This window comes from Podarcis filfolensis (assembly GCF_964270895.1).
Source record: "Podarcis filfolensis genome assembly, chromosome: 5".
Lineage (NCBI taxonomy): Eukaryota > Metazoa > Chordata > Lepidosauria > Squamata > Lacertidae > Podarcis > Podarcis filfolensis.
In genome coordinates this window covers 35,794,386-35,938,564 of record NC_139608.1, presented here as the reverse complement: position 1 = coordinate 35,938,564, position 144,179 = coordinate 35,794,386, and the positions used below count along the sequence as shown (strand labels likewise).

The window sequence follows — 144,179 nt, the reverse complement described above, 5'->3', positions numbered from 1 at the left end:
CAGAGAAGATGGACACGTCTCGATCTATTCCAAAAGCTGCAATGGAGATGATGAATAACTGTCCCCCATTACTGGAGGTAGGACATGAGGTGGTAGTTGATGCAAGTAGCAGGTTGGTCGTTTCATTACAGGTTGACTTGAGAGGCAGAGGAATGGGAGTAGGGAAAATGTCACCTTTTGCTGTCCGTCTTCAGGGGTTTACTGAGTTCTTGGTAAAGGATAGACTTGGAGAGCAAGTAGTTCTTACAGAGGCTATGGAGGGACAGAAAACCAAGATACTAAGAGACTGTTGGGCGGGAAGAAAGGGGGCAGCAGGCTGCCTGAGCTATGGAAAAATTAATGCCATATAAATGGATGTATAGAAGCTGAGATTAAGCACTGAAGAGCAGGAGACAAAGCTCCAAGTCTCCTTAAAGATTACTTTGTGGTGCATGAGCTTTCATAAGGGAGAACTCATGGGAATGCCATTTTGTTGGTCTCTATTTAACTACTCCATACTACAGTGGAACGGGGAAGGACCCACAATAAAAGGGTCCATACCAGCTGGCTCACTGGAGAAGTTTCCCAAATGTCACCATTTTCTACTAACAAGCAGCCTGAATATAACTGGGGTTTCTTGATCCAGATCTCCCCATGAGGCAGGAGGAGGGAAGAGACCTCAACTTGTAGGTGGAAAATGTTACTGGGGGCGGGGGATGCTGTCATTGAAAGTTTCCCTTTTTTTAGCTAAATACAAACACACACAATGCCCTGCCAGTAGAAAACTAATACAAGAAGGAAAAGGTCCTAGCCCCTCCTCTCCGTGATCTGCTAGTTTTCTCCTTGCAAGCGTTTGCTTATTGAAGATAGCAGAGTTCCCTCACTTCATTTTGCTATACTTGTAGACACAGATCAGGCAGCCCAGAGCCACCTCAGCCACGTTGGGGAGGTTAATATTTAATCGAATCGGTTCAATCCCGTTGGCCTCCCGGAGACGAACATGCTGGGCCGCTCGCGGGGTCAGGCCTCCGTTGTGTCAGTGCCTCTCGAGGTAACTGCGGGGCGACTGGGCTTCCAAGCAACGGGGGAAAAGAAGCGCCCACCGGCTAGGTTCGCCTGCTTGGACCATGTTGTCTGCAGGGACAGCGGCCCGCCTCGCTCCGAGCTGCAGAGAGCAGCCTAGGCCACGGCGAAGCCCTTCTCCGTCGAGGCCGGCCGTGCGTAAAACGGCCGGGGGAGATCGATTCTTTTGCGCAAACGCCCCGTGCCACGGGCGCCACTCCCCGGCCAGGGGCCTTTGGAAAGCTAAGGGCTGGAGCCAAACCGACCGCAGGTCGAAGCCTGACCTCGCACATGTGGAGGGCGCATGCCGTGCTCGGAGAGACTGCGAGCGGCCTCGCCCGCCACCCCACCGACGACGCTTTCACAAGAGGCCCCGACGGCAGGTTCAGCCGGAAACCTCGGAGAAGAAGCCGGAGCCTGCAGCCCCACGTCTCCCCACGGAGCGCGCGGTTTTGGAGCCGAGGAACTCGGAGGGAAGGGATTTGCCGGCGCTCCCTCCTGAGGGTCTGACTTCCTGCGGGGTTGATCTCTTGGGAGGGATCGAGAGGGAAATTTTGCCCGTCCCCTCGGAGAGCGAAAAGCTCCCACCTGCTTTTCGGGCGGGAAGCGCCGTGTGCCCGGTGGCGCATTTCCCAGCGCCTGCTTTTACGCACTAGAGGGAAAGAGGGAGGAGAAAGAAAGTTTCATCATCGCTTCGGAGTGCGCCGCAGAGTTATAAAAACGGCACGCTCCGCGCTCTTTCGCCCGGGCAGCTTTCCGTACTGGCTCACGGGGAGGTTGCGAAGAAGGCAGGCACCTGAGCTAGGCTGTTCACGAGCGCGGGCAACGAGGGACGGGCTGCTGAGGCTCCGGGCTAACTCGCCCTTTGTCTCCCGAGGAGTCTCCAGATCGCGCCGAGCAGACCATGGGGATGGCGCCGGAAAACGGCAAAGCGCCCAGGATTGGGAACACCTGCTCCGCGAGCGTCTTCTGTAACATCAAGGTAAGGGGTCCCCCGGTGCAGCTTTGCTGCTTGGGGGATGGTGCAATGGCTTGTTTCTCATTCATTACTTTGAATGAAACTGTGTGTATTTTTATGTTCGGGCTTTTTTGGAGTTCGGCTTCTGTAGCGCACGAGTACTGCCAGTCAGTCCGACTCCTGATGCCAAGGAAGCGCTTGCTCTCAAAGCGACCTCCGAGCGCATTTAGTTAGAGACTGGACCGGGTTCATCTCGTGGTCGTGGATTCCATTGACAGCAATCTGTTTCAGATTTAAATTCCCAGAGTTGGATGCAATCCTGTGCCCACTTACCTGGGAGTAAATCCCATTGAACTAGGTGGAATGTAATCCTGAGCAGCCCTGCATAGGATTGCACGGTTGAGGCTGCAATACTGTTTGCGTTGTACTGCGCAACCCTGACTATAGGAAAATCATGTAAATTGCACTGGTTTTAAGTTACCCTATTCCAAACTCTGGGAGGAATTTGACCTGCAATTCCCTTTTTGCCAGCTAAGTTCTGCTGACTTGCCAGGTCATGAGATGGATTGAAAGGGATTTGGAATAGCCTCTCCTTGCCCTGTCCCATCCCTGCCACACACCCTTTTTTGGACTTAAACCAGCATAAATTATGTTGATTTAAATTCCACTGGTTGAACTCCAGGTTTGGATTGTATGTAAGCCTCACTGAATTACTTATGGGTGAACATGGATAGGACTGGGGAATAAGGCTGCAGTTCTACGCACACTTACTTGGGAGTAGTAATCCTCGCTGAACGCAGTAGGACATATCTCTGAATAAACTTGCATAGGGCTGTGCTATTATTTTGCAGTCTTGTGCACACTTACCTGAAGTAAATGCTAAATAACTAAATGGCAATTATTTTTGAGTTTAACAAACACTGAATATATTGCTCCGGTTGCAACACAGTCTGGATAGGGATCATAAAGTAGCATATAAATTCTCCATTGTACCTGTAACCAACATTTATAGTGCTCTCCTCTCCTCACCGACAAACATCCGGCTTTATTTACCTGCACCTGAGTGCTTTCACCCCAATCCACAGATTTGTTAACCTGGAACTCAGTGGGAATTGATTTTTAATTCAAAGACCTTGTCTTGGATGGTGCTGTAAATAATTGCTTCTCCTCTGGAGTGGAAGCCGTCCTTACTTTTGCCTTCTGGAAATCTTGATGTTCCTTGGTGTTGCTGTTTTAATCCTCCCTTTTTTATCTCTCCCCTCCCCTTATTGGAGATGATACTCCGTAATTGGATGAATGTTGTCTCTTGAACGTGTGTGCATTTCCCTGCCTCATATATGAGTAATAATGACACTCAGAAGTACCGTATTGTTCACTTCATAAGCGCACCTACTCTTTGGGGGGAGAATTCAAGAAAAAAAATATGTGGCTCTTGGGGGCTTTTGCGGGAGGTGGGGGAAGTGAGAGAGCCTCGCTCTGTCCCTTCCCCCACCTCCCGCAAAAGCCAGGGATAGCCGCGCGAAGCCTCCCCAGGGCAGCGGGATGAAGGCTCCCTGCTGCCCTGCGGAGGCTTTGCGGGCTACCCCAAAGCTGCTCAGGAGCTTGACGGGGCTGGCAGGGGAAGCTCGGCTCCCCCCCCCAGCCCCAAAGAGCAGGTCTGGGCTGGCAGGGGAAGCCTGGGTCCCCCCCCCCAGCCCCAGGGACCACACATTTGCTCCATAAGACGCACAGACATTTCCCCTTAGATTTTAAGAGGAAAAAAGTGTGTCTTATGGAGCGAAAAATACGGTAAGTAGCGGTCGTTGTTGCATGCTGTTGCCGATCCAGAAGATTGCCGAAGTGCTGAAGGATGCTGTCTTTGCAGAGGACAGTCTGGCTTAGCAGCATATTCCTCTTGCTGAGAGAAGCAGGGCAGCTGCTAACCAGCTGGGGAAAGAAGTATAGCATCTGATCCCCTTCCTTAGGAGTCGGTGGCCACCAAAGAAGTTCAGAAATTAGAAAAGGAAATAAAAGCGAAGCACAATGGCTTTATTGAGAGGGAGGTCTTAATACAGTGCTGTGGGGCATGCTGTGTTGAGTGCGTGTTTTGCACTTGTGCATTTTTTGTAACTGAAGGGGGAAAAATAGGAGCTTTGTGGGGCAATCTGATTTGGGACCGTGCTGTGGATAGGGAATTCTAGGCTCTGGGCATGATGATCTTATGTCGGGGGGTGGGGACACACTCTCTCTTTAGATGGGAATGTGTACTATTTGGCTTTGGTTGGACAGTGTTCTCAAAGCTACGAACATGAGTTTGACCAAGCTGTGGGAGGCAGTGGAAGACAGGAGTGCCTGGCGTGCTCTGGTCCATGGGGTCACGAAGAGTCGGATACGACTAAACGACTAAACAACAACAACTATTTGGCTTACTGCTGCCTTAGGGGGCCTTCCTGATTATTCTGCTGAATGGAGACCTGGTCTTTTGCCCCAAAGTCCTGCCTTGATGGCACCACTTACAAGAGCAGGAGGGAGTTAACCTACACATTATGGTCCTGGTGAAAATTGCTCCCTCAGGTCTGTTTACACGGGGAAGGAAACTGGTACTGGTGCAGTTAGCAGCTCCCCCCTCCCCCGCCCCAGGGCAAATACATCACAAAACAGGGAGGGGGAGGATTAAGTGCTTCCATATTGCCCCCCCATGGCCTTTGTCTGGATCTTTCCACCACCATTTGACTGCTCTTTTTGATGGCACAAGTGCAACCCATGCTTGTAATGTAGTGTGTAGTTTGGCACCACTGCAGCCAGATGCATGCATATATTAACAGAGAGTGCCAATAAAATGATCATTATGATATATTTATTTATATTGATGGGACTTGATCCGAGCGAGTGCTCATAGCTTTGCAGCTTTAGAACTCAATCCTATAGCATCTTTCTTGACCTTACAGGTCCAACCTGAGCAGGAGAGCTCTGGAGAGAGAAAAAGTACCTTTAGCTGGGCAAACTTTCCCAAGAGGGAAACTGTTTCAAGAGGAAACTTCCAGTTTGTATGAATAAAGGATGCAAATAAGAAAAGAAAAAAGTCCTGGTGGGAGGGGAAAGAGTTTCAAGGGAAGCTGTTGGGATTAGTAACATAATCCCAAATGAGAGTGGAGGGATAGAAACCTGTTTAGATTGAGAGCTCTTTGGGCAGTGATGAAATTGCTGTAAGCTTCCCTGTCCAGGGACAGAGTTGGGTACAGATAAATAAACACTTGTCATCCTAGGGAACTGGTCATGGGTGTGAATACATTGCAGATGCCCAGAGAAGCACAATCCTATATTTCCTTCCTTGAAGCAACGGGGACATATTTTTCCAGTGAGTCTCACTTGCACATTCCAGAGCTGGTGAAGAGGTGGAGGCAGTTGTATGTTGGCCACTAACGTTATGCAACCGTGCTGTTTACAATCTTGACAATAGCATTGCAGAAAGGGTTTTTATCAGCGTTCCCATAATAAATGTGAGGTTTCATGAGGCAGGCTAGCCGATTATAAGTGCTTTGGCTGGCTCAGGGCGTGCAGGGAGGAAAGCCCTCAAGTGAGAACAAATATTCCCTGCCTTGAATTTTTCTGGGTCAAAAGCAAACACGCTTGACCTTTTTCCTCCCTTCCCATTCTCAGAGTTGGGATAGGCCCTACAAAGTGAGCATACTGGTGCGCTTACCTAGGATAACTCTGTAGGAAGAAGCACCTTTAATCATTAATATTAATATTAATAACATCAATAAATGTATTGCCTGTCCTTCACCAACGCCAAGTTGCAGGGCAGTTTACAAGAATTCGGTATTAAAACTAGTTACAATAAATTACAGTCATGGGAATAGGGTGGGTCCCGAACACACACTTCTCAAGTGTCAAAGGGCAGAGTAAAGAGGTGTGTTTTCAGCATTTTATTGTTATTATTACTGTTCATTTTACAGCTTTCTGTTTTTAAGGGGAAAATATTCAAAGCTGTTTATAGCCTAAATTAAAACATCAAATTAAACAATCCAGAATAAAATGCTACAAAGTCAAATAAAAAGTATACATTCAAAGCAGCATGTTTAACAGGGAACTAAAATATTATCTTAAAAGATTTCAAAATAAAACATTACAAAGGAGGTCAAGTACAGAATGCACATTTAACGTAGCAAAGTTAACAAAAAAGCAGTTATCCTAAACACTTCAAAAGAAAACATTACTAAAGGAAGTCAACTATAGAATGCACATGTAAAGCAGCATAATTAACAAGAGGATAAAATATTGTCACAAGTATAGAACATACCTCCTGCCGTTGCTGCAAATTGTCCCAATGATGGTTCATGGCAGGCGGCGGCTGTGGAAGCTCAGGCTTTATGACCTGGGCCTACACTAAGACACAGCCTTTTGCAGAAAGCTGCATAGTGATGGTGTCAGGAGAATCACTCTGGGAAAGGGAATTCCACAGCTTAGGGGCTGCCATGGAGAATGGCCTCTCTCAGGCCACCCCTATCCCAAACTACTTACCCTACCAGGTCAAATGAGTTTGCTTTGTGTCTGATGCAAATGTTCTACACAGAACCTCCGGAGCTAACCCTGTACTCTGTGATTGAACAAAATGATTTAGAACCCAAGCAAAGCTTGTACCACCAAGCCAGCATTAAACCTGGACAAGAAGTTTGTAAATAAACATATATTTGCCACAAGCCCCCTAGTCAGACGCTTGCTGTTTCACAATACCTTCAGCTGCAGTGGGTTTATCTGTTACTTTTGCATTTATTGTTGCTGCATTTTTATCTTGCCCTCCCCCCCCCCAAGTATCTCATACGTAGTTCTTTTCTCTCCCCATTTTGTCCCCAGAGCAAGGCTTTGAGCTAGATCAGACTGAGAGTGTTGCGAGAAAATGATAGGCCATGAGTGGGCATTTGAACCCGAGTCCCCCTGGTTCTAATCCAACTTTCTGCTCACCATGCTGGTTCATCTGGACCTTGATCCCTGTGGCTTTTATACGAAGGTGGGGTGGAGGACCTTTTTCAAGAGGACCACATTCCATCACGGTGATCCTCCCAGAGGGTCGCATGCCAGTGGCAAAAACTGGTCAAAGGGTGGATGTGATCCATACGTTTAGTACAGTAGACTGCCTTCCAGCCAAGCAGAAGTCAGAGGCTTCTGCATAGTCACCCATGTATATACCCCACACACTTCTCTCCATGCACCGGCCAGGCGAGCAGTTTAAGGACACATTTCAGCCAGGCAAAGGCACTTGGGGAAGTCAAGAGGCTGGAGTGGTGAGGAGGTGTAGCCTGGGGAAAGCAGGCTTGGCCTAGAAAGCTGCATCTGCCTCCTCCCCCCGCCCCCGGCTTGAGGTTCCCTACTCCTGTTCTACACCCACTCAATTTGTGGAAACTTCACCTTGTCATTTCTGAATGGGGTCATAGTCACCTTTCAAATCCCACAGCAGTTGTGTTTCTCCACAGTTTTGTGTGTGCGCACGCCTGCACATGTGGAAACATGCTGTTTAGTCTGGCAGCAGGACCACTGCAGAAATTCATTAGTATTCATTAGCCAGCATGCTAGGTTTGAAGCTTTCCCTGGTTTCCCATCGTAAGAATGAATGCTGGTGTTGGCACAATGATGATTTTGCTACCTTTTGTTGTTGTGTTCCATCGGCATGGCAAGTTTGCTTGGGATGGGTTCTCTCCACCCGGCAATCTGTTTGCTTGCAGGATGGAGAGCGGCAGTCCCGTGTTCCTCTCCGTTATGACAACAAGGCAGCCCTGCCCCTGGCGGGATGATGTCTGTGTGGAGCTGAGGTTTAGTCCTCGCTTTGTCTTCCCCAGGCGAGAGCTGGGGCAGTGCCAAGACCCTACCTGCGCAGACGTTGTTGGCTGTGCCAGAGAAACTAAACAAGCAGCGTTACTTTCATAAGCTCCAGCAGCAGCTGCTAAACATTGCTCTGGTTCCGGTACAATGCATTTCTCTGTTAAATACACCCCTCAAGCTCTGGTCTGTCGGCACAAGATAATGGAGCTCCTATTTATTTTATGGCACGGTGTTTACAGAATGCCTTTCTCAAAAGTTACTCCAGAAATAACAAACAGCAGCCTTTTCAGAGAAAGCCCTCTGTGCTGAGTATTTCTTTCTCTGCCCCCCCCCATCCCGGTTATCCTTCATCTGCTGTGGGAGAGGCTGAATCACTTCCACATGACTCTTGAGGTGGGAGCTCAGAGGCCCCTAACTGCTGATGTTTAGCCACAGCTAGTGATGGAGGAGGAGGAGGAAGAGAAGGGAGCTGGTACCGCTAGTATCGTGGTCCTTAGATATCTGCTCATCATGGCAAATTCATAGATAAGAAGCTGCACGGAGACATTTGGGAGCTTCTGGGGAATTGGCAGCTGAAAGTAATAAGAGTTGCTGAGGAAGTGGATTGTTAACAAAAAAAAGTAAAGGTAGCTTTTTTGGACCGTGATAAAATATCCAAAATCTATTTTAGGACAATACCCTTTATTAAACTCATCTTGTGAAATAATGTGCAAGCTTTTGAGTTTAAAAAAAATTCTTCCACCAGGCTGGATGGCTAAGAGAGTGGCTTAGGGAAAAGGGAGAAACTGAGCTGGCGATCATGCCATGAGTCTTCATCTGGTCAGAGTCTTATGGCCCAGTGTGGGAGGAGGGAGCCAACCTCCTCATTCGAACATCTCCTTCTGCCCACATTCTGCCACAAGACTCTGACCAGATGCAGATTCATGGTGTCTTCCACGAGTTCCTTCCACTTTGCTTTGTTTTAATTTAGCCTGGTGAAGAGTTTTGGAAAACCTGAAAGCTTTTGCTCTTACTTTGTAAGATTGTTGTTGACCTAATAATGGAAAACCTCAATTCAGAATTAAGCAACCAGAAATGCCAGATCTGATTAGAAGTTCATTTCCATTTCAGCATGGGAAAAAGGGGAGACCATCTCGAACAAATGCATTGGCTGTTATTTTGTTTTAAAGGTTTAGGAAAGGCGGGTTTTGATCGGAGAATGGTTAGGATTGCTGGCTAAATCAGTCCTAGTCCAACTTCTGGAATGGTCTCTTGCACCAAAACCAATGTCGTACCTTCAAGATCAATACATTTTTTGTGGCATCAGCTTTTGTGGCATGCAGAGTCCACTTCATCAGATGTATGAAGCATTACCCTCAATTGGCAATTAGGTGTACATGTGTGTGATAGACACATTCAGATGCAAAAAAGTATACAGTCTGCAACAAATTCAGTTAAGCAGCCATTCACACCAGCAGTCATAGATGCTCCTATCTAGGCATTGCCCATCTTAGTTCAATATGTATCAACAGAGACAGAAGCCCATACTCAGACCAAAACTGTGTATATTTTGTACTGAAAATCTAAAATGTGTTTGCTAAGGAGAAGTAAATTTGGTGACCTATATACACTATACAAATCAGGGCCAGGCCGGGTTCCGGGGCCCAGAAATCCCCAGTGGCACACAGGGTGGGACAGGGATCCCTGCATGGGGGTGCCTGGTTCACGCCCCCTGAAAATCACGTGCCCGGGGCTATGGCCCCCTGGCCCCCTCCACACTATACCCCTGGTCGCAGTTGAGGATGGGTTTGTCAGGGAGCAAAATGCAACAGGATGAAGTCAAAAAGGATGTGGATCTCTGGTTTCCAAGTGTCCCAAATCTTTGGGGGAATTAAGACCAGAAATTCACTGGTCTTGTGGAGTGCTGTGAGGGGGGAAGGGGGGTCACTGCTTTTTTAGAAGAACAGGAAGTCTTGCTTAATCCGACTTTGCAATAGCACTTGCTTTGTAGTCTATGGTGGCCAGGAATTCAATGATGGCCAAGAATTCATAGGAAGCTGCCTCATACCAAGACAGACTGACAGAGTGGGGAACAGAGCATTCCTTCTCCACCAGTCCCCTTGTTAGAAGGACACTGTTTACAAGCATAAGCTCCATTTCCATGCCTGGTCATGAAAAACACCCCTGCTCCCCTCTCATGAGACACTGAAAGGCAGGAAGCTAGCCTCTTGGCTGGCTAGTAAGTTTCCTTGGCTGGCTTACTCATTTCAAGAAATGCATCCAGTAATTGGAGTGCCAGAACTGATTGTAACTGTTCCACAGTCTTGCAAGAAGCCATTTTTCTTGTCACCCATGGGGAATGAGATTCTCCCCCACCCACACCCCAATGATAGTGCAATCTCATTTCTGTGAATGGGAAGAGAGTTGCTTCCTTTGTGGCTTGTCTAACATGGGTATGTAGAAGACAGGATCACTATTAAAACCCTCTGGAGACTAGTTCATTCTGTTAATTTATTTGCAAGGTTAGCAAGCTCCTTGACCCTCAGCTCAAAAAGGTTTCAGCTGAAGCGTTTAAAGTAAGGATGAGAAGTAATAATGGCCTGGAACCCATTAATAGGTGTTGTGTGCCTGACTGGTGGAGTTGCTTCTGATGTCATTCCTTGGATTCTACACATTTTACTGAGGCTTGGAAGCCAGATTCCTTCCAGCTCGAAGAAATGTCAGCCTTTGCTCAGAGCAAATGTGCGGCAGTTGAAAGGATGTTGCAAGGCTCCCTTGCTGCCTTTTTACCTGGTTCATGTAATGTTGGTAGGAAAGCAGAGTGTTGATAACTTCGTGATTGAATCAGGATGTAGTGTGTGTTTATCTTGGCAGCAGCACCAAAAGTGGGGGGTAGTTTGGAGGAGGAGAGATCTCTGTAAATGAGAGAAAGAGCTGGTTCTTTTCTTTTCAAAGAGACCTTCCTGCTTTTTGCCTTGCTGAGACAAGCTGGAGAGAATAAGTTGGGAAGTAAGTCCTGTTGAGTTCAGTGGGGCTTACTCTCAGGTAGGTGTGCCTAAGCTGTGCAGCCTTTGCAAGCTTACTCAAAAGTAAGTCTCCCTGAGTTCCACAGGACTTGCTTCCAAGTAATTATGCACATGATTACGACCTCATTACAGCAATGCACACTTATTAGGGAACAAATCCTCTTGAGCTTGGTGGGACTTGAGTAAACATATTTAGAGTCGGGCATAGCTGCTTCTCTCGACCAGCACACCTTTTGGTGGCAGTTGCACATTAAAGAGGATGCTCTTTCAGAAGCATGAAATAAACCACTTATGGCTGGATGACACAAACACACACACTCTGTCTGTGTACACACCATATATTCAAGGCACATTCAGAGCACATTCCCCCACCTGAAGGGAACAACCTTCAGAAATTACAGTTTCCAGGATCATTCCAGGGGAGAGGGGAGAAATGTGTTTTGAACATCTCATCTACAAATTGTCCTGTGCTGTTTAGCGGGATTTTGCCTTCCTGCCAGCGCCTTTCTCAAGTGAGATGTCAAGTTGCATTTTGACATGGACAACTGCCAATCATAAGGCCAGAGTGACCCGCAAGTGCCCAAAGAGGGCAGCTGTTCCAGCTGAGCCAGGCCACTCAGGGGAAACAAGAGCAGGCAGGCCCATTTTTCTGAGGGAGGGTAAGGTGGCTCCATGCCGAAATCTCACCAAGGAGTGGTCACCACAGATAAGACTAGCACGAGCAAATTAAGCAGCGGGAGCTCCTGATACTGCGGGCAAGGGCATGGCCTCCAGTGTCGGTATGAGAAGGGAGGTTGCATAAGTGCGTAGGTCAAGAGAAAAAAACAAAAGGGATTTGAAAACGCAGAGGAAACTCTGGTAATCCCCACTCCCTGTGCTTATCTAGCACAGAGTAACAGTGCAAGTACAAAGAGCCAGCTATGGAACCATGCACACGCACACGCACTCCAGGAATCCGGAGTCTGCAAACAAACTGGTGAATTGTTGGGTAACTAAATCAGCAGGGCCTTTATTGCAGTGATACAGCAGTAGGAACAACACTTGCTGAGGAGGGGAAGCCCTAATGAATAGGTGACAAACCTGAGGGAGAGAATTCCTCTGACGGTGCTTTGTCCATAGTAGTCTTGGAGGATCAAGGAAGCAAACTTAACTCAGGTAATCAGCATGATTGCTGTTAACTGCAGCTTTTAAGGTATTTCTTGATTGTATTTTAATACCATCTTTTCCCTTGACCCAAGAAGCTTAGGGTGGTTTACATGGATTTTTGTAGGAGTGAAGGAAGCTGCATTATGTTGTCCGACCATTGGTCCATCTAGCTGAATATTGTCAGTGCGTTCCTCCTTTCTTTTCTGCAGACCAGTGGCGTAGTGTGGGTTATCAGCACCCGAGGCAAGGCAAGTAATTTGCGTCCCCTAACCCGTGGAGCCAGGTAGGGGCAGAGAGCTGCGAGTGCGAGCGCGCCCCCCAGATGTTGCGGCCGGTGCGGCCGGCCCCCCCTGCACCCCCACGCTACGCCACTGCTGCAGACGGACCCTGTGAGGCAAATCACAGGCCGTGTGAGACAGTGACTTGCCCAATGTCACCCACTGAGTTGAGGTTTGAGCCCCTAGCCTGGCACTCTGTCTTGGCCTTTCCCAACTATAGGTTCCTCACCCCTCGGGTTACATACGCTTCAGGTTACAGACTCCGCTAACCCAGAAATAGTGCTTCAGGTTAAGAACTTTGCTTCAGGATGAGAACAGAAATCGTGCTCCAGAGGCGCGGCGGCAGCAGGAGGCCCCATTAGTTAAAGTGGTGCTTTAGGTTAAGAACAGTTTCAGGTTAAGAACCGACCTCCGGAACGAATTAAGTACGTAACCAGAGGTACCACTGTAACACATTCTTATAGCTCTTTAGAATATAAAGACTACACAGTAATTCGTTGTTAACAGGTTAGCCATAGCAAAGAAGGGGAGACACAAAGAAACCTGACTGGCACACCAGCAACAAATAATGCCCTGTACAATGAACCTTTTAAAATAACGGGGAAATAAGGCAGCAGCAAAATTTCAGCCTTCAGAAATTGGGCCGATGTAAAGCAGTTTGGTAGTCAAGGCAGCTGTTCAGTGCCATGCTCCTGGGTCTCTGCTGGTGTGGTGGCAAAGAAAACAGGAGAGGAGGGTGGAGGCAGAAGGAACTCCAGGCAAGCAGAAAAACGCCCCTTGTAGCAATTTTCTGTAAAGCCATATTTCTGTACTGGTTCATCATAAAATATCAGGGTGGTGCAAAACAGTAAGACATAAAACACTATTTAAAAACAATAAAAATAATAATTAAAGGGATTGGCTGATCAGTCAAAACAACAGCAAACGCCTTCAAGAGATGGCTGAAAGTCAAAAGCAGGAATGGCTGCTGAATCTCTGCTGGGAAAGTGTTCACCACAGCATGGAACCGACAGCACCAAATGCCTGACTTCTAATGGAGGCCAATTGAGTCTCTGTAATATGGCAGGCAGCTAACAGCACTCTTCTGTCTGATCCCCAGCGCAACACTGGCTTGCAAGGAAGCATTCTCAATTTCTTTTCTTCTGGAATTGTCTTCTGTTAAAGGCCCACCAAAGCTTAAGTATGGTTTTTGGAGAAGTTGGCCGTAAGTGGAATGCCACCAAGCCTGGTTTGCGTAGTTTCTAGCACTCAAGTCCAAACGTTGCTTTTCAATAGTTCATCTAATGAAATGCAAAATTGCTCCCGAATAATTCTCTCGCAGCGGCCTTCTGCAGGCTGCTTGACCCTAATCATCCAGAGTCTTGGGGCTTTTCAGATCAGATCTCTTCAGACACTGTAAAAACTGTATGGTAATAAAGATGTTGGGAAGCTTTTAACAGACATTTCCTTAAAAGGCCAGTGCTTTTTCTAAACGTTGACTTCATAGAAATTCCTCTCTTTCTTTTTTGCAAATTGATCTCTTTGTATAATAACCATCCCCAGCCAGGCTATAAATCACTGCCTTCCATGAGGTGACAACAGCGTAAAGAGTTTTCTCAAGTGTCTGGGCATCCCCCATTGACCCCAAGACACTGCTCTGATACAATATGATCACATGCACCGCACCAGGCAGTGATTTGTTAGTTAGATAACATACTATGAGTAAGAGATGGTAACAAAACCTTCTCTCCTGCCTTTACTGACACTCACATGCTTGCAAACACTGAACATGGTATAGTGGTTGACAGTATGTCATTTAGGCTTAGTTTACTTAAATCCTTGCTTGCAGCCAGCAACTCTCTCTCAGTGCTGCTTATTCATTCTTGGTTTTTTTTCTCCCTTTTGGCACAGTAATATCTGGTGGATGGGAATTAGATACAGTATTTGTGGGCTTGGGCTAATGCGTGGCCAATTCTGCCCTTATAAGTGATTTGAGAAGAAACTGCCACTTGCACCCATCAAACGCTTTGATTCTCTGATTTAAATATGATCTCATAGCTACTGACAGAGACACCTGGATCTCTCTGGATCAAAACAGCCTTTCAGCGGTTTTGAAACCTCTTGAGTTTTTACAGCCAAAGTGTCTGTGATTGGCTTTTCCTGCCAAGGATGGGGGAATTTGTCAGTTCCTCCAAGTTTCAATTTTTTTCTACTTTTAAGTCCAGTTCTCCCCATTTCCATGTACAGTGTGGGGTTGTTGGGGTTTGTTTTTTTAAGTCCCCGTGAAAATTCATCAGTGAATTTCTCTTAATATACAAATGTTACTATGCATTTTTGCCTAATGTACACATTGTTGCAAAGCAATTCCCCCTAATATAATGCATGTTTGTATCTTATTTTCACTAATATGTGCATTTTTATGCACGCTTTACCCTGCTACATGCTGTACACATTCTTTGGCGGGAGAACTGCATTGCAAAATTCAGATAAGAGCGAATTTCAAAGATTGGCTGTGTTTCTGTTCGTGCATTTGGGAAGTGCAAATTAAGTAGGTTTGCCTTTCAGCATGAATGGAATCTAATCTCTCCCTCCACCCCTAATTCCAACCAAGGTGTTAAATCAAGGCTCTTTGTTTCCCCCCACCCTTCTAAAGGTAGTGGGAGTCTATGTACTTTTCAACTGGATTTTATTTTATTTATATAGCACCACCTGACCCAAAGAGGTTGCAAACTAAAATTCAACAAGGAGGAAGCAACAGAGAAATGAGAGGAAGTGGGGGCAGGGTAAAAAATAAAAAGGAAAGGAAAGTGTATTGTTTCAGATGTATGTGCTAGACAGAAACGTTTCAACAGGCAGCTGAAAGGCCAGAAAGGTGTGTTTTTGGAATGCCTTTCTCAGTCAGTTCTGGTAGGTACCTTTGTTACTATCTTGCTCAGTGCTGGTTTAAGACCTTTTTTGTTTTCCAAAGCTTTTAACTGAATTTGTTGTCCCTGCTGATCTGTTTGTTTTACTGGCAGCTGTTCCTGTGGCTGTTTTAGAAATTGTTTTGCTGACTGCTTTTTGTTGTGCTGATTTCTTAAATAGCCTTTTGTCATTGAGTTTTTATGATGTTTTCTGTTAGCTGCTTTGGAGATTTGAGTGGGGAAAAGCAGCAACTAAACATTGGAAGTAAAATTATGGCCTGGAGAGTTTTCAAAAGGCAAATCATTTGTATGACATAGGATTAGACTGCACATCTGGAGCCCATCTTATACATGTCTACTCAGAAGTAAGTTCCATTGAGTTCTGTGGGATTTACCCCCAAGGAAGTGTATATAGGCTTGTACCCCAAGTTAGTTGCATTTGGTTCCCATTATTTCAGTGGAACCTAAACTGAAGTCATGACTGACTTTTTACATTGATGTTAGTGGGACCTCAGTGGGACTAACTTAGGTTAGATTTGACCCAATGTGAAATGCCAGTGTGGAGTCTTGATTCGACTCTGTCCAGAAAGAGTTCAAATCTCCATGCCTATGTGAACCACCCTGAGTGGCTGGGGGACAACCATTGTCTCTCAACTGAGCCTACTACACAGGATTCTTGTGAAGATAAAAGTGAGATCACCCCCATCCATATTGGCCACCATGAGCTCTTGGGAAGCTGGCTATGTTGGGAACAGGACTAGACGGACCTTTGGTCCGATCTAGCAAGGTTCTTAAGTTTTTCTACTGCAAACGCCACTTAAAAATTTAAATCCTCTGTAATACAGTGGTACCTCGGGTTACATACGCTTCAGGTTACATACGCTTCAGGTTACAGACTCCGCTAACCCAGAAAAAGTGCTTCAGGTTAAGAACTTTGCTTCAGGATGAGAACAGAAATCATGCTCCGGCAGCGCAGCAGCAGCAGGAGGCCCCATTAGCTAAAGTGGTGCTTCAGGTTAAGAACAGTTTCAGGTTAAGTACGGACCTCCGGAACGAATTAAGTACTTAACCTGAGGTACCACTGTACTGATTGTGTTTAAAACAGGCATAGTCAAACTCGGCCCTCCAGATGTATAGGGACTACAACTCCCATCATCCCTAGCTAACAGGACAGGAATGATGGGAGTTGTAGTCCCAACACATCTGGAGGGCCGTGTTTGCCTGGTTTAAAATGTCTTGAAGGCTGTGAGTACATGCTTTGAGCTGCTGCCTACTCATCATTCATGCAACCACTTACTAGATATGGACTCATTGTGTGTCAGCAATTCCCTTCCTGCTGTTTCATACTTCGAAGATGGAGAAATAATAGTGCAGATAAGAGCAATTGCCTCTGGGTCTCATTTTGATGATGGTGATGGTGATGTTTTCAGGGCGATGAGAAGAAATTCAGACATTACCTTGCCCTGCCCTTTCCTGCCCCCCTCCATTTCCCTATGACTAGATTTCTAGAGGGTTATGTCTAAAAGTGCTTTTTATCTGTTAGCACAAAGATGCCAAGGGAGGCTCTTCTTCGCTCCAGCTCCCTTTGTTCCACTCTTGACAACAGAAAAGCAGCTCAAGACTGGGCTTAACTGTACTCTTCTCTCCCCCCCCCCCCAAGGAAGCAGCCTGCTCATTGCCAGTTTCTCTGCCTTGGCTAGAAGATCCTCTCTTGTTCCAACCAGCACTTCTCTTTTGGAGTCAGGAGAACCAAGTTTGACTAATTTCACTATGTTCCCCTTGACTCTCAAACTCTCTGCTTGCAGAACAGGAAAAGGAAGTTCTGCTTCCACTGGGAACCAATACCCTCAATTCTGACCTATCTTGGTTTTCTTTAACATTAACCCGTTCTGTGGTTACCGTAGGTGTGAGACGTGGCTTTCTGACCAACGCTGCCACAATAGCGCTGTCTGTCTTCTGCCAGACCTTTGCAAGCTTACATTTCATAACAGACATTTATATGCAGTCTAAGGGTAAACAGACTTGTTGACTGATTCCCGTTACCTTGCATAAGCTGTCAGCTGAAGCCTTTATGACAAAAGAATACAGCCAGTTTTACATTATTGTGTATACACTGCATGCTGTCAGTTTGCTGAAAATAGACTCTGCTCCCATTTTTACATGTTGTCATAATATTTTATCGAGTCTAAATAGACAGGATCCAGATCTCCTTTCTCTTTCTCTTCGTGGTAATTGTGAATGAAAAGACAATGTTTTATATTAATTTGATTCCTTTTGTTGCCACAATCTTAATCTTTTTTTATTCCATGTAACTGAGGAGGCATATGTGACGGAAAGGTAGGAAACAAGAAGCTGCTATAACCAATGTCTTCCCTCTGATGTAAAGCCTTCTGGGACTTTTAATGCCATCCTGATAGCCAGTGGGATTTGCTGTCTTTATATAGAATGACAAGGATGGGAAAGGCTGGACAGAGTGTGGGATTTGCTTTCTTTCAGATCTGCTGTCACCTATGACTTCACCTGGCCTTTTGCTAGGCTGGGTTTTTTTTAATATATGAAAAGGACAGCAGGTTACAGAAAAAGTAAGACAGCTCCCTTTCTGCTTTTCATTACTGGCAACCTATGCTCAAAGGTTAGATTTGCAGTCCTGGTTCTCATGGGGTCTTTGAGGTTGGTTCCAGTGCAAAAGAGCAAACTATTTTGGTGCATCAGTTAAAGTGTCAGACTAGGACTAGGCAGATCCAGGTTCAAATCCTCACTGAGTCACAAATCATGCTGGGTTGGTCGGTTTCGCTCAGCTAACTCAGGCTTGCTGCAAGTATGAAATGCAGCAGGGAGGGAAGAGCCCCTGAGCATCTTTGTAGGATGGTTGAAATTAAAATATGATCAAATAAATAAATAGAAGATAGCCCTATTACTAAACAGTTCTTGGGCTTCTATCCCTGCATTAGCTTGGGAATAAGTCTCAGTCATCTTAGTGGGGCTCACTTCACTTCATCAGATGTATGCTGCATCTGCATTGCCCTGTAAGGCCACATTCACTAATAATAATAATAATAATAATAATAATAATAATAATAATAATGTTATAGGACTGGGGGCGGGGTCCCCTCTAAATCCTAGGAATGAATAAATATTAGGATTTTGATTAATTGGGATATGGATTAAGACACCAACTGCAGAGCTGTGCCCGACTTTTGTAATAGTCATCATCATCAGCATCATATATTAGTCTATGCCACCCATCTGACTGAGTTGCCCCAGCCACTCTGGGCGGCTCCGCACAAAAATTAGTAAAAACACAATACAACATCAAACACTAAAAATTTCCCTGATGCCACTTTAAATAGACACGGCTTCCCTCAAATAATTCTGGGAGCTGTTGCTTGCTAAGGGTGCTTGAGGGTTGTTCGGAAGCCCCTTTTCTCCCCACTGAGCTACAATTCCCAAAGTTCCCTGTGAACAGAGATTGGTTGTTAAACTACTCTGAGAGAGGCAGTTCTGAGGGGATATGGGGCCTCCTAACTCTCAGCACCCTTAACAAACCACAGCTCCCAGAATTCTTTGAGGGCAGGTGAAGACATTCAGAAGAGGGATTTATAAGTTGCTTATGCAAACAGCCTGTAGATAGGATCATTCATCGGTCTTTAAAATAAACATCAAGGTGATTAACAGGTGGCTGAGGTAAGTACAAATGCATATGAAGTGTGGCTTCTTTTACAAAATGCCTGATGAATGTTGTCTGAAATTTGCCTGAAGTCACAAGTCATGGCCTGGCTCCCTCTTGCAGGAGATCACTTTCAACAATGAAGAGGAGTATAGGATCACTGTGCCATCGTTACAGATGTAGTGGCATATTTTTTTTAAAAAAATGGATATCTTCCAGGTTTTCTGGGCTGAGCTCATGTGTAACGTTGCAGCTTTGCAGGAATAATCCATTTGCCCAGCCAACATTATGGCTGAGCTAGTTAGCTTATAGTTTCCAGCTGCGGCAGCTCCTGTGATCTCTGGCATACATTTCAGGAGTATCACTTGTTCTTACTGTGTAGTTCAGGAAAGCCACAAGTGTTGCTTTGCAGTTTATGTTGCTGATGGAGAAAAACCAAGTACATTGGAAATGCCTTAGCCTGGAACAGCAGAATATGTCTTTGAGGAAACGGCGGTCAGTTTCTACAAAGGAAACTGTCAACATGTTGGGCTGCCTTGGGGAGTAGGAAAGATAGCAGAGCTCATGTATATAGCCGTACAAGCCAAGCCTACAAGGCCTACAAAAGGGGTCATCTTAGTTGTTTTAGTCCATCATTTTCCAGTTCTCACTTCCCTGACTTTCGGACTCCTTGTTACGTCCTCCTGTTCTTGATTTCACCTTCTCCAGAATTTTCTCTTCAGTCTTATGTGCTTGTCATCTTCACCGTCTTCACATCATCAATCCCTCTCCAAAGTAATTTGTGTGTCATTCCTTAAGGTTAGATCAAATGCCTCACTTCTCATTTCACTTTTCTGTTGTGGGGGACACACCAAGCAGTTTGCTACTTAACAAAATTATTTAAAATGTTATGGGCAGCAAACAGCCTTAAAAGCACAATAGTTGAAACATCGGCCGATAAAAATCAGACCAGGAGAATAAAAGCAAAACAGCAAAATGACAGAAAACTTATAAAGCATCAGTTCCTGAGCAAGTGGATGACAATGATAGATGAGTAAATATTTCCAGGACAGTTTTCCTGTGTGCTCGAATTTATTATCTCTTCTCTTTCTTCAGTAGAATACCCAATCAGTGTGCATTAAATTCACAGGCAGCATTTCATCTAGACACATAGCTTCAGCAATGTTGGTGTGTTGTGTCCTCGGACCACGTCCTGGGACAAAGTGCTTTGCATAAATCAGAAGTGGAGAAGCTGTTGCCTTCCTGCAGCTTCCACCATCCCCAGCCAGTGGCCATGGTGATTTCCATCCATAGCCTTTCCATCCATCATCCTCGGCAAATACAGGAAAGTTGGACTTTTTAAATGGTTCTTACATTGCATTTTGTCCTATTAGGAAGTTGTTCCCTCCCAATGTGAGTAATACGTTTTGTTTACACTTAAGTCTGATTTTTGCAGTTTTATTTATTCAGTGTTGTAACGTATGCAAAGTTTAGTTTGCCTAGAGCAGGCTTTCTCAACCTCGGCCCTCCAGATGTTTTTGGGACTACAGTTCCCATCATCCCTGACCACTGGGCCTGCTAGCTAGGGATCATGGGAGTTGTAGGCCAAAAACATCTGGAGGGCCAAGGTTGAGGAAGCCTGGCCTAGGGAATGTAGACTGTGGAATGATTAAGGAATAAAATAAATAAATATACTCTGAAGCAAAAAGGGGGCTTGTAACACTAAGCAAGACTATGACTTGTCTCCAGCAGTATGGCAGCAGCAGGAGTAGAGTAGAAGGGAAGGGCCTATGGATTTAAGCAGTGTGCACTAGCATGCTGCACACTCACATTTAAACCATAAAGGTAAAGGTAAATGGACCCCTGACCATTAGGTCCAGTCGCAGATGACTCTGGGGTTGCAGCGCTCATCTTGTTCTATAGGCCGAGGGAGCTGATGTTTGTCCACAGACAGTTTTTCTGGGTCATGTGGCCAGCATGACTAAGCCACTTCTGGCGAACCAGAGCAGCACACAGAAATGCCGTTTATCTTCTCGCCGGAGCAGTACCTATTTATCTACTTGCACTTTGACGTGCTTTCGAACTTCTAGGTTGGCAGGAGCAGGGACCGAGCAATGGGAGCTCACCCCATTGTGGGGATTTGAACCGCCGACCTTCTGATTGGCAAGCCCTAGGCTCTGTGGTTTAGATCACAGTGCCACCCACGTCCCTAGTTTAGTTTATTTAACTATGGTTTAACTTTAAAGTGACAAGCATACCAGGCCATTCTCTTAGAGAAGGTGCTTTCTGAGCCTGTTTCTTCTCCTCCTTGTGTGTTTTTGGGGTGTGGCAAACAGTAGTTTTCCTTCCAATTTAAAAATGTTCTCTAAAAATGGCTAAAAATAGATCAAAACTGTTAGTGTAGCCTACTGTGCCTCAGGATATGGAGAGTTTCCTTTCTGTCACTTGGGACTTAAGACTGCAATCCTGTACCCACTAAATGTTGAGGAAGCCTCATTGATCTTAATGCATCTTACTTATCAGCAGATATTCACAGAAATGTGCTGCTAACCTCATGGGTCCTACATGCTGGAAAAGGCTTGTCTGCCTTCTGCTTCACACGTGTGCCAAATGAGACACTGTAGCATTTAGCTGGTGTGATGCTAGCACAGAATCTAATAGCATCTGATCCAAGTTTTTGTTTTGACATATAAATCTGTACTGTTTGCCTTCTCTTCATCTCTCCTCTCTTCTCCCAATTCCTTCATGACTACTGAATAATAGCTGGGTTTAGGGTTGTATGAAAGTGGAACAGCTTTCCAGAATGCTTGAGAAATTATGTTGGGGATGGTTTTTTTACTGTCATTCTATGAACAAATGTCATGCTGTGTTTTTTTAAAGCGTGTACTATGAAGTTCCATTTAATACAGTGGTACCTTGGGTTAAGTACTTAATTCGTTCCGGAGGTCCATTCTTAACCTGAAACTGTACTTAACCTGAAGCAGCACTTTAGCTAATGGGGCCTCCTGCTGCCGCCGCACCGCCAGAGCACGAGTTCTGTTCTCATCCTGAAGCAAAGTTCTTAACCTGAAGCACTATTTCTGGGTTAGCGGAGTCTGTAACCTGAAGCGTGTGTAACCTGAAGCGTGTGTAACCTGAAGCGTATGTAACCTGAGGTACCACTGTACAATACAAAACAGTATTTTCAACCTGTGTGCTGGAAGAGAGACATGGACTCAGGAAACCCTGTTCTGTATTACGCAGAATAGTTTTTGGAAACGGTTGCCTTTCACTAGGGACTCTTCTACAAAGATAAACAGTGGGGAGGTTAATAGGCCATAAGATTGGAGTGCGTTTTATGTGGTGGTTTTTAATCTATGGTTTTATGTGATGTGTTCTGCCCACTCCTAGAAAATGGATGTTAACTGAGTGAGCGGGAGGTGTTAAAAGAGTCAGGCTGAGAGTAGGCCTAAACCGTACGGCATATAATACTAAGTCAAGCAAATCCTAGAGAGGATAAAGGGAGCCTTTCGAAGTCACTTGCTAGTATAGAGAATGGGGTTTCTTGAAATGCATAAGGCCTCTGGACTTGAATGTGTTCTGTACTGATTAATGAATAACTTCCTAGTGTACTTCCTTTTAAACATAATGAAAATGTATTTTTGTCTCTAAATACACTGCCCCTTCAGTGTTCAATAACTAATAGTCAGGACACATCTGCCATGTCATCGAATCATAGTGTCTGGTATCCTCATCAAACAGCTGCAGAAGCTTCAGTTAATAAAGGCATAGCAAATGTTGCTCTCCTGGGAGACATTCCTTTCTCCCTAAGTAGTACCAGCCAGCTTTCAATTAAGGGAGAACATTTACATTTCCCCCCTCTTCAAATACTCCTGCAGTTGGTTTTCCTTATGGAAGATTCCAGAACTACATTAAAAAAAAAAAAAACCAAAAGAAGACTTGCAGGCTTGTCCATTACAATTATGTAAGACCTAAAGCTGCCCAGCCACACGCTTCCTGAGCTTTGCCTTGCGTCCTGGGCTTTAAGCCAGAGACTCCAAGCAAAGCTCAAAGCCCAAGGCATAGGCTGTGTCCACATTCCCATTTACTGCACACTCGCTGCGTTTCCAGTGCTGCCTCTGTAATCTATGATTGTGGGGTGTTATTCAAAATTCATATATATCCTGTACTTTGTTGTAACCTACTAAAGTCTGGTGTGTTCTCGCTCAAGCCATCTTCCCACTGACTGGTGTCTTAAGTTCATACCTAGCCATTTAAGGGGTAACCACCTTTGCATAGGGGAAAGACACCCCTGCCCTGTCAGTGTCACCTCCTGCTCCCGGAGTGTACAAAAACAGAAAACACAATGGAAGCCTTGCTGGGATGAGGAGCTCTGAAACAAATGGGGAGGGGAACATCATTGCACTTTAAGGCAGTATTGAGAACACACCCTTATGTGACGAGTACAGCTAGGTTGCGGTGGGGGGCAGCGGTGTTGGGGGGAGTCACCGTAGGCAGGTTTGCTGTATAAAAATCCCATGCTATGGAAAGAGTTCAACTGCAGACTGAGCAGCCTGAATCATGTGTGTGAAACCTTGCCAATGTCAACTTCCACCTGCTATTCCATGCTTGGGAGTAAGCACCATTGAAACACTGGGGCTTGCCTCTGAGTAGACCTGTCCAATGGAGCAACTCTTGTAAGTTGTAAATACTAAATAAATACATATTTTTATTTTCCACAAGTGACGTTTTTAAAGTAGAGAAATATGGAAAAGCCTAATCATTTTTTAAACTGCCTATTATGATGTATTTGCTTTCCTGGTCTATTACAGAAATGCAATATAAGGTTCCTCCTTTCGTCCTGCCTTCATTTCCTGTCCTGCTTTCCCATGTTCCTTTATTGGTAAAATTACTGGTTGGCACATGCATTCCAAAAGTGGGGGTGGAGGACATTGGAGCCTGCCAGTCAGTCTTGCTGGGGTTGTCCCATCTTCAGAACTAGGGGACATGAAGTACAGTATTTGAAATTATGCTGTCTTCATCCTGTTTTCTGAACAATATTTTTTCTTTCACAATGTGGAGGTGGAGATAGGAAATTGTTTAATTTTTGTTGTGTACTTTCGGATGTTTATTTATTGCTTATGGCTACTTTTGTTATGTTTGTAATTGGGTTTTTTCGTGTTGCAAGCTGGCTGGAGCATGGTTTTAACTATGGGAATAAGTGCTTTTTTTCTAGAAAAATAGGTGCCAGTACTCACCATAAAGTTGTTACAGTAAGTGTCCTACTTTTTAACAACAACAACAAGAGGTGATGGTACTGTGGACCCTTGATTACCCCCTGTAAAAAAGCACATGTTGGAATTATATATGTATTATATGTGTATGAGATGAAATGGGTGAAACCCTGAACAGCAGTACTCCCCACTGCTAAATTCCCACCTTTGTTTGTTTTAACAAGTACCTATTTCATGCTCTAAACAGAGGTAATGAAGACATGATGCTTATGTCAAGCAGCAGTAATAATTGGAACGGGTACCCTCTTGTCAGTCAGAAGGCAGTGCCTTCAGCAGTCACAATGCATTTTCTGTCTAATGCTCACTTGCTTGTGTAAATCTGTCAATCAATCACATTTTAAATTACAAAAGCAAAAGACTCCCCCGTCCTCTTCATAATGCCTGTCACAATGTTTGGATCTTTTCTCAGTGTTGGTGCTTCCGACGTGTGTCATGGGTGGGAAACTCAGCTTAGCAATGAAGTCGCTGGATTCTAAGAAACGTTGCATGAACAAGTTGCAAAGACAACCCGAGTGAACCGGGAAGGCTTCATTCAAATAATTGAGTCAATTGTATTTTTGGTTGTGAGTGTGGTTTTATATGCACACTATTGCTCTGGCAATATCTTGGCCGCACCCCGGGATGCTCCAGCCCTGATCTGGGTGATTTCTGCGGCCTCACTTTGCCATGACCCTAATTCTGTTACCATTTTGCCAACAGGTGTTTGTTGCCTGCCATAGCCTTCTGCAGCTGGCCCAGCTCCTCTACAGTGCCTACTTCAAGAGCAGCCTGACAACCATTGAGAAACGCTTTGGCCTCTCCAGTTTGTCCTCTGGCTTTATCTCCAGTTTGCATGAGGTAACTGTGTGAAGCATGCCGGTTCAGCATAAAGCTAGTGGAACTGGTCATCCTGCCTCATTACTCCCTGTGTTTCCCTGAGCTTAGTTTAGGTACCTGTGGTTATGCAGTCATTGTTGATGAAGTAATAGAAGGATGATAGTTCACACTCCAGATAACCAAGAAGACCTTCTTCTACTGCTGCTTACATCATTGAGGCCATGAGTGTATAATAATAATAATAATAATAATAATAATAATAATAATTAATATTTATACCCCGCCCATCTGGCTGGGTTTCCCCAGCCACTCTGGGCAGCTTCCAACAAAACGCTAAAATACAATAACCTATTAAACATTAAAAGCTTACCTACAGAGGGCTGCCTTCAGATGTCTTCTAAAAGTTTGGTAGTTATTTTTCTCTTTGACATCTGGTGGGAGAGCGTTCCACAGGGCGGGTGCCACTACCGAGAAGACCCTCTGCCTGGTTCCCTGGACCTTGGCTTCTCGTAGCAAGGGAACCACCAGAAGGCCCTTGGCGCTGGACCTCAGTGTCCGGGCAGAACAATGGAGGTGGAGATGCTCCTTCAGGTATACTGGACCGAGGCCGTTTAGGGCTTTAAAGGTCAGCACCAACACTTTGAATTGTGCTCAGAAACGTACTGGGAGCCAGTGCAGGTCTTTCAAGACCGGTGTTATATGGTCTCGGCGGCCACTCCCAGTCACCAGTCTAGCTGCCGCATTCTGGATTAGTTGTAGTTTCCGGTTCACCTTCAAAGGTAGCCCCACATAGAGTGCATTGCAGTAGTCCAAGCGAGAGATAACTAGAGCATGCACCACTCTGGCGAGACAGTCTGCGGGCAGGTAGGGTCTCAGGCTGCGTACCAAATGGAGCTGATAAACAGCTGCCCTGGACACAGAATTGACCTGCGCCTCCATGGACAGCTGTGAGTCCAGAATGACTCCCAGGCTGAGCACCTGGTCCTTCAGGGGCACAGTTACCCCATTCAGGAGCAGGGAGTCCTCCACACCCACCCGTCTCCTGTCCCCCAAAAACAGTACTTCTGTCTTGTCAGGATTCAACCTCAATCTGTTAGCCACCATCCATCCTCCAGCCGCCTCCAGGCACTCACACAGGACCTTCACCGCCTTCACTGGTTCCGATTTGAAAGAGAGGTAGATCTGGGTATCATCTGCATACTGATGAACACCCAGCCCAAACCCCCTGATGATCTCTCCCAGCAGCTTCATGCAGATGTTGAAAAGCATGGGGGGGAGGACGGAACCCTGAGGCACCCCACAAGTGAGTGCCCAGGGGTCTGAACACTCATCCCCCACCTATAGTCTATCATATAGCGATATGCTATACGAGGAAGAGATGGTTTTTAAGAAGGCAAACTGGATGCTGCCTTGGAATGACACTTAGCAAGGACAATTCCTTCCGAAACAAGAATCCTGGGAAGGGAGTGGGGGCAGTGGGAAAGAATGATTTTGAGGCCTTGGGGCCTGCTGCTTTCTGACTGTTTCCCTGAGAAAGAGGAGAGCCTGACCTACCTTTCTGTGCAATGGAGTGCTGCTACACCCCTGGGTTTAATAGATATGTGCTTTCTTCCAGGCCCTCAGAAGTGGTGCCGCATCTGGTGTGTAATGCTGCATTACACGTTAATTAATGCTATATTAAAAGAAGGTGAAAACCCCCCAATTTGTTATGGAGCTGTGAGTCAGACCATTACAGCATCCCCTGCACCATCCAAAACTAATGTCTAGAACTTTACACACAGCGATAGCCTTTATTATAGCAGCACCTTTGTAGTACCCCCATAATTAAGATTATGTCAGTGTTTCCCATGAGAAATCCCTCTTTCCCCGGGGATGGAGTCAACATCATTCATGGAACCCAGCCAACAGCAACGGCTTTTGCTGCTTCGGTTGTGGTTTTGCTCTGCTTCCTTTGCCCTGCTTTCAAATCCAGGAGACCCTCCAACTCCAGTTCTTCCCCATTCCCTTTCTGAAACATTTTCTTCAGCCTCTGCTTCCCATCATTCTCTGCATTGCACTTTGGCTGGCAGGTTTAGAGCCCTCTCCCCTTTCCTAACCTCTAAACCATGCATCCCCAACCTGTGGCCCTCCAGATGTTTTGGCTTACAACTCCCATGATCCCTAGCTAGCAGGACCCAGTGGTCAGGGATGATGGGAATTGTAGTCCAAAACATCTGGAGGGCTGAAGGTTGGGGATGCCTGCTCTGAGCTCTGCAGCTTTGGGGCTGCTTAATTTTCTCAGCTTGTTTATAAGTACTTTTAATACACTAGGAAATTATCCTCCTGCGGGAAATGACTCCTAGCATCTTTTTGTCATTTCCAGCACAGACTTCCCTTTGAAACAGATCAGGAGGAGCAGAAGCTTTAGATACTTTTGTGCTCTGGGATCCGAAACTATCAGAAATGTCAGAGGCACATCTGCAATGCAGAATCCTGCAAAGGGCCATTGACAGCCAGAGGTTAAAACGGGGACCAGCTTGTTTTCGCTGCCTCCAAGCAGGCAAAGACAGCAGGATGTAAACAGGAGGTCTGGACCGATCCAAAGTTCTTGTCCATCGGATATTCCTGTCCAAGAAGAGCAAAACAGTCTTAATACCAGTGCAGCAGTGACTGCAATACAGTCTCCCATCTACTTACCCACCAACAGTAGGCTGCCCTTGACTTTGAATTTCTCCATGTGGTACTGTTTTGCAGTGGCTGGTGCTATAATATAGTTCTGGCTCTGCTTGAGCAGTTTTCAAGTTGGAACTTGGTCCCTAGTGACTCAATCAGGAACAGCTTTGATTTTTAAGCTTGATATTTGGCAAAGCACCTGGAGCCTGGCAAGCGACTCTATCAAATTCTAGGGGGAAACACAAAATAGGTGTGTTAATTAGCCGGGGCTCTGCTGCGTTTGCACAGTTTGTACTGTCAGCGTGCGAAGAGCACGCGAACCGCACTTGGGCAGAAATATAAAATGGATGGGGCCTGAAGTAAACATGAGCCTCTGGGCCTGGCACAAGCAGAAAGCAGAGCAGAACCGACATCCAAGGGCCCAGCAGTTAGCCATCAGGGTGAGCAGCGCTGGTTCACATAGCAGTGCGAGGGAAAGCGTTTGCCAAAGCCTCACACTTAACTGAGAACATAAGACCAGTTAAACTGTGCTGTGTTAGCGTGACTGTCCATCTGTTTAGATTTGTTTCCCACTCCTTTCTCTGAGGGCTGTTCTAGAAAAAATCACTCCCAGTGGTTCTCACCCTGTTGCTGCCTCCAGCATCAACCACTTCCAGAGACTTGAGAGGAAGCCCATAAACATGTCAGTCGCAACCCACTTCTCTTTGAACGCCCATGGGATACATGGACAGAATGCAAAAATCAAAACTGAACAGTTCTTCAGGGCAAGCCCAAGCACTGGACAGAGCGAGGCAGCTCTCAGGTGGCAAAACCCCCCTGAATCCTCTACGCTGCCTGGCCTGCACCACCAAAGGTAGCTTGCTGCCTTCAGGTACAGAGAAGGTTACAGGCCTGCTGGTGGTGTTGAGGTAAGATTCACCTGTCAGTCTAGTTGGATGCACCTTCTTGTCCTTTTAGGTCAGGGAGCAAAATGTCTTGGAGCTGGCCCTGCAGTCCCCAGTGTTATACCTCTTGGGCCATCCATATTTCCTACTTTATTCAGGACTCTAAATTGCTGCTTCTGCAACTCCTTCTACCTAGCTAGAGAAGCAGCTACTTCAATGAGCATCTTTATGGACCTCTCCCTAAGTAGTAGGAGTAACAGAACTTGCCCAAAGGGCAAAATAAGAGCAAATATTGATTATGCCCCATTATATCATGGTATATGTGTCTGAAACGAGATCACATTTTTAACCGTTTATTTTGTCAAGTAGTGTAGGCAGCATCATTGACCTGGATTGACATTGATATCTCTAATACTGAGGCTGATTTTTATTATTATTATTATTATTATTATTATTATTATTATTACTTTAAAAGGTTCAAGGCCTGTACCTTTTCCCCTGTGGGAAAGATCCTGGTTACTTTTTGTATGTTGACATTTTTTGTTGAAGTTTTTAAAAAAGCATAGGGTCAGATTCAACCAACCCATTCGCAAGGGGCTGCTACCTCAATGAGGTTCACCCCCCTGTGTTTCCCCCAAATCTTCTTTCCCCCAAACAGTATGTAGGGTGAGGGAAAGGAGAGGTCGTTTCATAGGGCAAGCAGAAGGTGTTTGTGCTGATGGAACGGTCTCCTTAAGGCTATGCTGAATTCCACCTATTGTTTCTTACCTTTTACCTTAGAAGGATTTCTATCCTGAAAAGTAAGGTAGAATTAATGGTAATAAATAGATAGATAGCTAGATAAACAAACAAACAAACAGCATAAAAAGCTGCCTTGGGATTGGTTGGTCTAGCTCAGTATTGTCTACACTGATTGGAAGAGGCATTCCAGGATTTCAGACCCTCTTCTCTCCCAGTCCCAACTGGAGATGGTGGGGATTGAACCTAGGAACTCCTAATTACAAAAAGCATGATCTCTGCCACTGAGCCACAGCCCTTCCCTTCTTTGACATGAATGTGCAGGAGCCATTAAACAAAACAAACTCTGGTGCCCTGAAATGCTCTAACCAGGTCCTGAAACACATTGCTCCATTCACAGCAGGGGACACAGGAAATTCTTCAGTACTTTTATGCAAAAAAGATGTTGTCTTGTAGTTGGGAAACCTCCATGGTGTCCACTTTGTGGTAGATTCCTCGGGCAGTCATATATCTGTGGCCATTCCAACCCACAAGTAGTTATCTTTCCCATCCATTTGGAATACATTTGCTTTTGCTTCCAGACACTTTCATACTTTTATATGGGGCTCCCCTTCCTGACTCTCTCTGGGATTATAAAGTTTTTCTCATTTATTTGTTAAATTGGTTCCAAAAGCCGCAAAACCAGGGAGGGGAGCCCATGTAAGCATATAAGAAAGGAAACTTGGGCACAATTACTGTAGTTTCAAATGTTAAATTAGTCTGAAAGTCTGGACCAAGCCAGTGCAATTCTAACTTTATGTAACCCGCACGTTATGGCTAACCATTACATCTCATGCAACATGTAAATGTTTTGAGACAACAAGGGAATTGGCTCATGCCAAACCCATAGATCCACATACTTCCAAACAGATTTTAAAATCCAGACCCTTTAACAGACACCAAGAGGACTGATTTGAATCACATGTCCACATTCTTGCGCAGTACTGACCATTCAAGAATGCATTCGGGGGGTGTTGAACTATGCATAGGGCAGATCCTTACTTTAGTGTAAGCCAACATCTTCAACTGAGCTGTGTGGGCCTGCATTATGTGAAAAAAAAATGGTGCAAAAGAATGCTAGATTGTTTAGCAATAATGTTTGTTTGGGGCCATTATTGGTACATGAAGATGTTTAAAATGAAGATGTTTCCACAGTCCAAATTTGCACAATAATCTGATTGGACGTCACTATTTAGGTACATACCAATTAAACATTTGTGTTCCACAGAGCAGAAGTACCTTTAGCATCTCTTTTATTTCAAAAATAATAGAAATGAATGCTGATGTGGATTTTTTTTCTATTGTAAATATCTCTGGTGAGGACATACTTACATCTAATGCTCGCATTGTGTGCGAATGTTTAATGTATAAAATGAATTCCTTCATTTAAATGCTCCAGAGAATTTATTAAATACAATCTCAGAAATACATTTGCATTTGTTGGTTATCCTGCTGCTTTATTGCTTTTCAACCATAACAAGTAAATCGTGGGCACTTAACATTTGGAAAGTGTCATGTGTTTAAAAGATCCACGCTACCCTGCTTTTTCCTTTAAACGATCATAGGTATTGCTTTCACCCAGGGGAGTGTTCAACATAGGCATGTTTACTTTCGGTTGCTATTGTATCAAGCAGTGACTTGCACATGCGAATTAGCCTTCACAGATCAAATAACCAGAACAGATCACAGATAGGAGCTTCATATGGTATCAGTTGCAGTGCTTCCAATAGAATAATTTTCATTAATCTTTAGACCATCAAATGTTGAGTAATCTTGTTGTATGTGAACTGGCCCTTAGCCCTTCTAATCCTTTGCTCTGAACTACCATCCATTTAATCTATTTCTTTCTGCCTTCTCCACTGTTGTGTTCCTTTTCCAAACTGTTCTGTTATGTACTGAGTTGAATAGGATCCAAAATGCAGCAGTCTGATTGGTCCTAGAACAATAGGATTCAGAATGCAGCAGTTTGATTGGTCCTAGAACAATGCAGCAGTATGATTGGTCGGCAGGAGCTACCCAATCCTGCTCCAGATAGAAGTGAATCCACAACCTGATTGGCCTACAGGAGAATTCCGGAATTAGCCAATCACGTGGGGCCCATTGTGTAAATAATGTATATAAAGCAGATACTTTGAGGGGACTTTCATTCCCTCCTCACCACTATGAGCTGAATAAAGAGCATGAAATCCACTCTCGACTCAGAGTATATTTCATGTTCTTTTTTGTTTGCTTTCGGCCCTCAATTGATTTTGGGTGGCGGATGCTTCTAACACAGACAATAAAGCTGTTTTAGATTCACTCTCCCTTCGTACACAATAACTTCTGAGCTATGCCTGCTGTTTTCATCATCCTGATTATTTACACTGCTGTATCCTGAAGAGGCCTCACCAGCAATACAAGGTCTTAGATGATAAAGATGGCTGAACCACTCTTTCCCAATTCTGTACTGCCCATCCCATTTCTAGCAAGCTAGGCATTCGGAGAGCTCTCTTCTTGGCACTGCTGTAGCCTGTTTTAAGCTACACCCAGCCACAACACTTCGGTCCTACTAAAGATAAGTAGGAGATGTTTTACAGCCTCTATTCCAGGGGTCAGCAACCTTTTTAGGCCAGTGAAATTTTGAGAGAGTGCCAAATTTTGAGCCTAGAATAATGCCAAATGAGTACCATCATTTGGGGTGGGGGGAAGCATAATGCAACACCAAATGACTGCCATAGGGCTATGGCAGAATGGTTGTGGCATCTGGAAGAGCAGAAATAGGATTGCAAAGTTACATGGGCCTACCCCCCACAAATAGCCATCCCATAAACAGCACTCATCAGCCGCTGCAACCCTCACAGACAGGATGCTTTTGTCCCTGTTCAGAACAGAAACATGGGCATGTTTAAGGGGACATGTTCAGTGTAGGAGAGGCTGAGCCATGCAAACAGAAACTACGCAGAAAGAGCAAACAGTCTTGTGTTATGGATTGTTGAAAGGATGTTTACTGAGATCTTTTGCTGAGACTGGCACTCGTGGGTGTCACGTTGCCAAACCCTGCTCTACTCTACCTGTAAGCATTTTTCTCATTGGGGAATACCATGAAGCCTGCCTCTTTGTATGTCTTCAGGGGGGGAAATTGCTACCTCGTACACAAAAAGCAGAGGTGGGCCATCCCGGAATAAACTAAACTCAGAAGTAAAAGCAGAGACACTGAGGTGCCTCCTTGTCTGGTTGGTGTCTTCTTTCAGGTCTGTTTTGACGTTCTCATCTGTGCACTTTTATGTCTCCACAGATCGGGAATGTTGTCCTCATCATCTTTGTGAGCTACTTTGGCAGCCGAGTTCACCGGCCTAGGATAATTGGCCTGGGAGGCCTTCTGTTGGCACTGGGGGCCTTCCTTCTCACTCTTCCACATTTTCTCTCAGCCCCATATGAATACACCACAGCACAAACCAGTATGTATATTTCCAAATATCTCATATGCCTCAGCCCTTCTCTGCTCTGATGGCTTGGGGACTTTGTGAAACGATGTTTGCTGTGTCCTCATAGTGGCTTACATAAATTAATAAAACATAGGCCCCCATCTGCACAATACGTTTAAAGCAGTATCATACCGCTGGGAACAGTCATGGCTTCCCCCAAAGAATCCTGGGGAATGTAGTTTCTTCAGGGTGTATAGTGCAGATGGGACCTTAGTCAAGGTCTATGCAACAGCAGTTTTGCTTCAGAATCCTTGGTAGCTTAGTTCTCACAGTATCCTGTGAGGTAGGTATGTTATTCTCCCTGGGAAATTAAGCCTGCAAATGCAGTTGCACATTAGAGGCACTTGGCTTTTACCCATCCAGGCTTCCAACGTCCCCCGAGGCATGCTGCGGTCTCTGTGCAATGACTTGCCTGTCATGGGTGTGCCAAACCAGATCATTGCCAAGGGAGCCCAAGGCAACGAATGTTTTGGTTCATGTCTTGTGTCAGTAGATGCTGTTCTGCGTCGAATTGCTTCTTTTAAAGTGTCACTATTATCTGACGCCACCAAAAATGTGCAGGGCTCCTACCTGATGATGGATTGGTTAGCATAGCATAGCTGCTCTGTATATGCTTTTCCCTCTGCCAGAATCCTGTGTCGGGGAAAGCGAGGGGTGGCGCTTACACCAATGATCAGGTGATCGGCTTTGCTTCCTTGCATTTCTCTCTCCCCCCCCCGCCCCCCAGTTTCCTTTCATGCCAGGTAGCAAAGCCATAATCCCCTCTGCCCACGAATGGCACCGGCAGGTTTGTTGCTTCTGCTGGCACCAGCCAGCATTAGTTGATATGGTGCCAGGCATTTGTTTGCAAATCAGGCTTGTCGCCATCTTCTCTGCAAAGAAAGAGATGTGTGAAAGTTGCGGGACGATTCCTCCAGGAAGTTTGGCACATACATGTGGCTCCTTCAATACCTTCTAATCATACAATATAATCAGGTAATAACAACTCTTAGTTCTGCTGTCATGATATTTATCTGTAGCATAGCCAGGAAGTAAGCTTGAAAAACATTGTTCCCACTTGCCTTCCAAAAAGGGGGAAATCAAGGCGTCAAAAGTTGTTGGCAGGCTCAGGAATTGCATCCGAGTTCCCCTAAAACCCACACCACAGCTTCTCCTGTTTGAATTATGCCCATGGAAAAAAAGCATAACAGAATACGTCATGGAATTGAAGATCGTTGTGGATTTTGCAGGAAAGATCTTGCAAGTGGGATCCAGCAGGAGTTTGCTATCTAGCACATGGATCTGTCCTGTAGCATCTACACAGATTTTTTACTTCTAGCCTAACGTTTTCCCACAAGTGTTTCTCCATGGAATTTACCGTAGTCCAAAATCACAACCAGTGTTGTCTGCAGTGGGTTGACTGCTGCTGCATAAATGGCCAATGGAAAGACTAATCCCAATGAAAACATGAATTCATTGTAGTCAAAGGGAATAAGTTATCAGTTGTTGCAAACATATTGGTAACATTCTTGCTATATAAATAAGGTTCACCTTAAAAAAAATACACATACTCCAGACTGTATTGTATTCAACTAACTTTTACTTGACGTACACCCATTGGGATGAATGAACCTAAGTTAGTCATGGCCATTGATTTTAATAAGACTACTCAGAGTAAAGGTTAGTTAAATACAATGGTCTATGTGTGCAGGATGAATTTTCTGATGTTTAGATTTTTCACACTAGGACTAGACATCTTGAGGGATTTTTAGAAGATGTCCCAGTTTGCCACAATTATCAGAAGAATCTAGGGTAGATCCTCTCTCATTAAGATCTGTGAATGGGAAGTTCTCTGATGGAAGTGCCTTGATTTTATCTCCAAAGATAAGGCCTCCTCCTTCAATGGAATGACTTCTTTTTTTCTTGATGGTTAATCCAGAGTCTTGTCAAATTAGTTTAATCAGGCAAGAGGGGGGAAACTATATCTAATCCTTCTTAAAGAAACAACAGTTTTATTATTTTTAAACTTGGTGGAATCCTTAAATAAGTAAACTTTCATTATACAACATGGAATCCTATACAATGAAGTGGGTTGCAATGTTGAACAGGGTATCTGAGGGTCAAATTACCCATTACTTTATATGCATTTTTTAATTCAGTGATTGGGAGTTCACACACTTAAGAAAAACAAAAGCAGCAGTGGGTGCCCCAGTGCTATGGGCCTGGGGAGAAAGGTTTAATCATTTCCCCCATGTCATTTTCTTGGTAAAAATTACCCAAAACTGCTATTTGCTGCTACTTTTTATTTCAAATGTTCTCTTAACTTGTGCAGATACATTTATAGAACCCTGTAAGCAGAAGCTCTGCACAACAGGGTTCCCCCCCCCTGCCCCTGTGTGCCTCCACAGTGTGCGTGCGTGCATGAGTGAGAAAGAGAGAGAGAACCCTCTGAACAGCAGAGATATGAGGGGGGATTGTTCCATCTGGCAAGCTGATATGCTAGTAAAGACAGGACATTTGTAATATGCCACCCATTGGCATTATTGCTTCTCAACACATTAACCTCTAATACAGTCTTACTTACACTACTGCTGAGGAATAGTAACATGAATTCACATAGTAATATAGTTCATATTTATTTAAATGTAAAGAGCTTAAATATCATTAAATGCAAGATCTTAAACACTCACAGCAGTATATTAATTTGTATTGCAACAACTAACGGGGTGGCTTCATTTTTATGGCTAGGCCCCTGGTATCCTCTTGTAAGAAGGTTTGTTTCTTGTTCTGAACCCGAAGCCCTCATTTACCATTTTAATATCCCCATGCGCAGAAATATATTACTCTCCACACACTTAGCCAAAGGCATAACTTAGGCCAGTTGTGTGTACCAGGGCAGGAAATAATGAAGCTCTCTGTTTTCCATTATGTCCTCCTAGATTTGCTTACCATTTCTTTATTAAGTGGCAGGAACCAAAGATGGGAGCATTTATATAAACAAAGAAACCTCAAAACCTTGGTATAGCTGGCATTTCTCTTCTTATTTACCCCAAACCAGTTTCACTTACAAAAATTCTATTTTGGCAGGCGATAGGTTTAACATGCCCCCCATGGCAATTGAATTTATGGAAGTAAATCTAAGATAGTTAAGAAGGTCCCTGAGTTCTGAAAATACATTCCAGCCTTGTGTAATAAGGGTTTTGTAATGAACATGTACAGGAATGTTTGTGGTAGTGTGTAGCAGTATGTGGAAAGTGATGTTGCATTAGCTGAAAGCCCAAAATTACCTGGTCAACATTTTTGTTTCAGCTCTTTTATACAATCAAAGTACCACAAGTCTTCTGGGCCACTCGTTAAGTGCTCTGGCTTGACGGGAATAGTGGAACAGTTGTAAAAACGAACAAATAACGAGGCACAAGATGTATGAGAACTGACATGTGTGGCAAGGACACAACATTAGTTTTAATTTTGCATTGGATGTGGGTTCCTAGACGCCTCCAGATATTTAAGCATTGTTTTCTTCACTCTAAAAGGCACTTCAAGTACTCTGATTAATAGATTGGAATTGGTTTCCTGCTCCCCTATGAACAGCTTGTTCACCATGAAAGCTAATTTGTAATTTGAAAGTGTTACGGTAAAATCTGGGTGCGAGGCTGCTCTGCCACCCAGCTCATCGGACTAAGTCCGCGGGTCCCTGTGGAGGAAAATGAGCTCAGCCGGAGACAGGAGCAAGCTGCAGAAGATCCAAGTTTATTGCGCAACAGGTTCAAGGCGAGATTGAACAGCGAGAAAGGGGTGACATGAACTTTTGAAACTTCCCTCCATGTCCCAGAATACAGTGCAAAATACATCCCAGTTACATCATGAATACATTAAGAACGGACATAAATCGGACATCAAGAATCACAAGACAGAGAAACCAGTAGGAGAACACTTCAATCTCCCAGGACATTCTATACAAGATCTCAAAGTAGCTGTATTACTACAAAGGAATTTCAGAAATAGACTGGAAAGAGAAGCTGCTGAATTGCAACTCATTACCAAACTTAAAACCATGGAGAGACCTGGTCTGAACAAAGACATTGGATTCTTATCTCATTATACATGACAAAGCCATTTTTCACCTTCTCACCCCTTGCTTTTTCCTGTAAGACCTATTGCAGTCGTTAAGAGCCGTCAACAGGCTCATCTCAGCTATCTGCCAACCACCCATTCCCACCACCCTTCTGAGTAATACCCCTCCCCACCTTCTCACTATATAGAAGGATCTGGCAACTTCTGTTTCAGTGTATCTGACAAAGTGTGCATGCACACGAAAGCTCATACCAAGAACTAACTTAGTTGGTCTTTAAGGTGCTACTGGAAAGAAAAAAAATTTTTTTTTTTGTTTTGACATTAAGAAGAGGTTGGGTTACACAGATTACATCATGAATACATTAAGAAGAGGTTGGGTTACACAGGATTAACATATGGAGGGGGGAGGGGGGAATATGCAGAGCTGGAGATATGTGCAGATAAGCACATCCTGAGTACCGGTAATGAGAAGACAATGGTCCATGTATGCATAGTCTGCCACCTGGCATTGCCCGGAGGAAAGGCTTGGCAGAGTGATTTGACAGGATTAGGGTCTTGACACCTTGCTTGAGGGATTATGGAGGACAGGGGAGGTGTCATGGAGTCCTAGAGAAATTGAGCAAATTGGCACGTTGATTTTCTATGAATTTTATAGATTTTAGTCCCTTTTGACATTGACAATTGGAAATAAATGGATATATTGTAGCGAAGAAGAAGGTGAAGAAGACATGCCCCCCCCTCCATATCAGAAAGCAAATAGGAGTCCTGGACGAACCACCCTTATTCCTCCTTCAATAATTCTCCGATTGGCGTCTGATGTTTTCTCCTCCCCACACCCCCCACAAAACACACTGATATAGATTTGTTCAAAGCTCTTTCTGAACTTATCCCTGTAAGCAGTGTTGTGGTAATACCTTGAAAGAAAAAAAGGTGATGACAGCTGCTAATTAAATTGAGGAAGTTTTACAGTTCTGGCAGGTCTTCCAAATCCAGGAATGAGGGGTTGTTAAGGAAGCCTAAGGATGCATTTCACTTAAAAGAGTTCCATTGCTATTGCCACAAACTGTAAGGTGCTGTATACAAAAGACATGGGCCAGGTACAAAGGACATGGGCCTCTGCATGAGCTTCTGCATAGGAACATAGGAAGCTGCCTCATAGCACATCAGCAGATGTTCTCCAGGTCTTTCAGCCTTCCCCTTCCAGTGGCTGTCCCAAAATGTCCCGTCCCCCTCCAAGGTTGGTGCGAGAAAGGAAAACCAGCTCCCTCTCCAACTGCGTGTGGAAGTGCTTTGCATGCGTGTGCATGGACTTGTCTACAGGCCACCATGGATCTAATGTCCCCTAGGCTATTTTCTGAATATGAGTTGCAGGGAATCACAAGAAGGGACGGTGCTTTTGCACTCAGTCCTGTTTGTGGACTGCCTATATATATGCATCTGGTTAGCCAACATAAGAACAGGATGCTGGGCTATGATGGACTTTTGGTCTGATCCAGGAGGGTTCTTCCTGTGTTCATGTTCACTTTTAGTCATCTGGGCCCTAAAGGTGCTTAGAAACTGGTGGGGTATCTTGATTGTCCCCATCTGTCCTGCTCCCCATTTGTTTGCTGTGTACCAGGGCACCTGCAGTGAATCATGAGTGTGACCTAAGCTAGACCTGCAGGCAACATGTGAACTCGCACAGGCAACATCCCTGCAAAGTGATTCTCAAACTGAGATGCTTTGCTTTGCCGCTTCTTTTTCTTTTGCAATGACAAATTACGTTTCCAGCACTAGACTTTAGATCAGACTTGGGTACAGTGGCCTGGGAGTTCCCACAGTTTGTTTGTTTGTTTTTCCTATTAATTTTTTATTTTATTTTTTGCATCATCTTGTTCCAAGATGCAGGTAACAAGAGCGGAAGTGCCAGAACTGAGCTCTGCAACAACAACGAATTTGTGTGTCCAAGCGCCAACGTGAGCGTCCAGGCCGAGGACAACACCATGTGGGCAATAATGGTAGTTGCACAGCTGTTGGCAGGAATTGGGACAGTCCCCATCCAGCCTTTTGGGATCTCCTATGTGGATGACTTTGCTGAGCCAAACAACTCTCCCTTGTATATAGGTAAGTCCTTTCCCTGGGAAGGTGTACTACTGTAGCAGGGTTGTACCTTGCCATCCAGCTTACATTGCCATGCTATCCATGTCTTTGCAGCAGGCGGAGTGGGGAATCTGCTGTTTCGGAAATGTCTTTCCGTTGCTCGCACCGAAGAGCTGCTTCTGATGCAGCTCATCAGTCCTGCAATGAAAATTGCTATGTTGGAAGGACTTGACAAGTCATCCTTAGTGGTGTGACTGACATGGCTATGTTGAGAGTGCCAGTTTTTCTTTCTCCTCTCAATGTGATGGTGTTGGAGTGACTTAGGGGTGCACTTTTGTGCATGAAAACTGTAGTGTTTGCCGAAATGATTTCTTCTTCTAGGAGAGCTGAAGTAGTGCACTAAGAGTCACACATGGCCAGGCATTTGCTGGGGCTCATGCGCCCTGATCCTTGCCTGGATCCCACTTGACCCTAGTGCACCTCTAACAGCAGTATTGTAGCAGCCACCAAACCTCCTCCTCTAGCCCTGCTTGCGAGTGGACTTACTTAGCAACTGCAGCAGCAGCACTATAATGGGCTTGGAGGCAGAGTGGCTGCTTTTGCTCCAAGCCCATTACAGCACTGCCACAGAATAAGACCTCACTATCTTACTCCTGGTTGGGCTTAGCCAGCAGCAGCGCTTGGTCACCCCTCACGAGAGGGAAGTCAAGGCTGGTGGCTGCAGCAGCAACACTATGGGGGTCACGTGGCTGTAGATACCTCTGCAGCGGAGTGGGGTAGGCCGGTCAGTGCTGGGGGCCACAGAGTGCTGCCTGCTCAGAGTCCCTCAAAATCTGGAGCTTCACCTGTGTAGGTAGAAACTGTAGTAGGAGATCACAGAGAGAAGTCATACTGCCAGTGCTGTGGGGCAGTTTTGGTGCATAGCTGTCAATGTTTCCCTTTTTTTAAAGGGAAATTCCCTTATTCCGAATAGGATTCCTTGCAAGAGAAGGGAAAAGTTGACAGCTATGTTTTGGTGAGTTTTTTAAATTTTTATTTTCAAAAGAGGGCAGAGCTGGATTCAATTGTTAATTTTTTATTTTATTTTATTTTTGGCATGAGAAATTCTCACCACCACCACCACCCAACCACCTTCCTATCATAGATCTTAAACCACTGATTTAAAGGGTAGGATGTTATGTGTAGGATGTTCGAATCCCCGCGGCGGGGTGCGCTCCCGTCGCTCGGTCCCAGCGCCTGCCAACCTAGCAGTTCGAAAGCACCCTCGGGTGCAAGTAGATAAATAGGGACCGCTTACTAGCGGGAAGGTAAACGGCGTTCTGTGTGCTGCGCTGGCTCGCCAGATGCAGCTTGTCACGCTGGCCACGTGACCCGGAAGTGTCTCCGGACAGCGCTGGCTCCCGGCCTATAGAGTGAGATGAGCGCACAACCCTAGAGTCTGTCAAGACTGGCCCGTACGGGCAGGGGTACCTTTACCTTTACCTTTATGTTATGTGTATTTTGTAGGGGGACAAACCCAGCTTTCTACCCCATTTTAGTTTCTGTTCCACTTTCTTCCTCCAGCTTCTTTCTAGCATTATCGTCCCGTCCCCCCCAGAGTCAGAGGCCCCTCTAACAACTGTTGGGGGCTGTCCAAGACACTAGCAGCTTCCCAGTCCTGAAGAGGTCCTTGGGCGGCACAGCCCATTTGGGCTGCTCCTGCTCCTCTGCCAAGAGTGGGGCCAGCTTCCAGCACCAGAGGCAGGGGGACAAAGCCCTCCGCTGGTGCTTGCAACTCTAATGTTTGATGCAGTATCCTGTTGCCACTGGCGCAGAGGACTGGCCTGCAACTCAGAGAAGCCAGTGTGGTAGAGTGGTTAGAGTTTCACACTAGGACCTGGGAGATCAGGGTTTAAATCTCCACTCAATGCAATTATTATTAATAATAATAATCCAAAAAAACATTCAGATTTGGCAGCGGAATTCTACTCTTTGAGGCCAAAATGTGTTCATGGTTGCTTTTTGAAAGGAAACTCTCCCATCCCACAATAGAATTCTGAATATCTCCATAAGAACAAAATGATAGCTTGCGGGATCAGGCCACTGGCCCATCTAGTCCACTATCCTGTTCTCACAGTGGCCAACCAGATGCCTGTGGGAAACCCGGAAGCTGGGCCTGAACACAAGAGCCCTCTCCCTTCTTGTGGTTTCCAGAAACTGGTATTTGGTATTGCTGCCTCCACTAGCCATTGATAGCTGTCTCCTCCCTGAATTTATCTAATCATCTGGTGTGGAGAGAAGCCCAAGACCTGGCTCTACCAGGATTTCAAATGCTTCTAGTCACCTCCTGCTATTATGTAAAACTAGGCCAAGAAGAAGTCTGAAATGCAAGGTGAAGGAAAAAGTGCTTCCTTCAGTTCCAGAATGCAAATGGTTTTATTTTTATTTTTTTATTGGCTTTGTTGGTGTTGGCCGTCCAAAGGTATTGCAAGAGTACTTATTACAGGAAAGGGGAAAGGGTCATAGAGGTCTGCAGGCACCAAGTACTGTAGATATCAGGGGTGTTTTCTGATAACGAGTTTCCCATCTGTCTTTGTAGATATGAAAAGAGAATCTAATTAGTAGATAATGTTCCTTTCTGGTGCAGAAGGGGGGAAAAACATAATAAGCATGATGATTAGCAAGCCATAAAAGATGGTTGAAATGAAACCACGGAGCTCAGTCATATTGGTAGGCAATAAATCACCGCTATCAGCACTCGACAATTTGGGCCACTGGGCTAGATGTTGTTTGGACAACTTGGCCTTGTGAATTGGCCCTGTAGTCCAAGGATGGGGAATTTGTGGCTCTCTAGATGTTGTTGGACTCCAGGCCCTGTCAGCCCCAGCTAGCATAGCTAATGACCATGGATGTTGGAAGTTGTCTTCCAGGCTCCCTGTCCATGATGTTATCAGAGAACTGGTAACATGAATGTGCTTCCTGGAAATTGTTTGAGAGCTGGAATACCCAGATTATCTGTGGCCCTTTCCTTCCAGAATGACCAGCTGATAAAGAACAGTCCTGTGAGCATAAGAAGTTACTGTATATTGTGTCAGGCTATTGGTCCATCTGGTCCAGCTCCCCTGGTCATCTCTGAACTGGATATTGCAAGGATTGAACTTTGGGCCTTCTTACGAGAGGCATCCTCCGTCCCACTAATTTGCGGTGCCTCCTACAACAGCAGCTCCTGTCTCCTGTTTCCCCCATCAGACTGTAGTCAGGAGACAGGGGCTGATAAAGTAAAGCTTTATTAGTTTTGGAAATGACAGAGTCAAATATTCCTTCACCACCCACTCCTCAAAGAATGATAGCCTTTCTGGAGGCAGTTTTTCCTCAACCCCAAGTGCTGTCTGGCAGGTGACTTCAATTGGCTTTAATGGAGCTTTGTGTTAATAAAGTAAAAAATAGCTCATTGTTGCTCCAAGGTACGTAATCAGTACTGTACTGTTTTGCTGACCTATAGCCAAGGGCAACCCTTCCCTACAAGCTCTGCTATCACAGCACATCAATATTGTATTTGAACTGTCCTTTTGGACTTTAGCAGTAATTCTGTTTGTGATTAGGCTGTAATTGACTTCCATGAGACTTCCTCATTTGAAGGTTTTTAAACATAGATTGGATGGCCATCTGTCATGGATTCTTTAGCTGTGATTCCTGCATGAAGCAGGTTGGACTAAATGACCATTTGGATCCCTTCCAACTCTACAGTTCTATGATTCTAAGTAGCCTAACTTTCCACAGATACTGTCCTCTGGTCTTTATAGGGCTATAGTGCTTAGAATCTTAAAAAACAAAACAAAAACAACCATGGTTGAATACAATTTCCAGAGAAAACACATACCAGCAGAATATGGCAGCATCTGCAAAATAATGAAAAATCTAAGCTTTCATTTTTGCAAAAGAGCACTGGGAGGAAACTATAATAAAAACATTGGCATCTTCTGCTAAATGCTTTAAAAACTTTGGTGGTTGGAACAGGAAGCTTTTAACCTTCCCATTGTCAATACTTTCTCACTAAAGTATAGCTCCAGAACATTCCCTTTGGGTGACTCATCTCTCAAGGTTTTTGATGGCAATCCTACACACCAGCCTTCCCCAACCTAGCACGTCCAAATGTTTTGCTCTGCAACTCCCATCAGCCACAGCCAATGGTCAAGGCTGATGGGAGTTGTAATCCAGCAACATCTGAAGAGCACCAGGTTGGAGAGGACTGCTAAATACACTTGCCTGGGAGTGAGTCCCATTGAACTCAAGGGGAGGGTCATTTCTGTAGCTATATATAGGATTGCACTGTTTGAAAAAGTTATATATGCCCCAGAGTGGCTGGGGCAACCCAGCAAGATAGGTGGGGTATAAATACAAAATTTATTATTATTATTATTAATATTAATTAGAGCTCTTAACATGGGATCAAACAAGTAGTCTCTGTGCATTCCTGCACAAAAGTAAAGTAACAATTGTGCAAATTAATTTAAAAGTTTTTTTGGGTTAAGTGCATACTTTCTGTATTTATGCAAATCTCAGAACATTTCTTTGCTTGTCTCTTGTCTCTGTGTTTCTTCACCACAAGATTTTCATGTTTGAAATAAATGCCAGATGGAACAGCAATGCAGCCTCCCCCAACCTGCTGCCTTCCAGATGTTTTGAACTACAACTCCCATCAGCTGACTGGGGCTGATGGGAGTTGTGGTCCAAAGCAGGTTGGGGAAGCTGTTGAAAAAGATGTGTTACCATAGTCTTTATTTCACGAGTGTTGCTAGGATCCTGTCTGAACAGTAGCAGCTGCTTTTCATTCAATAAGATGTGTGGAATGCAGAAGTAGTATTAACTGTCTGATTGGTTTTCAACACCATTCATCTTCTTGTTCATTTACCACAAACACTGTGTGGTTTAAAACATGCTTTCGGAAGAAATAAAACATCATCAGAAACATGGATGCAATGTCACTCATGCACACTTGCTCATCCTCTTCTCTCTCTCTTTCAGCAATCCTATTTGCCATTGCAGTGTTTGGCCCTGCTTTCGGTTACTTGCTTGGTTCTGCAGCACTGCGGATATTTGTGGACTATGGGAGGGTTGACCTGAGTGAGTATCTGTTCTTGCTGAGGGGGGTATTGGACTCGTACACATTCACAGGTCCATCGTCTGAGCCACTTGATTATGGAAATTGAGTCATGGCCACACAAAGCACGCTACTGGTTCCCGGTTTTCTTTGAGGGCAGATTCTTGGTGTGTTGCTAGGTGACAGGCAAAGACATGACCTGACTACATACAGTTAGAGATTTTTCTGATATCCCCTACATACCCAAAGACCAACATCACCACATATTCTTATCTGCAGATTAAAAGTCCTAAAGCAGCAAAAGGTTTTCAGGTATTATTGGAAGAATGTTAGAACCACCACCACAAAGTAGTGGTTCAGTTGCCAAAGTCGTTGCCCCGTTAAGTGACCTGAGCATGCAGTGTGCAATGCTGTCACTTTACCCGGTCAGGAAGGCCAGAGCTTAGAGCTGGAGTGGGAGCTGTTGCTTCAGCAACAGAGCAGCTCAGAGTGGGCTGGGGGCTGGGAGCTCCATCCCTTTTGGGTTTTTGCTGATCTGAGCAGTGTATTTCCATGTGCTGCCCCTTCCTCCTGAGCAGCTTCACATGCTGCTGTCCATATAGTGACCCTGATGTTCCTGTCTGGCTTGCTATCTCCTGTACACCTGTGACTCTGGGGAAAATTGTCTGTGTGTGACTGTGAGTGCCAGCCAGGAACTCAGGCAGCTGGTATGAGGACCCCAGTCATGGGGCAGGGATGTCCAGATCTGATGGCTGATCATTTGCAGTGTGGAGATCCTCTAGAATGGCTTCCTTTGCTCCTCACCTGATTTGCTCCTCACAGTGATTCAGATCCACTTTGCACAGATCACATAACCATGTTGGCAGGGAAGTATCCTGAATATGTGATGCTATAATGCATGTAGATGGAACTGTCTATAGAAACTAGATGGGTTTATCTCCGTGCATGCAATGAACTTCATGCACTATTGTTGTTCTGTGGCAGAGTATGCAGGTAATCTGGAATGCAGGTAATCTGGCTAGATAGCTTTGGGCAGGCCATTCTCTCCATCTTTGCTTGCCCCCCCCCCCGATCTACACCATGGTGCTATTTCTTGCTTCACATATATTGCCTGTCATTGGGGTGGGGGTGGGGCAGGGTGATGACAGTCTAGGGCTGTTGCATCACAAATTTGCTTTGTACATCTGAAAGAGCAGTGGACTCAGAAGACTGCTGCCTTAGGGTTGATCACTGTTTCTACCTGTTCTCTCCAGCACCCACCCACCGTGCAACAGAGGCTTTCTTCCTATATCCGTGTCTCTGTGCTAAAGAATTCTCCTGCATTGCTTCCAGGCAATTGGAGATAACAGAATGATACCTTGTGGAAGATAAAGAAAAGAAGTGAGAAGAGAGGACGGAAATGACAGCGGGTTTCTTTTGCATGTAGACAGGCAGCTTTAATTACCCCTTTGTGGTCACCGCTTGATGATGTCGCCCAGTCTTGAGTGGGCCGGTCACGTCCAGGGAAGCTGAGCCATTGTTTTTGCCGGGCGTGGGCTCTTTCTTTTGCCTGCACACTCTTTAATCCTGAAGGGCAGGAAGTCTGGGCTGAGGAGCAAAAGGCTGGAGATGGCTGTTTATTCCTTCCCACTCGTTAACAATGTGGAGAGACACTTTCTATGCCAACCCCAGTGAAGCGTGGGCTCCTTTGAGCAAGGCCTCCTGCCTGGAGGATGTCCGCTCTCAAAGTGGAATGACTCGGCGTCTCTTCTCCAGAGTCCCTGGAGAGCGTAGACTCCAAAAGCCAGGCTCATTAAGACGGCTGCTCCACGGGGATCAGTGGCTGGGCTAGTGCCTGACTCTCTGCCAGCAGAACTCTGCCCAGCCTAGGAACAATGGGACAGGGTAGTCTTTCCAGGAAGAGGGCAGCTAACATTTCCAGCTCCCCTGTCTGCACAGACTGCTGGGGAAACAGTTTCAGCAGGCCTTAGGCGTCTAAAAGGAAAGAGGGTTGGTTTCTCTAATTAACTTTGTAATCGCACAAATGAATTGGATGTGCCAGCTCCTTCCTTTAACCCCATATCTTGGCTGTCACCTGCTTAAAGCCTTCCCTCCCAAGAAACACCTTCCGCAGCACAGATGCTCTTCGGTTTCCACTGTGCGTTCCTCACCAAATGCTTGTGCTTTCTCAAACTTCAGAGGGATTGTGATCTGAAGTGGCAGCAGCTTTCCCAATGAAGTACAGTGGTACCTCAGGTTACATACGCTTCAGGTTACATACGCTTCAGGTTACAGACTCCGCTAGCCCAGAAATAGTGCTTCAGGTTAAGAACTTTGCTTCAGGGTGAGAACAGAAATCGGGCTCCGGCGGCGCGGCGGCAGCAGGAGGCCCCATTAGCTAAAGTGGTGCTTCAGGTTAAGAACAGTTTCAGGTTAAGTACGGACCTCCGGAACGAATTAAGTACTTAACCCAAGGTACCACTGTATCATCGGGGAGAATGTACCCTGTTTTCACGAACTGTAGCAGTTGTGGTCCCCCAGGTGTTGCTGAACCACAATTCCCACCAGCCCCAGCAAACGTGGGGAAGGATGAAAGGAGTTGTAGTTCTGCGACATCTGGAAGGCCACGGGTTCCCTACTCCTGAACTTACAGCTACTGGTTTTTAGAGCAGAGCTTCCTTAGGTGGCAAACCTCTGATTTATCCCAGTTTAGTGAAATGGCGGAACTATCAGTCTTGTGCCAGGCACTGAGATCTGAATAGCTACAAAAAAATGTCTCCAGCCAAAAATAAAAAGCTCCAGTATTGAGAGACTCAATACAGCAACAAGAAAGGAGCACAGCTCTGGTGAGGCAGCATTGCCGCTTTTTGTAGGAATCCTGAGCAATATTGGATGTGCCCTTGAAGGTGATTGATCACATGGGAAGATGGATCCCCCAGTCCTGGAGATATTTGGGGATTAGTGATATCTAAAAGAACATGAATGATATTAATTACCTACCAGACTTTTAGAAGACATCTGAAGGCAGCCCTTTTTAGGGAAGCTTTTAATGTTTGATGCATTACTGTATTTTAATATTTTGTTGGAAGCCTCCCGGAGTGGCTGGGGAGGTCCGGCCAGATGGGCGGGGCATAAATTATTATTATTATTATTATTATTATTATTATTATTATTATTATTATTAATTGAGGCACTAGGTCAGGCCCCATTCGCTAAAGTGGTACCTCAGGTTAAGTACAGTTTCAGGTTAAGAAAAGACCTCCAGAAAGAATTAAGTTCTTAACCCAACGTACCACTGTACCAGGAAGTGGACTCACGAAGCTCTTTTTTAATTTCTCCATCTCTTTTCAGAGGATGTGCAGTTGGTCCCAGGAGACCAGCGCTGGATTGGAGCCTGGTGGCTGGGACTCCTCATTGCCTCGGGCTGCTTGGTGCTCACGTCCATTCCCTATTTCTTCTTCCCCCGGTATATGCTCAAAGGGAGGGTAAGTGTCTCTGCTGGTGGTGAAGAGAAGGGCAACCCTTTCCAACTACAACTGTTGAGGGCACAGTCAAGAGGCAGTAGGGCTTTTCCAAAGTGATTCGTGAACCCTTGCAAGGGAAAAATTCCTCTGAGGAACCTCTGTTGTTCCAGAGGGGAAGTCTCTTTGGCCCACTGGGAAGATGAAGAAGGCAGGGCTGTCCTGGATTGGGCCTGTATTTTTCTATTTTAAACCATTTTCCTCTTAGGTAACTCTTGTCTCATCCCCTATTTCTGTACAACAGTTTTTTGATTTATTAATTTGGGCTCTTTAGGTGCTACAATAATCATTGAAGAAAAGCCTGCCTGCATGGGTTTGGCCTGCATGACTTCCAGTGTAGGATCTGTACACTGCAAACACATTATTCCACTGGGGAGAGCCTCTTGCTGTTGATAGAAGCATAACACCTTAAATGCCTGCCTCGCCAACAGTAAATACACAGGGGATATGCTGAGAGTGGACCTCAAAACAATCAAGGCTGGAGCATTTGGGCAGAGAGGTATATTACCTTATTCTAGCCTGCCTTGTGTCTAAAGAATGAGCAACAAATTGAAATGGAAAAACTCTATTTAGGGTTGCCATTCCATAGCAAGGAAGGCAGCATGTAAATACTCCCCGTGTGTGTGTGTGTGTGTGTGTGTGTGTGTGTGTGTGTATTTAAAGCCATTAACAAAGATGTTGGAAATACTATCAAGCATCCCAGTGTTCGTCTTTGTCTTGCATATTCAGTATAGCTCTGACACCTTTCCTTACTTTGAAATACAGTAAGAGGGGAGAAATATGCATCCTCATCTTAATCTCATATGAAGGCTTTTATAGTGTGTGTGTGTGTGTGTGTGTGTGTGTGTGTGTGTGTTTTCCCTTTTCTGTTATTACCCTTCATGGCAGCAGGAGAGCAGTTAATCATAGAACTGTAGAGTTCAAGGGACCACGAGGGTCATCTAGTCCAACTCCCTGCAATGCAGGAATCTTTTGCCCAATGTGGGGTTTGAACCCCTGACCCTGAGATTAAGAGTCTCATGCTCTCTAACAGATGAGCTTTTTCAGTATCCCTCTCTGTAGGTGGACATAGCAGGCACCCCAAGCAGAGGGTTATGATACAAAAAGTAGCTCAAGAGCCGCCCCTAAAGTGTTCCAAACACTTTGTAAATCAAGAGGCAAAAGTTCTGCCATAGCTTCCCTTCGTATTCCTCAAGTCAGTGTTCAAAATGGGGGTAAAGGTTTCAGCCTTGGCAATAGCCAAATCAAAGAAAGCTGTATGGAAGCAGGTGGAATGTCATTTGTATTGTGGGCAAGGTCAGTTTTTTTCCAGATGAGCCTGACTTTTTTTTTGTTTCTTGCCTCAGTCTTTTTTGCTGTCACTGTTATGCTCAGAGAAGAACATGCACACACCCCACAATAATTTCGGTTTTGCTTTTGCTGGGCCTGCTCCCAGGATCTGCATCCTGTTTCATGCTTGTTCTGCATGCTCAGGGCCTTGTTTCCAGAGGACAAAACGAACCATCACCATCCTGTTCACACAAAAAAAACATTCTCTTTGCTTCTGTCCCAGCAGGCAGAATATGAGGTGGACGTCCTGAAGAAGATTGAGAAGGCCAAGGCAGAGGAAGGATCACTGGTAGAATTTACCAAAAGTAAAGGCTTTTCTTACCAACTTTCAGCTTTCAGGCTACACTGCAAAAAACGGAACTGTTTAGAAATACAAGATCCCTTAGCACCCACACCTGTATCCTTATCTTAGCTAGCAGCTGTGTATGATTTTGTTATTTTGATGTTCTCCTGAAAGGCTTCTTGGCTGCAGCCTCTGCTGCTTTTGTGCAAAGCTCATCAGTTTAGCTACATATGACCATGCTGCATATTACAAGAAGGAAGAATCAAACAACCTTTCTGGAGCAAACCCAGGCCCTATCTAGTCCAGCCTTCCGTTTGGCAGTGGCCAGCCAGCTGCCTCCGAGAAGCCCCTAAACAGGACATCAGGTTGTTCTCCAGCAACTGGCATTTCAGAGGCATGTAGCCTTTGGACCAGGACATAGCCCATAGACAGAATGATTTGTAGCCATTGATAGCATTCTCTTTTTACAAAAGATATTGTTAATGTAAACCCACTGCAGTCTGTTTTTGATATGTAACCCTTCCCTAAGCATTTAGCGGAAGGCCAGTTAAGAACCTAAATCAGTCCAGCCAAGGCATGACTGACTTTAGAAACAGAAGCCAGGTTTGACATGCCTTAATAGTCTGGCCCAATGGGAATAGAATTCCACGGGACTTTTTGGTGTAACTAACATTTATGATAGGGTAAGATATGCGACAACAAAGGAAAGGGCCTCTTAGGTACTAGCGTCCTATCTATTGAATGCTGTTCCCTACAAAGCAGGAATGAGGAGCCTGTGCCTGGTGGACCACAACTCCCAGCTAGCATGGTCCAGCAATATTTGGAAGGCCACAGGTTCTCTATCCCTGCTATAGAGACTCACCTGGCACCGTACACCGCAGTGCTTTTGGTGGTAGTCGGAAACTCTTTTGTACACCCATGTATTTTTAAAATGTGTATGTTTTAAGAATCTCTTTATTTTCCCCTTATAGGCTTATTGTTGTGTTTTGTGCTGCATCTAACCAATTTTGAACCAGCACGACCATTTTAAATGGAATGAAGAGCATGATAAAAATGTGTTGAATAAATGGAATCGTGAGAGTGTTGTTGTTGTTGTTTTAAAGCATGCTCTCTGTTGCTCATGCAACTGGTGAAGCCCTCTGTATGACTGACTTGTTCCTCTGTTTTTGCCTTCAGAGTTTCCCCAAGGCTTCCTGAGGCTGCTCCTCAATCCGCTCTTCATGTTCCTGGTTTTGGCTCAGTGCAGTTTCTCCTCAGTCATTGCTGGCCTCTCCACCTTCCTCAACAAGTTCCTAGAGAAACAGTTTGGCGCCACCTCTTCCTATGCAAACTTCCTCATTGGTGAGGGAATGGCAATGCCTCTTGACTAATCATGATTTTTACTTATTACAGCCCAAACCTTCTCAGAATAAAGTTATAGCCAGGTTACGTTCCTCAAGGCTTTGGAGCCAGTCCTTCTTGGTATCATACCAGCTGGCAGTCCAATCTGATGGGAGGAGGACAGGGTAGGGCAGTCAAAGGCAACTAGGCAATCATTGGCTACCTCTCTAGTCCTTGGGCCACTCATGGAAAGAATGGGTGCCCTTTAACCACACCAGGCAATGAACATTACTCAGGAGTCAGGGCAGACTTTGGTTTGGCAGAGCTCTAAATGTTTGTGGGTGTTGGAGTCGTGGAGTCAAAAATAATTTAATTAAGGAAGTTGCTGTGGGGCCTTCTGCAGTTGGACAGTGTTTGTGTGGGCGACGGTCAAGCATTTCCATCTATCCTGGTTGTGAATCTGCTCATTGTGCTTCCCTTTTCTATCTCTCTGTGTATGTATGTATGTATCTGTATACTACAGACTGTATACTACAGTTAAGTGATGAAACCAAACTCTGCTTGGATAGACCCTTTGAGATAGGCAGGATAAACTAGCACCCTTCTAAACAAGCTGAGGGCCCTGCAGCATGGGCAAACAGTTACATAATTCAAAAATGCAACAAAAGCATTCTGAAACTAGAAGGAAACACTCCTTCTATCTTGAATCCTGCCTGTAACATGGGACAAAGCTATGCTGGAAGCAGGAGGTGTCCTCCATCCCCTAGTGTGGAGGCTGACCTTAGTTGCCCAGAACAAGTACACTTTTTCTGAATTACAAACATGAAATCATTGCAACTGGTCCTTATATGCAGGATTCATGCAGACCCTCACAAGGAGGATGCTTCCCTTGTAGGAATCCCATTGCATGTGGAGCAGCCCCTGAGATAGTGGCCAGGACTCAGTAGGAGTGACTCTGTGTTGGCCTTGCCATGCAAAATGGAGTACAGTTCTATTCCAGCTGTAAGATTGACTTCATGCTTTTGCTAAAAAAAAAAAGTTGTTTTCAGTTACAAACCACTGTCTCCCGTTGCTTCCTCTCCACCTCCCCTTTTTTTGCAGGATCTGTGAACCTTCCTGCAGCTGCCCTAGGAATGCTGTTTGGAGGCCTTGTCATGAAGCGTTTTGCTTTCTCCCTCAAAGCCATCCCACGGTTTGCCATCAGTGTGCTCCTCGTCTCCACACTTTGCTGCCTCCCTCTGTTCTTCATGGGTTGCTCTACAGAGAAGATAGCAGAAATTTATCCAGACAGGTAACGTGTTCCGCTTTCCGTTAAGCACCGTGGGGTGGGGGTGGGGAATTAGTATTTAGTGCAGGGGTGGGGGACCTGCGGCCCTCCAAAGATGGCTGGACCACAACTCCCATCAGCCCCAACTAGCATGACCAGTGATTAGGGATGATGGGAGTTGGAGTCCAGCAACATCTGGAGGGACACAGATTCACCATCCCTGACTTTGAGTCATCCACTCTAAAATCATGGGTGTGCAGATTTCCCCCTTCACACTTTCCTTTGATAAACCCCAACAATTGCCACTGAATCATTTCTTCCTCCTTTCTATTCTTTCTATTCCCCATGGTATTTCAGAGAGCGGGGAAGCTGAGTGGTAGAAAATGTTATTGGCACATTAAAAGAGACTGACTCCAGGTCACCTTCCATATAAAAGACTCTCAGGGCTTCCAAGGCTATGGAATTTCTCTAATTGAGGTCTCAGAGAGCTGATGGGGGTCAAAGTGGACAAGGTTTGTCTAAATGGCAGCTCTCAATATTGTACACATCCAATGTGATACTGACCTTGGATCGTACTTTGCACCTAGAATGTTTCCAGTTTTCATTCTCGTTTTCTTTTGACTGGCTTTTTTTGTCTTTGTTCTGCTTTGGGTGTTCAATGGTGGGTTCCCCCCGCCCTCTTTTTACTGGTAAGACTCAGCTCAGGTTGATTCCTCCAGGCATCAAATGTTTTCCCACCCAGATACGTGAGTGTTTTGTCTGCATGTGCGTGTGAGTAATAATTACGACCAAGTTCACTGAAAAACCTTAGACGTATCTTGGGTGGGTAAGTCCTAGGCAGGAGGCCAGACTTCCAAGTGGCAAGAACTCAACAATAACAGACTGGAAAACAAAGGTTAATCACCCAATGCATTAAAAAAAAAAGTATCTTTCACCCATCTTCTTTAATTTCGTTTTATTTTGCCTCTCTTTTTCTGGCAGGACATCAAGTTCCCCAGGACAGGCTCAATGCAACAGGATGTGCTCCTGCTCAGACTATCTCTTCCACCCAGTCTGTGGAGATGATGGCGTGGAGTACCTTTCTCCCTGCCACGCTGGTTGTACCAGTTTATTCAGTAATTCTTCCACAGCCAGTGTTAAGGTACGTAGCAGTACTGATGGAAAACTCCAGGGGCTGGTTAGAGGATCTGGAATGCTGAATGTCCACTCATCTTAATGGCCTCAAATCTAAATACAGTGGTACCTTGGTTTACAACCATAATCCGTTCTGGAGGTCCAGTTGTAAACCAAAACAGGTTGTAACCCAAGGCGCACTTTCGCCAATGGGGCCTCCCCCCCAAAATTGGTTGTAATCCCAAAAAATGGGTTGTAATCCAAAAAAAGGGACACGCACTTCCGGGTTTGACATGGTTGTAATCCAAAGCGGTTGCAAACCAAGGTACCACTGCCGGGCTCAACATACAGAGGTGTTGCTAGAGCTTTGGGCTCCTGAGCCATTGAGTTATACTCAGCATCAGCTCCAGTTAGCCTACCTGTTGAAAACAGTGACTTAGCAGGGAATCCATAGCTCTGTTGGAGAACACAGGCTCCGCAGGTTCAATGCCAGACATCCCCAATAAAGCAGCATCTTGGGAAAAGCTGTGTCTGAGAATTTGAAGCACTTCTGCCATTCAAAGTTGATAACAGAGTGGGTAAATGGACCACTGGTTCATTTGATTGCTCCACTAGTAAGATGGTCTGGTATTACATGGTCTTCCGAACACAATCCAGGTTTTGACCTATAATGGCTCATGCCCCACATCTTCAAGAGGAAGCCTGATGTACCACCCCAATACTTAAGATCGCCCTAAAGGGCCCTCTTAATAATATCACCAGTATATCATTGGCATGTCACATACACAGCCAAAATATGACCATCTGTTGGAAGCCTCTTATGTTCCTTGTCTCATTTGCTGCATTGCTTACCTGCTTGTGTCACAACCTTTTCTACGAGATGTTTGTGGTTGTTGCTGTTCTTGCAACCTAGGCTGAATCAATTTAGATCAAGTATTAGCACGTGTACTTTTTTTCATCTGTTCATTTACCTGTGTGCCCATATTCAAAGTATTGAGAACTGCCATAAGCTCTCAGGGGATTGGATCACAAGTTTTCAAACTGCACATTTGATTTTTAAAAGCACTGTATGAATTCTCAGTCACATTAGTGCAGTACTGCCTTCCTTCCACAAGCGTATTCCCACGCTCCCCTGATGACCAAATTGCTGCTCTGATTGACAGCGGCTTTCCAGGCAGATGGTTTTCACATTGCCTGCTACCCAAGCCTTTTAATTGGAGACGTCAGGAATTGAAACTTGTGGCCTTCTGCTTGCAAAGATCCTCTGCTCCAGCACCGGACCTTGTGGTCCCTCCCTGAACATAATGGATTCCCAGAAATGAAGTTGACTTTCTCTTCTGTTAATCCAACCAGATCTACACAAACTGCTCCTGTATCAAAACCAGAGATGGCCAGTCCTCAGCAAAGACTGGTTCCTGCCCAATCCGTTGTGCTTCTTTGCTGCTGCCTGTTATTTTCCTCATCTCCTTTGCTGCATTGGTTGCCTGCCTGTGTCACAACCCTCTCTACATGATGGTGCTAAGGTAAGTAGGCACAGTAGGGCAGAGTAGGGGAAAAGAAATTCATATTAACTCTTCCAATTCACATATCCTGCATGAATCGATATGCAAACCAAAAGATAACTCTCCTTCAGTATCCACACCTTTGGATTTTGCAGTGCAGTTTGCCATCTAAAGAATACATATGAAAGTGCAGGTAACTGTGAAAATAATGCACAAATGTCCATTCTTTTGCTGCAAAAATAAATGCTTGTGCTAGGCAAAATTGTGTGCCAATGCAAATATTAGGAGAAATTTTCATGTGATTAAAAAAATATCACAGACACATGGAAACTGGATGAATTAAATTCAAGACTGGAAAAATTAGAAACTGAAATTAACAGAGTCATCCATTTCTAACTGAGGGCCAGAGCACATTTCACTACACAAGAAGATAACCTCTGCAAGACTTACCTGTAATTTAGGGGATCCACAGGCTTTTATATTTATTTGTTCTCATATATTCCCCAACTTTCTCATCATAAAATGGTGACTCACAGGTACAAAAAAAAGAGGATTTTATATGTTGTAGTCTTGTTTGTGAACCACCCTGAGACCTCCGGGTATAGGGCGGTGTATAAAAAAATTTTTTTTTAAGGAATAAATATCCTAGAACCACAAAATATTAGTCAATTGCTTGTAACATCACTAAAGTGGAAGAAAATCTGCAGTCCCACATTGCTGTTTGAATATGTTTTAATAAGGAAGGTTAGCCTTCAGCTGGCCTCAGAATGTTTTACCTGCCACCACATGACAAGGATCTGATTTATGGCACGTGGGCAGGACATTTTCAGCTTTACCGTATGAAAGATCTGGCCGCTTTGAACCTTGCTGCATTGTATCATGAACCCACAGAACATCATCAGGCTTCTTAACTTTCTCCCAGAGCAATACCAACTAGCTTTTGAGCCAAAAGTATCTCATATACTGCATTTTTATCCTACTCAGGGTGGTGAATCCTGATGAAAAGTCATTTGCCATTGGAGTCCAGTTCCTGTTGATGAGATTGCTAGGTGAGTGTCTGCCAGGACCTGCAATACTAATAAATATGAACAGTCAGAAGTAAATCCTTCTGTGCTCAATGGGGCAATCTATGACCTTTTAAACTGTGTGTGTGGGAATGAATGGGAAATATTTACTGCATATATATCAAAGCATTGTATACAAGTTGATACGTCAGCAGGATTCTAAATAACATTTGCAATATTTTAACGAAAGATAGAATTAGATACGAATAGATGGAAAATTTAATTTGTACATGCATGAATTAATAATGAAAATAATGGAACCATGGAGAGGGTAGGGAAGAAAAGGGATTTAAAAATCCCATATTTTGATGTTGTATTGATTGTATAAAAAGTATGGAAAATGTTACAGTTGTATTTAAACTTTTCAATTTTTAAGATTATATGTTTGTTATTATTAAAAATTGATAAAAATATTTTAAAAAATAAACAATAAATTCTGTGTGTGTGTGTGTGTGTGTGTGTGTGTGTGTGTTACGGTGTTATGTATTTTTGTGTTTCTATATTGCAAACCACCCTGTGGTCCTCAGATGGAGGGTGGTGTAGAAATAATAATAATAATAATAATAATAATAATAATAATAATAATATACTAGCCAGAGCTAACTGTGAGAGATGCAGTGGGGAGATGCTTTGTCTGCAATTGAACCCTTTTGGTTCTCACCCTTTTTCTTTCTTTTAAAGCCTGGCTGCCAGCTCCTGCCCTCTTTGGCTTCCTCATTGACTCCTCGTGCATCTGGTGGAGGAAACAGTGCAACAAGAGCGGATCTTGCACGTACTACGACAATAACTTCCTCCGCAGCAGGTAACCCACCTGTATAGTTTATCTCCTGGGAGATGTAAAAAACCTGATGTGCGGTAAATCAACTCCCAGCAGTGCAGAGCAGATGCAAAACTGGGGCCAAGTTACATGTTACGTTAGCTCCGCATCTATGCCCATTAAGTTCAGTCCCACCCCCCAACCCCACACAAATTGCCAGTGCAGACAGATATGCTTTGGCTAGGAGTTTTTTTCCTAATGCAAATTGCTGGCACGAGGGTGTTCAAGTCCTCCACCCTCCAAGCTAGACTCCTCTTCCAAATCGTTCCACCACCCCATGGCATGCTTGGCAGTTCATGTTCAGAAAGCCACCTGCACTTAGCGCATAGATCTGGAGCTGAAGCACTGTCTATTTTAACCCTTAGGAATCAATAGGGCTGAAGGGTCAGCAAGGCAGCTCCCTGCTTGTAATGTGGCTTTGTTTATCTTGGCGCCCATGGCTGCAGTTATCCCTGCTGACAGCTGTTTGTCAGGCTTGCTTGGTTGCTGCCTGAATCCTCACGTCCTCTCCACCCTGCGTTCCGATTCTTGCTCTCTTAACCTGCGTATGCAGCTGCATGATGCTGAGCCTTGAGGCTGTGATTTAGGAAGAAAAACTCCCTGCTTAACCTGAGAATTACGGAATGTATTGTTTTCATGGGAGACCCAATTATCTGAGCTCCTGAGGCCATCAATACGTGAACACATCTTGGCATCCTCTACGTGGTTCTTGGTTTTTTTCTTTAAAAAAATAAAATCCTTTTGGAAAGACTTACATGACTCAGGTCTACGGACCAGACTAGAGCACCAGGAATTCCCCCTGTGCCTACACCCTAGGAACCCTGCAGTCATTCCCTTTCCTTTGAAGAGAAATTTCCATATCAGTGGCTAAGAGAGGACCCCTTCACCCAGAGGAATGTTGCAAAGGCTTTTCTCTTGGATAGATGGGTATTTGCCAACAACAAAATAGGATTTGCACATATGTGCCACTGACACCCAGTGGCATCAGAGAGCTGCCTCTGCTGAAAATAATAATTTGAAGCGGTGCCAGGCAATAATGAAGCGCTTCTTGTTGTGGCTGTCAAATCTGTAGTGGCTGTTCATCCCTCAAGGGAGGAGAGTGATTATTGTGGGAGAAAGACCCCCCCCTTTTATTTTATTTTATTTTGAGGCTAGGAAGTCTGGCTCCAAGATTTAAACTGGAGGAGAAGGGATTTCTCTCCACAATTCCCAGACTTCCTGCTTTCATCATGGGTGCCATGCTCCCGCATGGCTCTGACATCTGCAAACCTGCCCAAGCAAAAGTAATTTTTAAAAAGGCACCCCCCCACACACACAAAATGGGGAACTTGACTTCAGCATAGAGAAAGCAAAGATTGAATGCGCTTCATTGGACAGCCCCAGTCAGCTATTCTCTGCTGTTGGTGCTTAAAGGGCAAAGGTGTGCAACTCCCCACCTCGCTCCTGCCCTCCACACACCCAATGCCAGAAACGTCCTTTTCATGCAACTGCATGCATGTGTGAATTTGTCTGAAGTTTTCTAGAATCCAACTTAGCAGTCTGGGTACTTAGTCTACTAAGGTCCTATTACCATTCCACTTGCGTCCCTGAGGACTCAGTCTGTTTCTGGGTGCCTTTCTAAAACAGAAGGTTGCTTTCATCTCGAGGTCTGTTCCATTCAAGTTTCACTGTGTCCGCCTCCTGCTTCTCTTTTCTCTTTGGCACAGATACCTAGGCCTCCAAGTGGGTTACAAAATCATTGGCATCCTTCTCTTAACCGTCATCGGCTGGAGGGTGACGAAGAACAAGGAATACAACGTGCAAGACAAAGCTGCTGGCCTAGTATAGCGCCGCAACCAGACCCATCTCAATGGCCATTTAGTTCCATGCCTGTATTTACTAACAATACTCGGCCTTTGTGCCTTTTGTTTTTTTTTAAATAAAAATAAAACTGTAAGGGAACCATTTCATATTAGCAGCTGGACTTTTAGAACTCTGCATTATCAGCATCTGCTGTGGGTAGCTCAGCTTAAAGGGACATGTTGTCAAATGAAGAACAAACAGGACTCTCAGTGACCAAGCACCTAATCAGTGTTAAAAAGAGCCAGTGCAGCCGGCTAACCTTTTCAAGAGGCAGCTGCCTTGAAAATCTCCCCAGGCCTCGGAAAGAAAAAGGGGCAGCCAGCAAATTACAGCGAGGAAAGCCATCTTTGGGACTGAGAGTACGCACTCTGCAGCCCCCGTGACAGGCTCAACATGTGGAGGATTCTTCTGAGGAGATAGGTCAGATGGGTTGGAGGAAAAGCAAGCAGGTCCTTTGGAAGGGAATGGCACACAAAAACTGATGAAGTTAAGAGAACCATGTAAATAGCATTTGAAGTTGGTGAGGAGCGACCATTTTTGTTTGCCAGCGCTCCCTGTATGGACCGACTCCAGCAAGCATGTTACGTTATGCCAGGATTGACCAAGGTATGGAACAAGGAGGAGGGGCGGGAATTACAACTCTGCTTGGGCCAGCTCACTTTCGTGCCTTCTCTCTTCTCCCCTCTCCTCCGTTACACAGGTAGAGTGGACGTAAATTCCACTCAATGTATAAAGTTAGTTGTTGTGATATATATATTGAATTTTTAAATAAAATCAACTTCCCCTGATTTCTTCACGCTTTTTATTGTTCTCTATTTATTTGTGTATGTGTTTGAAGGAGTAGACTCCTAGCGTTCTCCTTGCCTCCAGGCCTTTCCGTTGCCATAGTGATGCCACGTCTGATCTTGGGATACATGGAATGGAGCTTATCAAAATTTCCATTCAGCGAATCCTCTCTAAAACAGATTGGCTTGTTTCAAATACAGGAAATTGCATCATATCTGATGATGAAAGTACCTCAGTTTCTTTATTTTTTAAATGAAAATACCTTGTGTTTCATTACTTTGCCCTCCGAAAAGGGGGAGGGGGGAGAATTTGTTTACATTTTTAAGGCTCAAACAAACCAACATCTTTAACATCTCTGATTTATGGTAGATTAGGTATATTGAAATTTACCCATTATAAACCAAAGTACCACTGGGTGGCACTATAACCTTTTTAGCTCACAGGTCTACTCTGTGAGATAATGTTCAAGAGGCACTGGAAGATGCAAGGCATTACAGTGGAAGGCGGGGAGCTGTGTTGCCGCTGGTCTCCTCCCTCCCTGCCAGGACACAGGCCCAGATCTGAGGGAGGAGGTATCAGTGACATACCTTTCCCCAGGCACCAAAAGGTCTCAGGCCGGCCCTGCTTACATGGGAGTCAGCCCCACTGAACACACCTCTGAGTAAACTTGTGTAATAGGTAAAGGTAAAGGGACCCCTGACCATTAGGTCCAGTCGTGGCCGACTCTGGGGTTGCGGCACTCATCTCACTTTATTGGCCGACGGAGCCAGCATACAGCTTCTGGGTCATGTGGCCAGCATGACTAAGCCACTTCTGGCGAACCAGAGCAGTGCACGGAAACACCATTTACCTTCCTGCCGGAGTGATACCTATTTATCTACTTGCACTTTGACGTGCTTTTGAACTGCTAGGTTGGCAGGAGCAGGGACCGAGCAACGGGTGCTCACCCCATTGCGGGGATTTGAACCACCAACCTTCTGACTGGCAAGTCCTAGGCTCTGTGGTTTAACCCACATCGCCACCTGCGTCCCTCTAACTTGTGTAATACTGCACTGTTAATGCCTTTTGTAAAACAGAAAATGTTTGGGTGAAAAGACAGGTGTTTGTGGGCTGGGAACCTTGGCTTAGAGCAGCCTTTGCCAATCTGGCCCCCTCCAGGTGTTTTAGACTACAATTCCCATCAGCCCCTGCCAGCATGGCTCTTACATGAGCTCAGCTGCAATCCCTAAGAACAAAAGGGTGGAAAAAAGAGAGCAGTGTCTTCTCTCCATTCTTGTACATTGAATTCCTCTGGCAAATTAGTATGAAAACCGTGTTTTTCTCAAAGGAGGGATAGTTGTGCTTCCACCATCCTGTTGTTCTCTCCTGCAAGCCTGCAGTTCAATCTACTCAGTTTAACAAGATCACGTATCTTGATACTGCCTTGATACTTAAGCCACCCTGGGTTCTGTTTTGATGAAGGTTTGACTGACGCCCAGGGCAATAAACGGACCTGTGAGAAGACCTTGCCTGAAGTTGTGTAATTCAGGTCGGCAGAGTGCAGTTGTCTCCCTCTAGTGGCTAGTTTGCATATATTGCTGTGGATTGGTGTTGGGAGCACGTGAAGTTGCCTTGTACAGAGTCAGCCCATTGGTCCATTCTAGACTAATACTGCCCACTAATACTTGCTCCAAGTCATGACTTCAACCCCTCCTTCAAATCCAATCCAAATATTGATTGGAGAGTGAACGGGACAGGGTGAATGGAATCAACAGGTGACTGCTGGAGAACATCTTAATGGCCCGGGCAGGTATCTCCTTCTCTGCAATTTCTCTAACAATCATCACAAAATAGTTTTACTTGGTAGTTTACTGGGAATACTTTTACTGGGTAGTTTGAGAGTCATTTTGGCAAAACGACCCATCTGTCTGTCCTCTTTCTCCTCCTCCTCTGCATCCAATGCACTCTCACCCCTGGCTTGAGAAGCAGTGTATACACAACATTAAGCACAATTAATATATATCCTGTTGTTTCTTAAGGGCGCATTTCATAGCAAGCAAAGCTGGGGACAGGCTGCCAGCATTTTCACATCATTGGTGGGTAGGTCCGGGGTGGTGGGCATATTGCTCAGGGCCCATCAACCCTGGCTGGGGTTCTGATGAAATCCGCCCCCCCAGCTGCTATTTGCAGCATGAGGGAAGCCTCCATTGGTACCATGACTGAGGTGGCGAGGAGAGAGTTAAACTCTCCCTGCCCACCTCCTGCAGTCCCAATGTTGCTCAGACTCCTCATTCATACACTTAACATTTTGTCCTGTTTGTGCCCTTGTATGAGGAAGTTTTATAAGTTGGCATGTTCCTATTGACCAGACAGTGTGTGTAGGGGACAGTTGGTGTGGACAGAGAGAGGTTTCTTTTCCCTTTCTCATAACTCTAGAATCTGGGAACATCCAATGAAACCGGAGGTTGAAAGAATGAGCACAGACAAAAGGAAGTACTTCTTCACACAAGCACCTAGTTCATCTATGGAATTCGCTCCCACAAGGTGTACCATTTCCTAGAGGACAATGCTGTCAAGAGCACTAGCCATGATATGGCTATGTCCCACTGCTGGAGGCAATCAGCCTCTGAATACCAGTTGCTAGGAAATGACGTGGAGGAAATCCTGTTGCATTCAGGTCCTGCTTGTGGTTTCTCATATAGGATCTGTTTTCCACATGAGAACAGGATACTGGACAAGTTGGGGGTTCGGCCTGATCCCGTAGGGCTCTTCTTGTGCTCTTGTGACAGTGTTTAGGCTATGCAGTCAGTGGCACGCTTCATCCTCAGAGCCTCCTCTGTCTGATTTGATGAGGGCCTAGAAGACAAGGGGCCAAAGACTGGTTGCTGGAGGTCTGGGTTCAAGAGCCACCCATCCCACCCATTTTCAGGCTGCCTATAGAAATTCACACCACAGTTAACATCTAAGATAATCTTTTCTGTATCCTTAGAATGTGAGAGCGTGGAACTGAACGACCTTTGAGCAACTTCCAGCCCTATATGCACGGCCATGACTGATTGGCCTCTCCTTTCAAGCTCCAGCAGATGCCACTGCCCTTCTTCACATCCCAAAGGCAAAGTTTCGCTTACTCAGAGTCACAAGAGCTTTTTAGGCATATATTTATAACCAGTCAATCATAGCAACTCACTTAACCTCCTTTGCATTTACTCGTCTCCTTATGATTTTTGCCAGCTGTTTCTTTCCCCCATGAGCACCCGCTATTATTATGGCTTGGGTTGTTTTGGGGGTTTTTTTGCCGCAGAGCAATAGGAATAAAATTGCAGAGGAAACTGAGCATCAGCCAATAGCTCATTTCCAACTGCGATTTGTTTCCAGGTGCATTTGGCTGGCTGGCTGGCTGGTTGGGTTTCTAAGCCTTTTAGGAAAGCAAATTTCACAAACCTGTTATTGGGAGGATTCGTGATGAATCCAAATTATGTAGTCTGTAACTTAAGGGAGGACTGAGGAGCCTGTGGCTCTCCAGATGATGCTAGACTACAGCTCCCATCATCCTTGACTGTCAGCAGCGGGTGTGAGGAGGTCAGCAGTCAATCACACGGCACCAGTGAAATTAACTCTTTATTCAAGGAAACCAGGTTGACTCAGGAGGCTGGGCCCAGTGGACACAGCAACTTGTCCCGGTAGATCTTGCTCCTATGAGGCAGTTGTGGGGACTGAAATTCACACCTTCCCATAGCTCTCTTCCCCCAGATCCTTCCCAAGCAATCTGAGACGCCATTGCCATGCCTCTCTCTGCGCCTACCTCTTCATACCTCTTCTGGTTTTGGGAGACCAGGGGAGCGGGGAACTGGTCGCAGCAGGAAGGGGAGACACCCCTGCTTCTTCACCAGCCTGACTAGTGAAGAAGAGCCTCCACTTCTGCCTCTGATTCTGGGACTGCTCTTTGTCACGGTCACTCACTGCTCACTACACCCTGTTACCTCTCCAGTTTCTGATGCCTCTTCCTCCCAGTCTTCTCCCTCTGACCACTCATCATTGTCCCACCACCAATCCCCTGGCTCTGAGTCTTCTTCCCCTGGGGGTTCCTCAGCTGCTGCCTCCCAACACTCCTCTGCATCCAGCCAGTCTATGACATTGACCATGGGCCCTGCTGGCTGGGGGCTGATGGGAGATGGAGTCCAATAACACCTAAAGACCACTGTGTTGGCTACTCCTGACCAAGAAGCCCACAGGTTCCCCATCCTTTATTTGGGGGAAGTCATGGCAGTTGCACTGTACATAGCCTATAAAAGTTTCTAGCCCAGGTATGCCCTGAAAATACAAGGTCTAGGTGGGGAGAGGAGAGGAGAGCCTGCTACCTTGAGGCTTCGCATAGAAAGGAAAAGCCCCTCAACTGTAACTTCTTCCATCATTGCTATAGTGAAAAGGAAAAGCCACAGCTATTCAAAAAAATTTTATGTGCTTAGGAGGGTCAGTCTGGATGATACACTTAGATCCCTTCCAGGAATGTGATCCCGTATCAAGTGAGGGTTAGAATCTAGAAGAAAAGGCTGCTGAGCTAGTCAGACAAGATTTTTTTGGTAAGATAATAGCCTTAGCCGACCACACCAGTGTTCTCATCAGCTCAACAAACAATAGCCTATTTTGCAATAGCTACAACTAAGGGATGGGGCTCTCCTGGAAAGCAGGTAGGCATTTTCCGCACTCCATTTGCCTGACTGGATGCCACAGCATATAGGATGAATAACAAAAGAACACGATGGTGGTGGTATATGAGAGTGGCTGATGCTGAAGACTGGAGTTCAATTTTTGCCAAATCTGGGCTGCTGCATCTCTTAGATGCAGGGTTTTCAGGCAGATCAGGCAAGACCTTAAATTGCTTGAAAAATATGCTTGCTAAACATGTACTGCTAAATATTACAAATCTAGCAAGCAGACACTAGCTCATTCATCAGTCAGATGGGCCTAGATCTTAGTTGGTAACTACTTAAGGTTTTTAAAAGTACTTTTACTTTGAGGCAGGCCTGGTTACTTGGGACATGGCAATTTGGTGAGCTAAAAATTATTTAGTGCTTTTTCCAGGGGGAACTCAAGAGTAAGCAGTACCACCCCCTCATTTTTTGTTGTTAAAAAGTGTGGCACTTACTGTAACAATTTCATGATGAGAACCGGCACCTATTTTTCTAGGAAAAAAAGCACTGTTTAGGACTTCACAAGCTGTTTTAACTTTAAATTATGGTGATATAGTCCTTTTGGAGTGCTGGTTTTAGTGAGTTTTAAAACTGCAAGTGGAACCTGCTTTGAGGGGTTTTTTAAAAACAACAACAGCAATCAAGCAGTGTATGCATTTTAGGAAATAAATAAATTAGAGGCACTTAGGTCTTGTGTGGAGCTCAGAACCTAGCAGTCTGGGTTCTGCAAAGTATACTGTAATTTAGTTTGTAGAGGAACTGGCTTCCCAATAAAACGCTGCTTTGTGATTTTACAAGCTTTGCTCATGGGCAGCTTGGTTGAGATAGTAAGGAATAGTGGAGGCTTCCTTAGCACAGATCAGACTATCTAGCCCAGTACTGGCAATGCAGCAGTTATCTGGGGTCTTCGGCCTGTCTCATTCCCATCACCTGACACCTGGCCCTTTTTAAATGGAGATGCCAGGAACTAAACCTGGGAATATCTATATGCAAAGCATATTCTCTTTCAGTAAGCCGTGACCCCCTCCAGCCCCCTCCCAGATTTATTCCTATCTAGGAAACTTCAATGAAGAACAAAGCCAAAATTGGAAAATCATATTTCAAAGTGGGAGGCTGGAAAGATCAGCCTTTAAAATTAGAAGTCGGTCATTCAGGGTTGGAAGGAAGGTTCTGGTCTGAATTAACATCCAGCTCCCAGCTTTGCTATAGTAGATGGCTTTCGAAAAGCAAAGTCACAATACTGCAACCTCACATTCTCATCTGAATAATAATACTGCCCTCTGTCCTTGACAGGGACTGCTATGAGCACTAATAAAGTGAATTAAAGCACTCTCCCTTTTTACTGATGAAAATGCACTCTCCAAGAGCTCGACGCCATTGCTTCCTTCGCAGGGTCATTCCTGAGTGCTTCTTCGACAAACATTAGAACCAACTGATCAGGGGGTATAAAAAGTGATGCATTGGCTGGCCCAATACATTTCGGCACCACAAAATGGCGCCCCAACTTCCTGCCAAGGAAGAAGGAGTGGCAAAATAACACCAGGAACAAGGGGAAAATAAAGATCTACCGTATATTTCTCTCCATAAGACACACTTTTTTCCTCCTAAAAAGTAAGGGGAAATGTCTGTGTGTCTTATGGAGCGAATGTGTGGTCGATCGCTGGCTCCCTTTCTGGCCCCGCCCCCTTGCCCAGGCCTCCATTGTTGAATGTTCTGCAGATGGAGGTTGTTTGTTTTCCCAGCAACATGTGACTGGATGATTAGATTATCTGTCTGGAAACTGTAGAAACGGCTCCCTTTCCTTTCCTAAAGAAGCTGCAGAACTCTGAGTTGAACCCCATAAAAACAGGATTTTTTCCCCTTTGCAAAGCTCAACAACTTTGAGCTGATCCTCAAAAAAGGGGCTTTTCCCCTTTCCTCCTCTAAAAACTAGGTGCGTCTTATGGTCAGGTGCATCTTGTAGAGCGAAAAATACGGTAAATCCAGGATCTGCTGTCCTTGTGGTGAATGTGTGGCAGAAGCAAGGGGCTGGGGACTGACTCAGGGGAGGAGACCAGCAATGTATGGGGTTTGGTGCTGCTCATGAAGCAGGAGCCAGAAAGAGGAAAAGAGGATGGGTCAGAGCAGCCAGAGGTGGAGGTGCAGAATGTGTCAGAGGCAGAAGAAGAGGCTGTTCAGGTGAGGTGTGACTCCCCACCATCCATTGCCCTGTCTCCTAGAACCAAGTGGCGCTTGACGATTGAAGAACAGCGATGGCTTCTGTGTAGAAGCCTCAGGTTACATGCGCAAACCCCATCAGATGAAGGTTCATAAGCTGGGGGGGCGGGGAGCATGGTCCCACTGTTGCTGCAACTGCTTCACAGGGCACAGACCTGGAAACAGCTGCCTAGACCAGGATGCTAGAAGCATATGCGTCTGCGATACCTTAGGAGCTGCTGTAAGTAAGTGCATTTGACAATAAAGAATTGCTATCAGACCCTTCCTTGGCTGGAGGATGCTCAGCACATGCAAGCATTTGCTTGATCTCTTGAACTGAGTCTCTTGTTTTATTTGCTGTGATTTAACGGAATTGTTTTTAACCACGTATTTTAAGTGTGGATGTTTATATGGTACCATTTTATTGCGCATTTTAATTGTGGCGCATTTTCAATTAAGTATTTTAATAACGTTGCATAACTGGTTTTTATATTCTGTAAACTGCTTAGAAGCCTCTTTTCGCATCAGTTGTACATTTGTGTAAATATATATGTAGCCCTCTAAAGCCATCTAAACCAGGGACCAACATCATATCTTGTGGCAGTGTATTCCATGAGTTCACTATGCATTGTGTGAAGTGTTTTCTCTGTGGAAACCACAGGGTCCCCATTGCAGTACTGGCCACCCTATATTCTATCACTTTCCTAATAATCCCTCACACAGAAATGGACTTAGTCACCATTGCAACATGTGACATTTTCACTGAGTTATACACAACCCAAAATATTGCCAATATATACTGGGAGTGTTTTACCACAATGAGCATCACATTGCTTATATATGAACCTCATTTGCCCTTCTGTTTGGCAGGATAGTTTTAGGCAGGGACAGGGAACCTGTGGCTCTCCAGATGTTGCTGGACTACCATTGGCTGGCTGGAATTGAGAGTCCAATAACCTTTGGAGGGGCATAGGTTCCAGTGCTTTTAGAGATCTTCATGGACCACTTGGGTTTACTCTATCCAGAATAACTTGTGGCGGAACACAATTTAGCAGCTTCACTGCTCACCCTAGTGCCCAGCCTCAGATCATTTATGAAAAAATAGAACCAGCCGCAATATAAATCTCTACTTCCTTTGCATCACCTTTCTCCCCACCCCCTATGCCTTCACTTTTCACACTTTGGTTAGCGGCTTTGTTAAAACCTCAAAAGGAGCCCCTGGTATCAAATCCCTGCCAAATATGTTTCTTCACACTCTCAAACAATTCTGATTGGTGAGTCAGGGGCAATTTTCCCTTTGGTGAAGCAATGCTGAGCCCTCTTCACTGTTCAGCAAAGCTTGTTCTTCAGTATGTGCAATGATTCTAACTTTATTAAAGCTTTTTCACCAGTTAGCGCAGAACATACTTTAGACGAGGGATCAAACTATTCATGCTTTACAAACAGCATGCTTACGCCTTGGGTTTTTTTAAAGAGAGCTTTGATGGGAGCAAAGAAATGATATGCCTATTAGGGCCCAACTGCATGCAGTGTTATTTACACTTTTGCTTTGAAGGAAAAGCAGCCACACAGCGTCCTGATCCATCACCATGCTTCTTATTTGTATGTGACCCCTACATCATTTTTCAGCCAAAAATCTCCCCCAAATGTGGTATGGTCTGGGACTAACTTCTGTTCTGAAACCAGAAGTAGGCTCCCAGTTAGGACTGACAGCACATTAAAAACCTTCCACTCCTTTGGAAAGGAGGCCAATTTTATTTGTGGAGGAAAGTTATGTGGAGCAAAGCCCGCTGGAAACCAGTTCTGGTCCCTGTACAACTCTGATGGAAACGTACGGTCCTGAATGAAACATAGGTGCCACTCTAAATTTTCAGTGCCAATCCAACAATCCCTTGAAGACTTGGAAGGAGACCAAGATATGTGTACACATGAAGCGTCATGCCAAATGTCAGCTCAGTACCAGAAGCTCCAGCTCCTAATCACTCTAATCTTTATCCTATCTCTATGCTGGAAACAACAACAGAAAACTGGGAGCGGCACTCCCTCCCCACTTTTATGACCATGCTTCCAGACACATTTTCACCATTTGCTAGGCATCTTACTAGTAAATACATATATAATTCACAAACGGCACAAAACTTGAGGAAGCTCCTGGATCTATTTCAGAAGATGATCTGGCACTCATGAAAAGAGATTGTGGTCTGAATATTTGGGGGTAAGGAGAAGGACCTAATGGTGCAGACTTAAGCCACTGAACGTGTCTCCTTAGTTCATCACTCAAGTCACTTTCAATTATATTGATCAAAGCATATGACAAAATACTGGAAAGAGTCTTTTGCTGGCTGAGGATAAGATTACCTAAAATAATAATAATAATAATAATAATAATAATAATAATAATAATAATATTATTAATTATTTATACCCCGCCCATCTGGTTGGGCTTCCCCAGCCACTCTGGGCGGCTTCCAAAAGAATATTAAAATACTGTGATACATCAAACATTAAAAGCTTCCCTAAACAGGGATGCCTTCAAATGTTAAGGTTACCAGATTTTTTTCCCCAATGAATCCGGGGACACTTTTCAACTTCCTAGTAAATAGATGGGATTTTGTCAGGGGACTGATTTGTAAATCCGGGGACTTCCCTGGGAAATGGGGACATCTGGTAACCTTACCTAAAATATGCATTTTCCTTTACAATCTATCGTTGTGTTATTGTTTTTAAAGCATATTTCTTCCTGGAGCCTGCAGGAAAGAAAGAAAGAAAGAAAGAAAGAAAGAAAGAAAGAAAGAAAGAAAGAATATATTTGTGCTTTCCCTATGATGCCAGAGCCCTTTGGGATCTTCAAGCAGCATAGACAAGCCCATTTAGCTTTCTCTTCAAGTGGGGAAACTGTGTGGCCAAACACTGTTGCACTCCAGGCTCGGTCAGTCCTGGGCAATGTGGCCAATGGGCAGGGCTGACAAGAATCAAAGTCCAAAAACAGCATCTGGAAGGCTGCAGGTTCCCCAGTCCGGCCTGACGGTGAGCCTAAAACCAAATGGATGAATTGTGCATGATCCAGAATAATGTTTTATATTAATCTGTTGCCCAAGTTTCACCACGAGATGTAGAATAAACAATGATATCATTATTCAAATGAAAATGGTGCATGCAACCAGGATTCTTTGTAAGGATGAGATATCCCATGAAGACACTTACTGGTTGCTGTAAGGTATGCAGGAGATGGGAAGCAGCTTTGAGTTCCCCATCCTACCCTTTCCCTGGCAACCTTACAGCCTTTGCTTTGCTAAGTCCTGGCAGAATCCTAAGAAGGGGGGACAGGAAACACCTGTGGCTTATTGGGTGACACCTAGCCGTAGGCTATTAAATAAGCACATTTTGGGGTGCTCTTATCGTGTTATGACAATGGTGCCACCCCTTTACTGTTTATTTTATTTTGCTTTTATTGGGTTGTGTTTGACTGATAGGCACTCCTTGGTGAGAGGGAGGCATTCCTTTAGGAAGGGTATATGTGACTTCTAATATATCTTCTTATGCTTAAATTAGGAGAAGGCAACCAAGGTTCAAGAGGCTTCTATCCTAGAATGCACCCTTATAGGACTGGTGGGTGAGTGAGTGTGGATTCACTTATTGTTGGATTCTGTGATTGGGGGTTGTTAGTATTGCATTGGAAGAAAAAAATAATTCTGGCAGTTACAGGACAGGGAAAATATAGTATAGAGCGAGTAGAGAATTATAATAGAAGATGGACAGATGTCTGTTAGCCAGCCTTTTCTCTTTCTGTGATTTTGGGGTACCTGGTCATTCTGCTACTGTGCCCACCAGCCAGGATGTCTCATTGCATTGCCAAATCAGTTCACAAGAAGTCCTTGCCCAGCCATGATTATTATTTTAACCTGTTTGGGATTTTTTTATTTTGTATTTTATAATTGATGTTTTTAAGGATTGCAAGCCACCTCGAATCCCAACTTGGGAGAAAGGCAGGATATAAATATATTAAGTAAATACAATATAATACCAAAATTATATACAGTTCATAATCATAAGCAATACATAATGAAGCCATGCCAAGCAGCAATGACAAATTATACACCATTTCATTCAGGCAATGAACTCCACAACCCCTGCAAAATGCAGAGTCTCATAATAGACTTACATTGGGTACAGCTATAAAATGCACTACCTATCTAACAAAAACAGCCTTGAGGAAAATGAGGGAGAGGAAAATCAGCAGCAGGATATCTAAAGGGCAGAAATAGTGCACAAGTGTCTAAACTCTGTACAGAATTAGCTCATAATTCCACCCCCACCAAAAATGACAGTTCCTTCCCTCCCAGCTCTCAGCTTTCCTTTCCTCTTTTTATTTTTATTCTTTATTCTTTATTGAATTTATTTGTTGTTGTTGTTTAGTCATTTAGTCGTGTCCCACTCTTCATGACCCCATAGAACAGAGCACGCCAGGCACTCCTGTCTTCCACTGCCTCCCACAGTTTGGTCAAAATTGAATTTATATACCACCCTATACCTGGAGGTCTCAGGGCAGTTCCAGCCTCTCACCCTGAGAGATCTCCACTTTCCTGTCTTTCATTCAAGGTCCTCCCACTATCTCTCTGCCCCTTCCATGAGGATGTAGATCTTGGGCCCTGATGGCATCCCAGAAATGAAGACACCAAAGGGGTAAAATGCAGTATGTAGTTCTTTGTCCACCCTGCCCTGTCAACACAGAAGATGGTTAGAAACATTACTTAGTGGCCTTATAAATAACCAGACCATTGGTCTATCTAGATCAATATTATCTTTTGGTCTTCAACTGGTGGGTCAGGTAAAGGTAAGGTAAAGGACGCCCAGTGAAAGGCGACTATGGGGTAGTGGGTCTGGTCCCTGGTGGGTCACAACAGGAGCACTCCTACCATGCTACAGGTAAAGGTAAGTGGACCCCTGACCATTAGGTCCAGTCGCAGAGAGCCAGTGTGGTGTAGTGGTTAAGAGCGGTAGACTTGTAATCTGGGGAACAGGGTTCGCGTCTCCGCTCCTCCATATGCAGCTGCTGGGTGACCTTGGGCTAGTCACACTTCTCTGAAGTCTCTCAGCCCCACTCACCTCACAGAGTGTTTGTTGTGGGGGAGGAAGGGAAAGGAGAATGTTAGCCGCTTTGAGACTCCTTCGGGTAGTGATAAAGCGGGATATCAAAGCCAAACTCTTCTTCTATTCTTCTTCTGGAGTTGCAGCACTCATCTCGCTTTATTGGCCGAGGGAGCTGGCATACAGCTTCCAGGTCATGTGGCCAGCATGACTAAGCCGCCTCTGGCGAACCAGAGCAGTGCATGGAAACGCCATTTACCTTCCCGCCGGAGCGGTACCTATTTATCTACTTGCACTTTGACGTGCTTTCGAACTGCTAGGTTGGCAGGAGCTAATATACCATGCTAATATACAGTAAAAGGTTAAGAAATGCATGTTTGGATTGAAAGTGGGTTTTGGGTCTGAAAAGTTTGAAGATACCTGATCTGCACCAGCTGCCCTCCAGACCTTGCCAAACTACTGGTCCGATCATTCCTCACCATTGGCTGATAAGATTTTGGGCAACATCTGGAGGACCCCCTGTTGGGCACCCTTGCGTGGCTCTGACTGGCAGCAGCTCTCCAGGATTCCCAACCTCTGCCTGCAGACGCCGGGGATTGAAGCAGGGATCATCTGCATACAAAACGGGTGCTCGGTCGCCCCTGAGCGAAGGCCCTTCCTTTGAAGAAAGGCAGCCGTCTAAAGCCCCCTTAAGAGTGGCGGGAATCCCTGCGAAGGATTTGTAGGAATCAAAGCGCAGCAAACCTAGCGGGAGGTTGCAATTCCGGATTAATGGACGTGGATTGCAAGGGGATGATCTCATCATCTGTCTCAGCCCAATTGCTTGACTCCCCCGCGCGGCGCCCCCTCCCCCCACAGAGACACACTTGTGGCTTCCTTCCCACCTGCTCAGCCCCAGCAGGTGCCGGTGGGGAGTGCGTGGGAGGGGGTGAGGAGGAGAAACACCTGCTGGGCGTGAGGCAGCGGCGGAGACGTAGTCGCGTGCTGGGCCCCGACGGGCGAGGTGCAGCAGGTTCCCCACCCCCCGCCTCCACACCGGCGCGGGCCCGCCCCCTCCAGACGGGCCCGCCCCTCCAGCAAGCTCGTCTTGGTACGTCCCCACCCGCGCCTCTCGCTCGCTCCCTCTCTCTCTCCTGCAGCACCGCATTGGCTTGCTGGCTGCTCCAGCATGACATCAGAGTAGCCGGGAAAGGGGCAGAGCGCAGGCGCCGCCGCGGACGGGAGAGGCAAGGCAGGGCGAGAGCCGACAGGGGCAGAGCTTGGCTTCGGCATCTCCAGTAGCAGCATTAGCAGCAGCAGCGCTGCTTCTCCGCCGTGGACGCGCGCCCTTGCCCGGCCACCGACGCAGGCTGCGCCCCGCTCGGGCGGCTCCCCCTCTGCAGAGCGCCCAGATCGCAGCCTGCCAGACGGGCCAAGGCGACCGGTCTCCCCGAGCCGACGGAGCCGCCTGCAGCCGCGCCCGCTTGCCCCCCGCCTCCGCCCTGCCCTCTCCCCGGAGCCAGGCACCATGTCCGCGGGAGGAGACTTCGGCAACCCGCTGAGGAAATTCAAGCTGGTCTTCCTCGGGGAGCAAAGCGGTGAGTGGGAGCCGTCGGGCGCGGCGCCCTTCCTGGCCAGAGGGTGTGGGCGGCGGCGATGGAGCCGGGTGCTGCGGCAGGCAGGTGCTTCTCGCGAAGCCCTTGGCCGCGAGGGGGAAGCGGCGGCGGAGCCTCCGGAGCGACGCCCCGCGCTCCGCAATGGACTCGAGGTGCCCGCGCTTGCCTCTTGCATTGCGGCAACTTCTGCCGGCGGGAGCGCTTCTGTCGCTGGGCGCCCGCCCGCCCGCCTCCCCCCACCCTTTCCCGGCTTCGCCGTCTGATGTGTGGGGCCGGGTGGGTGAGAACGCCGCTCTTGGGTGCGGATGGAGAGGATGCCCACGGAGAGGTGGGGTGGGCGAGGAGAGCCTTCAAGCCCAGGAATTGCTGCCTGCGGTGTAGGAGGAGAAAACGGGAAGATCAAAGTGGCGCTGGAATGATAAGCGCGGAGCAGCTTTAGATCGCATGGTGTGGATGCCCTTTTTGGAGAACTGAGTCTCCTCCTCCGCCCTTGTTAGAGATACAAGGAGACGATAATGTGCCATTTTTTCGACTGGGGGGGGGGACCACCACCTTTGGAAAATAGATGATGGGGAAAGGGGGGGTGAGGTGTCGAAGTAGCCAGCCCAGGGCTATCTGAAGATGTCATCTCTTCTCTCTCCTTGCCCACCGTGCAAATTCCTAACGAGGCGATTTTTTTCTGCCCCCCCCCCCCCGGGAAGGATTTGCGCAAATAAAGAAGCGAGGCCCGGGACACACCCTGCTGCTGGCCAAGAGTCTGAGTCTTCCCCTCCCCCCCCCTTCCTCCCTATTAAAATCCAGTGGCTAGATAGATACCTGCCCAGGCTCTGAAGGCAGAGCCAACAGCCAGCACCACCTGGAGATGCTCTCTCCCAGCTTTCCATTTCTGGCCCCCATCCCTTCATTGGCCCAGAGGTCCCCAGCTAGCTCAGATGGGAGGAGAGTGGCCAGAAACCCTTCTGCATGTGTGCTCCATCTGCCTGGTCCAATTTGCAACCCCAAGGGGGAACAGAGGGGCAGCTGCCCCAGGGCTGAAACCTCAACCTCCAGGATCTGTTTTGCTTTACTCTCCTAGGCATTTCATGGACTCGACTTTAAGTCTCTTACAATATTATAGCTTACAATAAAAAAGGATATAGCAGTTCGCAATGAACATTCTACTCCTCTCTTCCCTTGCCCAATTCAGAATCTGAATTTCACCTCTGGAATGTATGAAATCTTAGAGTGCCTCTGAACATATACAGCCCTGCTCTTCATCACATCAAAGATCCACCTGTTCAGGCATCTCACTTCCCATAGGGTAGACTAGTGTCAGGTGCTTCTGGGAAGAGCATCAGAAGGCCCCTCCCACTATTTGCCCTCCTGGCAAATGACATATTGCCTATGAACCTGATGTTCCTCCCCCAACTCCTCTCCCACTGCTGGGTAGCCACATACATGACCCTATGTTTGGGGAGCAAGCTTTAAGAATATATAAAGAGCTTGCTGAACTAGGCCAGTCACGCAGATGGCTGCAGGAAGCCCCCAAGCAGTGCATGGGCACAATAGCACTCACTCACCTGTGGTAGCAACTGGTATACCTAGCAAATGTTTTTCAGAGACATACTGCCTCTCACAGTGGAGGTACAACATAGCCATTGTGGCGAGTAGCTGTTGATAGCCGCCTCTTCCATTAATTTGTGTAATCCTTTTCTAAAGCCATACAGATTGGTAGCTATCAGTGCCTCATGTGGGTGTGAGTTCCATAGTTTAACAATGCTCTGAGTGAAGAAATGCTTTCTCTTCTGTGTCTTGAATTTTCCAGCATTCAGCTTCATTGGATGTCCAAGGGTTCTAGTATTATGAGAGAGGGAGAAAAACATTTTCCTATCCACTTTCACCATACAGCGCACAGAGAGAACTTCTATCGCATCTCCTGTTATACTTGCCTTTTCTCTAAACCAAAAAGTCCCAAACATTGCAACCTTTTCCTTATAGAAGTCTCACTCAGAAGTATTTGGAGAGGTATCTTGTCAAAAGCTTTTAGAAAGTCCAAGTAAACTATGTCAACTAGATCACCTCTATCAATATGCTGGTTGACACTCTCAAAGAACTTTAAGAGGTTCTTGTGATAGGACTTATGCTTGCAGAAGCCATGCTTGCTGTACTTCAGCAAGGCTTGTTCTTCTATACTTTCTCCAGACATTAAGCTAACAGGCCTGTAATTTCCAGGAGGCTCCCGGATCTCTTTTTGAAAAGTGGTGTTACATTGGGTACTTTCCAGTTTGGGGGTATGAAGACTGATTGAAGGACACCTGGCGACTTGTCAGTTTCTATTTTGTCTTAGGCCTAGACTTCCCCTCTAATCACTACTATCTGCCCCGCAGTTCCTAACACATGGTATATTTCCCGATCTGCAGCATACACTCTAACTGAGCTTCCGATACTGTGTTAAACAACTTCCAATCATTTTGAAGTAATTTGACCCTCTTTACTTTGCCTTTCAGCTTCCTTACCTGTCCCCTCATTGGGGGATGTTTCATGTTCTGAAGTCAAATGTGACCATGTTGGATTTACTTGGCATGTATGTTTAGTTTAATAGCACTATGGTCACTGCTCCCAACTGGCTCAATAACTCTTATTATCTCACATCAGGCACTGGGTGCCAGATTTGGTCCAAGGTCATCGCCCCTCTGGTTGGTTCTGTGACCTATTGTTCTAGGACACAATCATTTAGGGTTTCTAGAAATTTAAACTCTTTCTCATGTAAACTATCTATGTGAGGGTAGTTGAAGTCACCCATAACTACAACATTCCCTCTTTTGGATACTTCCTTGATACCATTTCAATATCTCCCTGAGCATTTTGATCAGGGGGATGAAAGCACATACCAGTACTAAATTACTTTTGGGCTCCTGCATCACCACCCACAATGACTCTTTGTAGGAATCTGCCCCTTTTGGCATACAGAGCTACACCATCTATAGACTCTATATCTGGAGATAACCATGTCCCACTGGTTCTCTTCATTTCACTATGTTTCCGTTATGCTCGCTATGTTGATTCCATCCTCTAAAACCAAGCATTCCCAGTTCACCATCTTGGCTGAGAGACTTCTAGCTTTAGCTCCTTTCAGATGTCTTTGGCATTTTCGTGTTGACCTGTGGTTCTTTGGCCTCTGAGAATTGCTATCTGAGGCAGCTGCACTCAAAATGCTTAGTTCTTCACCTCCCCTATTTAAATTTTTATTGGTTTTGCAGTCTTCATCCCAGGGGGGGAGACTGGTTCTGAACTGGACCCTCTTCAGCACCTGCTAACTTTCTACCTGAGAGGGCATGGTTTCAAGGAAGTTTGAGTTCCACAGCTTGCCACTCTTTCAAGAAACTAAGCAGTGTCTACTACAAGAAAGGAAGGGCACTCATCTCTGTAAACACAATGATCAGAGGCTTAATCAGGCAAGTGGTGTGGTAGGCCAATTCATTCTTAGTTCCATCCCACTGAACCTTTCCCTTTTGAAATTTAGTACACTAATGTTCATCTTCTTGATCAAATGCTTTTAAACCATTGCTTCCTATTTGTGTGTCTTTGTTCGGTGTCTACATCAGGAGCTCTTTCCATTAGTGCATACCTCTAATGAATATCCTGTTGTAACATTTTTCCTTGGAATAAATACCTACCTAAACTCATTGAAACAATGCTGTTATCCCCTTGCAGCCCCCAAATCTATGATATGTCACAAGGCACTTAAGTAGACTTGAAACTGGCTTCTGTTTGTAGTGCAGAAATGGCCACACTACTTCCTACTCTTCCAAATCAAGCTAATGTCCCTGGCATCTCTTGAGAATTGAGAAGGATCACTCCTTCTATACATGTGCTGGCCTTCTGCCAATATTATATCCTTCCAAATGTTTTGGATTTTATTTCCCAGCACTTTGCTGGCTGAGGCTGATGGGAGCTGTAGTCACAAAATCTGGAGGACCCCAGACTTGCAGAGGCTGACTCATGCTGATTTATTTAAATAGATGTATATTTTAACATCTTGGTTTATCTTCATGGAAGAAAAAATATCACTAAGCTATTCCCAGTTTGATTTTCTCTTGTCTCTCCCATCTTTCAAAGAAGATATGAATGGGACAGTACAGCATACCTTTTCCTTCAAGCAATCTTTTAAGCTTGTCAGACAATTGCAGGATGGCTTTCTTTCAAATACATTCCTTGTAAGGCTGCCATACCTTTTTCTGGGCTTGCTCCTTGTGCCATTAATAGCAGCTGGTATGAAGGTGAAGAAACCTTCTCTGCAGCTTGATCTCTATGTCAGTATAAGCTTTGCCTGCTAGATTCCTGCTGCTGATAAAAAGCACAGAAGCAAGCTCAGTAAAAACCACCCCATTGAGTTGCTTGCCATGTCCTCTTGAAGGTAATGTGCTGAAGAACGGCTAGTTCAAAAGTTCTTTTTAAAAAAAACAATAAAGGTGGAAAGACTATTTTTCTAGGTCAGGGATGGCTAATCTGTGGTCCTCCCAGATGCTGCTGGAGTTTAGTTCTCTTCAATCCTGACCATTGGCTCTGCTGGGCTGCTAGGGGTTGGAATCCTGGTGTTTCCCTTATCCCTGTTCTAGAGGAACCAAATAGTTAGTCCCTTGATCCTTCCCATCAGGATCATATGCCTATGGATGGCATTGAAGGTCTTCATAGCAAGGTAACAGATAAAGTATCAGATATATTCAGGGGCCTCCATCTCAAGCTTAATCTTTGGAAGCCCATAAACATGCAGCAGACATGAAGCTCAAAGCACAATGCAACAGGCAGATGCAACAGTCAGAGAAGACAGATAAGGGAGGAGAAAGCCAAAGCCAATTGCTCTAGCCTTTTTTTGCCCTGAGGACAGGTAATGGTGCTGTGAAACTGGGAGTGGGAGGCAGGGAAATAATCACAGATGGAAAAAATTGATCAGCTGAAAGTTCTTTTTTGATCAATAATATAAAACCAGCACAATTGTCTGAAACGCAGCTGCCTGTTTGGTGCCAAGGTCATTTGGCTTCTCTGCTCTGCAACGTGGTTTTTACGCAATGCATTCAAAATGCAATTTGAATTGCACAGTTCTCTGTGAACCACCCCCACTGCCAGTCATCTAGAAGGGGAAGTGCTTGCTGACCCACATATTGGCAGGACATCCTGAGGCTTTCTTGACTGATGCAAGAATCAGGCACGAAGAGATGGGTCTCTCCTGGTCAGGTCTCTGAGGCAGGTTAATGTATGATGGGGTGGAGAACTGGTGACCCGTGTTGTTGGACCCCAGTTCCCATCAGCCCCTGCCAGCATGGCCAGTGATGAGTGTTGTAGTCCAGTAATATCTGGAGGGCCACAAGTTCTTCTTTACTGATGTATGGCATTATCCCCTGCTCCAGTAGATAGCGTGAAATGCCTCACTACCTAGGAACAAAGACTCCACACTTTCCCTATAGATGTGGTGCAAAGCTTGTGCACATACCTTTAGAAATGCTCACTTTGAGCATCCTTTTGTGTAAGTCACACAAAGCGAGATGGATTCCCTGCTCCCCTGATCTGAATGAGCCTGCAGAGTTGATTTTTTGCAGGCATGTTTGTGTTTTGTTTTCAACTAGCTTTCCCCAAGCTGGTGCTCTCTATCAGTCCTGGCCAGCGTGGACAATTGTCAGGGATAATGGGAATTATAGCCCAGTCACCTGGAGAGTATCAAGTTGGGGAAGATTGCCTTAGACTTGGCATCCCCAAATTCAACCCTCCAGCTGTTTTGGGACTACAACTCCCATCACCCCTAGCTAACAGGACCAGTGTTCAGGGATGATGGGAATTGTAGTCCCAAAACAGCTGGAGGGCCGAGTTTGGGGATGCCTGCCCTAGACCTTTAGCATTTGCAAAGCTGCATTTATTTATACAGTAAGATGTGTAGCCTGTGATCTCTTTTATTACCAGCCTGCATGCTTGCATGTTCAAGTATCACCAAGTGCTCTTTAGTGGTTATTTGACAAACCATCTTATTCACCTAGAAGGAATTGTTGCTGTTTCATCCAGGCCACTGGCTAACTGCCAGATGGCTATGACTGTAGTCCTACACCCAATTGCCCACATTGAATTCAGTGAGGCCCACTTCTGAATAGACATGTATAGGATTGCTCTGTATAGCAATGTGTAGAAAGTAACAAAATGTTTGTAGCTCGTTAGATAATACTGACCAAGGCAACTAGGCTATTTGAGTTAACTGTGCCTCCCAGTATCGGTAACCTTCGCAACGAACAGTTATTGATTGGAATATTAAGTGAGGGTTGATTAAAGCACTAACAAGCCTCATTTCACACTCTTAGTTCCTCCCACCCAATCTTATTTATAGTCGCCTCCATGCAGGTGATTCCTTGGTTCTATGTACTGTTCAGAGAGGAATTAATGTAAAAATGGTGGGTAAGATGCTAAACTTTTATATAACCATGTATTTGCCCTAGCAAGGGAAGTAGGGCTCAGGTTTTTGAAATGATTCTGAAAATTGAGTCTTTGCATGCACAGCACAGAGCTATTTATTAGGGTTGTGGTGGTTGTGATATCTCAGGTTTTGGACCATTCCTTATTAAAAAAAACCTGGATTTTAGTGTGTGTTGGCGTGTTGTGCCAGGGCAGGATGCTTAGCAGGGCTTGATAACAAAGACAACAAAGCAGGAAGCTGGATTATTAGCAAATTTGTGTCTTTTCTGGAAGGAAGAAGTGTGATAGCCCTAAAGAAAAGGGAAAAGGGTTCCAACCTTCCGAAATGGCTGGCAATAGGACATGCTTGTGCTGTATACATTCCAAAAGCCTTTTTTGCACTGCATGGCTGTTGGAGATGAGGACTCTCCTGAGCAGTGATGGAGGTAGAAGCCTGATCCCCACAGACAAAAATACTCCTAGCCTACCTCTCTCAGAGGTATGTGCAGCAGATACACTTTACCTTTATACTCAACATGCTGAGCCAGCTTTCGGTCTGAGGTAAAGTGGCCTGTCATGTATCACCTTTTACAAAGATGCGCTGCCTCAGGCATATTTGGCCACCACAGTAGCCTGGGAGTTGGCCTTTGTCTCAGTGCCCAATGTAGTGCCGCTCCAGGAAATTATTACTTCAGTTTCTATACCACCCTTCACCCAAAGATCACAGGGTGGTTTACAATATGAAAACACAAAAATACATACCATAATAATGAACAATAACAATAGCCTTCCACACACAGTTGAAAGGTGGCTTGTACAGGTGTGGGAGATCCAGGGCAAACATCGCTACTGCGGCCCTGGATGCCAGAGGGTGAAAACTGGCCCCTGAAGTATTGGAAATCAAGGTAATTTGTGGTACTTACTTGCTGTGAGGTCAAAATTCAAACCATTAGTTTAATCACCAAATTGTAGACTCCCCAGATATATTCTATGGTGAACTTTTACACAGCTGATTATTACATCCTGCAGCTTGATAATTTGTGTGTACAGCGCTGATTCTGAAGGGCTGCTCTTAGGTTTTATTCATATTAAGACTTTAAGGCCTTTATTCTTTATGAGGTTGGCTACCTGTAACACTGGCTGCATACAAACAAAATATTGCTTAAGTTGTGGGGATTACTCACATGCTGTGGTATGGTTTTCTCTAGGGTTGAGTTCTGGGGGAAACAGTTCTTTTGAATTTCCCAGAGAAACTGGGTGTGCACTGGGTGCTGACTGGCTGATGCCTGTGACGTCACGGATCCACAAGCTTGCTCAGATTCTCACTGGACATAACAGTTCTGGAACTTGTGGGGCGAGGCAACAAATGGTACTCTTAATTGCATAAAGGTACGGATTGTGTTTTAAGTTAGCTATACAAGGCAGAAAGCATTTGGGGGAGGAAGCAAGACTGACAAACAGATCTGCATTTGAGCAGCTGGTAAAGACCTATGTCTGACAATTGCAAGCATAGCCTTGCTAGTGTCTGCTTGTAGCACATTTGTATGGGAATATGGTTCAGTGATGTGGCATAGCATAGCTGCTAGAGGTGAATAGCTTGTACTGCAAATTCAGCAAATGTGACTCAGGTGACTAGAACTAGAACTGCAGTATGAAAAATAATACCCAAATGTTTCCTGGGATATTTATTGCATGTCATGATGATTTTCAGGGAAGGTGCTCAGGGTGTGGGGGGATTGGGAATTGTAAGCTGTCTAAACCATCTTGTGGCACTAATGCCATTCACTTTTTTTTCCTTAGCGATTACCAGTGCGGAGAGAAAATGTCCTGTTAGCTTACTTTAAACTCAATTTGTTGATATAATCTTATAAGTCCAAGTGAAGAAAAGACACCCACCCACTCCCATTATTGTGAATTTTCCCCTCACCTCTGATTTGCCCCATGATGATCAGAGTAATCAATACCTCTCTAATTTCCTTGGAGTAAACTGTGAGATGCCTTCACAGTATGGAACAGCACCTATGATTTGAAAGTAACTCAAGATGGATGCTTTATTACATTTTTAGCCCACCTTTCTACCAAGGAGTTCAGGGTGGTGTCCATGCTTTTCCTTTTCTCTGTTTTCTCCTTGCAACAACCCAGGCGAAGATTGGCTCACGGTCACCCAGTAAGCTTCATGGCTGAGTGGGTATTAAATCCCAGTCTTCTGGGCCCTAGTCTGACACTCTAAACACACTGGCTTTCAAGATAGTAAGGGGAGCATCCTAACACCTTAAGATATATTGACCTTGTGAATCAATTATTGATGTGGTGATCAGGATACATCCACTGAGGCCTTGCTTTTTGGCCTCTTGGTAAGATTCGAGAAATTCACAGATAGCAGGGGCAGGGCCTTTTTCATTATGGCACCACACATGAGGAAATGGTACCATTTTTGTTGTTTTTTGGGTGGAGCTCTTAAGACATTTTAACTTCGGTCTGCAGTTGATTAATGTCTGTGCTTTGATTATTACTGTTCCCCTTAGAGGTTATAATGTGGTTTTCACGTGGTGTTTTTATATAACACAATGTTTAGTTTATGGGTGGTTTTTTTATGCGGTATGCACTGAAGGGCAGGTTTAAAAACCCTCTCAAAATATGAAAATATAATTCCCAATGAATTGCTGGGACAGGTAAAACAAACTGATTTCTTTCCAGATCTTGTAAACAAACAACAGTGGTTTTATTTTCAAAACATTTTTATTCACAATTTACAGAAATAAAATTCCTTCCAGTCTGCTATTTCCATAATTCATGTTTGAATAGTTTGCAAAACACAACCACCTTCCAGCAAACTTTACAATATTGGTACTTCCATTTCTCATAATGGATCAATCTGTCAAAGTGTCCCTTCTGCCAACTCTAAGCACTTCAAGTATCCATTCCCATATGGATGGAGCTTCTGGGTTTTTTCATCTGCGAGCCCAAATTATTGTAGCCGTTATCAACGGGATCTTAACTAAATACTTCTGTTCTCCACAAATATCTTCCTCAATCCAGTTAAACCAGATCAACCCTGAGGAAAGTCTCAGAGTTCACCCTCTCATTGATATTTGACACACAGTTCCCTCCCAAAATCTGTAAGTATGCTGACATTCCCATAACATGTATAATGTGTGTGCATTTAGCAGCACAACATGTTTCCATACACTTTCTATTCAATCTGGCAGGGTGTTAAATACCAGTGCGGTAACAGTTTCCACTGAACTTCCCTTATTGATAAACTTAATGAAGAATCTTTCACAAAACACCAAATCTTAAACCATATTGACTCTGGGATAGTAAATCCCAGTTCTCTTCTCTACTTTTATCTGACAACAATCTCTCTTTTACTTACGTCAATCAGTAATTTATAGTTTTTTGCCAAGGGGCAAAACATATGTTTTAGATCCTTCTCTGCTTAATGCTCATATTGGGGGATTGTGTGTTGCGTGTGTAATGCCCAGAAATAGTTTCACTTTGATTTGAGTGTAAACTCTGCAGCCTCAGATCAAAATCCTCAGTGTTAAAGATGTGCTGCATTCCACTATAGTTCCAGAAGTGGCTTTTACATTGTGTGAAAGCTCAACTATAATGTGGACATGAACAGGGAAAATTGAGTAAGCTACCATGTGAATGCAGCCCATGCCTACTCAAAAGTAAGTTGTTTGCTTCAGTGGGGCTTACCCTCAGGTAAGTGGGGTTGGAATGCCTTAAAGAGCATGAGATCATGGCAGAAGGGCATGTAGAATTGTTTCATCATCCCACTCTGCATTAAGCAACACAAAACACAACATTCATAAAATACATAGCAGCTTTACTATAATCAATAGGAGCTGGAATTGGAGCAATTTGGAGTATTTTTATTCCCCTGCCCCATGATACGTGTGTTTCTCTCTCTCTCTCTCTCTCTCTCTGTCAATGTTAACTTACACAACAGGTTCCCTTTATAGGAAAGGAGCATTATTTTTGCTAATACTTTTGGATTAGTTTGTATTTTTTTTACACTTTGTATTGTATTTTTACAATGCTAAATCCATGGGGGAAAGGGGAATTGAAAATAAAACAGTAACTATTATATACCCTTGTAAACCGATATTATGTCTCCCTGTAAATCTACAGTGCTGTGTTCTGTTCTTGTGACTCCATTTCAAAAAGGAGAAACGGAGCTGGAGAAGGTTTTAAAAACTGCAAGTAAAATGATGATCTCTACAAAGAAGAGCTTAAAAGGACAGGGCTCTTTTCTGTTGCCTCTCCTTTTTCAGAAAGAAACTTGAGAGGAAATGTAACAAATGGTGCAGAAAGAGTGAACAGAGAGGACTTGGTTTTTGTTTTGTTTTTCCCCAAAACAGTAGAACTTGGAGTCATCCACTTTCATTGAATGGAAGCAGGTTCAGAATCACTAATCAGGTATATTTCTTCATGCAGCATTTGATTAACCAGGAATTATTTGCTGCAAGGTGGTGGTAACGGCTGCTGGCTTAGATGGCTTTGAAAAGGGATCAAGCAAATCCATGGGGACCCTCTTTGATGGGTATAAACCAGGAGTGGGCAACCTTTTTCAGTCCAAGGTCCACATTCCCCACTGGGGAGCCTTCTGAGGGCCATATGCCAATGGCTAGTGGAGCAATGAATGTGACTCTTCTCTTTGCACTGTAGGGTACAGTTCCAGCCCCACCAAACAGTAACCACATGTGCCTCTTCAGGCAAGGAAGAGACATGATTACAGTGCAAAAGATGTGGAGGACCACCAGTGAGGGGTGTGTCCTAGGAAAGTCCCAGAGGTCAGTTACAGAGCCATAGAGGGCTGCACTTGACCCTCAGGCCTGAGGTTTCCAACCCTTGTTATAAGCCATGGTAGTCTGAATGGAATCTCCACCATTTGGGCACCTATCTCTGAATATGAGATGCTGGGGACAGGGAGGTTTGTTTTCTTCAAAGGCTGCTTGTATCTTCTTGGAGACATCCACTTGATTGCAGTGGATGGGTGAGATGGACCATTAGACTGATTCAGCAAGTCAATCCTTCTGTTTCTGCTCCTTCACTGCTTTGATCTCATGCACATTTTCCCTGCAGGAGGCAGAATACTGGGCCAGAGAAGCTATTGGTCTAGTCTTAAGACTTCTGTGTTCATTTACCTTTACCTCATTTAGTGAACTGCATCTAACCCATATCCCTCAATGATGGTTTACATCCTGACCCCCTTGATCCCATTGCGTTCACTGACGAATTGTACTGAAGAATGGCACCCGCCATTTCATGCGATGAAACTCCAGTAGGTGTAGAAAGGATCCGTCTCCTAAATCAGCAAGTGAACCAGTTGTGTTTAATCACATGGCTTAAGTCGTGTATTTAAGCGCTGTGGCTGCAGCTGAACACAGAATTAAATTCATGACAGAACGTGGACATCCATGAATTCAATCCAAGTCCACAGAAATTGAGGGTTCTTCAGCTTTGCTTCGTGCTGGATTATGAAATACTCGCTCCTGTCGCTTTCTGCTGTGTCCATATGACTTGCAAACCGTCCAACAGAATTTCTGAAGAATTGTTATAATTTCGCAACTCTTCAGTGTGAGCTTTTTGTACTTTGGGGTCACAGCTGTATTTAGCTGTTTCAGGAAAGAGGCAGGGAGGGTGACAGACTCGGGCTGTGTACATACCAGATATTTAAAGCACATGACTTCCCTCCCCCAAGGAATCCTGGGAAATGTAACTTGACACGTGTGCTGCGCGTTGTAGCTCTGAGGGGTAAAGCACAGTTCCTAGGGTGCATGCAGCCTAATAGTGCACCGCTGTGCATGTTTGCTTGGGAGTCAGTTCCATTGTTTTTAATGGGGCTTACACCCTGTTAAAGGGACGCGGGTGGCGCTGTGGGTTAAACCACTGAGCCTAGGGCTTGCTTATCAGAAGGTCAGCGGTTCGAATCCCCGCAACAAGGTGAGCTCCCTTTGCTCGGTCCCTGCTTCCAACCTAGCAGTTCGAAAGCATGTCAAAGTGCAAATAGATAAATAGGTACCACTCCAGCAGGAAGGTAAATGGCGTTTCCATGCACTGCTCTGGTTCGCCAGAAGCAGCTTAGCCAATAAAGCGAGATGAGCACCGCAACCCCAGAGTTGGCCATGACTGGACCCAATGGTCAGGGGTCCCTTTACCTTTACCTTTACACCCTGTTAAGTGTGCTTACAGCTCCAGTCCGGGGCGCTCTTGCATATAGGAACAACTACAGTCAGAGGTCGGAAGGGTGTCCTCCTTAGTGGGCAGGCACTGGCTTGGCTTCCACGTTAATTGGGTGTTTATGTCCATGCAGCAACGATGTGGCCTGAAGCTCATCACCTAGAGTTCTGCTAGCTCCGCCTGACCCCTTAGGCTGCCGTGCTCACTTTGCCGTCTGTTGCCTGGCAACTGTGAAGAGCAGCACTCTGTATTTGCGTACCTGCTGTCAGGACCACATTCTTTTCTCCTTTCCTTTTTTTTTAATAATGAAAAAAGGCCAACGGCAAACACAAAGTGAATTGGATGGTCTCTCCCACTGTGCTGGAGCGGAAGCGCCGCTGAAGAGGCTGCACACCAGCTGGCTCGATGTGGAAAAGTGCCCAGTTCGTTGTGCGTGGTGTATGGGCTTCGGAATTATTAGCTGCAACCCACCACAAAGAGAGCAGCCACTGGTGGCACTCTGTGGTGCACCCCCCTCAGGTATGGATGCCAGCTCCCCCCGCATCACCGATTCTGTGTGACTTTGGTGGTGGCACCATCTGGCTGCCACTCCCTTGCCAATTCTTGTCTGGGTGGCTGTCCTGCTGTCAGTAGTCACTATCGCTATGCTCCCCCCCTCCCCAGGGACCCCCGTTAAGTATGACGTAGGCTCCAGCTGCCCAAGCATGGCTAATGGGAGGGGGGAAAGCAGTTTCCACTCAGTGGGAGATCAGGATGGCTTTTAATTATACATCAGGATGCTTGACAGCACTACTTTCCCCTTTTGCCTGTCTCTGGTGCACTCTATCTTCTCTTTGTTCCCCCATCCCTCCCCTTGTTATCTCATGTCATCTGCCATTTTCTCAGTCGTCTGGTTATGATTCAACCCTTTGCCTCGCCCATCCTACACAAATATTTCTAGGTGCTGCCTTCCCGTCCCTTTCCCCTCAGCTGAGCCTGTCTTTCCTCTATTTCAACCTCTCTATTTTTTGTGATTCTGAGGGCAGTTCTAAGGGCAGAACTGCTGACAAAGGGGAGAGAGAGTGGCCTTGCTAGTTTAAACTCCCACCACCACCACCACCTTTTAAATAAAACAGCAACAACAACAACAACTGGATAAATGTCCCTGCTATTGAGTGGCAGGGTTCTGCCTCTTAAGCATTTAGAGGAAAAGGTGGGATATACCGTATTTTTCGCTCTATAAGACGCACCAGACCACAAGACGCACCTAGTTTTTGGAGGAGGAAAACAAGAAAAAAAAATATTCTGCATCTCAGAAGCCAGAACAGCAAGAGGGATCGCTGCGCAGCGAAAGCAGCAATCCCTCTTACTGTTCTGGCTTCTGGGATAGCTGCGCAGCCTGCATTCGCTCCATAAGACGCGCACACATTTCCCCTTACTTTTTAGGAGGGAAAAAGTGAGTCTTATAGAGCAAAAAATACAGTAAATGTAAGCTATAAATAAATAGTAAAGAAATAAAATACAGCTCCATCACAAAGTAGAGGAGGCTTGAGCTGGTATGAGTTGCTGTCTCGTGCATATTTCCACTGCGAGTGACTCCGAATAAGAGCCCATCACACTTGCACTGCTGCATCCTATGCAGTAACCACAGTAGAAATGTTTGCAGAGCATTTAGGGCAGAGATGGGAACCTATGGCCTTCTGGATGATGTTAGGCCTGCAGCTTCCATTAGATCCAGACCCCTTGGCCGATGGTCAGGGGTAATTGGAGTTGTGGTCCAGCAAAATTATGTGGACCACAGGCTCCCCATCCTGATTTAAAGGTTAAAATGAGCACCATCTTGTACTTTGAAGCAAACTTGGAGCCAGTCCTGTTTCAAAGCCAGGAACAGGGTATGTTCCATTCGGCTAGACCTTTCTGTTGTGTATGGACTTTCCAAGTGTTTCAATGCAACCCCATGTACACTGTGTAACAACAGTCTAAATGAGCTGTTACTGGAGTATGGGTAACCATGGCCAGGTGTGATTGCAGTTGGCACACCAGCTTGAACTGGTGGAAGGTGCTTTCTGCCACAGAAATCACTTGGGCCTCCAAGGGTAAGGCTGACTCTCCGAGCACCCCTAAGCTGTGAACCTGATTCTTTTTGGTGAATGCAGCTCTATACAGAAGCTGAATTCTACTTTCTCAAGACAGATGAAGCATCCACCAAAATGGTTTCATCATGTCCTCACTGAGCTTCTGCTTTATTGGCTGATCAGTTCATTATTGACTACACACCTCAATCTAGCAATTTACTAGCCTCACCTGAATCCGATGAAAAGGTGAAAGTTTGGTTTCATCAGCTTATTGGTCTCCAAGACGATGTCAGAAGTTTCATGTAGATGAAACAAAATAGAATCTTGCAGATCCTCCAGTGTCGCCTTGCATCTTCTGGATAGAGCCATCAAGATAGAAATGGAAGCATGGTGCCCTTTGTCGCCATCCCAGAAAACTGGTCCAAAAGGTGTCCATACCTGAAGGAATCAGAAGAGGTGAAGGAGAATTTGATTATAGGGATTATGGCATAAATGTGCTGGCTTTAGATTTGGCAATTCTTAATGCAGAGTGGGAATGTCATTCTATTTATAATAATATAGTGAAATGATGGGTTGATTCTTTTAGCACAGAATCAGGATGATTTTAAAGCAAAGTTAAGACAACAGATGGCAGATTACCTGATTGCATATCAAAACAGGGCCCACCTATAGTGTTTTACCCTTTTCAGGCTTATTAAATCATTCAGTTTCTCTTGTCTTCTTTCCCTCATTCAGTCACCATAGGTAATGTAGGGACAGAGATGGATGCAGTTGGCATTCATTTTTTTCCGCACTGAAGAATGAAGTGTGTCTGGGTGGCATTTAAATGTTGAAGAAGCTTCTTCTTTTGTAGGCAATCTTTCCTAGCAGCTGCTGGTGGCATCAACTTTTAATTTGGAGAAGCTGACTTAAATGACCTATTCTAGAATGCTGGTACACCTCCGATTATAATGCCAGTTGGCATTTCGACAGGACACAGCAGGCGACACATTCAAAGCACTATTCAGTCATACATACTGTATAACATTGCTTAACCCTTCCTTCTCTTAGCATAGTTCAGCTTTAAATGTGGAGTCTGGAATTGCTGGGTATCATCTTTGGATTTCTTCTCTCTTTGTTCTTGCGTCTCTGTATTTCTAGTTGTTCAAAGAAACAGATTCTCTTTCTAAGCTTCACAGTGACCTTAGGAAGTTGCCTTATTAGGGAGCCAGACCATTGGCCACCCAGCTCAGGTGAGACTTACACAGGCACAGGTAACCTGCTGCCATCTACAATCCACACTGAAGTCCCGGGGGGCATATCTTATTTTATTTTTTAATAATATTTTTTATTAGGGTTTATAGAGAGAAACACAAAGCTTAATATCAAATACCTTTTTTTATCCAAACTGAAATATTAATCTAAATAAGATAAAAACAGAGAGAGAAGGGGGGAGAGAGAGAAAGATAAAGAAAAAGAAATAGAAAAGGTATTAAAAGAGAGAGAGAAATAAAGTAAAGAAACTAAAGAACTTTAGATTCTTCATCTGTCTGCTATATAAAAACAATATTCACTTCATCCACCCCAATACAGCACCCTTTGGGTGGTGGGGAGTATTTTCCATGAATGAAATTGCAGCTCAGGGGTCCCAGTGTATGGAATACACCACTATTTCTCATTCATTGGTAATGCCATGCCTTTCTTACATGCCAGCTGGAGGTGCAATTAAAAATGGGAGGTTCTGGAGCCACATGTACTGCATCCTCTTTCTGGGTCATGCAGCTCTTCGGTGCATGTACATGTTGTAAAGTGCAGGAAGGAGATTGTATCTGAAATTTCACTTTTTAGAAACCCTGGCATGTGCACCAGCCCAGAGAGTTGTGTGTACTTAGAGTTCAGTGTTGCTTTCCCCCCCCCCTTTATTAAAAGGTTGATGCAGGCGCACCTCCACGCAACTATTTAAATATTAAACGTCAAAATTCTTAACTGAAAAATCTCTGCCCTGTGCTTGCAAATAAGGATGTGATTTGGGTCAGGTTGTACAGGAAAACTGTGGTGTACTTAGCGTTCCTTTACTCTGCTTTTGCTGCCTGGAAAAGGCTGTACCCCAGTTGGCTGCTTAGTGCATGGTCAAAAACTGTTTCACAGTAATGAACGCTAACCATCCTCTGCAGCACTGGCAACATTTTCCATTTGTGACCTCCAGCTGCTGAGAATTGTGCAGTTCCGGGCCTATTAAGGAGGAGTGACCTTTGTATGTCGTTGCACAGCGTACATTTCTCTAGGTGGCTTAAAACATCAAAATAAAGGAAAGAAACACAAAGTAAAACATAAATTCATTAAAAAGGGGTGAGGCCTCAGTAAAACAGGACTTAGCACCCCCCCAAAATAAAATAAAATAAAAACTAAGTTAGTTCAACAGACGGAATTCCATCACAGGTATTTTATTTACTAATAATATTTATATACCGCTAGTCATTCAAGCATCTCTAGGTGGTTTTGAATACTAATTTATTTGGTGAACTGTGAAGGTTTTAGGGGAAGATTTGGGTTTTCACATTAAGTACAGCTATGCAGGTGCAGGTTTAGTAGCTGTAAAAAAAATGGTCTAACCATTGAGAGTATAATGAAGGATAAGATTTTGTTCTGCGGATTCATTCTGCCCTGCCCAAGGTTAAAACTAAATACGAGGTGGGGGAAAGGATGCTAAGCCATTCTCACCATGGGAATCAACAGTGCAAGGGCAATGCAATGAATTAAGAAACAAAACAAAAACACCAACATAGACAAGTCTGTAAAACCCCAGAATAAAAGCTCAGTAAGTAGCATTATTACTACATGTCGGGGAATATATCTTGCAACCCACATGCTAGCAAGAAGCAGCAGTACTGCAAAATAACATTAATGTCGGATGCCATCTTGCATCAACATGACCAGTAGTCCAAGATGATGGGAGCTGAGGACCAGCAACCACTGGAGGGGCCCATGGGGCTCTCTAGGGTTTCGTTTAGGCATCTTTCCCAGCCCTGCCTGGAGATACCAGGAATTGAATCTGGGACCTCTCTTGAGCTCGATATATATCCTTCCTTTGCTCCTCCTGCCAGGAAAGCTTAGCTATCCATTATCTGTAATTGCCTTAATCTTTTTAAAGCTCACCTAAGGCCCCAGGTTGCATGAAATGGGTAGTGCTATGGGGAATAATAGCACAGTGTGTGAAGGTGAGATGCTGCTATCTTCTTTTGCAAAATAGTTTGCTGGCCAAGGGCATTGAGCGGCATCAGCAAGGCCCAGAATCCGAGATTCTAGCAGGGCAAGCCTCATGCTCAAGTTATACAGTTGCCCGCAAATGGGATGCGAAACAACTGAGGAGCTATTTGGAAAAACCTTTCAAGCGAATCCACTCTACAGTTAGCCTAATGTCATCTTGGGTCGTGCCCATCATGTGAGTGCTATGTGGGTTTGTTTTCTGTAGGTGCCACTAAATTAAAAGCGCCACCACCAGAATGTTACTGCCAGCCGTGTTTATGTACTGTTCAGAAACACAAAGAGATGCTCTCTTCATAATGTGGAGCCTTTTGCAAGCAGATCGTTGTCTATAGAGAGACTACAAAGCAGCTACAGTGCCTCTTTTCCCTCTAGTCGGCCCCCACTCCATCGGTTCCTGCTGCCTGGATAATGTAGAAGGGGCCTGAGAGCACCATGATGGATTGCAGGGACCGTCTTCTGCTAGACACCTTTGATCTAGTATTGATCTGGCTGGACTGCCTGCCTAATGGATAAAAATGGTTTTCCCTCTCTGCTCAGCATCTTCATAGGCTTCCCAACAAGAACAGCAGGGCAGTAATTCTCCCTGGGTTTCTTCTAGAGCATTGGCTTCCCTCTGGAGACCTCTTGACAAATGCTGAGGCCACACTTCTAACACAACGATTGTTCCACTGGAAGGGAGGGGTGGTTGAGGAGCTACTAAAATAGTTCTTTGAAATAAATGGGCACAAAGTCCAAAGCAGGACGGGGCAGCCTCCTCATAACAAAGATTAAGACATGGTTAATTCCACCCAGCATGACTGCGTCCTTGGCATCCTGAATGTTGGTACCTTGCTGCAGTTGCTTGGGATCCCACAACTGTTGAGTGAAGGCTTCTGTGAGCATGGCAGGGGGATGTGGTGGTATCTACCAGTGGTAGTGAGAGCAGGTCAAAGACTGCTGGAGAGCACAATCCAGCAAAGCAGATAGAAAGATGGTTCTCCATGATCTGACAGACCATGAACAGCTGCCATTCTAGCATTGGTCAGAAAAGTGCAGGCCTCAATGAGTGCTCCACACAGCAGGCCTAGAAGAGGACTGAAAGAGGCCACAGTCTCGTTTGGAGACTAAACCTTTCTCACCCTCTTGAATACATGACTGGCCATATAGCACTGAGCCTCTGCCTAAGCCTGTGACCTGCCAATGATCCCCAGCGGGTGGTTACCTGGGTAGAAAGAGCCGGTTTGGGATAGGCCTGACAAGGGGGCATTTCCCTGGAAAAACTTGTAAGTTGCCAATAAAGGATCCACGTTGCTAGATACTGATGGATAGAGCTAAGAACCTGGTCAAGAGCTTGCCCTGGGTGCTCAGACACTACTGGGCAAGGTTCAAAGTTCTTGTATTAATTTACAGTGCCCTTATTAACATGGGGGCAAGATGCCCCAAGGACCATCTAGTTCCTTATATCCCTGCCAGATCATGGAGGTCTTCCATGGGGGTCACTGCTAGTGGTCCCCTCATGGCTCTGATGCCTGGCTTGTATCCAGCAGGAGCTGTGCATTCAGCATTGTGTGTCTGGTGCCTTTATTATACACTGGGTAGCTCAGTTCGTTAGAGCATGGTGCTGATAACATCAAGGTCGTTGGTTTGATCCCCATATGGGACAGCTACATAGTCCTGCATTGCTAGGGGTTGGACTGGATGATCCTTAGGGTCCCGTCCAACTCTACAATTCTATTATTCTAAGCTTTTGGAGAATGCTGAAGATGCAGCTCTTTACCCTGGTTTTTGACACTTGAGGTAAATGTTTTCAGAACCCACCTTATTTTTATGGTTGTAAGTTGTTTTACTATTCGTTTTAATGCTGTAATCTGCCCTTGGACCGCAGAGTGAACTTCTGTATGCTTTAAAGTAGGGTTGTATCCCCCCCCCCCTTGATTTTACTGTTTTATCTTTTGTAAACTACTTTGAGGTTTTTAACAAAATCAAGTGATGCATAAATTTTAAACGAATAAAATAAAATTGTTGCCCCCTATTTTGCGGAACTCCCTTCTAGTTGGGCAGAGCCTTTGTTGAACTTCCAGCACCTACTGAATATGTTTTTCAAAAATCCCAGCAGGGATTTAATACATTTCTGATTTTTACCTTTTCTGCATTGTATTTCTCATGCTTTGTTTCACTATGTGTCTCAACATATCTTAAATAAAGGATGTGGCGGCTGTGGGGTTGGGCTGGTGTGAGTTTTAGTCCAATGCCATCTGTAGGACCACAGGTTCCTCACTTCTGAGTTAGATTTTCTATAGTCATATAATTTTTCCTCATCCTGAGGCACTCTGTCTGACTTTGGGATGTTCTGGCCACACTCTGAGACAACATTCTTTGCTCTCTCTCCCCCTCTGCATTCCAAATGGTTCAGTTAGTGTTTGGTTCCTTGGGAAATAAGGGCCAATCTAGTAAAGAGGGGCTTGTTTGCATCTCTGTGTAACTGGGGTCAGAGCATGACCTGCAGGAGAGAGAGCAGGTGGACGCTTGCCCAGGCTGATGTGTGGAGCACTGGGGCTAAGATTGATCTGGGGTACCAGAAGCAGTTGAGGGGAGGGCATACTAGGTGTGTTGCTTTCCACTGCATTGATTTGCGGAGGAAGCACCATTAAGTGCAAATCCATCTTAATTTATTTTTAAGACATTCCTATGTCCCGTTCCACATTTTGCTTTGTTAGATCTCTGCGTGAGCTCCAGAAATTGCATCTTAAAGCTCAACGTATTTTTTTCCCCCAAGGCGTTTTTCAAAGAGATCTTCTAAGGAGTGCATTTCCCTTCAGAAACATTGAGCAGGATGCTGGTGGCGCATGGGATCAGAATACAAATAGCCTGCTTGCTTCATGTTTGCTGAGTAACTGCTCAGTTGCTCAGGCGATGTGTGAGCAGAGTGGCGTTCTCGCCCCCCCAACAGTGCTTTGAAAAGCTGCATGTGGATGTGAGTGTTAATCATGTCTGGATAGTCATGTCTTTCCTGGGTCCAATGCACACATCCTGCTCTGAAGGCTGATCCCAGCCTGTGTATGCAAATGGGAGTGTAGGGGAAAAACCCCTGCATATAAGCCCATTGCCCCTAGATGGGTACCCTGTGCAAAACTCTCATCTCACAGGACTTTATATAGTTCGGGAGAGGTTGTTTCGCCAACATGTGCAGAATGGGATGGACAGATGCACACACACACAAGAATCTGATATTCCTTCTGTGGGTTTATTCTGAAGCAGATGTTCCCTTGAGGATCAGGGCATGAAACAACTCTAGGTGAAACTTCAGCCAGCCATATCTCCCTCCTTGTGAGTTCAGTGCACCAACTTAGCAGTTGCAAAGGAGCAGAGGTTGGCTTGTTCAAGTTTTTGCATTCACATTAAGAAGAAGCAAATTTAATTTCAGTTTCTCTGAGAGTGGAAGTTCTAAGCTTATTTATATGTAATATATATGTGTGTGTATATTTTGAGGATAGTAGCCAACCTCTAAAAATAGATTTGGGGCTGAATTATTAAGTGGTCTACCAAGACCCTCAGTAATTGTGTGATTATATATATATATATATGTGTATATATATATATATATATATATATATATATATATATATATATATATGAGAAATTCTGCTATTGACTCTTAAATAGATCTGCTTAAAACATGAAGCCTGCTTGAATGGCTGAGACTGTTGTGCCTGTCCACCAGCCTGGAGGAAATGTGCAATCTTGTCAGCATGCTCCAATCTGGCTATAGAAGTAATAACCCCTGCTGGATGCCAGTTTTCAGTTTTGCATGAGAGTAGTGTAGGCTGCCTCCCTTTCTTCTGCCTGCATATTAACCTGCAGGCATGAGACGGTTCTGGGGTATGGAAACTCTTTGTATCCTATGCTATCAATGTATCATTGATTCTTCTTAGTTCTTCTCTTGCTTTATGATGACTCTAGGCTGGGTGACTTTGTCTCCTTCAATATTATGTTTGCATGGTCTATATTGACAGCTTGAGTGTGTGTGTGTTTAGCTGAAATATGGATTGTATTTTAGTATTCCATTGTTCATTTTTACAGAATTTTGTACATATTAACCCGGTGTTTTCTTAAGGACTGAATAAAAAGTTTGTAGCTTTATTATAGCATCTTTATGGCCAGATATTTCCCCCTATATGGTGTTGGGTTTTTTTTTTTTAAATTGTCATGTTTGGATGATGATGTTAGCCTCTCTAGACTTCCTTTTGTAGGGAAAAGAAGGAAGGAAGGAAGGAAATAAATAAATAAATGGAAGGAAGGCAGGAAGGCAGGAAGGCAGGAAGGAAGGAAGGAAGGAAGGAAGGAAGGAAGGAAGGAAGGAAGGAATGTAAAATGTATGTTGGAAAAGCTCAGGTTTGCAAGTTGTCCCTGTCTGACCACCAGCAGCTTGCAACTCCTTTGTGGCTTTTTGTCTCAGAAAATATGAGTGACTCTCTAAAAACTTGGGGGGTAGGAGAGCTGAAAATAATGCCAATATATTTCACAACTGGCAAACAATACGCCCCTTTGGGTTCAGATGGTACATGGGTAGATGAGTCTAAAAACCCCATGACACAAATTTTCACAGCCCTCTAGTGGCTGTGGAGGCTCATTCGTAACCAAAAGTAATGTATCTAGCATTAACTCTGGAAGTGTATACTCGATTCTGACCAAACTAAGCCTCCTGGTGTGTATTTTGCTCTAGGAGTCTTAGTTTTCCTACCCCACTAATGTGTTTTTACTGCAGTTTATAAAAGCAAATATTAATAAACGAATTAAGTCTTCCAAAACGTGTAGCTGCTTTTACTGTAGTTTCTGTTTCAGAGGACAATTTCAGGGGAGCATGCTTGTGTGTTCTGCTTGGTGGAATTCACAGGTGGCTGAGAGCATCCTTTTAGAGGGAAACCTCTATCAGCTATCAAGCAGTGGGGGGGGGGATGCATTATAGCTATACTATGTGCCCAAACCTGCCTCAAAACTCCAATGATATTGATCCTGGGAAGCAAGCCACCCTAATAGCCTTTCTCGTAGTTTACTGCGGGCTGGCTCTGTACATATTCCATTGCCAGAACCTTTCCATTAACTCTTGTGCAAATGCACCAACAATAGTCATTCAAGAATGGAAATATAAACACAGAATAGGGGGGAAAAAGGAATGTACAGTGCAAAACACAACTATTTAAGAACCCAGATATTCACATACTTATGTTTTGATGCTGAGACTATTGTCAGTTTTATTACAGGACACATTGTGTACATTTAAAGTAAACCAGATATTGGTTCAATTCACTAATTTGTTTGGAGGATTTGTAATACGCAATAGGCTCATATTCTTGTTCCTTCTTGCATCCTCCCTTTGTATCCCAGTTTTCTCTTCCATGATTTGGGGTCAAATGTACTATGATGTCTACATGAATCAAGCAAACTATGGTGATCATTAACATGGAATTGCCTCTGAAACATGGTTTGCAAACGTACTTTGAAGCATGGTTTCAGATGGTGATTTCAAGGCAATTCTTGGTTAATACTAACCATAGTTTGCTCAGTTTGGTCATCATGGCAAACTGCAGTTACTCTAAACCCCTAAAAGGAGTGCATGCACAGTTAGTTAGTTGATATGGATTGCTATTGTGGGATCTGAACTGAGTTTGCAAATCAAATTACAAAAGAAACTAATTTGCATTCCTTATGATTTATGTTCTTTCATGTGCAATGGCTGCTGCCAAAAACTGTATGTATGCAGTCTTGGGAAAAATGGAAGAACTACAGGGAAAATGCAGGGAAACAACAACTGGATTATTATGTCATCATAATGGCTCAGAAAAAAGAAGATGAACAAATCATGGCTATTCCAGAATAAATACTAGTGTGGAAGTAACCAGAAGTGGAAATCATGCAAGTACTGAATACATGATGTATAGAAGTTCTAAATAATCAATCCTCCATGAGTCTAGATGCTGAAATAGATCCAGCATGAAATTTGAGTTTGACTGTAGACACCAGTAGTTGTATGTTCCTGGCTGATCCTACCATTAGCTGAGTGAGGTGGCTGCCTCAGGCAGCAGATGCTGAGGGTCAGGAATAAGAACAGCCGAGTGTACTATGCAGCCTGCTCTGTGCTCCTTAGCTAGCCTGCTGTTTTGGCTGCATGCAGTGAAGGACATTATTTTGTCACCAGTGTGGACATAAGATGAAACTACCAGTCTGATACATGGAACAGGGGAGGCAAAAATGCATTGGGATGGGCATGCTGTTGAATAAAGGGAAACACATTCAATATACAGTTTCCTCCCTCCCTCCTCAATTTCTGCATTATTTGTCCCAGCAATCTGTCAGCAACAGAGAAAAAGAGAGAGAGAGGATGTTGTTTGTCAGCTTCATGAAGCTCTGGATTTCTGGAGCATCTCTGGGGAGCAAGCATCAGGCAATGCCTTGTAGAATTCAGCAGCCAATTAGGATCCTGCATCAGCCCCTTATCCTCTACTGAACTGGCTAGAGCTGCTCTATAAATATCCATAGTTTGGTTTGGATTGGCTCTTTGGTTCATCTTTTTTCTCCCTTTCACAATAAGCAGTCTCTAATGAGAATGCATGAGGAGCAGGGGCTTAGTGGCTTCCAAAGTTACGGTCCCTTCACATTCATGTTTTCCTACAGATTACAAAGCCATACAGAAGGGAACAGGAGGGTTTAAAAGAGAGTAGGAATGTTTTCAGTTAAGATGACTTTGGATGCCTTCAACTATGAGCACTAAAGATCTAACACAGCCTTCTCCAACCTAGCACCCTCAACATGTCAAAACATGTAGTCCAAAGACTACAGCTCCCATCAGCCCCCGTACTGGCTGGGGATGAGGGGAGTTGTAGTCAAAAGCATCTGGAGGGCACCAGGTTTGGGGAGGCTGATCTAGCACAATGAGGGAGGGGGGAACATTCCAGATCAAATGGGTTTTTAACTGGTGTTGTAGTAGATTAGTAGAGTCTCCCCCCTCTCTCATTATTAGTGCATTGCATGAAAATGCAAGAGATTGTCAGTTCCTCTCTCTCCATTTCCCAGCCTCAAGAGACCTGCCTTTTCTCCATTGAAAGCATGCTGCTCACTCACATCTGCAATCCTTCAATCCATCTTTCCTGCTGGTCTCCTGAGTACCACGAGAGCAGCAGGAAGGTTAGTATAGAGAAATTGCTCTTGGGCTTGGGTTTATGAGTTTCCAAACATCTCCAGACACACCCAGGCAGCTTTTTGCTATTTCCAGAGGTTGGCAAATGCAAGTTTGCTTGCAAAGCAGGGCTTCTTCTTCTTCTTCTTTTGCTTCTACCTTTAGAGGTTTTAGAGAGCAGCAGGATGGACAAACTGGTGCCCAATCCAGACACATTAGAATCGTGGACTTCTCTGTTTTTGTGGCAGCTCCCATACCTGGTGACATTTTAAAATAGCTTCTCAGCATGAAGTGAGAAATGGCTTATCAAGAACCAATGAGATGGTTCTTTCAATCCTTTTTATATCTGTGCCTCTTCCTCCTCCTCTAGCCACAGCATCATGCCACCCTCCCACCTGGTTTTTTGCCCCCCTGCAACAGCCAGTCGGCATTCTGTGACCAGTGACCACACTCGGTTCTCAATGGGCTGTTTTTTGGGGAGGGGGAGGTTCTTTTCTTACTTATTTAAAAGGCCCCATCTGCACTACACATGCTTTGGGGGAAGCCACAACTGTTTAAAATGGTATGATACTGTTTTAAATATATGGTGTGGAAGGGGCCTAAGAAACACTACCTCCTTCCCATGTGTTGGTGCTGCCATTTTGGCTACATCAGTGTGGATACTCTCTTCCTGAATATCAGAAATGAATTATATAACTAGTGCCTTTTTAAATGTGTGTTGATGCACAACCAGATGCCTTCATCTGCCCCAACTGCAACAACATATGCCTCTCCCATATTGGTCTCTACAACCACAGCAGGTGCTGCAACCTTCCAGTAGTTTGACTTCACCCCTCCATTGTCTCCCAAGGCAGATGAATGCCAGCAACAAGCGATGCTGCGTACTGAGAGTATCTATAGATATTGTATCTTCCAGCATTGTGAGGAAGGGAAAGAGACTTTGGCTTCCTATTTTTGCACGTCTTCTGAAATGCATGAGTTACTAGCCCGCAATGGTTATGTTCTACTGTTGGCTCATGCCAAATGCCTGTCTAGTCCAGCATCCAATTCTCACATTGGCCAACCAGATGCCTCACAAGCCCACAAGGAGGACCTGAATGCAAAATCATTCTCCCCACTTGTAATTCCCAGCAACTGGTATTCAGAGGCAAATTACCTCCTACAGTGGATGTAGGAGGAATGCTAAGGTGTTAAGCTGGCTGGCTTTGAGCCACAGAGAGCAGCTCTGAGGGGAAATATGGTCTCTCTCCACCCCTTTCTTTCAGCTGGGATTCTGATAGGGGTGGGGGTGAGAGAAAATTATACTAAAGACTCTCACACTCCTTCTGGTGTGAGCTGAACACCAGGGTGCTCATTAAACCTAAAGACGGATCCCATCTCTTCAGAAGGCACACCATGGAGGGAATTAGCATACTTAATTAAGACTCCCAATGAATGGCATTGTAAAGTTTCTTAATTAACAAATGTGCCCTCGGGGCAGGGGGATGGGTCTTAAACCAGGTTTGCTTTAAATGTTTCTCTTTTTAATGTGCATTTTGTAATCAGGAAATCAGCTGGGGTTTTGTTTGTTTTTTGTTTTTGGATGGGTATACTGAGAAGTGTTTTCTGTGGAGATACCTAGGTATGGAAGTGTGGCAAGAGAAGAGGAGGTCCCGTGAGTCTCTTCAAGGCATCTGTTCTAGAGAGTTCTCGTAGTTTGGGTTTCTTACTTGAATTGCCTGGCTTCAATCCATCATCTCCTGAAAAATACAAAAATACCATATGTTGTGTAAGAAATGTATAATTTCCACGCCTGGCCCCTGAAGCTCTGCATGTAATGTCCCAGTGGCCTTTCGTAGAACAGGTTTCGCATGCACACTTCCCAGGGGGGTCGGCACTGGGCAGATTTCCAGCTTGTGAGATCTACTTTGTTTTTTAATTTAACCCAAAGGTGGAAAAGACAAACATTTAGAATTAAATAATTCTGAGCCCAGGAGCTTGTTTTGAATGGAGCTTACAGTCTTTCTACACACAAATTCACTGCTGCCTTGACTCCCAGCTTTCTTCATTTCTGCAGTTTGATTTAAAAGGAGGGGGGGGAGTTGTTGTTTCTGTTGCCCTAGTTACTCAACTGGAAATCAGAAGTCCCTTCTGATCTGCTTCGAAACACCCAGAGATCTACTAGCAGATTGCAGTCCACCTTCTGCCCAACCCTGATATAGGTGGCCAATAACTTGTGAACATTCACTGAAGCTGAACATTGGACAATTCAAGACAGATTCATAGAATCATAGACCATGAGAGAAAGGAGCTAACACTTCCCCCCTGAACCTCTTTCCCTGATGACCCCCCCCCCAACCTGCTGCTTTTTGCTTTGATAGGAAGCACATGGATGCATTTATATGGTTTTAGAAGGGCGGAATGAACAGCACATGGAGTGAAGTTAGAAGGTACCTCGAAGGTCATCCAGTCCAAGCCCAAGCAATACAAGAATCAATAATTTTGTGTCAGTTTAAGGAATTTGTACTCTACCCTTCAACAGATTCACATGGCTACTTAACAAAAAGTTTTTAAAAATATGAAAAAGCAAACCTAAAAGGCAAAGGGTGAACTGTGGTACAGTTCCCAGTTCAAATTGCCTATGTCCCCTGCCACCACCAGATTGCTATTTGTAGAAGTTTTTTTGTATATCTGCTTCTTTGTTGTCACATCCACCTGGGCCTTGAGTGCCCCAAAGAATGTCCGTCCTGTGTTTGGATGAGGACTCTTGTATTATTGGTGGTCACAGCGTCCATTATTTTAATTGCATCTCTGTGGCTTTTGTGTGTTTTCTCCTCTGCCCCTCTCCAGTTGGGAAGACATCGTTGATCACAAGGTTTATGTATGACAGCTTTGACAACACATACCAGGTGAGTTTCATCGCCTATGAGGCGCTCAACTGCATGATGCATGGTAATAGTAAAAAACAAGTTTCCCAGTGTTTTGGATAGCCATGTCACATGACCAAGGCTGCAAAATAATAATAATGCTCCCCTCTTTTTCTTTTTGACAAATGAGCAGAAGAGGAGTAGCAGAATTCAAATCTGAGCATTGTTCAGCTTTTGATCACCTGCACCTATCAGCGTAGATGTAGCCTCAACTTCCCTGTGCTTTCTTCTTCTGGTTTAACCTTGCCACAACCCCAGAAAGGCACATAGCCCCCCCATGGCTTCAGTTGGATTGGCTCTGAAATAAGCCAAGCCATTTCTCCCAAAAGTCAGGAAATGGACTCAGTCATTTCTGAGCTAATCTGAATCTGACCTCGTCTCCTGCCTTTCTTTAAAAACCTGCTTATGTTGCTGGCATGGGCAGTGTCGGCATAACAGCAGTAGCAAGAAACTGTATGGAAACAGAAGGGTGGTTGTTTCTGCTCCCCCCCCCCCGCCTCCTTTCTGGTGCTTGACACACTGTAAAGCAATATGACAGAGGATAGAAAGCCCTGGTAGCCTCTGAGAAATGTATTTGCTTGGGGATGTGACCTGCAGCCATGATCCCAGTCACTCATGCATCCACTGAGTCTACACACTTGCAAAACATTTGAATTGGTCTGTTTGCTGACCAAGGCAGTATTTGTTCAAATGGAAACAATACCGTACTCTTAAAAAAAGATCACGCTCCCTGTTGCAAAGGAGAGGCCATTCTCCTAGGATGAGTCCCCAAATGGGATGATTATCCATGGCAAGGACAGCGACATCTGTCTTGCAGGCTGCATCTGTTCACTGGAACAGGAAAATACACACCGAACAAGTGAGCTCTCCCCATGGATGATGCAAGCCACGAAGCTATTGTACGTTACACAAAAGGCTGGTTTCTTGCTCGGCCATCTTCAGGGGTGTGGAACTGCAAAGGTGCCCACGTTGCTCTCTATAGATGAGAATTTGAGCTCCTCGGTCTGACTGCAATAAGCTTTGCTTTTCCTTGGGGTGATTCAAAATTATGTTTCTTGGCTGCCGGCAAATAATTCTTCCATCAGTCTGAATGTTTGATCTGCTCATGCATTGTTCAACAGTTATCCATTACTGTATCAGTTTTGCAACTGTTAATATGCTTTCTTTTTGCACTCTGCTGGGTATGACTCCCGGAAATAAATGCGGATTAATTTCATGTTTAAAAAACTTAAATGATTCACCAGGTGCTTCCACTATGCACCTGAATCCTAATTTACTTATTGTGGGCTGACATTCTGTTGTGCCACCCCTAAACTGTCCAATCGTTATTGAACCGTGCAGCAGTAAAATGTTAGCCCATATTGGGGAAAATGAGACCTTGGACACATTGTAAAGCCATTGGTTGACTATGTTGCTACCAAGGCTAGCATAAAGAACTGCAGCAATCATTTCTGGCAATATTTTGAAGGCTGCTAATGAAGCAATCCACAACATGTGGGGTGTGACCACAACCCCATGCAGTGTGAGGGTGCTGAGGTCCACGTCTTCACCACGATCCCTCGGGACTGCCCTATTTACAGTACAGATTCGAGGTTAGTCTTTGTAACAATTTCAATACAATACCCTCAGCCAAATAATTCTAGAAATTACAGTGTGGTGAGGTGCTGAGTATCATCTGGTGGAGAGCCTCATCCTGCCAGCTCCTGCAGGTTCTTGGAATGACCAGTTTATTATATTTTTATGCCTCACATTATTTCAACCCTCATTTAGGCCCTTTTCATGGGTGTGAACCAAGGAATTTACAATCCTTACAGATCTGTAAATGCTTTACATGCCAGGAGATGTTGTTGTGCTTCCAAGTTAGTGCTTTTTTTTTTTTTTTTTACCTATCAGGCTCTTGCAATTTTCTTGCTGCAGTGGAAAGTGAGGTTTTCTTCAGACTTCTTCAGGGCAGTTTTTGGGTTCTGAAAGACCTCCTTGATCCTTTCTTGTTCTCCTGGCAGTTCCAGGTCTGAGGTGACTCTGGGCAGTGGGCCTCCTGTTCTGTCAATAGCTCATGGTGGGCTTACCCGGTTACGGCGGCGGCGGCGGCAGCAGCACTCCAAGCAGATTTGAGCAACTGGGTTTTGCCACCCTTTCAGTTTCTTACAACATCCCAGTGTGGCACTAAGCCAGGTGCATTGTGGGAAACTAAGGGTGCATTCAGACAAGGGGATTGTTGCATTAGGTTTCCTGGTTATAATATTCTGCCCCATATTCTAACATTTCTAACATGGGAGAATAGGAATCTCTAACAGAGAATTCTCTCTTTTTTCTGGTGCTGTCACTGACTTAGAAGGGAGGACAGTTACTCAGAGAAGCTGGGAAAGCTGCTTTAATTGCCCACTTCACTTCCATTTCCCCCCTGAGTGTTGTTTTTCTTCATCTCTGGGTTGGGGAGCACGTTCATCACCTCCCAGAAGGATGCCATTCCTACAGCAGCACGCTTACGGTTTACGATTTGAAACGGTACACGTTCCATTCAGGCTAAAAGGTGATTGGCCTTCAGCAATTATTTCCTCTCCTGCATTGGGTTTAAAGGGGCACCTGACTCAGTCAGTGTTGCAATTTAGTGAGGTAAACAAACACCCCATTCACCTCTTGACAAGCAATTTAAAATGCATCACAGGAGCAGCACTGCATGAGCACACGAGGTGGATTCTCTCGTTAAAGACTGCTGCAATTTCCACGATAGCCTTCTTGGGCCCTACAAAAAAAAAAAAAAAGGAATATCTCTGCACTCAAGAATTCTCTTCCACCTTTCCAAAAGCTCCTTCTTGCCTGGTTGCTACTGGTGACCAGCAAATGGCTTTGCAAAAGTATAATATTTCCCATGCCCAGTGTATTTGGAGAGGAAGAGTTTTTATTTCATGCTATGTGTGCTTGGTGTCTGTCAAGCTAGCAAGTGGTTGGCATAAAGGAGGAAGCATGTAGGATCCGAGGAAGGGATATGCCTAAAGCCTAATAAAGTAGACACAACCTGAAATATCTAATCTCCCCATTAAATGTGTTGTTTCTTTTTTGGCTGCCTCAGGCCAGTTCAGACATTGATAATGTAGTCTCCAAGTGCCCCGAAAATGCCACCATCATCACAAAACCCTTAATCCATCACGGCTTCTCACTTTGTCACTTAGAGTCCCAAATTCCTCCCCCTCACTTTGAAAAAAAACCCCTCAGATCTTTCTCCACCTTTTCATTCATTGCTCCTTCCATCTCCTGGCCAGGGAAAGAGAGAAGCAGCAACCTACTTTGGGTTGTCATTTGCACACTCAGCACAACGGGGAGGGTCTGCTCTTTCCCCAAACCTTAGGTCCCTGCCCAGTTTCTTTGCATTGCCGCCTCACCTTTAGTTGCTAGTTTCATTTGGAAAGCTGAAATTTGGGAACCTCCCTGTTAAGTTGTGGGTGAACATATCAGACGACACAGCAATTCTTCAAACAGCTCTTGTTTATTCACAGGCCAGAACAGAACTGAACTGAAGGGTTCAGTCAGCCTGCTTATATAGAGCTCCAGTACAACGTATCTGTAACAATTTTCTAAAACTATCCAGTCACTGAACATCACTTTCGATCCCTTATTTGCACAACTATCTACAGTATCCCCTGCTGGCCCAGGGTGAGAACTCCAGTACATAACACTCCCCATATCCCTCCCAGCAATGCTGGTAATCAGGAGACCCAGTGCTTTCTACATTAGAGAGGTCTAGCCCACCCCAACAAACTACAGTTCCCAGTGTTGATTGGGAAGAAGGAATGACTATTGTAGTTTATATCTGAAGTGCAGAAAAACTAGTGCATTAATCTCCACACCACCATCCCTCACATATTTACTGTTTAATTCAGAATGCCTGCAGAGGACCATATTTTGCCCATGTTTTAAATCTGAGCATTGCATTGGATGTCTATTTTGTAAGACATCTTGATAAGGTTTGGCCTTGAAGGGCAAGGCATTATTATATTAATTCTCGTTTAAACGTAGAAGGGAAAGCAGCGATGGGCCATTTGCAATGTTGAATGAGTTTCCTGTCCAATATCGGCCTGACATTTTTGCATCGCAAACTAATCAAAGCAGGAGTCGCTTGATGACTTGTGTTTGAAAATGCCTGTTCCTGTTGCTTAAGGAAGGTTAATGCAAAAAGAACTCTTGAACGGGGTCTTCAAACGGTTCCAGCTTAGGCTCATTTTGACGCTGATCTCATCTGGCAGGGATTTCACACACGAATTGTCGTGCTAGTCTGACTAATGCAGCATGTGTGTACCAGCAATGGCGGCCAGACAAATGCCTCTAGGATGCTCATAAGCAGAGCCAGTTGACAATAGCCATTCCCTGCTGTTAATCTCCAGCATCTGGCATACACATGAGCCCTGGCATATGAGCATATAAATGAGTAAATGCACTAGATAGACACTAAAAGCTTTTTGGCTCATAGCCTTTGCCCTTAACCACTGTGTTACAGTGGATCTCACTGTGTGTTAGCTCCTTAAGGCTGCAGTCTAAACGCCACTAACCTGAGAATCGGCCCCATTAAATTCAGTAGGACTCACATCTGAATAGACCTGGTTAGGGCTGCACTGTAAGTTAGTAAGACTCATAATCTTTCCCCAATTCCAGGACGTTTTTCAACAGTGAGGAAGCTTTAGAGACAGGATGCCTTGTTCTGGGATAGGAAGTTGGACAAGATGCTTCATTTGGTGCCTTTGAATTCTGAGTTTTGCAGAGAGATGCTGAGATTAGCTCTAGATGTCTGTGCGTTGGCCAGCTCCTTCCCTGCTAGCTGACTCTGAGCTGGTATTTGGACTACAAGTCAGCAACTGGGAAATCCAAAGTTTCATTTTAAAAGGGGGTGGGGAGGCTAAGCCTTTAAGATTGCAAAAATAATCTTAACATGTGCAGGTGATGCCTGGTGAAGTCTCCTGAAGACAAAAGAGGCCAAGATGGGGTGGACCCTCAGTGGCTGAACCATGTCCCATCTCCCCGATTAGCAGAAGGGAATTACTTATGCTAAATGAAAAAATGTATACTGAATTGCCTAATTTCTACGCTATGCAGAACCTGGACGTTCTGATTTCAGATTTTGAATATTTTCATATAAAGAGCCCTATGTTTGCTCTTCTGATGTGTATTTCCTTCAGGTGGGGAACCTCCAGCCCTTGGGCCAAATTTTCCCCAACCAACCAATTAATTCATTCACTTTATTTGTATGCCATTCTCCTGCCTCCACCCACAAAATGCTCAAAGCAGCTTACAACAAAGGAATAGGGATGCATTTCAAACAAACACTACAAAAACAATTTCATAGTAACACAGCAAAACAAAAATATGATAACATATTAAAAACCCACATTTCAATACTATAAATATAACAAGATTACTTAAACACGCAGCATCCAATAATATAGGAAATATAATAAGGAAGCTTTACAGTTTCATCTTAGTCCTAGAAACACCCCTCCCAGTCCCTCTCCTTATAAGGTTTCCAAGGGCAAAGGTTGGCCTACACCCACCTGCCCCACATCTGATGACATATGTGACGTCAGGTGTGGGGCAGGTAAGACACTATTTCAGAGGAACAGTCAGGAGCTTAACATACACTCTCAGTTGTGCCTTGGCAAGCGGGACTCGTTGTCAGTGCCAGTCAGCTGATTGGCACTGATAGCTCACCACTTTTAAGTCATCCATTTGCAGGCATGGTTTTGGATTTAAAATACACCTTCAAGCTGACACTTTTCCTCTGCAGACCAGTGTGCAGAGAGGAAAAGAGACAAAGCCGGGCTTTCTGTCAGCACCAATCAGCTGATTGGCACTGATAGCAAGCCCCTTCGAAATTATCACCAGGTGTCAAAATGACATCAGTCAAGTAAGCAGCCCTGCCCACCTGTCAAAGTGGCCTAAAGTGGTAGAGAAGGTTATGATCTGCTAGTCAAATCCTGTTCTCCACAGGTGCCTTTAACCTGCTGTACTGAAGTGATGGCGAGCAAACGTTGTCTAGCCTCTCTTCCTCCCATCCTCTTTCCACTTCAGCAGTGCAGAGGAATGATTTAGTTTCATTCTTACCCATCTCCCATTGGCCTTCCACAGCCCTTTTGTTGTTGTGTTTCTCTTCCCCTCTTTTCAAGTGTCTGCTACCACTGAGCTTCAGGGGTCTTGAAATTCAAAAGGTTATTTGCTTTTCTGATGGGAGTTGCGTGGTGCAGGATACTGGGCTTAATTGGCTTCCTGGCTTCCACACATCTTTCTTTCTTAAATCCCACTCAATCCCCCTTCAGACAGCGGTGAAACAAATCAATACAAGGACCCCTGAAGCCCTTTCCTTGCTCTCTGGAATTGCAGGCCCTCAGTGCTCCTACCGGAGAGCATTTTCTCCATCATCTGAGCACTCTCAGAGCATTCCCAGGGAAAATGGGTTGATTAAAAATAAAGCTGGGATCCCCAAGAATCCAAATTCAGTACAATCCACCCACAGATTTTTAGATTCCAGCTCTCCTGTATCTCCCAAGGCTCTGTTCGGATCTGGCTTCACAATGGGGGATTAGGGCAGCTTCCCCAGATGTTTTGGATCACAACTCCTTTCAGCCCTAGCCAGCCTGGGCAATAGTTGGGTGATGGGGACTGTAGTGTAAAATATTTGTAAAGCATCAGACTGAGGAAGGCTGCGTTAGGGACTTCCTTAAGTTTCAAAGAGGGTATCTTCCTTCTGCTGTTTATACACTTGTCACATTGTCCTTCTCTCTTCTTTCTGTTTGGTTTTCACTAAAGGTTTGAGATATATTTTATTGATTTTATAGTAAAATAGCATTGATCAGTTCCAGCAAAACCCTGTAGACTTAATATGCTTATACCAGTCACATTTAAGAAAACAAATTGAGTGAGGACAGGGTGGAATAGCTGAATCAGTGACTACATCGCCAAGGCTTCAGCTGTCCATGACAGCCTCTTGTGAATAAGCCCGGAGACTTACATTCACATCACTTCTGTTTACATGGCTAATATATGGGGACCATACTTTCTCAAAATGATTGGGTTTTTTGCTTGGCCTTCTGTGTTGTAGATGCTCAGAAAGAGCCATATCCCAAACCTTCTGTTGCCATCTTGTCAGAGATAGTCCCTTGAGGAGGCAATCTCTCAATGGGCGGCAGGGTGAACAGCATGGCAGTTAGATCTTTTATATAAGGGGAAGTTCTAGATTGGTGTCTAATGCACCCATATTATCAAGTCCTGATAATATGGACGTTCTAGACACCGATCTAGACCTTCCTCTTATATATCAAGGTCTAACTGCCATGCTGCTCATCGCTCGTATTATCAGGCACCAAAGTCAAGTTTTTGTCCTCTATTAGAATGTAAATAAGACAAGCATTAATATTTAGGTGGGAGAATGTGCAGCTACCCAGTATTCATGCTGACCAGACTAACTGTTGCCATGGAAGCTTGTCGAAGTCGAGCTAGGCAAGCACTGAGCACCTTGAAATGAAACTGCATTTGCCCGGGATAGATTTGCAGCAGTGGGCATAAGGTCTAAGAAGCAGGAATGTAGCCCTTTTGGCCTCGACTTCTTACGCTGTTCCCCTCACCTCACTCTCAGTTGTGTAGAAATTGGCGGTTTCACCTTTGTTTTCCCTCTCTAATTTGCTGTGCCAAAATGTAGCTTTTCAACAGCAACAAAGGACAGGGATGGAACGAGGTGGGATGCTGTGGCTGCTGTACATATGTAGATGTGCAGAAATTTGGATTCCATCTGTTTGCTTTTTCTGCTGTGACACTTGTAATTGAGAAGGCGCTCCCAGATGTCTGAATTGGACCGCTCAGCAGCACATAACCGAGTGTGGTTTTGACAGTAGAAGATGGATAGATTCTCTTATTTTCGCATTCCCAAGCACTTAGCCGAGCTCGGCTCAGTGCGCAGGGCTAACTATATAGACTCTATAGAGCCAGTGCTGCATTGCTTTTTAAATATTGGCCAGTTCCCTCCGGAGAGGATGCCCCCTAGCAGACTGCAGCACATACTGTTTGATTAATCAACTAAAGCCAGCAGCAGATGTGACTTGAAATCCAAACTCCCAGAGCTGTGAGTGTTTCAATGGCTGAGCTCTGGAGACAGCTCCTTTTAATTACAATGGTCAGCTCTGCAGCCATGGGGCACAAGAGCTCATCTGTAATATGCCCTGCTGGAATTTCCGTCCTTGGTTGGAAACCAATGTAAACCTGGGTAATAAAAAGGGGCTAGCATTTATATACCATGCAAATCTACAATGAGATTTTTCACCCAATTTGCCATGCTGGGTACATTTTAGAGCAAAGTATCCCTTAGTGTGTCAGCAACACTATTCATTAATCGCCATAGGTGTTCAGAAGTCCCTCATATCTCTCAATAAAACAACATTGCTTTCACTACTTATGATATTGTAGTTCAGAGGTAAGGGGAGTTATTTTTATTTTATTTTATTTATTTGTTAGAATTAGAATTATTAAAGTCAGGGTTTAAAAAAAGTTAGCTTAAAAAGTCAAAATATAAATAATACCAGTAGTTTGAAAATATACACTGATTTAAAGTACTCATTTTTACATCCTTAAGATATCAGTGACTTCCATTCTTCTCTTTCCATGGTTCATTTTACATATAATAAATCCCTGCATATTTTACAAAAAAAATACTTTAAATTGTAAAACAGAAAATTTAATAAAAATTATATACACCGAAAATATACGCTGTGAAATTAATTTGCACATTAAAATACATGCCAACTTAATCTAGAAAGACTTGCCTAAACAAAACCAAAAAAGTTTTGAGCCTGTGCCACAAACAGGACATCGAGGGTGTCTGACTAATGCCAGTAGGAAGGGAATTCCAGACTGTAAGTGCTGCTGTGCTAAGAGATTGATTCCTTACAAGGGCAGAACCAATATTATGTGACATTTGTAAAAGCACCAGTTCTGTACACTGAAGTGGTTGAGTGGGAGTATATCTAGAGGAAGACAATTCTTCAAGTAAACTGGTTCCAAGCTGGCATAGTCCCTGACCTAGCTGGAGCTGATGGGAATTGGTGTCTAAGAACATCCAGATGGTCTCAGATTTCCCCACCACTGTTTCAGCCTATGCATTCATTCCTGGATGACATCCCAGTGTTCTAGAGTTCCAGTTCTATGGAAACACAGAGAAAATACCAAAAACATCTATGGTGGGAAAGCCTATTTGGCTCTCTGTCAACTCTTGGAGAACTGTGAATAGTCAGTGTGACAAAATAAAATTTTTAAAAGGATGTTCAAATATTGGTGCCATTGCTTATTACATTTGAGTAAGACAGAAGCCTAGGAAATGGGGAAGCTTGTGAATGGCACTCTGTATGGCAGAGAAATGGTGGTAAGGCTGTACAGAAACACGTTGTGCACTATGACTGTTGTGGTATTTAAGATTAGTCCAACCGAGCTGAGAGGGCCACCATCAGGGCTCACCCACGTTTTCCTCGTGCAGTGCCTCTAGAAAGCATGGTTCAGAGCAGTTCCCCCCCTTGCCCCACTCCTTCCCAAAGGAAAAACCCGCTCTCTAGCAAAAGATCAGAAGAAATGGCAATCTGGAGGAAAACCTGAATTGCTGTTTGCTCCAATTGAGTGCTAAAAAAGTGGTGTACCCTGGGGGAAAGCAGAAGGAGAAGAGGAAGCATGGATAAGCCCTCAGTCCACTAGAACAACTTCAAGGGGAACATCACTGAGCACATGTGAGATGGGATCTGAAAGATGGTGCAACTAGCACTACCAACCCCATGCAAGCTTTGGGCCCATATTTCTTGGAATGGCAACTTCCCATGCAACACGGCAATGCAATTGAAACTGAAGGGACATTCTGAAGCAGTCTGTTCCATGGCATGAAGATGTGGTCTACCATTTAAAGGTAGACAAATCCCTCTCAAGTCACTGAGAGCTCTTGAAGTGGTTCTGTGGATCCCAGTCACTGTGTGTAATTTAAAAAAAATATTTTCTTCCAGACTGTCTACTAATTCTTATGCCGTTCCTCTTTTTTTATATAGGCTACAATTGGAATTGACTTCTTATCTAAAACCATGTACTTGGAAGACCGGACAGTAAGTGCCAGGAGTTGCTGAGGAGCTGACATTCCCAAGCTACGTATTCAGACAGAAGTAATGGGCGAACGCAGAGGGGACTTTTTGAACCAAACCCATGTTCTGATTTGCCCAAACTGATAAGGGAGTAATCTGCCTCTGCTCTTTCATATCTGCATGCTGGCTTACCTTTCCCAGAGCATCATGTCAAAAATGGGTGTTTTAAGGAGGGTTGGAGTCAGACATTTCTGCATGGGCTTGTCCTTGTCCGTCATAATATTCTATAGATAACATGTTCTCAGTTGTGTGAAGAGGAGCTGGAACTAATATAAAACAGTTTTATATTATATATATTAGATGGCCACAAGACTCGTGGATTTTTGGCCACGATACCTTAATTTATTCCTGGCCACCAGCCCAGCTAAATCAGAGTTCAGAGGCTTGAAGCTACACTGATAAGCTGTCATACTGATGACTGAGGTTTTATACATGTTGCCAGTTTCAAATGCACCTTTTTCTCAATTTGGAATGGGAAAATGAATCAAAATGCAGTATTTTCAGAGAAATGGCAGGATACATACAGGATATTGTACCATACATGTAGGATTGTAGTTAACATTGTGTGCACTGAGCACACTGGGACATAGAGTAGCATGCAGGCAAGAGTTCCTGTACATTAGCTCCATCCTAGTTCTGAGCAGCGAGACTAAGCTGTCCAACCCCTCATTTGCCCTCATGCCCCCGTCCTGGAGGTTTTCAACCTTACTATTTCCAGAGAACACTTTTTCATACTGAAGCACTTCTTGTTTTCTTCCATCACTTTGGCAGAGCCTGGTGATCTAATTTCAGGCGCACTCGTTATTGCCTCAGGCGGGCCAGACAGGAAAGGGTTTGCACCACTTACCAGGGGTTTCTGCATTTATCCAGCTATCCCTGTACTGTCTACTCTGACCGCCATAGCTCACCAGGCAGAGAGGGTGTGATTTTGTGCTGTTTCCCTTATAAGCCAGAAACGTGCAGCCACAGTGGGCCTGCTTTCTCTCCTTTGAGCCAGGAAGTTTGTGACTAGCAGTCTCTTCAAGGACAGGCAATCATCCTCTCTGCTAGGAAGACCTTCCTAAGTGCCTGCATTTTGCCATTTCTCTTATTTTCTCGGAAATGGCCTTGGAAGGGGGAGAACCCACTGTAAAACAAAAAAGGTCTTGATTTATAGATTTTGGGGGGACTTTGTGCAAGGATAACCCAATGTCAGTGCAGATGGGAGTTGGCTCTAATGAGAGGGGGAAGCGGCAGCTGCTGCATTAATAAGTAGCAGCTAACTATCTCTTGCAGTGTTAATGTACTCTCCAACATCCATCTCAGGCCTAATGGGTTGTTTCCAAGCCTTTCCAATTGCTCTAATGAAAGCCACAGGCTGAGTGATTTAGGGACGTGGGGGGTGGGGAGATGAAGCCGCACTGGTAGATTTCCCTAGGCCTTCCATGGGTTTGTTTCTGACCCAGCAGCAGAAATAGAAATGGATCTCTTCATTTACATCATCTCTTCCCCAAAAGGTATCCCAAATCAGTTGTGTGGTGATTTGGAACTGAGGCAAAATACTGAAGCCAAATGAACTGTGGAGTAGATTACAAGCAACTTTGTCCAAAAAGGCACCTTAGTCTTTTGCACACCTCTTTTTCTTAGTCGAGGATGCTTTAGTCACATGGTATACTTGCTCCCTGAGTATCGGCCATCCAGTCTCGCTCTCAATGCACGGGAGTGTATACAACTTTGCAAAAGCCTCTCAGGTCAATGAGAATTTGATGGGTGTTAATGCAAATTTTGTGGCCTCAGATGCCCCACAAAAATCCAGCCCATGTGGCTGAAGGCCTTTCCACATCGGAAAGGTTCCAAAAGCATTCCAGATTCCAGAAGCCTTCCAAGATACTATGGAAATACAAGCTTTAAATCCTTTGCTGGCAGCCTCAACAGAAAGGCCACGAAGGATGAAAGCATAGGACTCAGCTGTGTCCCATGTGGCTGAGCCTTAGACCTGGGGTTGTAGAAGGAAATTTAGACTACACTTTTCAAAACTCCAGAGTAGCCCATGGGCTGGAGTCGTGCAGTGTAGGCAGGACCCACTTTTGAGGTCCGCCAACTGGAGCCTAGTGCAAAATGGTCAAAGGGGTGCAGCCAATCACACACTGTGTCCCACTAGGAGCCATACACTAGAACGACCTGCGTATACATGATGGGGGTCTACAGCTGAGTGGCTTCAGATCAGGAATTCTAACAGCTTAATTTTGAAAGCAGAAGAAATATTTTTTGTTATTATCGTTCTTAAACAATTGGGAGTCAGCAACCCTTGTTAGATCTACTGTCAGTGAGATCACAGTTGTATCTTTTTGTAGTGGATGCAACCTGCCATTGGTTGTTTTTTCCTTATTAGTGAAGCAGGGTTGTGTCCCTTAGTGAGACTAGTGTGGCCTACTCCAAAGATTTGATGAAACCACTCCATAGTTGTTACTCTTTCCCATTTTCCCTCTGATCTACATCTCAGTGGCCTTTTGCCTCCTTTTACTGCACTCTTCCTTTTGTTCACAAGACTCCCAGATATGCTTTACAAAAGAGCCTTTTTCAGGTGCTCAAAGTACGTAGGTATACTGAGTACACATGATGGGGATATCAGAGCAAATACAGCTGTGCCGTCTATGGGACTGTCCCTACCCATTTCATCAAATGTGCATAGAGGTCCGAAGCAGGGCCTGCTGGGTTTGTTTTTTTCCAGGTGTTACCTTTACTTGCCCCCAACTCTGTTGTCATATGTTATGCTAGGTGGAGGACAGGCAGGTGTGGCTTGGGTTGGAAAAGCCTTGTGGGCCAGGTTAGGACCTCTTACAGGACTAAGTAGGCTTGCAGGCCACCACTAGTTTATAGGCTGCCTCTGATATCATAGTGACATGGGTTTGAGAGTGAGAGGAAGCCAGGATCCAGCCCACCAGCTGGATCCAGTTCCCCAACCATGGTTTATAACCACCTGGGAAGGGCTAGCCTGTACATCATGCTGGATTACATGGTCATTTCTCCACACCTCGTATAATCAGAAAGCTAGAATAAAGAATGAAGAGCAATCAATTGTACTGTTTATTAAAAATGACAACTCTCAGGGGACATAACAGATAATGGATGCTCCCTCTGTTCATCGTTCAGTCTTCTGACTTCCTGTGTTTAATGGCTGTTTCTTCTCCTAACTGTATGTCTCTCTGCCGCTCTTCCCGATCCCCTCTCGGCAGGTGCGGTTGCAGCTCTGGGACACAGCCGGCCAGGAGAGATTCCGAAGCTTGATCCCCAGCTACATTCGAGACTCAACAGTAGCCGTGGTGGTCTATGACATCACAAGTGAGTTACAGGCTTGGAGGCACTGGACTGTGGGGCAAGCATGGGAAGACCTTGTATCTGCCCATTGCTGCTCAATATCATCCGCTAAGGACTATCTGTTGTACGGGCTCAGTGTAAGATGTAACAAACAGATAGACCACTGCTACCCTGTACAGTGGTACCTCGGGTTACATACGCTTCAGGTTACAGACTCCGCTAACCCAGAAATAGTGCTTCAGGTTAAGAACTTTGCTTCAGGATGAGAACAGAAATCGTGCTCCGGCGGCGCGGCAGTAGCAGGAGGCCCCATTAGCTAAAGTGGTGCTTCAGGTTAAGAACAGTTTCAGGTTAAGTACGGCTCTCCAGAACGAATTAAGTACTTAACCAGAGGTACCACTGTACTGTAGTCACACACACACACACACACACACACACACACACACAGTCTCTCTGCGCCATGGTAGAACCTTCCATTCTGAAGGAGTTGCCCCTGTCCTGCAGAAGTTTACATGAAGAAACCTGTTCTGTTGTCTTGTAAACAATCACCAAATGAAATGCATGTTGTACTAAGCAACCTAGTTAACTTATGATTGCTTAAATGTTAGTTATTTTAGATGATAGATAGATAGAGGGACGCAGGTGGCGCTGTGGTCTAAACCACTGAGCCTCTTGGGCTTGCCGATTGGAAGGTTGGCGGTTTGAATCCTTGCAATGAAATGAGCTCCTGTTGCTCTGTCCCAGCTCCTGCCAACCTAGCAGTTCGAAAGCACACCAGTGTAAGTAGATAAATAGGTACTGCTGTGTCAGGAAGGTAAACGGTGTTCCCATGCGCTCTGGTTTCTGTCATGGTGTTCCGTTGCACTAGAAGCGGGAAGCGGTTTAGTCATGCTGGCCACATGACCCGGAAAGCTGTCTGTGGACAAACACCGACGCCCTCAGCCTGAAAGGGAAATGAGCGCCACAACCCCATAGTCGCCTTTGACTGGACTTAACCATCCAGGAGTCCTTTACCTTTTTACCTACATAGATAGATAGATGTACACCTGTAGGAGGATGCAAGAGCTAGGCTTTGTTTGAAGGCCATCCAAAGACCTCTAGGAGCATCCTTGAAAGAGTTATTTGAACAAAGACCATTCAGTCCACCAGATTGTGCCCAACAGTGGCCAGACTAATGCTCCTGAAAGCTTCCATGCCAAGCATAAGACCTTAAATTTCTATATCTTGGTTCCTACCTGATAAATGAGGATGTTGTTGTTTTTAAAGAGAGATACTACCTCCTATTATGTACACAATAACTCAGGTTGCCAAACCAGTTATTTTATGAATAGGCTGAAATGAGTGGGACCCGCGGCAGAGTGTTGTAGTGTGGTATGCTCATGGTTCTGGATGCCAGATGGACTTCATCCTATTCCCCCTTCCCTGATTTTTTGTTTTCCCTTCCCAACAGCCTGTCGGCATTCCAAGACCTCTAAGCACCGACAGAGTAATCCAAGCCTTGAGTGGGGTGTAGCAGAGTGGCGGGACCACACCGCATCCACAAACCTGTTGCTTACCTGGCTGGGATGAAAAGTAGAGGGCATGCAAAAGCTTGGGGGCAGCCTGGAGCTGGCCTGGAAATCAGATCCAGATCACACCTGAAGCTGTCAAATGACAGCAGCGGGATTGGCTCAGGACCCACTCGATCCTGGGTTGCCTCAGCTCCTCTGCACCCCAGAATGGCTCTTTGGGGGCTTTCCATGGGGTTCTGACAGGCCACCAGACCACATCTACCTCCCTACACTTTTCGGCAGGCAGAACAGGGAGCTTTGTGCTGGCAGAACTTTTCCAAATGGAGGGCTACCACTGCTGTGTCCATACACAAACCTAGCACAGTGGATTGGGGGGTTGGATCGCACCCTTGGCCCTCATTGGGCTGTTTGGGGGGTGGGTAAGCTAAGCAAGATGGTGAGGAAGTGACTGACCTGAGATCAACCAGGAAACTACATGACTGAGGATTTGAATCTAGGACTTTGCAGCAGTAATCAGACACTGCCTTAGCCAACCAGGTGCCCTCCAGAGGTTTTGGAACACAACTCCCATCAGACATGACCATTAGCTGATGCTCCGGCCCTTGGACCACATTGGGTCTCATGCAGCACTCCGATCCTCACTTCTGAGGAATCTAATGCCTCCTCGGTAAAGGAGCCACCGAGCAAAATATTTCAAGCCTTTCTGAAGCCCGACTCTGACAAGAACACTCTGACCTTTTCTGCAGCCACCTCTCGCTGTTTGCTGTGACTTACCATGTTCCTTATTGCAATTAATGTAAGAGGAAATGAAAAGTGACAGAAAAGTGGATCTGCTTCCCTCTGGTGGCCCCTGCTGGCTCAGGCAGCCGAAGCCGTCGCAGAGGGGTCAGACCTACGCAGGCGGCTGAGTGAGCCGAGTGGCTCATTTAAAATGTTCCTGTTTAATGGATTGCCTATGCTCTGGTTGCTATAGCTACACTAAACTCTGCCTCTAATTGGCAGCAGATTCTCCTGGCAATATGCAAGGAAGGGGCAGGCAAAAAGCGGCGTGTGGATGCCTCCCGTCACAGTTTGTGAGCCTGGAGGGGGGTGCGAGAATCAGTTGAAAGTGCTGCCTATGAGATGCACAGTCAAAGAGCCATCTGTGGATAGGAGGCATGGCTTCTTTATTTATCTAAATTATTATTTGTATAGGGACGTGGGTGGTGCTGTGGGTTAAGCCACAGAGCCTAGGACTTGCCGATCAGAAGGTCAGCGGTTCGAATCCCCATGACAGGGTGAGCTCCTGTTGCTCAGTCCCTGCTCCTGCCAACCTAGCAGTTTGAAAGCATGTCAAAGTGCAAGTAGATAAATAGGTACCGCTCCAGCGGGAAGGTAAACGGTGTTTCTGTGCGCTGCTCTGGTTCACCAAAAACGGCTTAGTCATGCTGGCCACATGACCCGGAAGCTGTACGCCGGCTCCCTCGGCCAATAAAGCGAGATGAGCGCCGCAATCCCAGAGTCGGTCACGACTGGACCTAATGGTCAGGGGTCCCTTTACCTTTACCTATTATTTGTATGCTGCTTTTCACTTCACAGAAACACCAAAGCAATTTGCAGTACAATAAAGCTGCCGACAGCATAAAATGAAATAGAACAATAAGTAAAACTGGGATGGGGAACTTGTAGCTCAGCAGGTGCAGTTGAATTTCACCTCCTGCCAGCCTCAGCCAGCATGGCCAGTTATGAGGGATAATCCCAGCAATATCTGGGTGGCCACAGGTTCCCCACTCCTGCAATAGAACAACAGTAAAAATTCATTAACAATTACAGTAACCAGAGATGCCAGGAGCTGGTATTAACAGGCAGGAAAAGCTTGGATGCAGATACATCTTCAGTAGATGCCCTGACAGTGCTGGTTCTATTCTGCTGCAGTTTGGTTTCTGCCAAATACTACATTATTTGTCTTGCTGTCCACTATTTAACATGTGATTTAAGTTATGTAACTATTTATTGATTGATTGATTGATGCTTATTCAAAGATATACAAAAATACATACCCATTACAAATTATTTTTTTTAATAATATGCTGGAAAAAACCAGCTATTTAGTCTATAAGAGAACCAAGTCAGAAGGAAGAAAAGATAAAGAAAGGATAAACTTAAAGAGAAAAAGTTGTGTAACTATGTTAATTACATACATTTCAACATAAAGGAAATGTCAAAACAGCATTAAAAAGAATCTCCAATTAATTACATATCATTTGCAAACTTCCACACACAAAACCCCCAATTATGCAAAAAAAAATTGTCATTGTATTTGCTTGAATGATTTCCATTCCTGACTACAGACAGGAACAATTTCTGCTTCCTTTTCTGTTTTCATTGGAATTCTCCAGCATCGCTTCTTGTCAGAAGTGTTGCTTCTTTTAAAAGTATCAGAATCTGTCGCCCATATTGAAGGACTGGTCTTTGTCTTATACCCACCTTCCTTGTTTTTGTTCTCCCTTGTAGATCTCAACTCCTTCCAGCAGACATCCAAATGGATTGATGATGTCAGAACAGAAAGAGGAAGTGATGTCATCATCATGTTAGTGGGCAACAAAACAGACCTTGCTGATAAGAGGTAAATGCATATAATGAGGAAGAGGGGGAGGGCTATTAATTTCCGGTAGAGAAGGTTAAACTTCTTGGACACACAAGAAACCTGCAAAAGGGCAATAAGCCACATACTGTAGAGATGCTCCATTGTCTACTGTTGCCATAGGAACAGATCTCCTAGAGTGACAACTCCTGTTTTATTGACCCTTTCTGAATCCCTTGTGCATCGTTAAGAATGAGGGCACAGCTTGGTGCCATTATTACAACTTCACATTTCGAGCCACAACCCATTTCCCTACTCTTTTGCAGCTGCATTGAGACAGTTACCATTTCCCCCTCTTCTGTGTGTCTGACCCTAGGCAGATAACAATTGAAGAAGGGGAACAGAGAGCTAAAGAACTGAATGTCATGTTTATTGAGACAAGTGCGAAGACAGGATACAATGTAAAACAGGTAAGGTGCCTTTGTTCCTGGGTGAGGAGGAGAGCGTGATCCAGTTTGTGTGCTACAGACTCCTGCATGGCACATGCAGATTGGATGAAACATGCATTTTTCACACACAAGTGTCTGTTTTATCATTGTTGCTAGCAAGCTAGATTATCCTGATTTAGGGAGAAATGTTATGTATCAAGAAGCCCTAGGTGGCAGCAGAATATACTTGTACAATACTGTGGTGAGCATTTACAGCCCGTTAAGTCTGTGCAGAGTTCATTTTCCTTTGATTTCTCTCCAGGAACTCCGGCTGCAAACCAGTTGCACCTCAAGGTCAAACGAGATGTGACCTGCATAGCAGACTGGAAAAATAAATGAATAACCAATATGGGAGAGGGACTAGCCAACTGGGGCTGTGGCATGGGGGAGGAAGAGAGGCCTTTAACCTATTGCCCCTGCCGTAGTCATGATCAGAATTGCCTCCTGCACAATAGGAGCTTTCTTCCCAATGTGACTAGCAAGTGTTGGGGCAAGTCCAATCAGGACCATGGCAGAAGCAAAGGGTTAAAAGGCTCCCTTGACACCAAGCCCCAATCTGGCTGGTCCTTCTCCCATATTGGTACTGTTAAACCTCGGTTCTCGAACGGCTCTGTTTTGGAACGTTTTGGCTCCCGAACACTGTAAACCTGGAAGTATGTTCTGGTTTTTGAACGTTTTTCGGAAGCCAAACATCCAACGTGGGTTCCGCTTGACTACAGGAAGCTCTTGCAACCAATTGGAAGCCATGCCTCGGTTTTGTAAAATTTCGGAAGCTGAACGGGCTTCCAGAACGGATTACGTTCGACAACCAAGGTTTGACTGCGATTGGTCTTCAAGTCATCCTGTTTCACATGGCTGGAAGTTGGAATTATACATCACAGCAACCATTGTTTTCAGAGGCACAAGGGAACAGCTTCCCCTTTCTACTGATAGTAACCAGTCCGAGTAGCTCCAGGTCTGGTTCGCTTGGGCAGATGTATAAATGGAAGAAAGCTTGGGGCTTACTTAACTCATGTCACACATACCGTAACTATTTTTGCTACTGTTCTCAGTTGCACATTGGATGTAAACTAGAAAGTACTAATGATTTATGCTCTTGCTCCCTCACCCATCCTTCTGCCTGCCTTTGTTGCTGTACACTCTGCACGCTGCTTTAGCTCTTCCGACGCGTCGCCTCTGCTCTGCCAGGGATGGAGAGTGTCCAAGAGAAGAGCAAAGAAGGGAGTATCCTTTCTTGATTAACAATCATTGTTCCTCAAGCAACCATTCCCATTCGAAATCTTACAGGTAGGGGATTGGGGGAAAAGTTTGGTTCAGTTCCCATTTGAAGCCAAATCTATCAAATTCCGAAACAATGTCAGAACCAGAAAACACAGCCATCCTTCAAATTTTGCCCTTATCTGAATTTTCCAATGCAGTTCCCCAACCAATGTTTACAAAAAATGCATATATTAGGGGGAAAGGTGCACAAAAATGAATATACTAATAAAAATAACATACTGACGTGCATTAGATTAGAAGTCACTTACAAAAATGTGTACACAAATCAAAACTGCATGCATAGCTCCTTATCCCTTTAATGTCCACTCTAATGAGAGTTGCATGTTTTCAGAAAATCTTCATCAGTGAGGGAAATAGTTCAGATTGCCTTGCTTGTTTTTCCCTATTGGGAAAAGCTGGGATTATGCAAGCCATGTCCCATCACTACTTCACATTGTGTCTAAATGACTTCTCAGCCTTGCCCTAGAAGAATGTCCGAGGTCAAATGCAAGAACCCACCAGTTATTTCCTTCCTGTTGCGATAGTTCTTCAAGACACAAATGGCCTTGTTAAACTAAACCCAGAATCCCCATTCTCCAATTATGGAATGAGCACACAAAAGGAAAGCATCAGCATAGAGCAGTACTAATGAATATGGTCCAATTAAGTGTTATTTATTACAGAGAAGTTCATGGTTTCTAAATTAAACACAGCAGTAATGGCTTCCTCTGCCTCTGAAGCTGGCAGGAAATAAAGAATAATGGTTACACAGGGAATGTTTGCCAAACAATGACAGCTCATGCCATGTCCCCAGATGTTCCCTTGCATAGGTTATGCAGGAGGCCCGCAGAATTATCTCTTCTGCCCTGAATAGCCATTTTTCACTGCTAACGGTGTGATTTAGAAATGATCTTGATGAGAGTCCCAATGAGGCCCAGAAACAGAGGCTGAGTGATGACATCAACTTCATTTTAAAAGAGCTAAAAAAAAGCACCTTATTTTGCATCCAATAGACTGCTCTGTGCTTGCTCCTGGGTTCTCATTTAATCTGTTGCCATTTGCTGGTAGATGTGAATTACGCTTCCTTGGTTCTCACACTGGTCCCCTTGTTAATGGCCATCAATCATTTTGAAGGGCCCCAAATCAAGAAGAATGTTTGTGTGCTTATCGTTCTCACTAATTTGTAAATTTCATAATCTTAACCATTTCCTACATTTTTTTATTTATTTCCAATGATAACACAAACCTGGTAAGTAGATTTTTTTAAAAAATGTAAGAGCTTCTTTCACATTCTGCACTAGGCTCTTTTCCTCAGGATATGGGATGATGAGTTCCCCCCCACACACACACACTTTTGAGCAACCTGTGTGAGTGAGATTTCACATGTGGGAAGGTTCTCTATGCAGCTTACATGACAGATAATTTAAACACAAAACTGCCTATATACCCCCTTTAAACTCTGGGATTGCACGCTCATCTCGCTCTATAGGCCGAGGGAGCTGGTATTTGTCCGCAGGCAGCTTCCGGGTCATGTGGCCAGCATGACTAAGCCGCTTCTGGCGAACCAGAGCAGCACACGGAAACTCCGTTTACCTTCCCACCAGAGTGGTACCTATTTATCTGCTTGGACTTTGACGTGTTTTCGAACTGCTAGGTGGGCAGGAGCAGGGACCCAACAACGGGAGCTCACCCTGTCGCAGGGATTCAAACCGCCGACCTTCTGATCGGCAAGCCCTAGGCTCAGTGGTTTAGACCACAGCGCCACCGCGTCCCCCTTTAGGTATCCCTTTAGGTATCCCTAAATTCAGGTAGCGGCAAACACAAGACATCACAGCAGAAAGATATGTGCAGCCAAAGACTAGAGAATATCCGTAGTCTTATCAACCTTATACTGAGACCATTGGTCTTCCCAGCTTCCTGGCAGGGTCTTTCCAGGGTTTCAAACAGGAGAGACTCCTACGTGGAGATGGCAAGAATTGAACCTGGGGCCTTCTGCATGCAAGGCAGATGCTTTACCACTGAGCTATGGCCCTTTCCCTCTTCCCAGGCCAATTTAGACAAGCTGCAGTTAGGGACCGAACAATCTCACTCTTGGTGAGGAGGGAATGGAGAAACTCTCATATCTGAACACTTATAGCAAAAAAAACTCCATTCCCATAAACCACAACAGGGAGGAAGAGTTCAGCCTAGACTTGATGCCTAGAGCATGGAGGAGAAGGAGAGCCAAAGCTACTAGCCATGATGGAAGCTGTGCTGTCCCTCCACAGGCGGAAACAGGAATGCCTCTGAATACCAGTTGCACTTAGATCCCACAGTCATCTGGTTGGCCACTGCATAAACAGGATGCTGGACTAGGTGGGCCAATGGCTTGATCCATATTCTCATGCAATTCATATATTCAGGAGAGAGATATTTTTAAAATATATGTTTTTTTAAAAAAATACTTCAAAGATACAACCTCCTGCAACCTGAAGTATCTAGGCCAAGGAAAAGCTGGCGCTACTTTATTTTGCTGGTTGTAGAAACCGATCCTCTTCCAACTGCTGAGCCTTGCTTTTCCTTCTCTCCTGATTGCCCCAGAGGGCACATGCGGCAGCGGTAGCAGCGAGTGCATGTCTGGAAAGGGGAAATGACATGGCGCCTGCGAACCACTGTGGCGGAAGAGAGAGAGTGTCTGGATGTGACTGACAGCAGCTCTTCTCCCCTAATTGCTGCCTTTTGTGCTTGGGAAAGGTCATCTCCCCTGGGGGCCTGCGCCGAGTTTGATATAGATTACATATGTCAGCGCCACATGCAGAGAGCACAGCCTGGGCTCGGCCCTTGCTGCGTAAAGAGGGAGAAACCAGTCTGTGGCTGGTTAAGGAAGACAGAGGTGTGATGTCATCTCTCTGAGTCCCAAGAGCTAAAGCCTCTGCTCCAAGAGGCAGGAATTCATCCCGATTCTTTAAGTTGCTTGTCAAGCGACAGACAAGACAGCATGAAGGTTTATACAATGCACAGTCACACAAATATTGCAGTACATTTTTTGGCTTGGGTATTTGCCTGCTTAAGTTACTTGCTCACTTGTGGGAGCACCTCCTTACTGTGATTTTTTAACGTTGCCTGAAGTGAGAGCTTTGTTGGAAGAAATAATGGGGTTGTATTCCACACTCCACTGCGAGGGCGTTCTGCTGCTGGAGCAACCAGGCTTCTGTTTCCTCTGCTCCCCATGTACCCTCAAGATCAGCTCTGGATGGTCCACCAACAACCCCCCTCCCTACAAACTGATTTTGAGGGCATTGGTGCGGGGGGGAGAGATGTTGGAGAGGGAGAGGAAGCTCTGTTGCACCAGCAAAGCCGCAGTGTTGGAAACAGCCCATGTTCTTTGGCTGTTCACTTATACCGACTTTTAGCTAATACCTCATTCACAGCAAGAGGAGGAGAGGCAGGAGATATAGGTGGAAAAAAACTTGGCTACAAAGTCAATTCCCAATCTCATCCTACAGAAACCAGTCACAGGACTCATGGTCTGGAGTGGGAACCAAGTGACTGCAGGTGACCATTTTAATTACTGTGTTAGATGGCGGCAAGGAGGACATGTCGTGTGAAAACGGTATTTGTGTGCTGTATTGGCTTTAGGGGTTGCTTGTGCGTAAGTTACCGCCGCTCTAGGCTAGGTTGCCTGGTTAAACCGTTTCTCTCTGGACAGCCATCCACTCCGTGGCTGTTCAGTCGCTGGCAGAATCCGTCAATGGGCGTTTCTTGAACCTCTTCCAGCAAAGAAGTTCTTTGACGCCAAGTCGCCGCCTACTTTCCCTGCGCGGAAGTCTTCTGCGCAGGGTGGGTGTGGGCAGCGGAGGACCTGTGCTCTCCTCGCTGGTCTCCTGCGAAGAGTCCTGGAGCCTCCTCTCTGCTTCCCCCATCGGCCCCCCTCTATCCCTGGTGTTGCGCTGATTTTCTTCCCCAGCCGGAGACCTGCCTCTCTCCCTGCTTGGCCCCTCTCCAGCATCGCTGTGGAGCCTCGCCGCCTCCTCTAGTTCTGATGGCAGTTCCCTGACATGTACCATCCTCTTGGGTTCTCTACAGGTTTTGGGTACCTGTATATCATGCACTTAGATCTTGTTATGATATGGCATTTAACCAGCTTTGATGGGCATTTATGTTGCCAGCTGACTTGCTTGCTGCTGTTGGTAAAGACACCTTGGTAAGTTGCGTTACCTTGTTGACACTCTGGGAATGATGCACTTCCCTCAATAGCATAAACCTGTTATCTCCCTTAACCCTTTTCTGCAGTGATTGACATTAAATTGGACAAACCACAGGAACCACCACCCAGTGAAGGCGGGTGCTCTTGTTAATGCAAAGCGCAGGATTCGTCAGCTCCATTTGACACCACACGCTTGTTGTGTTGCTTCCTATTGGTTAGCTTCCTAATAATATGAATTGAGTTATTCAATGGGGAGGATTTCTTTTCTCTCTGTGTCTCTCTAGGAAAGGGAGGGGGTGGGTGGCAAGGATCAGACTATGTGATTCAACCACTGGTTCTATTTTCTTTTCTTTCTTTTTTTGGTTTAGTTGTAATATATTGTACTTTATTAAAAATGCCAAAACAATTCAGAATTTTAAACAAGACACTTTAATTGTGTGTATACAACTCTCAGCCATGGGGACTTAATATCCTTTTTTGGGTACTTTTTTTTAAATTGTATATTTGTAAACTTACAGAGAAAACCCCAAGATTATACAGGCTGGCTAGTTTCAGTGTTTGACATAAATGGTAGACATATCCTTGAAGTAAACTAGCCCCCAATTAGTTGACTGAACACTAACTGTGCCATTCACACTCCAATGAGAGGCCAGCAAAGCATGCAACCACCGGTGTGCAATGTAACAGCTGACTAGATGGCCATGAAAAGGTGGGAGAGAGAGCTACAACTAGAGAAATGTTATTCATGACAGTGGCAGTGCACCTCCATAGTTCCCAGATGCATAAGGATCTATTGCGCATGCACAGCTTACGATCATGCATCATGCTATATTTTACTATACCATGAGAGACGTTACTTTTTTAGCACTTCTGTGGGTGGGATACTTGTTTTTAAGACCTTCACTTGTGTCGCGTAGCCTATGTATGTCAACTTTTTAAACATCACACTAGCTAGCATAAGCCACCACACACATATACTATGGCGTGTATGTGAAACCAATGGCATTGCTGTGTATATGGATGGTTGGGCCCAGCAGTAGCCTTTACTTCCCGAAAAGGCCACCTCAGCCAATGATAGCTGCTGATCTGTAGCTAACATTGGATTGAAGAAGAAAACACTCAGATGGTTTTGCCAAAAAAGGGGGGGAGGGGGGAAATATGGCAGAATAAAATAAAGTTATCCAAAGGCTCCCTCTAAGCTTATTGTTACAAGTAGATTTCTTTAAGGAAGCAACTCAAAATGATGGCCAAGATTGAATCAGAAACTGTCAATTACTGTAACTTCAAAAGGTAATCCCTTGGGGGTCACCTCACTTTTAGCCAACTGTACTATTCATGGTGGTTGATCATTATTATGAGTGATGATAACTTCTGCATGAGTGAACAAAGAGCAAAAGAGCCTGTCTCTGTAGAAAAGAAGATTGCCTTGGCAACAAAGATACGATAGATAATGTATTTAATTTTTGTAACATGTGTATGCATGTTTTATATTGATATAAAACATACATTGACACACACACAGCTGTGTGAAGGTGTATGTCTACACACCCATGCACAATATAGATGCTTGGTTTCTCCCACTGTTATAACTTTGCAACCAACAACAGTTGTGGAAAATTACAGTTGGTGCAGTGTGTGGGTCTAGAAGGTTTTTGTTATTGTTGGGGAAAAGTGTGATTTGTCATGTCTTCAATAAATTAAACTCAAGATACATGTGAAGCTACAAAAAAAAATGCACGGAGATGTATCTCCAGATGTTGTCAATCAATGTGTGATAGCGCATGTAGTCATATTCTGGCATTACTCCAGAGAAAGTGGCTGTCATGAGGTCTCATGTTAACTCATGGTCATTTCAGTCAGTGAAAGGTTCCAAGATGTTTTCTAGTTCAACTTTTAGCCTACATTACAGGAAATGTCACGGTGATCACCACTATGTGATAACTGAATTAATATGGTGTTATCTTTTCCTCTGTGGAATAGTGCTACTTTTGTGCCATTCCTGTGCTGCAAAACAACAACCACCACCACCACCCCCTCACATGCTTACCAGCACACACTTCGGAGGTCTCTTTTGCTCATGAGTAGCCATAGAGAAGCACTAGCACCCATGTGCCCTTCTAGTTTGTCTAATTGTAGCCTGCAGCCAGAACAAGTGATCAACTGTTCCTTCTTTCTCAACTCCATTCTCCATTAACGTATTAGCTTCTCTGCTGTTTTCTCCTCAATTCTCCCTTCTTACCTTTCCCATCATCCTTTCAAGACTTCCTGCCTTCTCAGTTTTGTTTTTTGCCTCAATCATCATAGAAGCATTATTCTACCTATTTGCATCTAATGCCATCCTCAACGCATCGCTGCCTCACTCAAAGAGCTTGAAAAGTGTTGAGCCTTGGTGCGTTTCACAGTTAAATCATGTGAAATGATCCTAAAGTGACATTTTGAGGAAGGGGGTGGGAATCCTCAGGGGCAGATTTGATTTGAAAGATTGCCATCCATCAGATGTTCCTTCTGCAGGGGTACTTCATGAGAACATAAGAGAGCACTTTGCAAAGGGTGAAACTAGATGAACTGAAAGTGTGTTGGGGGAAAATCAATGCTAAGTAAGTCAGGCATATAAGGTAAGTGAGCTGATTATCTTGAATTCGGTAACCAAAAGGAGGCAAAAGCCTGGCTTACACTTAGAAAAAGGTCACGAGGAGGTCCAAAGCAAGATACTGATCCAGAAATGTGAAAGTGTTAGATTTAATTGAATGGAACATAGCCGACTGCTTCTACTAAGCAAACAAATCCAGTGTTTAAAGTGGGGCTTGCAAATGGATGAGCATTTGCACAAAACAGTGAGCAGAACAATAACTAAATGACAGCATCCATTTGTCAAATGCAAGCAAATAGAAACATAAGTTTCCCCCTTCCTAACCACCATAGGCAGTTCTTATCAGTGAAAAACCAGAGACTTCACTGAGACTATTGGTTTCCAATGAACTTAAGCTTCAGAAAGAATAATCATAGGTTAAGTGTCCAAGATATCTTAAATATTATTGGCACTGGCAAAGTCTCAAATACATATACCCCAAAAGCCTCCCCAAAACATATTTTTTAAAATCGAAGTTTTGGTTATATGTAGTATGCCATAACATTTGTGACAATAACACACGGATGAGAAAGCTGATGATTTCACAAAGGATCAGAAGTCTAAATACCTTGGAACAAAAGGGCTCACAAAAGACATTTGTGAGCACCCTGTGTTGAAGTCACAAACTGAAGGGATCAGAAGGTCCTCATCCAATGGCTTTAACTTCTAATGTAGGTGATTGCTGCAGTCTGAGGATATGTGCTCTGCATGCATGCCAGTAGCTTCCACTGGAAACTAAAGCTGAAACTGAAGAGGATGGGATGGGGCAGGAGGCATAGAGATTTTTACTGTTAGCACCATGTGAAAAGAAACTGAGTAGACAGACTGTTTCACATGAAGAGGAAAGAAAATAAAAGGAAACAACTGGACTGTGGAAATACTGCCCTACAAAGGTTTGCAAAAACCATTGTAGGCAACATAAAGACAGCTTTTAAGTAACAGTAAATGTTGGAAAGTCCCAAACCTCAACAAATGCCAATACAATACCACAGACAGAGTTCTGTTGGAGATAATTGGTATGGTTTACTTCCAAGAGCTCAGCTGACCAGAAGAGAATACAAATTGGATGCAAACAAGCAAGCTACTTTAGTACAATTTTAATCTCTTTCAAGCACATGCAAGGCTACAACTAGACAGCAGTCGTGGCACAGACGGCCACACCCAAGTTCAAAGTTCGTTCATCACAAGTTTCCATTCTTTTGACAGGCGAATTCATCAAGCAGACATTGAGCTTTGTGTTTTGGCTTGCAAGGATGTAACTAGCCTCATTTTGACTCCCTAACCGTCACCAGGCCAGATCAACTGGCTGAATAGACTAGCTCCAGGTGAGCAAGCAGCAGGTTCCAGCACCAGCATAACTGAGAGTTAACATGCATTTTTTGAAATGATTCCTTCAGTCTGAGCAGTGCTCCCCACTATGCAAAGAGGGAACTTTAAACTGGACACATGGGGGAAAATTGAGAAAATCCATTTTGCACACATTTATTTGTACTCTTCCTTTCCACAGTAAAAACCATGCTCAAGGCAGCTTATGACATAAAAAAAAATTACAAAAGTAATCCTCAAGAATAGTACACAACCAAACTGAACAATTTCCACACAAATCACAATAAGATCTAAAATAAAGATGCACAAATAATAGCAGCAGCAGTGCCCTTAACTAAAATCCCCACACAAGACCCCAGTCTAGCAGTTTTGCTTTGTTCAGAGCCAGAGAGAGTGCCATTCATAAGTAGGAAACCAAGGAGAGGACTATGTATAAAGAGAATAAAATGCAGTACTATATGCATTATCATAACTGAAGGTTTAAACTTCTAACACATATGCTCCCATCTTGAAGCATATCCAAAGACCCTTTAAAGCCGCCTGCCCTCCTTCAGGCACTGATAGACAAGGCACCCATCTCCCAACATGCTGATCCCACATGAATTGCCAATCTGTTCTTTTGTGCCACATGAGCTACCAATTAGGAGCTCACCCGTTGCCCCTCACTGTATATTAAGAAAATAAATGTCATGTTCTAGAATATGAGTACCATTTTCTTACCCTACCTAATTAAAAAGAAGCCTGGCACTGGAGGAACAGGCACACAATCTACCCAGAGACAAACTTGGATAATGATCAAACAGCTTAGCCTTCATAGCATTCTTAAGCCCAAACTTGTGGGTTATCACCTGAGAAGTCCCTTTTCGTTTTCTCCATCTTTCTTCCATTTTCTGTACTGAAACATCATACCCATTCTTGAGCGGCTGCAGGCAGTTTAGGGCAGAGTCTTTCAGTTTCTCGGTAGCTTGGTGGAGGATATTGGCTGCCACGTCAACTTTCCATAAAACTGTATAAAAACGAAACAAAAATAAACCAGAACTTAGCATGTTAGTCCAATTAACAATAAACTGTCTTATTCTCAAACATGGTCTCGTGGCTAGAATTTTTCAGTGGCTGTATTTTATGGGGAAATTCCACCTAAGCACATCATCGCAACTCCAGTTACTGTAAGCATTCCCTATATCTCTCCTAAGTTTCAGAAGAAACATTAAAGGAGCATCTGCACTCTGCAGTTACACTGGCTACCCAGACACATGTACATTTCTCATGACAATAACTAATGGCGGGCTCCTCTTCATTATCATTTCCTGCTTAGAATTCCATTATTCTTGCAAAAGACCTTCTGAAACCCAACATACATGTCTTTTACTGACCGTTTCTTCCACTTAATGCAGACAATTATACTTCTCCGGGCTTTTTGGAGCAGTATGCACAATCAGAAATCCAATCAATCACCAATTATTAGGGATGGGGTGGGGATTCAGAAAAGATGGCCGGTGTAGTCTCTGGCTAAGGTTATAGTCTAAAGTATCTGGCAATCACCAGGTTTGGGAGGGCTGCTCTGTACAGACCCTCATACATGAGAAAGGAAGAATAGCACTGCTGGATCAAACTAAAAGCCCATCTAGTCCAGCATTCTATTCTCACAGCGGCCAACCAATGTCCATGGGAAGACCATAAGCAGGACAAGTTTACAGCAGCACTCTCTGTTCCAAAACAGGGACTCTAAGAGCTATTCTGTGATGAACTGAGACAGTGTATAACTCAAGAACCTATTTCTGTTTCAGTGGTAGCCACAAGGCCAGCACACCCAATGGGGCAAGTGAGGTAATCCGCTTTAGGCGGCATGAGCCATTGGGGCAGCAGATCCCGATGTCATTCTTTCTTCCCCCTTGTTCCTGATGTATAGCTTCCCTTACCCCTTCTTTCCCTGACATGGAGGGAGAAGCCATTTTGGGGTCCACCCCAGGTGCCAAAATGTCTTGGGCCTACTCCAGCTAGCCATGTTTACAAATATGCCCGCCACTGTTTTCTCTCAAAGCAACAGACTCTGTGCTGGATAGAGGGGCTTACTCAGGTTCTCCTTTTCAAAAGTGAACACTAGGAGCAGAGATCCAGAGCTTATCCTATCCATCAGAACCCTGTGTGTCTAATTTTAAAAGGTTTATTTTTGGATAGGATTCAGGAAGAGAAGGAGATAGAATGTATCCGTTGCCTAAGAGCATTTTTATTAGGCAACTCATAAATTGAATAATACTATCATGGACTCAACACAGCACAGCACAAAAGAAGTAAGAACACTCTATGTACCTGATCATGCATTTGAACATCTGGCCACCTAATAAGTTTTAGCATTGTATCATATGCCCATGAAGTTCAGTGTAAGAGAAAGCTAAACATACATCCAAGAAGCATTTTTCCAGGTGAATATTGGGGTTCTTGCCGTCATGCAACAGAAGGCTATGAGGCAAGAACCCCTATCAAACTGGCAAGAGCAATTGGCAGATATCCAAAAGACGAGCAAGAAAACATGAGAACTGCATGAAATGAATTCTTTCTTGGCAAACAAGAGCAGGGGTAGGCAACCTAAGGCCCGTCGGCCGGATGTGGCCCAATCGCCTTCTCAATCCGGCCCACGGACAGTCCGGGAATCAGCATGTTTTTATATGAGTAGAATGTGTCCTTTTATTTAAAATGTATCTCTGGGTTACTTGTGGGACGTAGGAATCTGTTCATATTTTTTTTCAAATTATAGTCCGGCCCACCACATGGTCTGAGGGACGCTGAAAAAGGTTGCTGACCCCTGAACAAGAGGTTCAGAGGGTGGCAACAAGAAAATGGACCTTTTCAGTGATGCATCCCCATTGTGGAACACTCTCCCTAGGGAGGCACACCTGACACCACCTTTATCTAGTTGCAGATAAAGTTTCAAACTTTATCTAGTTTTTATTCCCCCTTCCTGCCTGGCTTTTTGTTCCCCCCTCTTCCTCCCCACCCCTGCATAGTCCCTAAATCTGTTCTGGAGTTTCCCCAACCCCCTAGAATAGATTTGAGGAGGGTACATGGGATAAATGAGGAAGGAGGAGGAGGGAAAATCCCTCTGTGCAAACAGAAATCCTTGCCCTGGTGGGACACATGACGAAAATACTACTCTCTCTTTTCCCCAATTCATATTATGGTGTCATTATTGACTGCCCCCTCCACACACAGCTGTTAATTACTTTAAAAATCTCCCATGTGCAATAGCTAATTACGTGAACAGCATCCCAAGATGTTTGGTCCAAAGACTATCTCAGAGTATGGATGCAAAGCAACACCATTAGCACAGTGTTTTATGTACTGTTTGCCCATACTGCTTCAGTTGTGCTAATATCAGAAAACACAGATGGCAGACCTTCAGCCCTACAGATATTGCTGATGTATCACTCGCATCTGCCCCAGTCTTTACAGCCAATGGTCAGGGATGACGAGAGCTGTAATCCAACAACATCCAGAAGGACACAGATTCCTCATCTCTTGCATTTAGTTATTCTTGCTAAACTACATTTTAAACAGAAGGCAGGCCAAACTAATGGCACACGCTGCTAGGAAAAGATAAATACATACAGGATATAAAGCGGAATTTATGAACCAGTAGAGTTTATCATCAGTTGCAGTGTGTGGGTACACCCAGATACTTTGGCTTCTTGCAGAGAGCAGCACACATTATGGGCTATGTAGGAACCACATAAGTTCCATGTGATAATCCAACATGTGTAAAAATTGTTGCGTTTACACCGAGTGATTTACACATATGGATGAAGCACTGGGAAGTTCTCAAAAGTGTAGTGGAGCTTCCGTTCCCTCCTCTCCTCTCCTCTCCACCCTCACCCACTCAAGTTAATTGAAGAGATTAAACCAGAAGGCAGAACTAATAAAGGCTGGCTGGGATGAAGGGCTGTCAAGGAACAGCTACTATAGCAGTCTCGTGAGCAATCTGCAAAGATCACACAGGGGAGGGTCCTCCGCTGAACTAATTGGCAATCCAGAGAACAAGCACTAGCTGTAGACAGCCAAGACTAAAGGGAGGGGGCACAGCCCCAAGGGAATAGTTGCCAAAGGAATCTGGGCTGTAATTGAACTCAACCATAAGTCACAGTAATCATTAGATCATTCCCCTTACATGCACTAGTGCCATTTTTTTAAAAAAATTGTTTTTCAGCAGCACAAATTTTCTTACTGTTCAAACAGGTCATTTTTCTCAAAGCCATCACCAAAAGCTTCAAATCCGTTAAGCTTCACATCTCCAAAACCGTGTCATTTTGTTGTTGTACAAAAGAAACCATGGTCAGCTATGGAGAAAAAGAGAAATCTTCAAAATGAGTGGATGAACATATCCAGCTTAAAAAAGAGAGATAATTTCAATAACACATTTTTATATAGCACTGGGCTTTTCCTGTTGTTGTTAACATATAATCTTGCCACTATAACATTTTAAAAGTTAAGTGCTCATTTGTACAGTGCCATCTATATTATATGTAGAACCGCCCTGTGACCTCTGGGTATAGGGCAGTATATAAATTCAATAAATAATAATAATGATTTACTGAGTTCCATACGCAAGCAGGCCCTGATCCAAAGTGCTTACAGACAACATTTATACAATGCGAGTGTGATATCTTAAAAAGTACCACTAAGAATTATTCAAGTGTTGCCAAAATGGGGCTGGTGGCAGGGGAGGCCCCTGAGGAATCTCATCAAAATCTATTGCATCAAGTTCTTTTTTCCATAAAAGGGGAGATGATATAATGAGCCCTAGCCCAACAGCCACAAACAGCAAGCTGTACTATTAAGCAATGATGGGCAATGGAAGATCAGACAGCAGGCTTCCTATTATGTCAGCAAGATCTCCACACATTTTACTATAGACCTTGACAGGTTGATAATAGCCATCTGCAATGTCAGATGGACTTTGAATGACCTCATCAGAACTGCATGACCACTTTTGTATCTTACAAAGTTGTTCCACATGCTTGAGCAAATTACTTCTATAGCTGTTTGTGAATATGGCTTTATCCTGTCACATGGGTACATATTAGCTATTTGGGGTTGCACCCTAGTCCCACTGGAGTCAGAACTAACTTTTCACATTGATTACAAGAGGGTGTACGTACAAGTTTGGCTTCAATCTGTTGTTTCCATTTTAAATGAAAAATTATTCAGCAGAAATACTGTATTATAACACACACACAAACCAAAAAACCCCAGGGAGCAGAGTTACGACTTTACCACTGAATTTTAACATGCACAATAAATTGCATGAAGTGTAGGAACGTCACAGTGAATAACAGAGTTTTTTATCTCTTCAGTTCCATCCTTGGAGTTTTCTCCAGAGGCTACAAAGCGTTATAAACTGCTACAATAAAGATGAACTGGAAACTCACGACAACAGCTTCCTGTGCACAAAAGCTTGTAGAAATTCACCAACAAAACTCGAGTTTTAAAGTCGGTGGAAACTGCAGCCAAGATGTCTGCTGCCTTAGGTGCAGTGAAAGAAGCTATTCTATCACCAGTGTTTAATATTCAACCACTAGTCCAACTGGATTCTAAACATAGGAGGTGGGCCCCTCACACAGCAAAATATACTGGGCCAGCCATTGGGGGGGGGGAGTGGCTGTTTGGGTTAAGAATTGTCTTCTCTTCTGCATCTGCTTCAACAGTTTCAATAAATGCATTTCCTATGTGAGGCCAGAATGGGGACATTAATGTTGCACACCTTATAATCAACTTGCGTGGAGCTGTGTGGCAAACAGCAGATAATAGTGGATAAGCAGGCCTCAAGTTGCTGTACCTTCTCTTCCAGCAAGACAACCAGCTTGCACTTGCTGCAGGTGTAGTTCCACATATTCTCAGGCAGGAAGACAAATGTGGCACAGGTGTTGCAGAACACCACAGCAGCTCCTTTGCCATCCATGTCTCTGGAGTCTACATACAGTGGTACCTCAGGTTACAAACACCTCGGGTTACAAACACTTCAGGTTACAGACTCCACTAACCCAGAAGTAGTACCTCAGATTAAGAACTTTGCCCCAGGAGGAGAACAGAAATCACGCAGCAGCAGCATGGCGGTAGTGGGAGGCCCCATTAACTAAAGTGGTACCTCAGGTTAAGAACGGTTTCAGGTTAAGAACGGACCTCCGATACGAATTAAGTTCGTAACCAAAGGTACCACTGTATACTGTGAGAGAGCACTCCAGGCCTCCCCCTCAAACTCTCTTGCTAACCACCCTTGCGAATGCGAGGTCACAAGCTCCCAGAGATTGCAAACAGTTAAGCAGAACTGCTGGTGGCTGCCAACCCCTTCTCCCAACTCACTTCCTCCTTTAGCCTGGATTCCTCTCAGAAGTAGCTGCTCCATCTTAGACCATGTGCACACCCACAGAAATACAAACCCATAAGCAAGCCTCAGCTCAGACAAGCAACTAGCCTTAATTCAAAACACAAGCTCACTCTCTGCAGTCTCTTCCTTCACAAAAGTCTGTTTGTAAGTCTTGGTCACAAGCTCCCAAATACAGCAAACAGCTAAGGACAACTGCATAGAACTCTGCATAGAACTTAAGATTCCTCTTTTTCTTCTTGTTACAATCCTTCAACTTACCTGCTGAACGATATGGACTTTCAACAAACCATGGGTGTATTCCAAGTCAATAACAATTTCCTTTGACTCCTGGGGCGGTGGCAGTGCGTGAGCTATTTCTCCACACTCTTGCATTCCTCTCCACTGCAAGACTTCTTCCAAAGAGAGCTAGGAATTAACATGTTATGGCAATGTTCCTCAGTGGTGATGCGGGATTAGCTGGTGTTGTGGAGAAAGAGGAGAGGACGGGCTTTTGTGTAGTGGTATTTTGGTGGCATGTGGAAAAGAAATTAATAGTCTCTCTCACCCTTGGACAAAGCTCTCCATGAGTCAATAAGCTTATTTTGGATTGTATCCAATCATGTTCCCCATACCACCATATAAACAATGGATGAGTCCCATCCCACAGACTCAGCCAGCTTTATTTACCTTCTAGCCTGAAGTTATTTTGTGACAGATAATGCCCTAACATCAATTTCAGAATTTTTGTTGTAAGTCAACACAGCTACTGTTACAGTCTGTGTAAAAAAAATTGTTACTGAGACATGAATTAGGATTTCTTCTAAGCATATAAACATTTTGTACAAGAGTCACAAACACAAAATCCTGTGTTTGAAAATGAACTCACTTCAGTGAACCAGAACAGTGTAAATGCATTGCTTCACTGTCTTATTTTGAAGAAAATATTCATGACAATGACAAGGGATAGCAGAGCTGCAGTAGAGAAATTCCAGCCAAAAGTTAGTCAAACATCTTTATTTACAGGTATCAGTAGAGAATAATTTAAAAGAGATGGATTCCTCCATCTTTGCAGTTCTTGAATCCAATACATACATGACAGCAACTTTAGCCATGGGCATAATGACAAGCACAGTACATGGTCTGAATTTCTTACTACTGGATCGACTTGGCAAGAGGGTTGTAAGGGTCAAAGCAAGAGAACTCAATACCAACACCATTCTAGAGCTCAGATTTCAGACAGGATCCTGCTGTTTCATGTCCAAATGTCCCAAACTCAGTTGCACACAAGTATGAAACCAATTTCCAATACAATCCACAATTTGGAGCACGCCATGATGACGGCTGAGCCGCTAACAATGAATATACAAGATGCACTTAAAACATTAGGGCTGTTACAAACAGTATGGAAGTGTTTTTACAGCAAATTCACCGCAGGAATAGGCATATGTCTACGGGAATATAGTAAACAAGCATCCAGAAGCAGTAGTTGGGTGGGATTTAGACAGTTATAGACACACATATCCCATTGAAACAACAGTGTTCACTGCTGGGATATAAAATTCATAAGCTGTAAAAATCTTTTCAGATTTTATGCAGGCATCCCATCCCTGTTTGTGGCATGGTACCCTGAGCATCTTTCTTTTATTTTAAAAATATACGTTAAAAAGCAAATCACATTATTACACATGGACATTATTTAGAACCGCTATCCCTGGCTTAGTAGTCAAGCACAGCTATGCAGTTCTGACAATTGTCCTAACATATCACAGGATAGTTAAAATTCTTTTGTCAGACATATTTCCCAATACTTGAGATACTGACAGGTCTTAGGGCACTGTGGGAAGGCTTCAGTCCACCCATGGATAACATATCCAGAACTGAAAAGCTACGCACTCAAACTCCCTTGGTGTGAAGTTTATGCAGAAGGTTACTTTAGTGATTGCCAGATCTAAAAAGGGAAAGACGCAGCCAGATCAGCCAAAGAATAGGGAGTAGTTCATCAGAAACACATTTCGAACACTGTAATACCAATCAAGCAAAATGTAGCACATCACATTTCAGTCCTCCCTGAGTGGAAAAAAACTATTTGGAAGTAGAACCCAAAATATTTTCCACGGCTACTTGAGTTTTCTGGCTTTGTGCGACAATTATTCAGTAACAATTATTCGCAGAAACAACACAATGCCCAAACCTAGGAGGAGAACAGCAATTCTAGGCATTGCAAGCAGTGTCCTCCCCTGCTGATGCATCTAACTAGCAACCTTCACAAACCTTTCCTTCACAAACACAATGCTATAAGAAGAGCAGGTTCCATTCACTCCTGAATATTGTAATGTTTCCCAGGTAATGAAAGGGACAAGCAAAAAAAGTGTGAATGGGCAAGTGGGTATTCACAAGCATCTCAGGTGAGAATATGAAGGCAACCCAGAAGTGGAGAAATTACAGTCCTGGAATGATAGTTTGAAATAACTCCACAGTATCTTGCAACTTTCATCCAAAGATAGAATCCTCGTTTAAAGACTCTCTCATTAAGATGAAGCAGGGAAAACTGCTGCAGGGAGTGAGAACGGAAAGCGCAAAGGGGGCTGCACTTTGCTGAAGGATCCCTGTTATCCCAGCAGAGCATTCTGTAACAATGAATGGGTTGCTACAGGGTAAGCAGAGATGGCCCACAACAGAGCAGAACACAGAATGAATTTGCCCTTATTGCAGTTCCATGTGCTACTTTCACCCCATCCCGGCTGTTCCTGGCAATGCATTAGACTTCATTCCAATTCATACCATTTTCCCAGCGGTTGCCTTTGCTACCTTCCCAGGTTCAGGCAATTTTTCCTAGCCATTTTTCCAGGTCTTCAATATCAGCACTACCCTCCTCTCCCTTGCCTCCTCTGGCACTGCATTCAATAAATTCCACTTTCATGGGCAGTTGGGAGAAGTCAAACTCCTTGCCCTTCTTCCCAAGCTGGGAGGCAGATCCAGAGCCTGTGCTTTCCAATGTGCTTGGGGCAGCTGAGAGGGTCACTCGTAAGGTATTGCTGTTGGAGAAGAGAAAATTAACTTTAGAAAAACAAAAAAAGACTGTGAAAGCCAAGGCTAACATGTACAACCCACTTATTTAGAGATATCCACTTTAAACTGGCAACGACAACATTCTTCTTTCTGGGGGTGCTCTATTTTATCACACTGAATAATCTGATAATATAGTTTGTATTTTTTATACCATTCAGTTTCTAAAATGCAAACCATATGCAGTGAATTGGTAAAGAGGGGGAGATACAGCAGGATTGGGCGAAATTGGCCTGTGGGACTGGGAGAACTCTCCCCCCCCCCCAGTGTAATGCCCTACACCCTTTTAAGAGGTAGAATCCAAGTCAATTAAAGATGAAAATGTATTTTCAGGATCGCATTTAAAACCGACCAACCCAAGTTATATTACTGCCACCTGCTGGACACAGGAGAGGAACTGGAAGCAATCTGTTACCTGACTAATTATTAGTGAGATGTCTGAATCATGGCAGTATTTCAAAAATATGTGATACACGTGAACTGATTTGACTAAACTGATTTCTACGTCACCGTTCAGCAATCCCCTCCCCGCCACTTCAGGCATCTGAACAGTTTGGAAACTATGGTCAGAACTGTCCTTAGTATACATTTCATTTCTCATGGCAAATTATTGGCTCTGTGTTCCTTCCTATCATCCTTTTGCAATGAACTGTGAAGCTTATGGGGATAATAAGTATGAGATGTTGTCAGGGAATCAGGAGCAGGAGCAATGGGGAGAGAGGAATTGGAGAGCGAAGGGGAAGAATCCGAGGGCAGCGTAGGGGAGTATGACAGTGGCCCGAGAGATTCCATGAGCTTCTCCAGCGAATCAGAAGATTCCCAGAAGGGGGTGCCGATGGTCAGGGCAAGGGGGGTCCCAGGGGGGACGCACCAGAGACAAGGAGCCAGAGGGGAACCCCAAAACAGCAGTGGAGGATCGGGACCAGTTTCCCCACCAGAGCGTAGTGGGGGGGAGGAGTCACATGTGTCAGGGCCAGCGTCTCCTCCAGAGAGGGAGTCAGGGCTGACCACGCCTCCATCGGAGAGTGGAGGAACGGAAAGGAGGTCAGTTGCAGCTAGCCCCCCTGAAGGGGGAAGCAGTGACAGCAGCAGTGAAACGGTCAGGAGGAAAGCTGCTGGCCGGGCGCGCGCGCCAAGTTCAAATGTGCAGGCACGCGGGACAGCAGGAGACCCGGATGGGGAGCCAGCTCCTAAAGCCCGCAGGAGGGAGGGAGAGGGCTCAGGGGAATCAGCGTCAGAGGAGGCTAGAAAGGGCGAGACCCCGGCGGGCAGGCGGACCCAGAGGAGGAAAGAGCAGCGGAAAAGGTGGAGCAAGGCTAGAATCTTAAATTGGTGTCAAGGGGGAGGAGACTCAGACGGAGCATCAGCGGTCTAACGGTTGAGACGTAGAGCTGCGCGCTGCGGCTTTGGAAGTGAAACTGAACTTCAATAAAGACTTTTGTACTTAACAACGAAGCAGCGTTGGTCCTTTGTGAGCTGGGACCTAGGGTAGCTCTGACAGATGTAATGTCAGATGCAGTCAAGAATTCTGGACAATACAACGTACACATGAATGAGATTTGACAAACCAATCCTTTCAACTTACAGTTCTCTCTCCAGCTGCTGTTGTATGAGTTTGGAAGATTTTGCCATTGTAACATCTAAGGAAGGAAGGAAGGAAGGAAGGAAGACCTTGGGTTATTTGGCACTGAATATTTCACCCACAAAAGGAGCCTGCAATTTTGCTACAGGGTTTTTTGTTGTTGTTGGTTTTTTGCTACTGGGAATTCCTAAGTGCATTGTACAAAGGCCTCACTGGCAGTTATATAAAGGGAAACTGACAGAGTGAGAGACAACTGAAGGCTCCAAGGAAAAGAATGGAACTACCTTTTTAAAATCCTTGTCAGCAAAAAGTCACTGAAAGCGAGCAGGTTAAGCAAGAAAACACATGGCAGTAAAAACTATCATGCACTCTCACAATCCATTCTTTTTCCTTAATTTGAGAGCAGTCACACCTCATATTCATAAAATTACAAGTTGATGCCACGGTTCAGTTCTTCGAGTAGAATTCAAAACTGCACTAATTTGATAGTTCTATACAAATATATAATAAAATATTACATTAAAATTAAATTAAAATCCAAATGAATTAAAACTCTTGATGACAGGCATCAAGAACCAGCAAAAGCCAAGGCAAATCAAAAAGTTTCAGATTATGCTGAAACTGTAATAGTATTGGTACCATGGCTTATTTGGGGGAAGAGACCATTCCAGAATATGGGCACCAACACAAAGGCTCTCTTCCTGGTTATTGCCAGAAGGAAAGCTGTAGGTCCTGGCACAGCCAGGTTGGCCTCTGAAGTTGAGGAATATGTAATGACAGGACTGCTTCATAAACAGACTATGAAATGGTCACCTCCTATCACAGTCACAATCAACTGAACAAATATAAATGCTATATTCTATTACAACAGGGATTGGGAACAGCAAGTAAAAGGATGTCTCTGCTGTATGATTACAGGCTATAGAGGTTTTTTTATAGCGCAGCCTGGTTATTTATCCAATGTAATGTACAATAGTTTCATTTGGATGGCATATAAAAGAAACATGTACAGATACTCCATGTCTTAGGAAAGAAAAAGGACATGGAAAAATGCCAATTGCTGTAAAAATCTACCAACAGTCATGATTTTTATTCCAAACAGACATGCACTACCTTGCTTGTTGCAGGCTATTAGCAGGGGAGGTGCATTTTTCAGCACTACGTTGTCAATCAGGAGCTGGTACAGGAATTCAGCCACATCTTTCATCTCCCGCTGGAATGCTACACTATCCACAACGAATACAATTGCCCTGCGGAATAAAAAGAGTACGCTATGCATGGTCTCGTATGACATAGTTCTACAGCTAGCAGCATCGGTGAATAGATGGCCTCCATGGAACGTTTAACTGCATGCAAGCAGCCCTGGAATTCTGCTCTGAGCACAAGCTTTGATACTGTCTGTACTGGGATGAAAGATTCAAAATTACTTCAAGGGCTGCTTTTACATTATTGCTAACTCACAAGGGCCACACTAGCACATTATCCATGGGAAAACAATTGAGGCACAATTTTCATTCAGTGTATTCTTTAACAATGTCCTGAAAGCACCAATTTCTCTACCCCATTGCAGGCCTCTCTGAATAGTTTCCCACAGAATATATCAAAGTCATTTCACAATACATTTTCACTCACCGCACCATGTCTGTAGCCCCACATTTTTGCTGCCTCTTTATTTTACCCTCTTTGCCCCATCTCAGTTCGTCTCCTTTCTTTCTAAATTTTGTTTCTATTTTTGCTGTTTGTCTCCTACCCAATTCTATTTCGACACGTTCTCACCAACTTTAGCAAAAAGAGAATACACGGATGTTACACTCTCAGCAGTTCACCCAAGTAGTCTCCAGCACTTGCAGACTGTGTGACTAGCTAGACTTGAAAAACTGACCCCAAAGCTACCATGCACCTAAATACAGGTTGTGGAAGAACAGTGGAGACGTAGCGACTCAAGTATTCTCCGCCAACCCATAGGTGCCCAGGTTTAATTACAGCAAATGCATACAGCACACCACCATCAAAGCTCTTTTTGGCTACAACCTGAATGTACAAATATCCATTCCTCCAATACATACCTAGCTGCAGCCTTGAACCTATCCAAGAACTGAAGACGCAAGCTCTCATGGCCTGGAAGGTCAATCAATGTCACATTTGTTCTCTGTAGGAGAAGCAGTAAATATTTTGATGAACATTTAATGAGGGAGACATGATTCTTTTAGCCTGAGGGTAACAATCAGTCTACTGTATTCTGCTTGGATCCATATGCTCTTACTTGTGTTTAAATCATTATCAATCTCTATTTGTTCCAAATATTTAATGCACCATTTTCATATAAATATTTATAGTCTTTCACATAAATGTTATAAACCGATTTATTTAATTTTGTATTCAGCTTTAGAAAGGTTGCTGCATCATATCCTCTTAAGAATGTGCCCTGATGACTTTATATGCAATTTCTAGGAACATGACAGAACACAAAACATTACATCTTCTTACCTTGTCATTATTTACTCTGTACAAGGCAGAGCTATCAGTTATAGAAGTCTGTGTATTTCGGAAATTGCCTGTTAATAGCTAAGAAAAATAAAAGAAAGAGAAAGTGAAATATTCACAGACTAATTAAAATGATTTGACTATAGTCTAAACCACAGCAGAAAGTTGGAAAGAGCCATTTTTATTTTTTAAAAAAATAGTCCCTTGAATCTTAATCTAACCATTTAATCCAACAAAACTAATCTGAAACAGAATATATCAGTAGATACCCTGACAAATACCCTGATACCTTTGACAAAACATTTTTTTACAAATATATCTGCATCTCATATATGCTCCCTACTACTGAGCTATGGGACGCGGGTGGCGCTGTGGTCTAAACCACTGAGCCTAGGGCTTACCGATCAGAAGGTTGGCAGTTCGAATCCCCATGATGGGGTGAGCTCCCGTTGCTCGGTCCCTGCTCCTGCCAACCTAGCAATTCGAAAGCACGTCATAGTGCAAGTAGATAAATAGGTACCGCTCTGGCGGGAAGGTAAACGGCCAGAAGCGGCTTAGTCATGCTGGCCACATGACCCGGAAGCTGTCTGCGGACAAACGCCGGCTCCCTCAGCCAGTAAAGCGAGATGAGCGCTGCAACCCCAGAGTCGTCCGCGACTGGACCTAATGGTCAGGGGTCCCTTTACCTTACTGAGCTACATTAACAACTAATTTAACAGTGTAAGTTAGTACTCCATGCTTCTACTTTACTTTACAAAATGAAGTGCCAAAAAACTTAATCAGAAAACATTTAATTTTTTCATACCTTACATCTCAGACAGCTTTGAAAACAAGAGGGAACAACCTAAGGAGTTCTCCTTTATTAAAAAGAACGGGAACATGACAACACTGTATAGGTCTGAGAAACTGTCCAAAAGAAACTGAAACAGGAATTCACATACCCTAACAAACAGAAGAGTTTTCCCTGAGTCACACAGACCCACCAGAAGCACTGCTCTCCGACTGCTCTTTCTGGTCCGCACAAATATCCAAATCACTAGAAAGAAGGATAAAACTTAGAGGAGTGTATTTAGGCTTATACCCAAGGCAACTTAATTTTCTACCATTAAAACAAGCTATTTAATACATGCCTCCTCCAATTAAGTCTTAATGCTGCTTCAAGTTTTGTACAAAAAGGATGCAAACATTTTGGGGTCATAATGATGTATACATTTCTCCTATATAGGAAATTCATTTCTCAGAACAGCCAAACACATTTATACATCCACACAAATAACATTACACCTCACAGTAAAGTTTGCCTTTATCTATTTCTACCATCTTTCTTTGTATCAGCCCAGCTTCTATAGTTTTACTCAAAAGTAAGCCCCACTATGTTCAATGGGGCCTACTGTCTGGTAACTGTGTTTACACTACAACCTTGGTAGTATACAATATAGCAAAGATGCACCTGATTTGTCATGACAGAAAACATGGGCAAATTCATTATCGTCTGATTTATAAAGGATGTGATTTCAGGCATAGCACATTAAAGATGATCACAGCACATGTGCCCTGGTTGGGACCAGCTGAAGGGGAGCTGAAAGGGAGAGGGACTACAACTACAGGCCAACCCCCCCCCACCAATTGCACCAAGCTTGAGGCGCCTTGGATTTTGCCTTACTGGCCTCTATGTGGAGGGTGATCCCAGGGCCACTCTGCTGCCACAGAATTCAGTCATCCTACCATAAGGCAGCTTGAGATCTAGTGGATCACCTACTGGCCCCACAGCTGTCACTCACTGACATCAGGCCTGATTGCTGTCCCAGCTCCAGGATGGTAATTGCCCTGCTTAACTAACTTACTTATTGTAAACATTTGTATTAAACTTCCAACCAGTATAAGCCCCGTGAGAACTTACAAAATTTTATAAAAGCCACACGCACACCCCTGCCCAACTCCTCCTCCTCTATCTGGCATGGCAAGAAAGGGCACACTAACAACCCCCCAGTTTGAAACTTGCCTCTGCTATGAACCCTCCCTGGGGGCTTATGCAAGTCACAGCCCACCTGTCTCACACATCTTCAGCCCCACTTTAGCAACATGAGGATCATAATAATATTAACCCCCTTGACGGGATTGTTGTTAAGTAAGGCCTACAGGAACGCAATGCCGTAGAGCCTTTAGAACACACTAAAACACGGCAGAAATGCCAGCTAATAATAACTGTGACACTAAATGTTACAACTCCAGTCCAGACTTTTAAATTTCGGTTCTATAACATGCAAATGAACTGCAGTTCTTTGGAAATAAGAACCACTGCATTCTGCGTTAAGAGTCTTCTTACGGAGGAGGCGCAATTCCTACGAAAGAAGACGATCTCGGATCCCTAAGAGGCTCGGTGTCTTTAATACGAACTGCAGGACAGGCAGCTCCTCAGCAGGCGCCTTTTCCCAGCGTGAAGCTGCAGCCATGCGGAAAGCTACACCTGACTAACTTCTGCCTGCCACGCGGCTCTTAAAGGCACAGAGCCTGACTGGGAGGCTGGCTGGCTGGCGGGGCGACCAGGCAGCTCTTCCCCCCGCAGGCAGTGGCGCTCGCCTTCCCTGCCACCGAAAGAAGGCCGGCACTCACGGAGACACGAGGCGAGGAGCACGAGCAGGGCCACGGCCACCGAGACGAGCAGCTGGGCCCTCGCCAAGTCCTGGGGCTGCAGCGGAGCATCCTCAGGAGAAGGCGACCCTTCGCGCGCGGCTGTCACCTCCACCGCGTCCATCTCCAACCGCTTTCGCCTCCCACGAGCTACGCGCGGCGCGGTGACGACGTGTCCTTCCCGAGACTCGTCTCCTTCCGGCCAGCGCGCGCAGCGACTGCTGGGACGCGCGCTTCGGTGGCCCAGGTGCTTCATGGGAGTTGTAGTTTGTTGCCCACCCCCGCCCCAGCGAGTGCACACTAACACGGCTCGTTCTGCAGGCGAAGGGAAGAGGAGAGCGTTGGAGGCGGCGGGTCCGTAGACCCCCAAAAGGATATCGCTGCACGTTAAGCCGCAGTGCCGGATATACGTATAAGCTAAACAAGCTATAGCTTAGGGCCCCACTCTCTTAGGGGCCCCCCCAAAAGGGGGGGGAA

At 44.7% G+C, this 144,179-nt stretch overlaps 3 protein-coding genes across 4 annotated transcripts; 2 read left to right on the top strand and 1 right to left on the bottom strand.

Moving 5' to 3' along the window:
* Positions 1–945: 945 nt before the first annotated feature.
* Positions 946–58,658, top strand: SLCO2A1 (solute carrier organic anion transporter family member 2A1). Of its 2 annotated transcripts, none has more exons than XM_083616287.1 (14): positions 946–2,023; positions 24,728–24,865; positions 32,432–32,594; positions 38,556–38,777; positions 43,758–43,856; positions 47,164–47,297; positions 48,889–48,967; positions 50,122–50,286; positions 51,367–51,556; positions 52,514–52,673; positions 53,999–54,168; positions 55,132–55,196; positions 55,893–56,013; positions 57,735–58,658. In XM_083616287.1, exons 1-14 carry the CDS (start codon positions 1,946–1,948, stop codon positions 57,853–57,855), a joined length of 1,905 nt encoding a protein of 634 aa, XP_083472413.1. In that variant the 5' UTR covers positions 946–1,945; the 3' UTR covers positions 57,856–58,658. The 2 variants fall into 2 exon arrangements, with proteins under 2 accessions (XP_083472413.1, XP_083472412.1); XM_083616286.1 differs by having other exon boundaries at positions 48,886–48,967.
* A 13,130-nt stretch (positions 58,659–71,788) lies between these two features.
* RAB6B (RAB6B, member RAS oncogene family) lies at positions 71,789–127,826 on the top strand. Its single transcript, XM_083616324.1, has 8 exons — positions 71,789–72,187; positions 100,094–100,152; positions 110,232–110,285; positions 113,537–113,642; positions 117,623–117,734; positions 118,069–118,162; positions 119,338–119,404; positions 123,713–127,826. The coding sequence occupies exons 1-8, from the start codon at positions 72,118–72,120 to the stop codon at positions 123,775–123,777; spliced, it is 627 nt and encodes a 208-aa protein (XP_083472450.1). The 5' UTR covers positions 71,789–72,117; the 3' UTR covers positions 123,778–127,826.
* A 7,112-nt stretch (positions 127,827–134,938) lies between these two features.
* Positions 134,939–143,973, bottom strand: SRPRB (SRP receptor subunit beta). The gene is made up of 7 exons (XM_083616325.1): positions 143,685–143,973; positions 142,013–142,107; positions 141,075–141,152; positions 140,654–140,736; positions 139,701–139,837; positions 138,591–138,645; positions 134,939–136,974 (listed from the first exon to the last, which is right to left on the bottom strand). The coding sequence occupies exons 1-7, from the start codon at positions 143,956–143,958 to the stop codon at positions 136,758–136,760; spliced, it is 939 nt and encodes a 312-aa protein (XP_083472451.1). The 5' UTR covers positions 143,959–143,973; the 3' UTR covers positions 134,939–136,757.
* Positions 143,974–144,179: the final 206 nt, after the last annotated feature.

What these genes read in the sequence shown, in the direction of transcription:
- SRPRB (XM_083616325.1), bottom strand. Translation starts at nt 143,958, where the DNA reads ATGAAGCACCTGGGCCACCGAAGCGCGCGTCCCAGCAGTCGCTGCGCG. An exon ending in ACAGAGTAAATAATGACAAG is followed by an intron (nt 140,737 to 141,074) that starts GTAAGAAGATGT and finishes CTTCTCCTACAG; the next exon opens with AGAACAAATGTGACATTGAT. An exon ending in CAGCAGCTGGAGAGAGAACT is followed by an intron (nt 136,975 to 138,590) that starts GTAAGTTGAAAG and finishes CTTCTCCAACAG; the next exon opens with CAATACCTTACGAGTGACCC.
- SLCO2A1 (XM_083616286.1), top strand. Translation starts at nt 1,946, where the DNA reads ATGGGGATGGCGCCGGAAAACGGCAAAGCGCCCAGGATTGGGAACACC. An exon ending in CTATGCAAACTTCCTCATTG is followed by an intron (nt 50,287 to 51,366) that starts GTGAGGGAATGG and finishes CTTTTTTTGCAG; the next exon opens with GATCTGTGAACCTTCCTGCA. An exon ending in GCAGAAATTTATCCAGACAG is followed by an intron (nt 51,557 to 52,513) that starts GTAACGTGTTCC and finishes TTTTTCTGGCAG; the next exon opens with GACATCAAGTTCCCCAGGAC.
- RAB6B (XM_083616324.1), top strand. Translation starts at nt 72,118, where the DNA reads ATGTCCGCGGGAGGAGACTTCGGCAACCCGCTGAGGAAATTCAAGCTG. An exon ending in CTTCCTCGGGGAGCAAAGCG is followed by an intron (nt 72,188 to 100,093) that starts GTGAGTGGGAGC and finishes GCCCCTCTCCAG; the next exon opens with TTGGGAAGACATCGTTGATC. An exon ending in GGTGGTCTATGACATCACAA is followed by an intron (nt 113,643 to 117,622) that starts GTGAGTTACAGG and finishes TCTCCCTTGTAG; the next exon opens with ATCTCAACTCCTTCCAGCAG.